The sequence below is a fragment of the Convolutriloba macropyga genome, chromosome 9, assembly GCF_964194025.1.
Source record: "Convolutriloba macropyga chromosome 9, txConMacr16.3, whole genome shotgun sequence".
Taxonomy (NCBI): Eukaryota; Metazoa; Xenacoelomorpha; order Acoela; family Convolutidae; genus Convolutriloba; species Convolutriloba macropyga.
Window position 1 is genome coordinate 60,764,540 of NC_134476.1, and position 144,179 is coordinate 60,908,718.

General features: G+C 34.8%; 1 protein-coding gene, 2 non-coding genes and 5 pseudogenes across 3 annotated transcripts; 1 reads left to right on the forward strand and 7 right to left on the reverse strand.

Moving 5' to 3' along the window:
- The first annotated feature begins 2,709 nt into the window (after positions 1-2,709).
- Positions 2,710-97,099, forward strand: LOC142345912 (glutamine--tRNA ligase-like). The gene is made up of 16 exons (XM_075398362.1): positions 2,710-2,969; positions 11,657-11,819; positions 14,510-14,618; positions 19,260-19,457; positions 24,249-24,455; positions 34,920-35,001; positions 35,307-35,409; positions 39,555-39,721; positions 49,636-49,824; positions 57,655-57,757; positions 58,342-58,453; positions 60,963-61,077; positions 61,212-61,402; positions 61,631-61,876; positions 76,095-76,271; positions 96,756-97,099. The coding sequence occupies exons 1-16, from the start codon at positions 2,804-2,806 to the stop codon at positions 96,900-96,902; spliced, it is 2,475 nt and encodes an 824-aa protein (XP_075254477.1). The 5' UTR covers positions 2,710-2,803; the 3' UTR covers positions 96,903-97,099.
- Positions 58,616-58,688, reverse strand: Trnaa-agc (transfer RNA alanine (anticodon AGC)). The gene has a single exon. It is a non-coding gene; the product is annotated as a tRNA-Ala (tRNA).
- Positions 97,100-134,470: 37,371 nt separating the features above from the next.
- Positions 134,471-134,589, reverse strand: LOC142346887 (5S ribosomal RNA). The gene has a single exon (XR_012759923.1). It is a non-coding gene; the product is annotated as a 5S ribosomal RNA (ribosomal RNA).
- Positions 134,590-137,646: 3,057 nt separating this feature from the next.
- On the reverse strand, positions 137,647-137,765 carry LOC142347286 (5S ribosomal RNA; annotated as a pseudogene).
- Positions 137,766-138,944: 1,179 nt separating this feature from the next.
- LOC142347290 (5S ribosomal RNA) lies at positions 138,945-139,063 on the reverse strand (annotated as a pseudogene).
- A 1,062-nt stretch (positions 139,064-140,125) lies between these two features.
- On the reverse strand, positions 140,126-140,244 carry LOC142347289 (5S ribosomal RNA; annotated as a pseudogene).
- A 1,367-nt stretch (positions 140,245-141,611) lies between these two features.
- On the reverse strand, positions 141,612-141,730 carry LOC142347285 (5S ribosomal RNA; annotated as a pseudogene).
- Positions 141,731-143,119: 1,389 nt separating this feature from the next.
- Positions 143,120-143,238, reverse strand: LOC142347292 (5S ribosomal RNA; annotated as a pseudogene).
- Between the last annotated feature and the right edge of the window lie 941 nt (positions 143,239-144,179).

Below are 144,179 nucleotides of genomic sequence, written 5' to 3' on the forward strand. Positions count from 1 at the left end.
TTTTTCAGTTTGAATTTTTTCCGGCAACAGAGCTCCTGGGACTCCTCCAAGGTTTGATACTTAACTGTTGCATAGTTTCAAGAGATAATGGGATTGTGATCAACATTTTTATTACTACAGTTTTAGTAACATTTAAAAACTTTAAAACTTTTAGTTTTAAAGTCATAAAATTTAAACTTTTCAAATTTTTGGAAAATTTTTATGTTCCAAGCGTATGGATCCTTATGAGCCAGTGAAACTATTTCAGGCTTGAAACAGGGGTGCTGGATAGTAGTCTCTTGAGGCAATGAAATGGTTTTTAAGATATTGTCTTGAATTTTAACAAGATTTTGTTAAAATGTGCAATTTTCAAATTTTTTCAATATTTTTTTGTCTTTCTGAGTTTAACGACTATTACTGGCCAGCGAAACTTTTCAAGTCTCGCAGATGGGTTACTTGACAGAACTTTTGAGACAAAAATTGGTGATGAGTTTTTATTGCGGAGTTCAAAACCTTTTTTTTGAATTCTGCCTTTTTCATTTTTTTTCTACATGATTTATTAACAAGGTTAGAAAAATAGAAGTTGCAGTGTCACATCAGTCATAGAAGATACTCCTGTCTCCTTCTCTCTTTTTCGGTTGAGGTTCCTTTCCTTCTCTTTCTCGTTCACGTTTTATCTTTCTCTCTCTCTCTCTCTCTCTCTCTCTCTCTCTCTCTTGGTTGATTCCCCACTTCAGCTGCTGTTATGTGGCGTAATGTCACCATCTCTGATCCTCATTATCAATGAGTTATAGTTGACATGTTTTTTAAAATCTTAATTGATCTAACAGGCGCTTTTGAGGAAACCATTTTAAATTGCTCTCAAAAGCAATTTGCAGCAAATATATTAACCCTGTTTGTCTTTTATGCAATTTTTCGGTTGGCCGACTTTTCGTCTGACTCATTTGTCTTTCGTATTCAGGAACGGGATAAAGAGGTAGCGCCCTGAGGACTCTAAACCGTTGCTAGCTGTTGACAAAGGCAACCGCTCGCCGGTCGTTTGAGAGCAATTCGCCCGACCTTAGTCGGTTATGTTTCATGTTTTTGTTTTTCCCAACTTCCGCTATCTGAAACCGTGAAATTTAGCTAAATGCTATTGTACATTGTTAGGCTTTTTTTGTAATAGGATCCAAAATGACAACTTTTACGTGTAAACAGGCTACCAGGTTTCCGTTATTCCATAGTTTTGTCAAAAACATCCATTTTTCAAATGTTACCCAAAATTACTGACAACTACCAGCTTTTAGGACTACAATATCTAAAGTTATTCCAATTATTTCACAAATTACCCAATACATACACAATGAACCAGACTTGCACTAGTTTTTCTTAATTATTTTTAAAATTCTAACGAAATTCGCTTAATTTCAAAAAATATTATAAAAACGACTTTTTGGGAGAAATAGATTTTGGCAGAACTTCGTATCGATATATAGATATCTTTTCCAAAAACAAATATTTGGAACTACAATTTTGTAGTACGTAATAGGTGATGCGTAATTATCCTGCTAATTCAAAGGTAATGATTTAACACCAGCTGTTAACGTAGTTTGATATGTGTTATGTTCACTCACGATATTTTGACTTGTTTATTTTGCGGTTTTTTCATTATATACTTGAAAGATGATATTTAAAAAGTATTCGGACAACATCGCCTATCTTGCATACGGTAAACTACTCTAAATACTCTTTTATATATATTGTGTTACTTGGAGTTTTTTTAGTTTTGGAACCGAGAACAGAAACATAGAAAACTGTATAATAAATGAGTGCTTAAATCTGTTTGACCAATAAGCAACTTAACTTTATTTTCTATCTATTGTCCCGATTTTTGCTTTTGGGGTCTAAATCACTTAAAAGAACGTTAATGTGGAAAAATTTAATGCAATTTATTAAATGTTGAGAAAAGTTAATAACATTAATTTTACAATCTCGAGATCTGTGTGAATGAATTCTCATTTTCGTAGCAGAAAAAGTAAAAAAAATGGCGGTGAGCGAAAAGTGACCCGACGTAAAAGTAAGCCGACATAAATATAAGCCGAAAATTAAGTAATAGTTATGTAATTTTTCAGAAATAATACATAGTTTTTCTTTAAAATAAAGATTGCGTGTGTTTTTGATAAACTAAGTCATTTTTCAAGGCATCAAGTGGCTGCGAGCCTCAGCGAACTGTTGTCCATAGTCATGAATGTCACCTGTGAGTTGTATGTAGTCCGGAAATTGCGCTAGTGACGATCTATGATAGCGCTATCTCGGAAGTTTTCGGCTTACTTGACCTTTTTCAAAACTCGGCTTGTATGCCTATCGACTTGCTTGACAGCCACCCAAATTTCAAACTAGGTTGCTGGATAAAGTTACTTGTTAATTGCTCGCGAGAGGATTTCGAATAATTTTTTAGTTATATTTTTGTTCAAAGTTTGAAGCAGCTGAATTCAGTTCGCCGAAGTTGGTTTTACTAAGTCAAAGAAAAGTGCGCAAATATTTGGCTAATTTTTTAAATTTTAAGTCTCAAGCAGGTTACAGTAGAATACAATCGGCTACGTTTATTTTGTCTAATTTCACAAAAGAATCAATTGAAAATGCAGCTGACTGTTCTAGCGTGACTCGTGAAAGATGCCGCCAAATACCTATCGTATTTCATCTATTACCTATGTACCTATTTAGTTTATTATCATTTGTTGTTTCAGATTTGTTATTGAATTTGGACGAGTGCGTAGACTCTGACTGAATTGCTACTTACATTATTTGGGGAAACAAACATCATCTAACTGTTCTGCATTACAGAATGACTTCGCCTGATTCTTCTGTTGCCTCACCTCAATTGGAGTTGTTTGTGTCAATTGGTTTAAGTGAACAGAGGGCGAAAGAGACTCTAAAGAACAAACAATTGACTGAGAAATTGGAGAGTATTGTTCACACGGCTACTAAGTTGGCATCTAACTCCACCATTGGTAAGGAAAGACCTCTTGTTACTGGTTGTATTACTTCTTACTAATTTTACTTTTCCGTGAATTTTGAAGTTTTGCATTTTGAACACCATCTTAATAGCTATCGTCAGCTACTCAAATTGCTATTGCTAAGGCGCAATCCTTTTCCTCTTGATACGTTTCAACTTTTAATTTTTCGTTCTACGCCAGTCTCATGATTTTCCTGCTTGACTTCTGACTTACATCATTCGATGTTTTAGCTGAACTAAATTAAAATTTCATTCAAACAATTTACGCAATCTAGTGAATACGGCCATGGTCAAATTAGCAGAATCAAATTAAATAGGATCAACGCCAGTCACTAAGTTGTTGGGATATCGATATTCTGATCCGGAGGAGGGCACAAACGGAAAGAATCCAGAAGTTCATTAGAGCGAATGCTGATTCGTATTAGCATTGGACTTTGTAGTCTTCAGTTTAGAAATTGAGTTCTGTATAATTCTATAGTCTAAATAAAGCTGCACACCAAATTGGAGCATTTTTTGAAAAACGTTGTCATTTTGTAGTTTTTCTTTTCTGTTTTGTAATTTTCTGTTTCATGACTAACGCCCAGGGGTTCATAGGTGGATAATAACTCCTTATACACTATACACTGATAACCCCATATACACTATGGTACCCAAAAGCTACGTACACCTGATGATTTTTTAAAAAGCAATACAAACGTCAAATAATATAACATTTTGAGTTCAAATTTGTTCTCTAATAATGCGTCATTTTGCCTTTAGCTTTCTTAACGTCTAGTAGACGGTTTGTATAGTTTTCATACAGGTTTCTCACGACGTCTGCGTCAATTTCATTCCAAATTTCATACTTTTTCTCAATTTTCCCCAAAAAACTTACTGTTTTCGTAATCGTTGCTTCCGAATCACCCTTACATTTTCAATAGGACTCAAATCTGGACTGTATGCTGAGCATTCCAGTAGCTTCCCCTCGTTTTCTTGGAAAAATTGCCGATAATCTTCGATTTATACACACGAGCATTATTTTGTTGAAAAATAATTTCCAGGAAATGCATTTTTTCTTTGTAAATTTCAAAATTTCCAAATAACCGACAGTGTTTGGCTTGTTTGGGCACCTAACATACATTTTCCGTCCATCTGATCGTATTGCACTCCAAAACATAAGTGATCGTTCGTCCGAACTTAAATTTTTTGTTGGTTTTTAAGAAATCTCGTTCCATTTCTTCAAAAAACTCTACCAATTCCGTCGCTGGAGATCCGCACCGTCGTTTCATTACTAAAAACAACATTCTACCAGAAAGAGAACGGATTTTTGAGCATAGTGATGCACCGATTTGAACGAAAGCACTTGCTTTTCTTCTTCAAACTGACTTTTTTGCAGCGTTTATTGAAAAAACGCTTTATTTTTGAGAATTCGTCTAACTGTGCCTCTGGAAATTGTATCGTAGCAAGAAAAAGCGTTATAAGCCACTCTAATGCGCTCCAGTGAGGTTTTAAAATCTTTCAAAACATCGGCAACTAACTTTTTTCACGATTTTTTGACAATTTTGGGGGTCTTCCGCTCAATTTTTGAGCCTCGAAACTGTTATTTTTCAAGGACAGTTTGTATGCACACTGTGCACTGTATCTTGATTTCAAGTTGAGTTGCTTTTATATTTTAGACGATGAAAATCTGATAGTTCGTAGCGTAACAACTTGGCAAACGGTGAATGAACAAAGCGGCTTAACCATCTTTTCTGTTTAAGCGGAGAAAGTGAGAATGAAATTTCTCTTAAAACTTCTAAATTCACACCTTTTTTCACGCCTTAGCACAAATCATGCTCATGAAGCACGGATCATGCTTTAAAAGGAGAAATCTTGCTGTACGTAGCTTTTTGGTACTATAGTGTATATAAACATGATAATATAATAACCATAAACATGGTACTATAATGTATATAAACATGGATTGATGTATCGCTTCTTGATAGTCGAATAGCTTGTGGCTACTTTGCTCTTTTTTTTTGTACACAGTGAGGGCCAAGTAAGTTCTAACTAAAGCTTTTTTAACATTTTGTCATTTTGTCTTATTTTTCTAGCTCAATTCGAGAGCTTACCTGAAAGTTTAATGAACAATGAAATTCTTCTTTGTTGTTGTTCTGAAACGATTTGGTCAGTGATATCAGTGTTGAAAACTTAGCGGATCTTAGTTTTATCTCTATAAATTTCCCTGTCCTGTCGTATTTTTCGACGACAGCTTATCTCCTTATTTGATAGTCGGTTTAGAAGTTGCCACTTTCTCAATTGTTTCTTTTTCGGAAAAATTTAACGCCCAAAAGTTAGGCGACAGCACTGAAGACTTAAAAAGGAGTGTTCTTTTGTACCGATGACTTTTTTTTCGATGGAATAAATTGACAAAATTGTTCACGATCAATGTTTTTTTTAGAGCTTTGTTTAAAAACCCACATGCCTACAGTATTTCTTGTGTTCTGGCATATCTCCCGGTTAAGCAATGGGAACAACTTGTTTTGTTATGTGAAATGAAGCCAGGTGCTTTTGCAAGATCTAAACAATTTGTGAACTGCCGAAATTGTTTGCAAGTAATTGTAGGGCGGCAACTGTTCTTGAATTGTTTTCTGAAAACAAAAAAGTGATGTTTGATAATAATCCGATGACTGTTCATGTATCTATTATAAGCGTTTGCTAACAGTGGTGTCACAGCAATAGGATAATAATTTGTGCGATCTAGTCTCTCTCATCTTTTGAAAATTGAAGCTGTTATCTTTCCTGGAGACAGAAGCTGTTAAAATATTTTTCTGTCAATTGTCTAGTGTGTTTTAATTAGTCCATACAGATCAAATAGAAAGTGTACACTTTTTGTTAGTTTGCATCATTTAATCAAAAAAAACCTGTTTGACCTTGCCGATTGGACGTTATCTAGGGGAACAATAAAGGAGAACAGTTCTTTTCCGGGTTGCTAATTTAGCACAAATCATGCTTATGAAGCACGGATCACGCTTTAAAAGGAGAAATCTTGCTGTACGTAGCTTTTTGGTACTATAGTGTATATATACATGATTTGTCATTGTGATGAATCAGATTTTGTTGTTGAGTTTTTTTCTCAGTGGATTGATGTATCGCTTCTTGATAGTCGAATAGCTTGTGGCTACTTTGCTCTTTTTTTGTACACACTGAGGGCCAAGTAAGTTCTAACTAAAGCTTTTTTACCATTTTGTCATTTTGTCTTATTTTTCTAGCTCAATTCGAGAGCTTACCTGAAAGTTTAATGAACAATGAAATTCTTCTTTGTTGTTGTTCTGAAACGATTTGGTCAGTGATATCAGTGTTGAAAACTTAGCGGATCTTAGTTTTATCTCTATAAATTTCCCTGTCCTGTCGTATTTTTCGACGACAGCTTATCTCCTTATTTGATAGTCGGTTTAGAAGTTGCCACTTTCTCAATTGTTTCTTTTTCGGAAAAATTTAACGCCCTAAAGTTAGGCGACAGCACTGAAGACTTAAAAAGGAGTGTTCTTTTGTTCCGAGGACTTTTTGTTCGATGGAATAAATTGACAAAATTGTTCACGATCAATGTTTTTTAGAGCTTTTTTTAAAAACCCACATGCCTACAGTATTTCTTGTGTTCTGACATATCTCCCGGTTAAGCAATGGGAACAACTTGTATTGTTATGTGAAATGAAGTCAGGTGCTTTTGCAAGATCTAAACAATTTGTGAACTGCCGAAAATGTTTGCAAGTAATTGTAGGGCGGCAACTGTTCTTGATTTGTTTTCTGAAAACAAAAAAAAAGTGATGTTTGACAATAATCCGATGACTGTTCATGTATCTATTATAAGCGTTTGCTAACAGTGGTGTCACAGCAATAGGATAATAATTTGTGCGATCTAGTCTCTCTCATCTTTTGAAAATTGAAGCTGTTATCTTTCCTGGAGACAGAAGCTGTTAAAATATTTTTCTGTCAATTGTCTAGTGTGTTTTAATTAGTCCATACAGATCAAATAGAAAGTGTACACTTTTTGTTAGTTTGCATCATTTAATCAAAAAAAACCTGTTTGACCTTGCCGATTGGACGTTATCTAGGGGAACAATAAAGGAGAACAGTTCTTTTCCGGGTTGCTAATTTAGCACAAATCATGCTTATGAAGCACGGATCATGCTTTAAAAGGAGAAATCTTGCTGTACGTAGCTTTTTGGTACTATAGTGTATATATACATGATTTGTCATTGTGATGAATCAGATTTTGTTGTTGAGTTTTTTTCTCAGTGGATTGATGTATCGCTTCTTGATAGTCGAATAGCTTGTGGCTACTTTGCTCTTTTTTTGTACACACTGAGGGCCAAGTAAGTTCTAACTAAAGCTTTTTTACCATTTTGTCATTTTGTCTTATTTTTCTAGCTCAATTCGAGAGCTTACCTGAAAGTTTAATGAACAATGAAATTCTTCTTTGTTGTTGTTCTGAAACGATTTGGTCAGTGATATCAGTGTTGAAAACTTAGCGGATCTTAGTTTTATCTCTATAAATTTCCCTGTCCTGTCGTATTTTTCGACGACAGCTTATCTCCTTATTTGATAGTCGGTTTAGAAGTTGCCACTTTCTCAATTGTTTCTTTTTCGGAAAAATTTAACGCCCTAAAGTTAGGCGACAGCACTGAAGACTTAAAAAGGAGTGTTCTTTTGTTCCGAGGACTTTTTGTTCGATGGAATAAATTGACAAAATTGTTCACGATCAATGTTTTTTTAGAGCTTTTTTTAAAAACCCACATGCCTACAGTATTTCTTGTGTTCTGACATATCTCCCGGTTAAGCAATGGGAACAACTTGTATTGTTATGTGAAATGAAGTCAGGTGCTTTTGCAAGATCTAAACAATTTGTGAACTGCCGAAAATGTTTGCAAGTAATTGTAGGGCGGCAACTGTTCTTGATTTGTTTTCTGAAAACAAAAAAAAAGTGATGTTTGACAATAATCCGATGACTGTTCATGTATCTATTATAAGCGTTTGCTAACAGTGGTGTCACAGCAATAGGATAATAATTTGTGCGATCTAGTCTCTCTCATCTTTTGAAAATTGAAGCTGTTATCTTTCCTGGAGACAGAAGCTGTTAAAATATTTTTCTGTCAATTGTCTAGTGTGTTTTAATTAGTCCATACAGATCAAATAGAAAGTGTACACTTTTTGTTAGTTTGCATCATTTAATCAAAAAAAACCTGTTTGACCTTGCCGATTGGACGTTATCTAGGGGAACAATAAAGGAGAACAGTTCTTTTCCGGGTTGCTAATTTATTCAATTTTTTGTTTCAATTTTGTTTAATTTTTGTTTAATTTATCCTAATTTTTGTTTCACTGTATTTCTTAATTTTAAGATGACGCCTCCCTCACATTTTAAAAAAAACACATTTTACTCAATTTTCCTTTAAAAATCTGGTTCTAGAATGCCTTCGGCAGTTATCGCTTTTCCTATTGGTCTTCCTGGACGAATTTTGCTGCCATGTTATCCTTGACTGTTTTTCATTAGTTTTCATAGCTATCTTAAAGTTTTTTGAATTTGAATCACTTCTGGAGAATTGTTATAATGGTTTTTGCCTAGCAAGGCTTTCCCACGATATGATTGGTTTGTTCAACTTTGATAGCCTCAAAGACTTTTCTCACACATGACTAGTCTAGACAATAACGTTAATTTCACGCTCAGTGAAGCGTGAACTAAACTGTACTGAAAGGGGGAAGAGTTGTTAAGTGTGAGAGCGGTTAGCTGGGATTCCTGTTTCGATTGGGATCTCTTTCATGACAGCATAAGTCTCTGTTCCAATCTGATATGGCTAAATAGGCCATGGGTTGTTGTGTTGTAAACTTGTTTGTAGTTGTCTCACCCAATCGAGCACAGAGTTGTTAACCGGAGCACACTTTAAAGAGGGGAATAAAACGACTACGCAAGAAGTGAAGGAAATTTTGAGTTGTTGAACTGTAAAAGAAAGTTTTATGTATTTCTGCTTCACATAACTTCTCTTCTCGTAACTTCATGCAATAGTGACAGTTGATGCAAGAATAATAGTGCAGAATTTTTATTTCGCAACTCACCTGATGTTTTGCTTCAATTCGACGGTTCTGAAAAATTGAAACTAAGAATATGTCGGAAGCTTTAACTGAATGAAATTATTGAAAAGAGAGAAAACTCTGATTTGAACATGCAATTCTTTCTTGAGTGTTGTAGGCATCTGTGACCTAAAGTTCTAAGTCTCTATTTATGTTGGTTTTTAAATGGTCGAAAATGTCAGCTGAAGTGAAAAGTTTATTTTTTTTTACAAAATGATAGTTAAACTTAGTATGTCGTTGTTCTGGCTAGCCAGTCAGTAATCTACTATCTTGAGAGTTCACGATTTAGATGTATTGTTTATGAGCAGTAATCGTCTTTCTACGCAGAATATTTGCTTTCACTGTTTGCTTCACCGTTTTGACTTTTCCAGTGACTTTTATCACGCTTGACCTTTTAACTTTTAGGTGGTCTAAAATGCTCTCATTTATAATTTTAAGCGGCTGAACTCAATTATTGGCAGTTTGCTACAAAAAGTCAAAATGAAAAATAAACTGAAATGGGTTTCATTTTTACGACTCGAAGTGAAGTATTGTTTTTTAATCAATTTTACTGTAGTGAATTTAGAAGCAGGAAATGAAACACCTGAACAATTATGCAGTGGTTGGGTGCTGCACAAAATTAAAAAGTGGAGCGAAAAATGGGTGGTTTTTATTCTATTCAAACCTCTGTAATCGAGGGCAATAAATTGAGTTATGAAAAAGATATCCGTAAGTGAACAAGGTTTTTTCTTGAAATGCGGCATCCAAATGTTTTTGGTTGAGAGGTTTGGTTATGATATTCTGTTAGTCTTACGGTTGTTTTGATAGTGGTTTAAAGGTTTCTGTTAATTAATATGAGTTTTACGATATCGGAGGTGTTTAGCTTTTTTGCCGTTTCTTAGGCGATTTTTTTGCCTTCTGTTTTGCCTAAAGTGGGATTTGAATATTTTCGTTTATTACTCAAGCAGTTTTTAGATACCAACTGATTACAGTTTTGTCGACATAACGGTTATTTGTGGAAAAACAGGACAAAAAATCTTAAATTCCTATGCCTATTATGACTTGCTTCTTGTTTTGCAGAAATTGTAACACTCGCTTAAAGGAAACTTTTTGGCTCTGTGTCCTTGTAATATACAAAAATTCATTAATTTATAATTTTATTGTTTTTATGAGCTTATTTTGTCATGAATTGACTTCAAATATTTTTAAGAATTCCTACGAGTTGTTTTAGTATGTACCAGTTTTTTCAAGGGATATTTTTTCACAGAGACGACTCCTCTAGTAGCTTATGGAATTCTTCAGACATTTTAAGCTTTAAATCGTAGTATCTTAAACCTATAAAAACTTAGTTTGAAGCCCTTGAGAGAACTTTTTGCCCCGTCATCAAGCCACGTTCTCCCTCCACCCCATATTTCCAGACGTTAATCGGTTTTATTTAGGAACGAATGAAGGTCGAAAACAGAAATAAACAGCAAAATAATTGATATTTGTTATATTTTTCTAATTGAGAGAAATTGCTTTTTTATATTTCGGCAAATTGTTCGATCTTCATGATCTCCTTATTTGTTAATGTGGTTTGTAAATCATCGTCGAGCAACTAAATTAATTCTGTCTTTCTTTCTAAAATGGTTCAGAGGGCATTTTGTTGTAGAAACATTTGGATCACTGAAAATCTTAACCTAGATCCAATAAAAGTATTTAACGAGAGTAGGCTTCTGTGGGTTTTTGGGTTGCCAGTTAGTTTTAAGGATCTGCTCACGATTATTATACCGTATTCTGGAACGGTTGCTTTGTCTGTCCTCGTGATTTTTATCAGTTTTAACCTTTAATCACTTCTGTTATTAATCGTGGCGAAACTTCACTAGGACAAGAAATCTTAATTTGGTTACACGTGTCAAAAAATTGTTCCCTTGTTTCCCAACTTTTCACTTGTTCGGATTAGTTATCATGGGTATTTAGTTATCATGGAATTGTTTTGACGGAATTTTTGCAAATTTCACATTTATCGTTTGTGATATGACGGTTCCCTTTAGGACGAGAACAACTAAATGATGGTTTTACTTATCAAAAAACCTTAGTTTAGTACCTTATTTGAACAAATTTTTGTGTTTCAAATTTTTTGGTTCACGTGCGGCAATTTTTCAGTTCTAATTTTAATTTTATTTGCAGTTGATTTTCTCTTTTCTGAGGTTTGAAAATTGTATTTCTAAGTTTGACCTGGATCTAAAATCCGTTGCTGGCCTCAATTTTTAATTCGATTAATTGAGCATGCTTCAAAGGAAATTTAGTGAATTGAATTGAGTTCTGTAGCTTTCGCTGAATTTGTGTGGCCAATATCATTTGATACTTCGTATGGCTTGATCATATAGGCAAATTTACTGATCTGAGTGAGATTGGGTCTTTTAAGATATTATTTGGCTATCCCCGAGTGCACATGTTATGTTGCTAATATGTAGGTGTGATAGTTTGCGACGGGGGTTAATACCGTAGAGGGAGGGGGCGGGTGCAATAAGGGACAAATATCCAGTTGTAAAATGCTTCGTGGCCATACTTATATATTAACTACAACAGAGCATAAAGCGTTGACTCCATTGGATAGATGATATTTTGTCATTTCAGACAAGTCCCAGGGTCAGCTGTTGTATCACTGTGCCACTAAGTTGAAGGACACCAGAAGTGTAGACTGTGTGCTGCCCTACATTGTGAACCGAAAAGTGACCTCTGAACTGCAGATCAATGCTGTTCAGCAATACTTCCACGACAACCCCACTGGAGATCTCAAGTTAGTACTCACTGCAGTCTAGGTGTAGTTGTAAATATGATTATTAAAAGTTATTAACTAATGTTTATTAAAGAAATTTAATACAAGAACTCGTTTTGCTGGAATTATGAGGAATTTCATTCCTCTGTGACTTGTTTAATAAATATAATGTTGATGATGTTGATGCTGAAATTATATTGACATTCTTTTGCTCAACTCACGTCACTTGAATTTTATGAAATGTTTTAAAAGAATAAAAATCAGTCCTTGGAATAAAAAGGATTTTTTTCACTCAAAAACTTTGTACACATCAATCAGCAATTCCCGATTTTGGATCTTATGCAGACTAATGGTTGCAAAATAATGCAGAATTATGGCGGAGTTCATCTCTACATCAAAAACCGTCTGTTAGGATATAGATCTAGCCACCATTAGACAGTTTCAATCAATTTACATCCAAAGGTGATTTGTTATCCGTTTATGGAATGATAAAGAAAAAAGAATTTATTTGAATCATTGAATAGAAAATTAACACGGACAGATTACGGGGTTAACAAACCTTTTGTTTCGAGCTGCCCAAAAGAGAAATTAGCATACAGCTAGTATCAATATAACACAAAATTAAGGCCCTTTGGAATTATAATTTTAAGATTCGAAAATCAGCTTGTTTAACTCATCATTACATACTAGATTTGTTTTGATTTTATGACCGAAACTTTAAATTTCTTTTTTGTAGCCTGATTCATATTTGCAGGAATAATTCCAATAAACATTAGTTTAATAAACAGCAGAGCTCTTATCGTTCTGATTGAATATCCTACTAGTTAATAGCCGACCTCATCTTCTCAGCCGGCTATTATAGCGCTCCTTTTTACAATTCGAAGAATTTGAATTGTATTGGGGCGCTGTCTTTTTTTTTAAGATCTGTTCACACATTTTCATGATTTTTGAAGTCAAATTGGAGTAGTGATTTTGGTCACGCCGAAACAGGAAATGGAGCGAAAAAGCGAGTGGTTTTGCGGCGTGAAATTTTTTCGCTCTAAATTTAAAGTAGAGTGAGAAAACGGTGTTTGAACAAAAATTCGCTTTCTCGCTAGTGGTTTTTGTTCACATGCGGCAATTTCACTTTTGATTTTTACTGTTTTTCGATTTTTCGGATCGGATTTTCTAAATGGTTTTTCCAATCCATTCAAAGTCTGTTTTATGTCTAGTTTTTTTTAGTCAATGAAAATTCTTTGAATTGTACGTCAGGACTTGTCCTGCTATGTTTTTTTACGTCGTAGAACTTTTTTTCGCTTTACCATTTTGACGCTTTTTCGACATTTTGCGTGAAATCTTTTTGACTTCCGTAGGCTAGTTTCTCTCTTCTCTCATTCTGCTAAAAGTGAATTTGAACATCAGTTGTTCAGCAAAGCAATTCAAAATGCACAGAGTCAGTATAAAAAATTGAAGTCAGAAGTAGAAACGGGATAAACCCATAAAGCCCAATTTTAGATGCCCGCTATTTGAACGTCGTTCCTATAAGTCTTAGTTACCATCTCTTATGCTTATTGGTGTTGATAGTAGCCCCTGTAGCCTCTCTCTAAGAAACAGAAGTATGTTCAACTAAGAATTTCCAATGTTTTTGTACAAACTTTTGTACAGAAGTATGTTCAACTACGAAATTCCAATGTCTTTTTTGTACAATGTTTTTGTACATTCTTTAAAAAATGTTTTTGTACAATTTTTTTTTTCAATATCTTCTATTCGTTCAATCCCAATCATGCTTATTGGAATCAACGGCGGCTATTTTCCGGCGATCTGCCGGGTATGTTTCTAGTTGTTCTCGCCGAATTATTGAAACTGAATTAATCAGTACAGGACGACTGAAAGGTGAAATTGATTACTATTGATTGCTTGCATTACAAACTTCAAAACCTCATCAATATGCAACTCATAGACAGTTAAGATGTTATTTTTTAGAAATAAATCTTCGGACGCATCGAATTTTCCTAAAGTTTTATGAGTTTGCTACAATTTTAAGGTTTTGTTTTGTAATTTACAGATAGCTTCAAGCAAAGATAAACTACATCAACAGTATACTAATGCTCCATGATGGATGATAGGATTAATTTTTGTGTTAACAGTCAATCAATTGTTTTTCGAGGAACATAGTGTCTTAATTTTGCAATAATGCCGCATTATTTAGGTAATTGTTTTCTCACATAGTCCGGTTTAACATTTATCGTTTCTTGGTTTAGCTTAAATTGCGTGGGCGATTCCGTTTTTGTATTCAAATATACAGTCTTTTCCAGATTTGGAACAAATTTGTTTTGTTTTAACCAATTAGTAACAATGTTCACATTGTCATTAATGTATTCCTGTGAACATCTTATAGCTTCTATATTTGTATCATCAGCAAAAAGTATAGTATTAGCATTTTGCATACAAGGGGCAGGTCATTGATGTTAGAGGAGATTGAAAAGAGCAGATGTCCTAGTAGTGAACCTTGAGGGACGAACAAAACTGTCAATAACTCAGCTACCAAAAACAAATCGGAAATGAAATTAAACACAAATATTACGTACTCGTTTAGATTAAGTACATTATAATACTGCTTTTTGATAACTGTTAGTAATGTTTTTCACTAGTATGTCACATCGGCCTTGTTTCAATCCTTTTATCATGAATACAGCAGTCTAATATACTCATGAAGATTGTTTGCTGTTTAGCGTGGACCAATTTGAGGAGTGCTGTGGAGTTGGAGTTGTAGTGACCAATGAGGACATCTCAAAAGCTGTTGCCATTGTCATCCAATCACACAAGGACAAGCTGATAGAGGTAAAAATGAATTTACTCGGATTGGTTTCGAGGTTGTCGTCTTGAGCTCTCAAGTGGCAAATTTGTATGAAAATTTTAAGTTTTTAATTATCTGAAGGGCAATTAATTTATCAGACACAATTTAGTCTTGTACGCTATTGATCAAAATGCATACTAGTTTATCAGCATATAGTTTGTTTCAATAATGTGCAAAATAATAATTGTTTGAAAAACTCTGGGTGGGAAACTCATGATGTAGGCAATTGCATTTCAGTGCTTCTCTGTTGAGGTGAAGCGCACCTACGTTTTGAAGATTTTTCAACTCCAGGGGTGATCTTTGAACTCTACATAGAATTTATGAAAGGTCGCTTGCGGTGCAACTTTGTGGCAACATCGTTTACTTCGAAGCAGTTCTTGAGATATTAGCACCGAGACCAATAATCTCTAACTTCCTTAGTAGAAAATGAGATTAGCAAATTCCTGGCAACTTGTGGACTGGGAAGTTGGTTGGTTTGTTGGACTTGGCTGCGATGCATATAATTATCCTCACTGTTCTTAGGATGGATGGTAGGCCATTGATCGCTAGGAGTTGGTGCAGCCCTTGTAGCTGACAGCCTTGTCCCCATCACAGTTGGCACTTGGGGGTTTTAGTGGCCAACTGTACATTCTACGAGTTTGTCCGGCATGCATTAGTGCGCCTTTTGACCATAGCGTAGGCACTGAAAGCACTGCATCACATGGAAATGGAGGATGGCAGGGCATGGCTATGACTGATGTCAGAAATTCTTCGGACTGTTGTCTCCACTCTTCACATTGTCACGTGCGGACCCGGGGGACCTTTCCAGGTGCATCCTGGTCTTCCAGTGCTTCGCGTGTGACCACACGAGCCGTTTTCTGCCTTTTTGGCTTTGCTTTGGACCCAGCTAATTGTGACCGGCTGATACACTTTATCGATTGCAGCCTTTTTCTCGTCTAGTCTTGTTTACTAGGTCTGTCTCCCACTATAAATCAACTCGTCCGACTATCAACCTGTCCAACACCGACTCTCAAAAGTGAAGCTGTGGTCATTGGTGATAGGTGAAACTGCCTGACACGTGAAGAAGTCCTTCTCGAATAGGGCGTCACTGGGTTTGGTTTTTGGCCGCGGAAGTTTATTGGTTGTCTCTCCTTATATTGTAGGTTTAGCTTTAGTTGATGCGTTGGTGTTGTTTTTGTGGAGGTTTGTTTTGAGTTTCAGTTTTAAAACGATATCACTACTCAGAGCTTCTAAACTCGTCTTGTGAGGTTGGAAAATTATTGATACTACTATGATTGGCTCATAGAACGAAATAAATTGAACTGCATTTTACTGATTCTTCCGATATAATGGTGACCCTTATATTATTATAGCTGTTACACTTTAAGCTTAGCGTAGCTATATTGCAGTGCTCTTGGTTTTTGTTACTCGAAGAGGAGTATTGGTATTATACAGGTTTGTTTTAGCTGAAGCAAGGTTGTTCATGACTTGAATTCTGGCTTCCTTCTATTCAAATATTTACCTCCGTTTTTGAAATTTGACTTCTGTTTTTAAACTTTGGACTTTAACAGTTGCTTAGTTTTTAATGTATATTAAATGGGAACTCTTGGTAGTATTCAAGGAGAAAGGTAATTTTAGAATTTTTGATCCCATATAAGTCCCTACTTCTTATCTAAAATACAGAACCCTACCACTGCCTACTTAACCCCCTTCTTACCCATGCCGGTCTACCCATCTCCCTACCTAAAAACTCTCCCCAAACACACACACACACACACACACACCTATCTACCTGCCTACACCCCGCACGCCGCACCTATCTACATCCCCCAGCTACCAGTACGTACCCCCACCTACATAACCTTGACCCCCCTAACGTTCCTGCCTGCATTAGTAACTAAAAATTGTGTCTGGTTTACGAGTTTTTGATTGTTTTTATCTCTTTCGATATTTGTGAATTAGGTAATGTTAGTTTGTTTATATCGCACCACTCTTTGAGTCGTTCCAGGTATTCTACCGGCTATGTCTTTTGTTTTCTGAAGCTCTTTTCGCTTTACGTTTGTTCTAGAACATTCTTTTGCTTGAATTCGGTGCCTTTGTCACGCTTAATTTCTTGCATTTTGCGTGACCTAAGATATTGGGATCTGTTGCGTTTGTGCCCCCCGTACGTTATGTTCCCCCCATTACAGGGCACGTGCCATCACATAATAATTAATTATGTAAAATTATGACACGTTTGTCTGGGGAGTGTAAATATTATGCACCCACTAAGCTGGGTGGGCACAAGCGGAAAAGATTCAATTATTGCATGCATTCAGAAATTCTGTTGCCAAAACAAAACTGGTTTTAAGATAAATATTAACCAGGGACTGGTAACCGAGTGGTTATGCTTCAGACTCTTATGCCGAGGATTGGAGTTCGAACCTCTCCGTGGTCAAAAGTTGTTGCATCCAAAAATGTTCTGAATGGTAGAATTAAAGTTTTTTAGGTGGCCGTGATAACTGTTTTCCAACTCATTTCTGTATTTGTTTCTATTTGTTTTATACGGTACGAAAGTCAATTTTGCAGCTAGTCCCGCGATCTGAGGCTATGTTGTTAACAGCCGCAAAGCGATGGTTGGATCTATTATTGGCCTTCTCTTGGTTTTTTCCACAATCCTAATGTTTTGGTGGTTGTTTTATTGGTGCTGTCTTTTTCTATTCTCACTTCTTTTGACTTTCCGATGGCAATGAGAAGTTCAATTAGAAAGGTGATTTTGATCACGACAGAGCAGTAAAGGGAGCGAAACAGCCAGCGTCCGACAATTTGACTTCTATTTCTCCTGTTTTTGTCCGCTTTTTAACTAATGGGTTCAAAACTTTATTCATGCTTAATTGTTCTGCTTGATTTCATCGAATTTTAGTTAATGTTTTATATGGACACTGTTTTTTTAAAATGAAATATCAATGAGTTTTTGTTTTGCCCGTTTTTATATTGCTTTTTGATTTACTGTTTCATAGTATTATCAAAGACTGGCCTCATTAGACCTCTTATAGGAGCTATTTAATAGTTTCAATTGATAGATTTTCAATTCATAAGTTTTCAATACTTATTCAAAACTTGTTTTCAAAAAAATGAGTATTTTTATTCTTGCTCAGTTTTTGTTGTGGAGTTATCACTTAGTCTCATTAGCGACTGGTTGTAATTTACCGTTAATGCTCTTTTGGATTTTGATACTACTGTTTTCACAAAATATTGGAAATTTTTTGGCGTTTTGTGTCAATTTTTTGTACCTTTCATTGTAATATCACTCGATCTGATTAATCATCAGATCAATCATTGGTTGCTAATGAAGCTTAAATAATCAAATTAATTGTTTCATTAGAAATTCAAAGCTCTCTATTACGCTGAAACAGGTTGCTCCTTTTTATTGTTTGTTTGATCTTTTAATTGAGTCTCATTCTTAGCAATCGTAATTGGGAGCCAATAAACAAAACTAATTTTTGATCGGATTTCATAGCAGTTTTTTATCACTATTTTTTATTACTTACTAAACGAGTACATTTAATAAACTAATCTAAAAAACAGTCGTTGCTTTTATTGAGGATTTTAATGTGTAGTTTGTGTTTTGTCTAACCTTGATGCCACTAATTTTTAAAAAATGTCTGGTTTTTGCTGAATTTCAGTTTTTGCCCATTTTGCATAGTCTAATCTTGATTTCCCAAATTTAGTTGTATTATGTAATCATATTAAGGACGCGTATTGTCAATTTTTATATACTGTGTTGTTTTTACTGTTGGTTTTTGTAAAATGAAATCTCTAAATTGATTCAAAGATTTTTGTTTTTGTTTGAGCATACCGAATCATGTGCTTTGTTAACTGTCGTAGTTTGTTGTTTCTGGGAAAATTTGACTGTCAGGCCCTTATTTAATTCCATGCGTTGGATCTTAATTGAGTACATTCTTTACAATCAAGGAATTTGAATGGTATTGGAGTGCTGTCTTTTTTTAAACATCTATTCTTTCATTTTCAGTTTTTGAAATCAAATTGAAGTGATGATTTTGGTCACGCCGAAACAAGAAGTGGAACGTTGAAGCAATATGTTTTGTGGCTTGAATTTTCTGTGCTCTAATTTTTAAGAAGAACGAAAAAAAGGTGTTTGTGAATTAATTCACTTTCTCGCTTTTGTTCAAGTTCTGCAATTTGACTTGCTTGCTGAATTGCGTGCATGAGGTCATTTTCCACGCCTATTGGATAAAAGTTTTTGGTTCATTTGCGTGATGAAGGTTTTGGTCCCGTGCGACTTTTTTCACTGTCAAAATGACTTTTCTTTACTTGAATTCAAGGAGATATGGTCAACTGAGTGTGTGGCACTCTAATTGAAGCTTATTTTAGAGCAGTTAATAGAAACAGCAAAAAGTTATGCAGATTCTTAATCAAAACGATTAAGAAAAAGATTATATATTTTTCTTTCTATCTTTTCTTCTCTATCTGTTTTATTATCGTTTCGAAACTGCTAATCTACGAAACTGTCGCGGTGATTTTCTGGCAATCTGCCAGCTATGTTCGTCTTTATTTTCCTAAATGTTTTTCATAGTTAGTCAATATCTGTTGTTAGATAGCTCTTGTTTTTACTTTTGAAAGTGGGGTTTTGGCTGTGAGCTTAGGAGCGGTACCACTACCCAATTGGTCAGTTGATTGGAGAAGTGAAGAGTAGAGAGAGTAGGATGAAGTGGGCGGATGGGAAAGTGTTGAAACAGACTGTGGACTCTCAAATTGAGACACTGTTGGGGCCAAAGACAGAAGAGGATATGGCTAAGAAGAAGAAGCCAACAACCACAACTGCAACAGCTGGATCTGGCAAAGTAAGTTTACGCAGAGAGGTTCGATTTAAATAACACGTGATAATCAGCAGAATTAAATTTTACTCATGTGTTGATTTGCATATACTCTTAATATACTCTTAATAGGCATGTGAGGATCTTGAAGAGTGAAATAGTTCCATCTCAAATATAAAGGCAAAAAGTTTTTCTCGTTTAAATTGGTTGACAAAGAACCTTTTCCTTTTGCGCGCAATGCTAATGCTAAATTTTAGTAAACACTGTGCTTTATAAAATTTGTAACTGAAGCGCTATAAGAAACAATATATAGATACGAAAACTGCAGACATATCTTGGACCAATCGTTACCATTAAAGGTACAGTAATTTGGGGTATTAAATTGCGTTGTTTTGTTACGTTTTGACTCGGCATTTCTGGTATTCAACAAGTTATTACTAAAAGTATTCACAAATTAGAAAACAGAAAATATCCAAAATTAATAAATTATTTTACTCGTTGAATTACACAATGGTAACAAAAGAAATACTGGTAAGATTAAAAGAGCAAAATCAAAAGATTAAACCGATCGATAAATCCCGGTCATTAAGTTGCAGTGAAGTAGGTTGTCTGAGTTTAGAAGAGCGGTTGCTAGCTGGCTTTACTATTAAGCTTAATAGCCTTCAGTTTAGGAGCTGAATTAAGTATACTTTTAGTATAATTCGCTGCCAATGAATTCGCGTCCATTGAATCAGCACGTGCGTTGTTAGCTTTGTTAGCTCGCTAAGCGAAATCAACAAGCAAACAAGAGAAAATTACAGAAGCTTACTGTTTTTGCGTCCTGTCTGTGGGACTAGACGAAGTGCCTAATATCCGGTGAGATTGTTCCTAATACCCCCCCCCAGCCCAGTCTGTCCCCCAAGTTTTCTGGGGCGGTTTGCCTGTGAAAACAATCGTTTTACAACATACAACAGTCTCTGTTTGTTGGGGTAGTTTCCAAAGTTAGTTCCCCCAACCTGTGGTTTTTTTTCAAAATGAAATACAACTTAAGAAATGCAAATTTCGACGAGAGTGGTGCAAAGCAATTAGAGAATGTAGGCACACAAAGTGAACCACAAAATCCTGAAACCAGCGAAGACATGCATACGGGTTTGACCCAGGAGTTGCAAAATGTTTGTGTTAAAGAGTTTTTTCACTTAGCTGCAGGCACAATTCTTTTTCTGCCAGATACCGCAGATAAACTCTACAGAGTTCAAGTACTAGAAAACTGCGATCAGTACACCAAAGTAAGATATTTTGGTTGGGGGTCAGAGCACGACGCTTGGTTCAATACAAAATCAATTTGGGCGTACTCAAAATACAAAGAGCAGTTGTGCAGCCGTCGGAAAATTAACACAGACCTCTCAAATAAAATAGACAATCTACTGATCTCCTGTGATTCAACTGATTCCAGTCAGTTGAATAACTCATTCTTTGAACGTGTTGATCTCTCAATAAAGTCAGAAAGTAACAAATTGCCAGAGGTGTTGACAATATTGAGTTCGTACGTGCCAACCTGTCGCTTTGTTCCTATCAAATTCAGAGCAAGACGGTCTCAACTGCTATCAGGTATTCTTCTTGAGTGTGTTGAGGCTCCAGACAATGAGACAAATTGGCAAAAACTTTTTGCGGTTTCAAAATGCGTTATACGTGCTTGTAACCGCGGAGGCAAAAAGCAAAAGCGCAATCAAGACCAACGTCTCGCTGAACGTTTTGATCGTTGGAACGCCGGTGAATATGGGAAGCTTTGGTCAGAAGCTGTCTCCTTGAAACAATCAAAAAGACAGAGAACTAACAACATTGAAGAAATATCGGTCAGAGCGAAGACGTTGTGCCTACAAGGCCAATTTGGCCGAGCTGCTAAAGTTTTAGCTTCTGAAAGTCTTGCACCCGATAAAAAAGCTACATTCAAAGCACTGGAAAAGTTACACTCGAAAGAACCCATACCTGATGTCAGTTTACCTGACGATATTGCATCCAATGCGTTCCAGTTTAGTGAAAACGCAGTTTATGAACAACTTAAGACATTCAGCAAACACACTGCAGCCGGTCCCTCTAAGATGTTTCCAGACCATCTTCAGCACGCAGTAGACTGCACTGCATCTGATCGGTCCGAGTTTGCACTGAAAGCGATAACAAAGTTTGTAAACTTTGGTAGTAGGGGTCTCTTTCCTGTTTTTATTTCCAAAGCACTCTGCTGCGCTTCACTCACGGCTTTATCCAAAAAGAAAGGTGGGGTGCGTCCAATAGCAGTTGGCGAAGTGTTGCGACGCCTCATAGCAAAATGCTTGGCAAGTGAAGCTAAATCAGAAGCAATTGAGCTATTTGACAGTTTGCAATTGGGAGTCGGCATTAGCGGAGGCGCTGAGGCAATCATTCATTCGTCCAAAAATACATACGATAACATAGTAAGTGCTCAGAAGGACGGAGGCGTGCTTCAAATTGATTTCCAAAACGCTTTTAACTCAGTCAAGCGATCACACTTATTAAAAGCAACTTATGAATTTATTCCAGGAATTGCCGCCTTCACCAAATTTTGCTACTCCCAGCACACACCACTCTTTTATAACAATGCAATCATTCAAAGTGAATCGGGTGTTCAGCAGGGTGATCCGCTGGGACCGTTATTGTTCTCCTCGACGTTATGGCCGATCATACAGAAGATCAAGACTTCAGTTCCGGATTTGGTACAGCACACTTGGTACTTAGATGATGGATTTATTGCTGGTTCTGAAGATCAGATCAAACAAACGCTTGAAATCCTAGCCAATGAAGGCCCCGAGAGAGGCCTAATCTTGAGAAAAGACAAATGTGAGCTGTGGTCAATTAAAGATTTACCCTCCATTGATCAGGCAGTAAAAAGGAATTTGGGAAACGGCTTTGAAATTCTGGGCGCTGCAGTTGGTTCAAAAGAGTTTGTCGCTTCTTGTTTGAAGAGGAGAGTTCAAAAAATTTTATCTATGCTGGATAATTTACATCACCTCAACGATCCTCAATGTGCATTGGGTATCCTTCGCTACTGTTTGGGAACTCCGAAACTAGTATACTCATTACGAACCAACACTCCATCAAACGAGATGCTCGAAGTATTGAAAAGTTTCGATGACGGCCAAAGAGAAGTGTTGGGTCAAATTATTGGCTCAATTATTGATGATGATGCATGGCAGCAGTCTTCCTTACCTATCAGTTTGTCGGGACTAGGCGTCAGACAGTCACAAGAGCAATACAAAAGTGCATTTGTGTGCTCAATTTTAGCCTCAGACGAGCTGGTGAACAAAATAACAAGTAGGCGTCCCTCAGAAAGTGACACTTTTAAAGAGTTACAACAGAGTCTGGAACAGTTCAATCTATTTTCGCACACGCAAAAGAAGATCCAAGAAGCACTTGATAAAGAAAAACTTGCTGACCTAATAAGAAATCAATCGTCAACTAGGGAAAAAGCAAGACTCCAATCACTATGCCTGCCTCATTCAGGAGCATGGCTTGCTGCGCCTCCAATTCCCGCTCTAGGTCTACACCTTTCGGCTAAGGAATTTCAAGTCAGTGTCAAGTACAGGCTCGGGATCGCGGTTTATGATCAAGAAAGAAAATGTCCTTATTGTAAGTCAGGTACATTGGACACGTTTGGCGACCATGCAGTTGCCTGCCATGGAAGAGGAGATGCGATTTCAAGGCACGATAGAAATCGCGATCGCATAGCTTCTGCCTGTTCAGCAGCTAATTTGTCTCCAATAATTGAAAAACGCAATCTCATTGCGGAAAACAACTCACGCCCAGGAGACGTCTATCTTCCTTGTTGGAAATCTGGCCAATCTGCTGCTCTAGACATAACCGTGACTTCCTCTCTGCAGCCGAACATTATTTCTCATGCGGCAGAGAAGTCAGGCTATGCAATTGAAGCTGCCGAAGATCGAAAATATGCTCAGTATGAAAATAGTTGTGCTCAACAAGGAATTATGTTCGTCCCGCTGGCAAATGAAGTTTTGGGCGGTCTGTCGAGGACTCTGAAGAAGGCCTTATTGCGCATGTCGTTGTTAGCTGATAGCAGAAATTATCAGTCAGTGGGACAATCCATTGCCTTCGACAGAGCAGTTCAGTCACTTTCTGATGTCATCATACGAGGATCAGCTAATATGCTGTTGTCGCGAGCTCCGTAGTTGAACGCAGCAATTAGTTGAACTGTCTGATAATCAGCGACCCGATTGTGTGGGACGCAATGTGAAGATAACTTTTCCTAGACGCTTGTGTTGAGCTGAATCAATCTCTTGATGAACTAGAAACAAGCCCGAATTCTTATTGTACTCACCCAATGAGAGGGGAGTATTTTCGTAAGCAATGTAAATCAACAGGAGGGTACTTGAGCGCAGTTCATTAACGCGAGGAAATTAAAAAACGAGAATTAAAAGGCTGAGGGAGAGAGGAAGAAATGTCAGAGATCGGAGATAACCTTAAGATTGGCCAAAAGAAATAATCAGCAAACATTTAATTTTTAGGTCAATATAAACCAAGATTCTTAGATAATGGAGACCACGCAGATTTAATTAAAAAGAAATATTCTGGAAAAAAAAAATACTTTTAGTATCTAACTGAAACTCTACACCAAATTACAACACTTTTTGATACTTAGAAAATAAACCTTTAACTTTTTTAGTTTATTTTCTGTGCCGATGGGTCTCAAAGGGGGGGGGGGTCAACGGTGCTTTTGTTGGCACTCTGTCGGCTATCTTTTAATTCTCCTGCTCGTAAACTTTGTAAATGAAAAGTTCAGCATCTTTGTTTTCCAATAATGAACTATTTAAGGCAAACGGCAGTCCTAAAATGAAGGGAAATATGTCACCTGGCAAGGAAGCTGTCACAGCAGACGGAGTGTCTGTATCAGATTGGCGGGCTTCCTTTGACCAATCAGAGACGGGTGAGAAGGCGGACATGTTTAAGGGAGTGAAGCTACACAAAGTGGGAGAGAACCACACAACTGACGGATACATAGTCACAGACGAGAATATTAAGGTGACATTTCTTACATTTAATCTTATCGAATTAGAACTCTTCATTTTCGCATCATTTAATACACTATGGTACCAAAAAGCTACGTACACCTAAAGATTTTCAAAAAAGCAATAGAAACAACAAATAATTTAACATTTTGAGTTCAAATTAGTTCTCTAATAACGCGTCATTACACCTTTAGCTTTTTTAATGTCTAGTAGACGGTTTGTATAGTTTTCATACAGGTTTCTCACGACGTCTGCGTCAATTTCATTCCAAATTTCAATCTTTTTCAAAATTTTCCCACAAAAACTTGCTGTTTTCGTAATCGTTGCTTCCAAATCACCCTTAAATTTTCAATAGAATTCAGATCTGGACTGTATGCTGGCCATTCCAGTACCTCCCACTCGTTTTCTTGGAAGAAATTGCCGATAATCTTCGATTTATGCACATGAGCATTATCTTGCTGAAAAATAAGGTCCAGGAAATGCATTTTTTCTTCGTAAATTTTCAAAATTTCCAAATAACCGATAGCGTTTAGCTTGTTTGGACACTTAACAAGCAATTTCCGTCCATCTGATCGTATTGCACCCCAAAACATAAGTGATCGTTCGTCCGAATTCAATTTTTTTGTGTTTTTTAAGAAATCTCGTTCCATTTCTGGAAAAAACTTTACCAATTCTGGCGCTGGAGATCCGCACCCTCGTTTCATTACTAAAAACAACATTCTACTAGAAAGAAAACGGATTTTTGAGCATAGTGATGCACCATTTTGAACGAAAATACTTGCTTTTATTCTTCAAACTGACTTTTTTTGCAGCATTTCTTGAAAAACGCCATATTTTTTGAGAATTCTTCTAACTGTACCTCTGGAAAATGTATCGTAGCAAGAGAAAGCGTTATGAGCCACACGAATTCGCTCCAGTGAGGTTTTGGGATCTTTCAAAACATCGGCAACTAACTTTTTTTCTGATTTTTTTTGACAATTTGGGGGGTCTTCCGCTCGATTTTTGGTCCTCGAAACTGTTGTTTTTCAAGGACAGTTTGTATGCATACTGTGCACTGGATCTTGATTTTAATTTGGATTGCTTTTGTATTTTAGACCATGAAAATCCGACATCTCTTAGCGTAACAACTTGGCAAACGGTATGTTGGAGCTGAGCTTAAGGAATAACAAAATTGCGTTGGACGAAAACTATTACTGTGTTCTATTTTTTATCCCGATTATCCATCCCCTTAGCGAGGAAACTGTGTATTGCAAATCAGAAAAAGCCACGTATGCCACATCAGCACAAAAATTGTTAACAGATCTACCTGAAGAACGATTAGTCTCATCAACAGTGTTCTCGAATGTGGGCGTAGACTATTTCGGACCATTCACAGTAAAGATTGGTCGAAGAAACGAAAAGCGTTGGTGCTGTCTATTCACATGCCTTACTGTACGAGCGGTACATATCGAAATCGTACCAAAACTAGGCACTGATAGTTGTCTGAACGCAATTATGAGATTCATTGCTCGAAGAGGCAAACCGGTCAAAATGATTAGTGATAACGGGACAAAGTTCGTTGGAGCCGAAAGAGAATTGGCAGAGTATATAGCAGCATGGAACAAGGTGCGAATTGAAGAACATCTGATTCAACAAGGTATCAGATGGAAGTTCAACCCACCTGCAGCACCACTTTTTGGAGGAGTGTGGGAAAGACTGGTTAGGAGTTGCAAGAAGGCAATGTACGCAGTGCTGGGCAATCGATCAGTCACGGAATATGTTCTGTCAACCACGATGTGTCTTGTTGAACAGACGCTGAATGCTAGACCACAGACACAGGTCAGTTCTGATGCTACCGATTTAGAAGCTATTACTCCAAACCATTTTCTACTTGGCAACAAGAACCTTTGTTTACCGTATCTATCAGGTGCGGAGCAATTTGTTGATCATAGAAAGCTCTTCCGACAAACACAAGCTTACGCAGACCTCATCTGGGACAGATTCCGTAAAGAGTACTTGCCAACGTTGAATAGTCGAAAGAAATGGCAGACCACAACGGACAGAAGTCTTCAGCAGGGTGATCTTGTGTGGTTAGTGGAAGACAGTGACAAACGTGGATATTACGACATGGGTCGAATAACTGAAACCTTTGAAGGTTCCGACGGAGTGATTCGATCAGCGAAAATCCGAACAAAAGATGGATACTACAAGAGGCCCGTAGTGAAGCTCGCTCCAGTACTACCAACTGACGATGATGTTTTTACGAAGGAAAACAGGGCCGGCGATGTTGGAGGTGAGCTTAAGGAATAAAAAAATTGCGTAGGACGAAAACTATTACTGTCTTCTATTTTTATCCCGATTATCCATCCCCTTAGCGAGGAAACTATGTATAACAAATCAGAAAAAGCCACGTATGCCACATCAGCACAAAAATTGTTAAAAAACTGAACAAAAATAAGAACTCACAACAACTCCAATTGTCTTGTCAGCCTAGCAACTCGAGCTAGCAAATAAACTCAGCAATAAAATTGTTGAAATAATATAGTCGTGAGCATTATATTTGTTACTGTGTCTTGCTAAAACCAAACCCTTGAGCAGTATATTTAATAAATTTATACGGTGTCTTGATAACAAAAATTTGCCTTGAAATGTTCTATCAAATTTTGTGTCTTGTATCGAAAACGTCTCGAGCAGTGAATTCAATTTGCTGTGTCCTGATTTCCAGTCTTCAACTCGTGAGTACTCTGCGAAAATCGCAACACACACACCCAGGATTAAGTGAGAAACCAATTTTTCATAACACTTCTTAGTCATATATTTTTGCCTTTGATTTGTTTTATCAAAACTATTGAACTGGTAAACATAAAGAGATCCCGTATTGTGTGATCTGTGGACCCAGTTCAATTGAGAAAAAAAAATCCAAAACTAAGTTAGTCTAATTAGTTAATGCACCGGTAAGTACAGCAGAACGGATATACAGTTACAAAAGCGAACTGCATAAACGAAGTATCCGGACAGATTTTGTAACCACTCAGAACAAACTGGGCGGTGTAAAACTTTCTTTGTGAAACACAAGGAGAGCAGCGGTTACATTTGGTCCGCCGACCTGGACAGTGGAATAAACTGCTGTCCAACCCAACAGTCGAAGTGACGAAGTCATAGACGAACGAGAATAAAACTCAACGAGCAATTCAACAACGCAAAGCCAATTAAGCAAATCAGATAGGAACGTTGAAAAGCATAACTCAATTAAAGCAAACAAACAAAGGAGCTGTAGAGATTCAAGCTGCAGTCCCGAAGTACACAAGAAGTGACTCCGTCACAGAGTCAAAGCGTTTTGGATCGACAGATCAACAACTTGCGAAACAACTGGATTGAGAAACAGAAAGAAGGTTTTGAGCTCATTAAGAATCGAGATCGACCAAGCAAGCTGAAGACTCTTTATCAGCAGATACGGCAATTGGACGACAGCGTTCAAAAACTCGTGATTAAGAAAGCTGAGACTCTCCGAGACCCAGATATTTCTTTAAAACGCAAACTTGAGACAGAAAAATACTTTCAATATTTGAACGCAGAGTGGTTACCGTATATCCACGGAGAGACGAACATGTCAAGCCAGCAAAGCCATTCAACTCTTCATGCCAATGAAGAGCAACCGCCTGCGAATAATGTGCATCAGTTAGAACAAAACGTTGGAATTCCAGAGTTTAACCAAAACCATGATAGCACAAGCTATGCAGACGGTTGCTCTTCAAGTTGCAAATCGAACGAGCCCAATTTGATCGAAAGAGGTTGGAGCTAGAAATGCAAATGAAAGAACTAGAGATGCAACATCAGCTTCGGCAAAAGGAGCGAGACCTAGAGCGCCGATAGCAAAGAACAGCATTGGAGAAAGATGACTTACGTTCTCACTCGACTAAGGCGCGTGACAAGTCACCTTTCAATTGGACCCCAAAAGGGAGAGATATCTCGGAGTGAGCGAATTCGATGAACGACAAGCAAACACCAATTCGACCAAGAGCTCGCCTCGTAGTCAGCCCTGAACGGAGTAAGCATAGGCATTACCCATGGTACCCAAACTCTCGTGAACGCTCAGTAAGTGCTGAAGAGCGGGTTATATCGCCGATAGCTGGAAGGCACTACAACACTGGACATTCAAGCAGTAGTTTACTAAAATTGAGGTTGAAAAATTTTGACGGAAACCCGCTGGAGTGGCCCGAGTGGTCTAGCATGTTCATAGCAACAGTAGATAAACGCATGATTCCCGACTCAGAGAAAATGAGCCATTTGAAGACTCTGCTAACAGGCAAAGCAAAATCTGCAATCTCGGGAATGGGCTAGTCTGGACAGTTTTATAGTGCTGCCTGGAACATTTTAGAAAGAAAATTTGGAAGACCGCATGTAATTATAGATGCGCAGCTCGAGAGTCTACGAAAAGCTAATCAAGTGAAACCTCATGATTCAACCAGCCTGATTAATTTTTCTGTTATTGTATCTAACTTCGTGAACGTGCTCAAAGAGTACAAACATATTGGTGATTTGCAATCAAGTTCGACATTGTACATGTCAGTTGATAAACTACCTCAAGTTCTTAAAGAAAATTGGTGGTTCTACGTCGATGACAAAGACGAGGACTGGCCTGATCTAATCATTTTTGAAAAATGGCTATCACGAATGGCATTCGTGCATGAAGGGGTTTCTTCGTTTAAAGGGGAACAGAAAGAAGACCGACGCAACACAAATAGAGAAAAACGATTCTCGACGACATCGAACTTCAGTGCAAGTTCAAACCTGCAAGAAACCAAGCTGACGCAAAACAACCACTGTCCACTAGCGGATGGCACTCATAAAATATGGAACTGTCCAATATTTAAGAATATGAATGTCACCGATCGCTATGCAGCAGTGAGAAAAGAACGCTTATGTTATGGATGTCTGGGGAAAGGGCATGCAATCAAAGATTGTAAAGTCCACCCGTGCGCTATAAATGGATGTACCAAAAAGCACAACAGACTGCTACACTCAGAAAACCAAATGGACGAGGGTAGTCACGCAGTTGACGTAAGCGCTGCAACAATCAACCAGAGTAACCAATTTACTAGTTTTCTTCAAATAGTTCCGGTATCGGTCCAGAGTGGTGGTAACAGGTTGACTACCTACGCTTTCCTCGATAGTGGTTCAACAGTATCATTAATCGATCAAAGTGTTAAGGATCAACTACAAGCCAAAGGCACGGACGTTACCTTGAACATAGCTGGCATACATGGGACGCAAGATTTGAGGACAGAGAAGGTTCCTATCACAGTAAAGGGACTACATTCAAAGGAGCATTCAAGTGAAGCGTTTGCACACCCATCAATCTCGTTGGGAAAAACAACATGTGATTACAAGGTACTGAAGAACAACTTCAGACACCTGAATGTTCTCACTAACAGACTATTCAACCTGATGGAAGTAGGCATCATACTCGGACAAGATGCCTGCGAAATTCAACGTCCATTGGACTATAAGATTGGAACACGAAGTGAGTCTTTCGCCATCTTAACAGAATTAGGATGGGTAGTCAGTGGTCCTATGACAGGCAAGAAAAGTCAAAATGTTTGTCATTTTGCCTTCAAGGAAGATGTGAAAGTGGCAGAAAATATCCAATCATGGTGGGACATAGAAACTTATGCTTCCCAAATAAATGTTGTAAGTCAATCAAAGAAAGAGCAGCAAGCTCAGAAGTTTCTAGAGAACACGACAAAGTTTACAGGCGAGCGGTACGAAGTGGGCATGCTCTGGAGTCAACCAGAACCCAATCTTCCAAACAACTACGGCTCAGCCCTTAGTCAGTTCTACTCACTGGAACGAAGATTCCAACGAGACCCAAATTTAAAAGAATTGTATCAACAGTCAATTGATACAGATGTTGAAAAGGGATTTGTGAATATCCGTGGTAAATCGGAAGTCAAAGGCACTTTCGGAAAGGAATGGTATTTGACACACCATCCAGTACTAAACCCCAACAAACCGGGTAAAGTTCGCCGTGTTTGCAACGCTGCAGCAAAATACAGGGATATATGCCTAAATGACAAGTTGTTGGCCGGACCCTATCTACTACACGGTTTGATCGGAACAATATTCAGATTTCGAGAAGGACCAATTGCCCTAACCGCAGATATTGAATCAATGTTTCTGCAAGTGCAAGTTCCTGAACGGGATAAAAGCTGCTTGAGATTCTTGTGGCGACCAACAATGAACAAACCTGTGCAAATTTACGACGTTTTAGGAGCAAAGAGTTCACCAACATGTGCCAACTACGCTCTGAGGCGAGTAGCCATCGATAACGAGGACGGGTTCCCAATTGCAGCAAAAACAATCCAAAACAACTTCTACATGGACGATTTCATCAAGTCAGTTGAAACACCTGAAGAAGCAATCACAGATTTCAAACAACTGCAACCTCTTCTCTCAAAACATGGATTTGAACTGAAGAAGTGGATCACCAACAGCGACGCGGTAACCACCGCAATCCCAGAGGACTTAAGATCAATCAGCAACACAAATCAGGTTGAAGTAGAACGCAGCAAGGAAGGTTCATCCGTGCTTGGGCTTCAGTGGACGATTACTGATGATAGTCTACAGGTTTGTAGAGGTACAAGCAAAGAAGTTGAGACCCCAATCACCCAAAGGAAGATCTTATCTCTAGTTTCTTCAGTGTTTGATCCTCTTGGACTGTTTGCACCATTCAGTGTTCATATGAGACGACTCCTGAAGAGCATCTGGACAAAAATGGACAACATTGCGACAAGTCAGTGGAACCTAACGAAGAAGAGGAGTTTCTGAAAAGGAAAGACCAGCTCCCAGAAGTAGCAGAAACCAGCATTGATAGAAGATACTTCAGCACAGCCAAGGACAAATGGGAACTTCATGTTTTTGCCGACGCATCCGAAGACACAATGTGCGCCGTGGCATATCTACGTTCAAAGCCCAAAGAATACTCAGCAGACTTAGCATTTGTAATCGGAAAGTGCCGAGTCGCACCGATGCGACACCTTTCCATACCAGGCTTGGAACTACAAGCAGCAGTGATGGCGGTGAGACTTAAAGAACAGATAGTGAAGGAACACGAATCGAAGATTCAAAGTTGTAACTTTTGGACAGACTCCACTACTGTTCTGCAATGGATTCATAGCTCCCACCGTAAGCAACAGGTGTTTGTTGCAAACAGAGTGGCTGAGATTTTGGATACAACTAATGTTTCACAGTGGAATCATGTGAGCGGTATCAACAATCCAGCTGACATCGGGACACGAGCGATCAATGTTGACAAACTTAAGAGAAGCGAATGGCTCACTGGGCCGGCCTGGTTGAAGGAACGAGAGAACGAATGGCCTGAACAGGTGAATTTAACATTTGCTTCAGACGAACAAAACGACGAAATGGTCTTCTCAGCAAAGGTTGAAGAGAAGAAGCCGATGATTCAGTGGGAACGATTTAGCAGTTTCAATCGACTAGTAAATACAATGGCATACGTACAGCGCGTATTTAAAAAACACAAACCGGCAAAAAAACACTAAGTGTTGAAGAAGGAGAGGGTGCACAAGCAAGCATCTTCAGGCTACTGCAGCAAGAACAGTTTGCTGAAGAGATGAAATCTCTCAAGGCTGAAAAAGAAATTCTAAAACACAGCAAAATCCTCCAGTTTTCACCATTCATTGACCAGCAAGGACTTATTCGTGCTCAAGGCAGAATAGGTAAAAGTCAATTGAACTTCGAAACCAAGCATCCAATACTGTTACATGGGAAGCACCATGTAGTTGAATTATTCTTGCGAAATGAACATAAGAACAGTCATCACGAAGGTACTGAACATGTCAGAAACATAGTTCAGCAGAAATTCTGGATCTTAGGCATACGAAATGCTTTGAGATCGATCAAAAACAATTGCATTAGATGTCGAAAGGGAAGAGTTCAAACAAAGGCACCAGTAATAACAGATCTACCTGAAGAACGATTAGTCGCATCAACAGTGTTCTCGAATGTGGGCGTAGACTATTTTGGACCATTCACAGTAAAGATTGGTCGAAGAAACGAAAAGCGTTGGTGCTGTCTATTCACATGTCTTACTGTACGAGCGGTACATATCGAGATCGTACCAAAACTAGGCACTGATAGTTGTCTGAACGCAATTATGAGATTCATTGCTCGAATAGGCAAACCGGTCAAAATGATTAGTGATAACGGGACAAACTTCGTTGGAGCCGAAAGAGAATTGGCAGAGTATATAGCAGCATGGAACAAGGTGCGAATTGAAGAACATCTGATTCAACAAGGTATCAGATGGAAGTTCAACCCACCTGCAGCACCACACTTTGGAGGAGTGTGGGAAAGACTGGTTAGGAGTTGCAAGAAGGCAATGTACGCAGTGCTGGGCAATCGATCAGTAACGGAAGATGTTCTGTCAACCACGATGTGTCTTGTTGAACAGACGCTGAATGCTAGACCACAGACACAGGTCAGTTCTGATGCTACCGACTTAGAAGCTATTACTCCAAACCATTTTCTACTTGGCAACAAGAACCTTTGTTTTTTCGTATCTATCAGGTGCGGAGCAATTTGTTGATCATAGAAAGCTCTTCCGAAAAACACAAGCTTACGCAGACCTCATCTGGGACAGATTCCGTAAAGAGTACTTGCCAACGTTGAATAGTCGAAAGAAATGGCAGACCACAACGGACAGAAGTCTTCAGCAGGGTGATCTTGTGTGGTTAGTGGAAGACAGTGACAAACGTGGATATTACGACATGGGTCGAATAACTGAAACCTTTGAAGGTTCCGACGGAGTGATTCGATCAGCGAAAATCCAAACAAAAGATGGATACTACAAGAGGTCCGTAGTGAAGCTCGCTCCAGTACTACCAACTGACGATGATGTTTTTACGAAGGAAAACAGGGCCGGCGATGTTGGAGGTGAGCTTAAGGAATAAAAAAATTGCGTAGGACGAAAACTATTACTGTCTTCTATTTTTATCCCGATTATCCATCCCCTTAGCGAGGAAACTATGTATAGCAAATCAGAAAAAGCCACGTATGCCACATCAGCACAAAAATTGTTAACAAACTGAACAAAAATAAGAACTCACAACAACTCAAATTGTCTTGTCAGCCTAGCAACTCGAGCTAGCAAATAAACTCAGCAATAAAATTGTTGAAATAATATAGTCTTGAGCATTATATTTGTTACTGTGTCTTGCTAAAACCAAACCCTTGAGCAGTATATTTAATAAATTTATACGGTGTCTTGATAACAAAAATTTGCCTTGCAATATTCTATCAAATATTGTGTCTTGTATCGAAAACGTCTCGAGCAGTGAATTCAATTTGCTGTGTCCTGATTTCCAGTCTTCAACTCGTGAGTACTCTGCGAAAATCGCAACACACACACACCCAGGATTAAGTTAGAAACCAATTTTTCATAACACTTCTTAGTCCTATATTTTTGCCTTTGATTTGTTTTATCAAAACTATTGAACTGGTAAACATAAAGAGATCCCGTATTGTGTGATCTGTGGACCCAGTTCAATTGAGAAAAAAATCCAAAACTAAGTTAGTCTAATTAGTTAATGCACCGGTAAGTACAGCAGAACGGATATACAGTTACAAAAGCGAACTGCATAAACGAAGTATCCGGACAGATTTTGTAACCACTCGGCTTTTGTAACGAACTGGGCGGTGTAAAACTTTCTTTGCGAAACACAAGGAGAGCAGCCGTTACGCGGTATAAGAACAAAGCGGTTTAACCATCTTTTCTGTTTAAGCGGAGAAAGTGAGAATAAAATTTCTCTTAAAACTTCTAAATTTCACACCTTTTTTCACGCCTTGTCGCAAATCATGCTTATGAAGCACGGATCATGCTTTAAAAGCAGAAATCATGCTGTACGTTGCTTTTTGGTACCATAGTGTATATACGTGCAAGCAAAACTCTTCAGTATATCTCAACTGTTCATTGAGTCAACTTTCCCAAATCACAGACTTTTTAAATTGGTTTTCGGACTATCGGTATTATGGTTTCACTCAGCGTTCAGCCAGTTTCAATTTATAAGTACTACTAACAAAATAGTACACAGTTATTTTGGTACTCTAATGAAGTTACCGTCCTTGGATGCTCACAAAAGGAGACAAAATTATCGCATCAAAATTTGGCTATTTAGACAAGATAGTAAAATTTTTATCTGTGGAATCGAATATATTGTGGCACAAAGTGCGTTGTTTATTTTTTATGCACACAAAGCGATACCAATACTATGGTTGATCTCCTTTTTAGTTCGTCTCTTTGAACAAGTACGGATGCGTGATTTACTTACATTGCTAATATTTCAGAGAAGAAAGTGATATCACAAATTACATAAAGCACTATCAAGGTTTAGAGTTATGCATTGTAAATTATTATTTTGTATGGGCTAGAAGAAGCAATTTTGGTGAATGACTTGTTTTTGTGTATTTTGATGTTCAGAGACTAGAGGAACATGTGAAACAAGTGAATGGAGTTGTTCACACCAGATTCCCTCCAGAGCCAAATGGAATCCTTCACATTGGTGAGAACCAATTACCTCCCTCCTATCTCATCTCAATTGCAACTCTTCATCAAATGTACACAAATAAATGGCAATCTGCATTCGCTTAGCTCATCTTAAATTTCAATTAAATAAAGCTATTATCAAAAATTAATTTGTAAAATGCACTGATGATCTGCAGTTAATTGCCGAATTTAATCGTGAACCAACTTCTGGATTCTTTATCCAATTCAATCTATCTAGGTTCCAATTTTAGCATTCTGTTCCTTTCATTGTGAGCATTGTTCCAGTTTTCGTGAAGAATTTCAGTCTGTTGTTTGATTTAGGCCACGCGAAAGCCATCAACATAAACTTTGGATATGCAAAAGCACACAATGGACATTGCAATCTGAGATATGATGACACGAACCCAGAAAAGGAAGAGGAAAGGTAAGGAACTTAAATGAGCCATGTGTGTCAAAATGACATGGCTTAACTTCTTCCCTCCATATGGCTAACAATAATTCAATTTCAAGCTTGACTTTATAGGTTGATCTTTGTTTTTAAAGAAACTTCCTAGTTGAAGTTTGCCAAAAAAACGGGTTTCTTATCAGGTAACAAAATTAACTGTCCTAACGCGAATGAATTTTGCGTCCCGATAGTAAAGGTTAATATAGCAATACGATCAAACTGTTCTCCGCTGATTCTGTCCAACAGTGTCCAAAAAACTTCAAAATTTATTTGGAATTGAAATTGGAAATCAAAACTGCATCCGGTTGTAAACTATTTTCTTTTAGACAGTCATTGTTATTAGTTCACTGTTATTCTCTTACTTCGGGTGAGAAATTTTGCTATTCAGCACGATATAAAATTATCTAAATTATAAAATCTAATATTTTCTCAATTTCTTTTGTTTTGTGTCTGTTTTGTTTGTAAACTTCAGTTGATCTGCCGCTCATTTCCTGAATTTATTCTGCCCGCCCCCTCCCGAAAATAAGTTGTATGACTCTCAAGCGCAGGCGCACTATTTTTACATAGTAACATGCTATATAAGAGCACATAATTTGTAACTGGGGGTCGTAAAAAACACTTGGGGGGGGGGGGGGGGGACAGAATAGATCCGATTTTTATTCCTTTCTTTCAACTGTAGTGCACGACTTCTTGCTATGTTTTCAGACTTGGTTTACTTTTTTGTCATTGTGAAGTTAGAATAGTGATTTTGGTCACGATGTAGTATTTTTTTTTGCTCTTGATTCTTTTGCAAATGATTTCCTGGATGGTTTAGATCTCCTCATGGTCTGTAATGTTATTTTTCAAAATACCACATTAAGTGGCTTATATTTATTTGGAGTGCTATTTGTTCGAAAAAAAACATCAGTGCCTTTTGTAATTTGTCCGTATTCGTTGTTCCTTTTGTTGTCGTCTCACTTAGGCTTTTAAATGACAGGTCAAATTGGGTTGACGTTTGCAGCTCCGTGCATCGCACTTATTAAAAAAATGTATAAAAGTATTTTCAATTTTGACCGTTTTGTTTGCAGTCTTATCACTCACTCTCAATATTAACAGGCCTCGAATAAAGCAAAAAACCAACATGTTATTTCCAGTTAGTTTTATTGTTTCCGGTTTCAACTTTTACCATGAATTTCTTCCTTAAAAAATAATTGAGTATCTGTTTTGATCGCATTTGTTCCTTTCGTCGTCTCAGCGTATAGTCTCAGTAATAACATGTCACATCGATTTTTTAGTAAGGCAAAAGTAAGCTTAATTAAAGTATGAAGTTGATTGCCAAACTTTTTCTACTACTTTGACACTGATTCATTAAAATACTTGTTTTTTATATTTTTGCACTCATGTGGTTTTTCCGTTGTTTTCGGCAACGGATTTCAGTAAAATTAGCTTTTTATTGTGAAAAATTTGATCACAATTTCTGCTACAAATAATTTTTATTCTCAGACACCATTTTATTTGGAGCAGGTGCAGTGAATTTTTTTTACTAAATCTTTTCATTAGTGGCATTTTTATTACCCTGTTTGCTTGACCGACTTTTTTCTGACGCTTTTGACTTTTCGTCCTCAAAAACAGTATGAACAGATAACGCCCAGAATACCTTGAGCCAGTTTTTTAGCGTACTAGAGTAAGTATGCGATTCACCGAATTTGTGTTGGAGACCTACTAATTTCCTTGTTGATGGGTGGTTATTAGAGTTTGACCTGTGAACCCCCTTCACCACGCTCACCTCACGCCCCTTCTATTAAGCTAAAGCTAGCCTCCTTAAATCGTTGCGCCTCCCACTACTCGCCAGTCGTTTGTGAGCAATTCGCCCGACGTTGTTCGGTTATGTTCATTGCTGTTGTTACTAATCCTTGTATCATCTGTAACAAGTGGGAACTCGTCTAACCAGACATTCGATAGCTGGGGCGATAGCTGGGGCTATTATTGGCCTTCTCTTGGTTTTTTACATTTCAAAGAATTTGAATTGTATTGGGGCGCTGTCTTTTTTTTTAAGATCTGTTCACACATTTTCATGATTTTTGAAGTCAAATTGGAGTGGTGATTTTGGTCACGCCGAAACAGGAAACGGAGCGAAAAAGCGAGTGGTTTTGCGGCGTGAATTGTTTTCGCTCTAATTTTAAAGTAGAGTGAGAAAACGATGTTTGAACAAAAATTCGGTTTCTCGGTAGTGGTTTTTTGTTCACATGCGGCAATTTCACTCTGATTTTCTGTTTTTTCGGTTTTTGGATCGGATTTTTTTTAAATGGTTTTCCCAATCCATTCACAGCTCATTGTAGGCCTAGTTTTTTGTTTGAATTAAATTTTCATTTCTCGCTGGTGGTTTTTTGTTCACATGCGGCATTTTGACATTGATTTTTTGTTTTTTTTTCTTATTTTTTGATCCGATTTTTTTAAAAATGGTTTTCTCAATTCACTCATAGTCCATTCTAGGTCTAGTTTTTCTGTTTATTTTTATTTCGTCGTCAAGATTTTTGTTACGACCATATGACGTCACAGCCACTTTTTGTTCATTCGTTCATGCAATTTCAATTGAATTACATGTGTGACGTCATTTTTTGCTCTTGGTGGAGCGAGTTTTTTTGTTCATGCGCGTGATTAAATTTTTGGTCACACTTACCTCACTCTCAAAAATGACTTCCTCGCTTTGGAATTGACTTTTATTTACTTTAATTCAAAGCGATAAGGTCAAATGGGTGTGTGTCACTCTAAATGAAGGTTATTTGAGATCAGCTAATAGAGGCAGCAATAACTTATACAGATTTTTAATCAAAATATAACAGATCAGCCTTCAATGAAAAGACGAATTTTTTCAGTCTGTCTTTTTTTACTAATTTTTTTGACTGCCGATCTACGAATCTATTGCGGCTATTTTCTGGCAATCTTCCAGCTATGTTTTCAACTTTGCTTCAATTTCTTTAATCCAAATCGAGTTGTTTTTCTGCAATGAGCCTTGTATATTTTTAAACGTTGATCCAGAGTACTGGATATTGTACAGTTGAACTCAGTTTCTCTGAGATGTCATTCATGTTATCGTAGCCTGAAAAAATGGCCAAAACGTCAAACATTTTTATGGTGTATAGATTGAAATGTTTTTTAAACTAAAACAATTAAATATTCTTCAGAAGAAAAGTCCGAAGAATATTTATAGTATTGTTTTCTCCTATAGAGCTAAAATATTAATTGTTTTTAATAATTGATCCTGAACGAAGTTTGAAACAGGTATTATAAACATGTCTGTTATGAAAAATTGTTAGCCGATGTTCTACAACACATTTTGTGTCGAGATGACTTTTTACGCTCAGCTTCTTGATGGTTGTGTGATCTAAATTTTTCTCACTCCAGATTACCATCTGGATTACGTTGGCAGATTACCATCCGGGAGTTTAAACCCTTATGTCGATGTTTTGGACCATAGCAAGTTATCTATGCTACATCCCCCTATGAAGTACATAGCCCAGCATGCCATTCGAGAGCAGTTCGTCCGACGATAGTGGATTTATGGTTATCTTTTATTGACCGGTTGGTTCCAACTGTTGCGAACCACAAACGCTTAGATTTGTTATTTCAGAGATACTGGAATTTAGCTTTTTAGTTCGTTGAACAGTTTCTTTTTCTTTTGGCTCGTGTTTCCGAATCAGGATCCACGGAAAGATTTTTCGCTTTTTCAATTGCCCGTTCCATTTTAGTTTTTTCCGTCGCTACCTTGCAAGAGCATTTTTCCGTTTTCTATAGCAATTTTGTTAAGTTTTTACCCAAATAGGTGGTTCTCGCTCCTCTTTTGAAATTGTTATTGAGAATAAAAAGTCAATTATTTTGAGGAAGGGCAGATAAAATTTACTAAAAGCATTTAAGTGACAGCAGTTTGGTAACTGTGATGCCTTTTTTATATGGAGTAATGATGAGTTTTTGTACTCAAGTAAAAGCGCGGAACTTTTGAGAAAGCCAGTTTCACGAAATTCATTTGCTTTGTTTTCATTGTCATATTCTGCTCATCAGGACATTGTAAGTGGATAGTGATCTATTCACAATTGATTAACGCCCAAGTATACTAGCATGGAGAATTGTTTCCGTGTATTTTTCAGGTACTTCACTGGCATTCTGGACATGGTGAGGTGGCTGGGGTATGAGCCACACAGGGTCACTCACAGCAGTGACTTCTTCGACACTCTCTTCCAACATGCAGTCACTCTTATAAAAAAAGGACTCGCATATGTGTGCCACCAGAAGTTCGATGACATCGACTTCAAAGGTTAATTTAATTTTAGAGAGATTCTGTTTGTAACATGCGATAAATGTCGGATTTTTGCCCACTACTCTTTCTTTTACAAGGTTGTAGTGGCGGTGGTTTATTATTAAATGAATGAGTTATCCGTGCAATTACTTTTCTAATTAATAGCCGCCCTCATCTTCTCAGCCGGCTATTATAGCGCTCCTATTTTTTTTTTACGACTCGAAGAGGAGTATTGGAGAAGTCCTTTTTTTTTTTTAATCAATTTTATTGGAGTGATTTTTAAAGCGGGAAATGAAACGCGTGAAAAAAATTGGAGTGGTTTTTGTGCTGAACAAAATTGAAGAGTGGAGCGAAAAGAGAGTGGTTTTTGTTCATACCGCTGTTTTTGAGAGAGCGATAAATTGATGTGTGAAAAAATTTTCTCTAAGCGAGCAAAATTTTTTTGTTCACATGCGGCTTTTTAAAACCGTTTTTTTGTTATTTTTTGGTTTAGAGGTCTGATTATGATATTGTGTGATGCTTAGGGTTGTTTTAATAGTGATTCGCAAGTTTTTGGTCATTAATAGGATTTTTATGCCATTTTGCTGGTTTTTCAGCTATTTTGCTGAATTTTAGGCGAATTTAATCAATTTTTTGCGTTTTGTTTTGTTATAATGCTTTGTAATGGCTTTGAATTGACGCATGTTAGTAACTGAGTTTTTAGATACCAAGTGATTACATTCTCTTAGGTTGGAAACGATTTTTTTTGTTTAGAAAAATGACAATAAACTGAAAAATTTTGAATTATTTTTCTTAATTTTTTGCTGTTTTTCGTTTTTTTTTCATAACTTAGAAAAATTTTTCAGCCTATTCGACTTTCCTATTGTTTTCGAAGTCTTCCAGTAATAATTCACTCCAATTAACGTTTTTTGGGCCTATGTGCTCCCGTGAAATTGAAAACTCAATTTTTTCTACGATTTTTTTCCAATTTTTTTAAATGCCCTTTGTTCAAGTTTTTATAGCATTTGGGGATGCCTATAGTCCAAATTAGTTGTCCTTGATGCATGTTGATGATTTTGATTTCAGTTTTGAATCATTTTGTTAAAGATAATTGAGTAACTTTTATGAAGAGTTCCGCAAATTTTCGTGTTTTTTTTGGAATTTTTGCTGAGTTCTTCTGATTGTCTGCTTTTTGCTAGTTTTTAATAGTCTAGTTTTTGATAGGAGCTTTTCTAGAGGTTTTGTTGAAATATATTTAGTGCACTTTTCAATGACAAATATCACTAACTTTTCTTAAACACTAACTTTTTTTCTATTTTTTTCGTTCTTCGTTTTTACTCATATAAATAAACAATGATTTGGATTGGTGGACACTTCACCAGATGTAGTATTAAAAGTTTTTCTGAAATAATGATTTGATGTCAGTATATTGGTATTTGATTCATTATTTGTGGCCAATTTTTTTTTGTTTTTTTACAGAAAATTTTTTTGGTTTTGTTTTTCATTTCCTTTCTTTTACCTATGTTTATTCTACTTGAAATTTGTGTTTGGTTTTTGTCTCAAATAGCAGTGTTTCAACAAAATTAAACTTAACCTATTTCACGGGTTTTTGCCAAAAGTTGTTTTTAAACTTGCAACTCAATGTAAAATTTTTATCACGTGCTTTATCGTCTTTTCTGGTCAGTTATTTTTTCATTGTTCTTTTTCTTTTTTGTTTTTTTAAAGTGACAAGTGTTATTCAGTAGGATAAGCATTATTTAGTTATTGTGGTCAATCAGTAGAGTAAGTTTTATGTTTGTTAGGGGCGTTCGTTTTTTCCTTCGAGTCGTTTCCGGAATTCTTCCGGCTATGTTTTTTTTACTTCGTCGAATAAAAAAATGTTTCGCTTTACCTCATTTTGCCGCCTTTTCAACATTTTGCGTGAAATCTTTTTGACTTCTCTAGGCTAGTTTCTCTCTTTTCTCATTCTACTAAAAGTGATTTTGAACATCAGTTGCTCAGCAAAGCAATTCAAAATGAACAGAGTCAGTATAAAAAATTCAAGTCAGAAGTAGAAACGGGATAAACCCATAAAGCCCAATTTTAGATGCCCGCTAATTGAACGTCGTTCCTATAAGTCTTAGTTACCATCTCTAATGCTTATTGGTATTGATAGTAGCCCCTGTGGCCTCTCTCTAAAACAGAAGTATGTTCAACCACGAAATGCCATCAAAATAAATCGGACTTAAAAAAATGTTTTTGCACAAAAATCTTTTTTTTTTCAATATCTTCTGTTATTTCAATCCCAATCATGCTTATTGGAATCAACGGCGGCTATTTTCCGGCAATCTGCCGGGTATGTTAAAGGTTTTGTGAGCAATTCGCCCGACGTTGTTCGGTTATTAATAGCCGCACAGCGATAGCTGGGGCTATTATTGGCCTTCTCTTGGTTTTTTACAATTCAAAGATTTTGAATTGTATTGGGGCGCTGTCTTTTTTAAGATCTGTTCACACATTTTCATGATTTTTGAAGTCAAATTGGAGTAGTGATTTTGGTCACGCCGAAACAGGAAATGGAGCGAAAAGGCGAGTGGTTTTGCGGCGTGAAATTTTTTCGCTCTAATTTTAAAGTAGAGTGAGAATACGGTGCTTGAACAAAAATTCGCTTTATCGGTAGTGGTTTTTTGATCACACGCGGCAATTTCACTTTGATTTTTTCTGTTTTTCCAATTTTTTGGATCGGATTTTTTTAGATGGTTTTTCCAATCCATTCATAGTCCGTTCTAGGTCTAGTTTTCTGTTTAGTCAATGAAAATTCTTTGAATTGTACGTCAGGACTTGTACTGCTATGTTTTTTTATTTCGTCGTCATGATTTTTGTTACGAGCATATGACGTCACAACTACTTCAAATCTGCTTTTTGTTCATTCCTTCATGCATTTTCAACTGATTTGCTTGCGTGACGTCATTTTCACTCTTCGTGGAGCGAGTTTTTTTGTTCATTTGCGTGATAAAATTTTTGGTCACACTTGACTCACCTCACTCTTAAAAATGACTTCCTCACACTAAAATTGACTTTTCTTTGCTTTAATTCAAAGAGATAAGGTCAAATGAGTGCTTGTCACTCTAATTGACGGTTATTTAAGAGCAGCAAATAGAAACAGCAACAAATTATGTAAATTTTTAATCAAAATTTAACATCTCAGCGCTTAATGAAAAGAATGTTTCTTTTTTGGTCTGTCTTTTTACCATCTTTTTGAGACTACAGATCTATGAAGCTGTTGCGGCTATTTTCTAGCAATTTGCCAGCTATGTTCTATAATTTCTATCTATGATCAATTTCGTGCGCGACTCCGGTAATAAAAAATGTTTCTACAAGAGAATTGTTTATTAATAGCCGCCATCAGCCTCTCAACGGCTTTTATTTAGGCGCTCGCCTTTTTACGACTCGAAGAGGCTTTATGGTTTTCTGTTTTTTTAAGTGAGCGAGCAAGAAAACCGGAAGTTCAGGGAGTGAAAAAAGTTTGTTTGAAAAAGTTGTTTCGGTGAACAAATTCGAAGAGCGGAGAAAAAAGTGATTTTTTCGTTCATGCCTTCTTTTGAAGCAGAGCGAAAAACGTAGGTGCGGAAAAGTTTTCGCAAAGGGAGCAATTTTTTTGTTCACGTTTGTATTTTGAATTTTCTATCTTGTCTAAAAGGTTATTTCAGACTAAAGTTATAATTTTCAGGTTGCTCTGATAGTTTTAAAGGTTTTAGGTAATTAAAGGAAGTCGTACGCTAGTTTGAAAATTTTTCAACCAATTCTGTTTTAAGGCTATTTTAGCAATTTTTGACCCACTATTTTACTTTATTGCTTTTACTTGTAATTTAATATAAGCTTAATGCTCGTGGGCAGTTTTTAATAAAAATTATTTACAGGTTCTTTGGTATCAAGCAATTTTTTCCGTTGAATTTTGACAAAAAATTGCAAAAATTTTGTCTTGATTCCTTTCAAAACAAGAGATGTTTTTCTACTTAATTTGGCTTGTCCGATTTTGTGTGACCAATGAAGTTGTCTCGATTACTTGGAAGATTGCTCTATCTTTGTATTTGTTCTTGTACAAATTGAAATATAGTTGATTTTTGTTTGTTTTTTTTTGTTCAAATTACCTTTTAGTTAACGTTTTTTTTAATGATAGCCGCCCTCGGATTCTCAGCTGGCTACTATAGCGCTCCTACTTTTTTAACTGCGTCGAATAAAAAATATTTTGCGTTACCTTAGTTCACAGCTTATTCAACATTTTGCGTGAAATCCTTTTGACTTCTCTAGGCTAGTTTCACTTTTCTCTCATTCTGCTAAAGGTGTTTTTAGGCAGCAGTTGCTCAGCAAAGCAATTCAAAATGAACAGAGTTAGTATCAAAAAACTAAATGAGAAATAGAAACGGGATAAACCCATAAAGCCCAATTTTAGATGCTCGTTATTCGAACTTTGTTTTTAATTACCATCTCTAATGCTTATTGGTGTTGATAGTAGCCCCTGCATCATCTCACTGCGAAACAGGAGTAAGTTCAGCTCAAAAATGACATCAAAATAGTTCGTAGTTTAAGATTGTTTTTGTGCAAAAAATCGTTTCTTACATTAGTTTTTTTCTCTTTCAGTCGCAATTTTGTATATGGCAATCAACGGTGGCTCTTTTCCGGCAATGTGTTGGACATGTTTTCAATTGAGTTGCTCTTTTTTTTGCAATTAGTCTTTTCTCTTCTTCGATGCTTACCGCCATCAGAAACTAGTTATTTCAAAGGGTGCTTTTTGGCAAATACATCTTTGAGTAGTTTCCGAAGTTCTGGCTATGTTTTTTCTTAATTCGCCTTACCATTTGATCAAGTTTTTCGTTTTACGTAAGTCACAATTTTCACGCTTGACTTCTGACTTACTCACTTTTTCAACTGATTGAATTTTAATTTCTTTCACGCATTGAATTACGCAATGTAGTGAATACGTTCAATGTCAAAAGAGCGAAATCAAAAGAAAAGGGATAAACCAATAAAATCCGGTCAGTAAGTCATATAGAGCATTAGGTTACCAAAGTTCATTAGAGTGATTTATAGCTTACACTAGTATTCTTTATAGCTTCACTAATATTATTAGCAGCTTTGTTTTGAGGCTGAATTAAGTATAGTTTTAGAATCTAACTGAAACTGCCAAATTAGATCACTTTTTGACACTAAAAAAGAACAGAAAAAATTCGGTCATATTCTTTGTCCTTTTTATTCTGTTTCAATCCCGATGTGCATCAAGCGCGTCAACGGCGGTTATTTTCCGGCAATTTGCCGGCTATGTTCAAAGTTTATTTTTGAATAAACTGAACTGCAGTGAACAACATTAATAAGACATGCTATAAATAGTTTGATGTAAATTTTGTAACCAATCTAAGTTCAGTATTGGCTTCAATCTTGTCCTTTCGATCCGGTCAAACTTGCGCCTACAAGTCTCAAACTGTTTAGAAGATACAACTCGACCCACTAGCAAGCACCAATCATCGCGATTAACCAGCTCAAGGTTGAGTCGATTCGACTCGCCGGTTAATTTTTTCGTATTAATGGTAGTTAGTCATTTGCCTTGAAAATGACTTCTGCGCCTAATAAATTTAACTTGAGAATGTGATCGAATTGAAATTTAGTGGAAGTCACCCAAACTAGATAATTAGTAAGCTACATTGCTTGAACGAAACGAGGGTTTGAAGCTTGATATCAAAGAAGGAAAAGGAGGCTCGGTAATGTGCGTTTGCACAAAAAGTTCCGACCCCGCTCATCCACGTTTTTCACTTAATTGTCTACCCAATGAGGAAGAGATAGAAAACTTTCAAAATTTCACATTGTTCAGCAAACCACTAAATCAATAAATTAATGCCGCATTAGATGACCGATGAGACCTGACATGAACGAAAATACGAGACGAGACAAACTTAGAGTTCAAATAACATCAAACATTAATTAAACCCAAAAGTCGATGTCTACATTTAAAAGAAAACACAATAACAAAGCAAAATGGCTTCAGATAAAAACTAAACAAAACAAATTAATCTTTGTATTCTAATTCTACCGGCTATTTTTAATTTGAGTGTCTGCCTTGTGGATTTGACTTTTTGGCAGATTTTGACTAATAGCAGATTTGACTTTTGTCCTCAAAAACGAGATAACTAGTTAGTGGCCGGAGGGCATTAAGTTGCCGGACTGCTATTATAGAGCTCTCTAGCCTCTTTGGTGTGCAGTTCACTGAAGCTGCTGAAGAGGCACAATATCATAACCAATATCATTGTTACCTTTAGAGATAGAAGAGTGTTGCTGAATTGTTTGATTGGAGTTTCTTTGGATAAAAATTTTGATAAAATTTTCAAAATTCAGACTTTCATCAAAAATTGCCCAAAATATGCTTTTTTGGTCCACTTTGTTGAAGTTTGCCAAAAATAGAGACCTAAAAATCGCCGACACAATCTCATTAAACTCCAAAAGAGAGCTAGTTGAAAATCGGTGCCCTATAAAAGTCTTCTGGAATTAAAATTTTGCCGTTTTTTTGCAAATTTAACTCGATAATTATACAAAAGGCATCATTGTTTTTTTAATATATGAAGTATTTTACTCAACAATTGTTCTAATTCGCAAACAATTAGGCGGTTTTTTCGGCGGGCGGCAAAATCAGCGATAGGTTTGATATTATCATGGATTACCATCAGAAATTTTTTTTTGGTGCTGCCTTTTCCAAATAGTTTGATGTTAATTACTGACAAAATTTTTTATTCCCGGCTCCATTAGTGACAGCTCCCTTTTACGTAAAAATGGGGCCTAATTTAGATATGGTTTTTGTTCGGAGAAACTAATGGTTTTTATGGCTTTGAAGAAGTTTTTGTAAACTTTAACTGAATTCTTGTTTTGCCTTCAATTGTTTTTCTTTTTGAGTTCTGATCGCTAAGTCTTTCCATTCAAAATACAGAGTTGGAAGTGAACCTGAAAAGTGGTTGTTAGCTAAGGTATCTTATGCCATTGAATGTGTTTGTTTTAAGGAAGTTACAGCATTTTTTTTTGAACTTGTCTTTTTTTAATATTACTTCTGTCCATTTTTGGCTTATTCTCAGTAAACACAAGTCAAATTTTCTTTCTTATGAAATACAAAAATAATTTTGTGGCGGATTGTTTGAAAAGGACGGTTTCTTGGTTTTGGTACTACGAGTTTTCATACAAAACTTTGTCATTTTTGTGCTTAATTGCGCATATTTGTTGTTGTTTTTGATTCTTTGGTAAATTGTCACATTACCTAACAATCGAACTGAAAGAAGCTTTAAAAAATTTGTAGCTGAACTTATTTATTGTTTTCATAACGTATGGTGTTGAGGGTTGCGACACCGTTCTCTTGCAGATTTTGGCAGTTTTTTATTTTTGCCCTTTTTTTGTTATTACTTTTTGTTATCGTATGGCAAATATTGGGTAATATAGATACATAAATGAACTTAAGAGCTCATACTGGCATATAGCTAATGGTTTTTAGACTTTCAAATTAATTTTTAAAAATTAAAAGTATTCTTCAACGTATCATTTTTGGTTCAGGTTGGCGTTTTTTTTTCGTTTTTTACATTGTTGTATCATTTTCGTAATCTGGCCTCATTATTGAGGGATTTCTTCAATGTTTGTTGAATTAAACAAAGTTTTTGTGGTCAAACGTTTTGACTGATGTCTTCAGGGCTTAGACAAGTTGTTTCAGAAGAATTTTGTGAAATTTAGATTTTTTTCAATTTTTGTGATTCTCTTTGCTGTCATTTTGAGATGGCCGTTTTTACAAAAAGAAAATATGATGTTCAAAGGAGACGCAAATGAACATTAAATTTTCTCGCGGTTAATGTTTTATCAATTTGATGACTTCATCTCTGTGGTTTCGTAAAGTTGTTTGTGGAATTTCTTAGTTCAGCTTGTTTTTAATATTATCGGATAGTCTTTGAAAGCTTATTTTGGCTTTGAATTTTGAAAGCTTATTTTGGCTTTGAGATGTTGAAAGCTTATTTTGGCTTTGAATTTTGAAAATGTTTCTGAGATTGGATTTATACGATGGATTTCTGAGATTTGTCAGTCGTATTTCTGTTATCTTGTAGCTTGGCATTACTGTAGACAAGCCGCATCCCGTATTTATTGAACGCCATTTCGTTGTTTATAACAGGTTTATTTTCCTCAAACGTTTTTTGTTCTTGGTACAACCAGTTTCCATAAAATATTCGTCATTTATGCATATTCGCCCATTTTTGGTTTTTAATTTGTTTTCACAGTATCACAAATGGGTGGTCCTCTGTTCATTTGAAAAACAAACGCAATCAAACATTTTTAATGTTTTTGGTGAATAGCCCCAATGTTTAATTGGCTGGGACAACGTTATCGTGCAAATTGTTTTTGTGCAATTTTTTCTTTTGACTGTATTTGTTTTTTTTGTAGTCGGCATATCCTGGATAATGAAAGGTCTCAATCGCTCTCTGTGAAGTTATAAAAGAATCTCTCAATATTTTTATTTTATGCATAATGTTTCTGATCAGTTTGACATTGATTTTTTAAAATAAACATCGTTTTATTAAACTTTGCCTTTATGCTCATTTTTTGTCGACGTGTTACCAAGTCGCATTGAGGAAATGTCCCATGTTTTTTTCTAATGAAGTGCAAGTTAATTTTCTATAGTATAAGTTTTATCTGATGCCATTTGGTTATTAATGGTGTTCAAAAATGGACGAGTTTTGGTCGTAATTAATATCTGTAATTATTTGATTTTTTTTGTCGTAGATTGTTGTATACATTTAGTATTTTGGTAAACGATATGTTGATATATTATTTTTTATCTCTTCTTCTTTTGGTAGAAAATTGAGTGAAAAATGTAGATGAGCGGGATCGGAACTTTATGTTCAAACGCACATTACCGAGCCTCCTTGTTGATTAAATTCTAAGTAGTTGATTCTAGTACATTCTGTCATAAGCTTAGACAGTTTTAACTTAATATTACTTTCACTTTGAATGTTGAATGGTGAATAGTTGAATTTTTAACTAAAGTTAACTTTTTAGTAAATTAACTATGTATTAAATCAAGGAGTTATATCAAGCACTTATTTAATGGAATTTGTTTGTCGTTTTTCTTTTGTTTAGTACTTCGACTCTATTTAGCTCTTCCTTATTTGAAGTGTTTTAAATTTCTGTTTTCAGCTCAGAAAGGTAGTAGAATTAGTAGTACGCACTGAGTGTTTTGCTATCAGTGCTGATAGTGAAGTATGTTAAGCCAACTTTCTCACTTCACTTCTGAAGTTGGTATCATAAAATACTCACTTCATTTTTGAAAGTGATTCTAATTTGATGGTGTTGTTTTGATAACAACATGAATATATAGACGTATTTGCTGCAATATTGTTCATCATCTTACATTTGATTAAAAGCTGTTCCGACCATATTACTGAGATTATAGATTATATGTTATAGATTAGACCTCTCGTCTTATCAGGAAATTTGGGGTTCAATTGAATAGTGCTGAGACAAAGTGCTTCAAGTTTCGAGGCTTCAACGAAGAAAGCAGACTAATGTTATATCATCGTAGGAAGTGTCAAGGCAAAATGTGTGCGAATTGACAAATTGAAGCTCCAATGTAGTTGTCTTTGTACAATCTTGGAATGGTTGCTAAGATTTAATATTAAGGAGCACTTCCATTTCATCCAGACCGTATCTCATCTTTTTATGCGCAACTAAACTTCAAATTCTAGCGTCTTGCTTTACAAAGAGTTCATGCGATTCATTTGGCTTGAATAGTTTCTTAAATTTTTGTTTGATGACTATTATTGAGTTATAATGAGCAACTAAAGATCTGGAGTGCTGAAAAGTATTCATAGACAAAGCGTATAGCTATCTCCACGTATATGGATACTCACTCACCCCTCCCCCTCCATACTACTCTAGTGTATAATGTTGTTGAACTGTTTCAGCAAAAGAGGTGTCAATGTCTCCGTGGAGAGACAGACCTATAGTAGAGTCCCTTCAGCTGTTCCAGGACATGAAGGCAGGACTGTTCGATGAGGGAGAGGCCACTCTCAGGGCTAAGTATGTGATGGAGGATGGAAAAGTGGACCCAGTGCTGTACAGGATCAAGTTCTGTGAACACCACCGATCAAAAGGTACACATATTTAATAGCCTCGAAGCGATCGGAAATTGTTGTGGTCTTTTTTATTCGACAAAGTCAGTAAAGAATAAAATCCGCTCGTGAAAATAATTATTTTGGCCAATCCGGTGAACAAATGTGTTTAATAGCCGTCTAAGCTTCTCAGCCGGTTATTTTAGCGCTCCTATTTTTTTGCGACTCGAAGAGGAGTATTGGTTTTCTTAAGGTCTTTTTTTACCGGAAGTACTATTCGTTCAGACGGCGTGTTGACCTAAAAGCGAAAGAGTAAAATTGCCGTCTGATTTATTTTTTTCTGAGCCAGAGAAGTTTTTGATCATGCGCTGCGTTCAGTGAATGACTTCGACTTTGAAAAGTTTTTTTTTTGACAGAATAGCACATATGGATAACGGTTTTCAGCCAGTTTTTCTTAAATGGCCCAGTTTTTTAGCTTGTAATTTGGATTTTGTGGAAATAATTTTTATTCGACGTCATATTGAAATATATCCCTCGGCAATTGATACCACGGTGTTTTGCAGCGACTAATAATGCGTTTCAAGTTCAAAATGAGCACATATTTCTTGATTTCTTTGTTAATTTTTGGCTTTTTTCCATAAACTTTTTTATTTTTAATAGCTGCCCTCATCTTCTCAGCCGGCTATTATAGCGCTCCTTTTTTTACAATTCAAAGAATTCGAATTGTATTGGGGCGCTGTCTTTTTTTTTAAGATCTGTTCACACATTTTCATGAATTTTGAAGTCAAATTGGAGTAGTGATTTTGGTCACGCCGAAACAGGAAATGGAGCGAAAAAGAGAGTGGTTTTGCGGCGTGAATTTTTTTCGCTCAAATTTTAAAGTAGAGTGAGAAAACGGTGTTTGAACAAAAATTCGGTTTCTCTGTAGTGGTTTTTTGTTCACATGCGGCAATTTCACACTGATTTTTACTGTTTTTTCGATTTTTTGGATCGGATTTTTTTCTAAATGGTTTTCCCAATCCATTCACAGCTCATTCTAGGCCTAGTTTTTTTGTTTGAATTAAATTTTCATTTCTCGCTAGTGGTTTTTTTTCACATGCGGCATTTTGACATTGATTTTTTGTTTTTTTTTTTTCTTATTTTTTTGATCTAATTTTTTTAAAATCGTTTTCTCAATTCACTCATAGTCCATTCTAGGTCTAGTTTTTCTGTTTAGTCAATGAAAATTCTTTGAATTGTACGTCAGGACTTGTCCTGCTATGTTTTTTACTTCGTCGAATCAAAAAATGTTTCGCTTTACCTCATTTTGCCGCCTTTTCAACATTTTGCGTGAAATCTTTTTGACTTCTGTAGGCTAGTTTCTCTCTTCTCTCATTCTGCTAAAAGTGATTTTAAACATCAGTTGCTCTGCAAAGCAATTCAAAGTGAACGGAGTCATTATAAAGAATTGAAGTCAGAAATAGAAACGGGATAAACCCATAAAGCCCAATTTTAGATGCCCGCTATTTGAACGTCGGTCCTATAAGTATTAGTTACCTCTCTCTAATGCTAATTGTTATTGATAGTAGCCCCTGTAGCCTCTCTCTAAGAAACAGAAGTATGTTCAACTTCGAAATGCCATCAAAATAAATTGGACTTAAAAAAATGTTTTTGTACAAAAATCTTTTTTTTTTTCAATATCTTCTGTTATTTCAATCCCAATCATGCTTATTGGAATCAACGGCGGCTATTTTCCGGCAATCTGCCGGGTATGTTTGGATCTTTCAGCCGTCTTTTTTTTTCAAAATTCAGCAAAGGAGGTTTCGATGTCTCCGTGGAGAGACAGACCGTCTTTTTTTCAAAATTCAGCAACCGGTTCTCAACCGCTTCTTTATTTTGAGTCTTTATACTGAATGCCTCTTTCTACCGCAAGGTAACTTTGTTTTATAAAATTTTGCACATACTAAAAGAATTTTGCTAGTTTTTTTCACTTTTCGTGTATTTTACCATTAATTGCTCTCAACCGAAGTTTGTAGCAATTAAATTAGTCCTGTCGGTCTTTTTTATGCAATTTTTCGCTTGACCGACTTTTCGTCTTACGGTTTTGACTTTCCGTCCTCAAAAACAGGATAAACAGATAGCGCCCATCGGGCGTTAAGTGCTCTTAGAGCCTTTCAGCTCTGTTTCGGCGCAAACTGTTTTGGAGACTTTTAGTTCTGGTGTGAATGGTGGTTCCTAGAGGAACACCCCCACTGTTGACCCCCGCCCCACTATTGCCCCCCGACGCGCTGTTGCCCCCCCCACTGTTGCCCACCCCCTCCCTACCCATCAACCCCCGGTGCACCCCCATAGATTATAGGTTACTGCATAGCTTCTAGATGTAATGGAATGATTTTCAAGATTTTAATATCAGCAATTTTTTGAAAATAATTGCAATTTTTTTAATTTTTTTTTCAAATCTTTTTGAATTTTTTTTTATCATTTTTTCCGGCACCAAGGTCCCAGGGACCTCCAAGGTTAGATGACAAGCTGTCGCGTAGTTTCTAGAGTTAATGGAATGGTTATCAATTTTCTAATGACTCCAGTTTTAGCAATTTTTTGATAAAATTTAATTTCTTTTCGAATTTTCGGAAAATTGTTATGATATTCCAAGTTTATGGATCTTTATGAGCTAGTGAAACTATATAAAGCTTGAAATAGGATACTGGATAGTCTCTTTAGACAATGAAATGGTTTTCAAGATTTTAATATCCTGAGTTTTGCTTGATTTTGTTAAAATTTGCAATTGTTTTCAAATTTTTTGAATACTATTGTCCTTATCTGAGTTTAACGATCCTTACTGGCTCTTCAAGTGTTGCTAATGATGTGTTACTAAACATAACTCCAGAGATAAAATTTAACTTTGAACATTTTTACAGCGAAATCTGGAAGCTTTTCGTTTTGATTATTGCAATATTTTGCAAATCTTTAAAATATCAGCTTTTTATTTGATTTATTTACTAACAAGGCTAGAAAAGTTGCAGAGTCGAATCAAGCTAAAGCGAGCCTCACTAAACCGTGGCTAGCTACTGAGGAAATCAATCGCTCGCCGGTCGCTTGAGAACAATTCCCCCGACGTTAGTCTGATATGTTCTTGGTTTGATTTAATATAAAGTTTTTTTTTTGCCGACATCGGGGATTTTAATTGCGTTTTTATTAAAAGTTCATTTTTTTTGGTGTTAAGTCTTCGAAATAGTCATTTTTTTATTAAATGAGGTTTTGAAAACTGTTTGACCTTTTGTTGCAAAATCTTTCAAGGTTTTCAATCTTTGAATTAAGTTTTTACTTTTTTTTATCTGTATGGGAGGATGGCTCTTGGTTTATTCTCAGTCTAGCATGCTAAGTTTTGAATTGTATTTGTTTTTGTAACTTGATTTTTAATGTCAAGAATCAAGTCCTTTTGTTTCTCTGTTTGTGTCCTTCATTCTTGCATTCCTCTAGCACCTATATTTTTGCGTTTTCCTTTTTTTAGTTGTTAAAATTTTAATGATTTTAGCTTTTTGCGAGATTTTTGTCATTTGTTTGGTTTCATTTAACAGACTGCAGTACTGACATTTTGCTGAAAATTTTTGACTGATTGCTACTGTCTGCAATTTTTCGGGAGAACTCGATATTGTTTTTAAATGTTTTTTTTTGGCTTTGAATATTTTTCTTTTGCTTTTGTTTTTTACGATTAATTTAATTTTCAAATAGTCTGAATTCGTTTTGTCTGTCATATCTCCAACAACGAAGAAGTTTATCTTTTTTCCTAATGCAGTGATTTGAAATTTAACTGTTATGGTGTTTTGAGTCTTTATTTTTAGTAATCTTTTTGAAAATTTTATTTTAGTTTCTTTGGTTTAGTTTAGTTTAATTTAGATGTTTAGCTGCCTTATGGTTTCTCAATGTGTTTTCGGGTATTATAGTTGGTTGTGGAGATCTGTCTTTTTACAACCAGCATCTTGAGGTTATTTCATGCCAATTAATAGCGCTGTCATTTCTTGAGGCTATCACTTTTTTGACCGCCCTGAGAATATTGGGCTTTTTTTAACGTTACCAAATGTTTTATTATAATGGAATTTTGCTGCGTTTCTTTGTCGTGGTAACTGTGGTGTAAAGTTTAGCTTTTTTAAAATCAAATCAGGTGAGGTAAAGAGCTGATGGTTAAATACAAAAAGTTGTTGTATCAATTTTTTTGGAGCCTTGACGTTTAGAGTCGCTTTCGGAATTCTTTCGATTGTTTTTTTAGTTCGTCGTATTACATTTCACTTCACCTTTTTGCTTTACCACAGCTTGTTCAACAATTGTGTGAAATCTTTTTCACTTCTTCAGGCTAGTTTCACTGTTCTCGCATTTTGCTAAAAGTGTTTTTAGAAATCACTTGCTCAGAAAAGCAATTCAAAATGAACAGAGTCAGTATCAAAAAACGAAATCAGAAACAGAAACGGGATGAACCATTTAAGCTCAATTTTAGATGCCCGTTACTCGAACTCGTGTTCTTAGCTACCATCTCTAATGCTTATTGGTATTGATACTAGCCTATGTGTCGTGTCACTGCGAAACAAGAGTACGTTCAGCTCCAAAACGACATCAAAATAGTTCGCACTTTTAACTGTTTGTGTTCAAAAATCATTTTTTTTCATTAGTTTTTCTCTTCTTGCAATCTCAATCGGGGTTATGGAAATCATCGGCGGTTATTTTCGGCGACCTGCCGGGTATAGTTTGTTTTTACAGTTGGAGTTTTTGTTGTTTTTTTTTCAGTTTTGTTTGTGGTTTTGGTTGCTTTTTGGAAGTTGTAAGCTAAGCGTAGCTATATTGCTGTGTTTTTGGTTGTTGATTTTGTTTCCTCCCTCGTCTGACGCTCTTTTGCATTTATACGCCGTAAACTTCACAAAACAACTTTCTTGAGCTTTTCATGCCGCTATTTCAATGCTCTTTTGCTATTTATATGTGCGTGACCGCATTTATTTGTGACTCCTTGATATAACTCTATTTGGTGGTTTTTCTCCCTTTTTATAGTTGCAAAGCTGTAAGTTAAGCGTATCTTTGTTGCCGGGATCCTGTTGTTATTTGTTCAGTTGTCTGGTGGGGACCTTTTAAACTTTTGTTCCTGTCGCAAACCTATAAGGAGTAATCTCATTAATCTTTTCTTGCCTCTTTCAGTGTTCTCGACTAGATCTTGAACTAATTGATCTTTAATTACTCTCAAATGAGAAGCAATTATTGTCAACCTGGGTGTCTTTTTTATGCAGATTTTTCGCTTGACCGTTTTTGCGCTTTTATTCTAGGTTAATATTAGACTTCGTGATTTTTTATTGATTATTAGTCGCCCTCATCCTCTCAGCCGGCTATTTTAACGCTCCCTTATTTTTACTTTGTCGAACAAAAAAATGTTTCGCTTTACCTCATTTTGCCGCTTTTTCAACACTTTTCGTGAAATCTTTTTGACTTCTCTAGGCTAGTTTTTCTCTTCTCTCATTCGGCTAAAAGTGATTTTGAACATCCGTTGCTCAGCAAAGCAATTCTAAATGAAGAGTCATTATCAAAAAACGATATCAAAAATAGAAACGGGATAAACCCGTAAAGCTCAATTTTAGATGCCCGTTACTCGAACTCGTGTTCTTAGCTACCATCTCTAATGCTTATTGGTATTGATACTAGCCTATGTGTCGTCGCACTGCGAAACAAGAGTACGTTCAGCTCCAAAATGACATCAAAATTGTTCGCACTTTTAAGTTGTTTCTGTTCAAAAATCATTTTTTTCATTAGTTTTTCTCTTCTTTCAATCCCAATCGGGGTTATGGAAATCATCGGCGGTTATTTTCGGCGATCTGCCGGGTGTAGTTTGTTTTTACAGTTGGAGTTTTTGTTGTTTTTTTTTCAGTTTTGTTTGTGGTTTTGGTTGCTTTTTGGAAGATGTAAGCTAAGCGTAGCTATATTGCTGTGTTTTTGGTTGTTCATTTTGTTTCCTCCCTCGTCTGACGCTCTTTTGCATTTATACGCCTTAAACTTCACAAAACAACCTTCTTAAGCTTTTCATGCCGCTATTTCAATGCTCCTTTGCTATTTTTATGTGCGTGACCGCATTTATTTATGACTCCTTGATATAACTCTATTTGGTGGTTTTTCTCCCTTTTTATATTTGCAAAGCTGTAAGTTAAGCGTATCTTTGTTGCCGGGATCCTGTTGTTATTTGTTCTGTTGTCTGGTGGGGACCTTTTAAACTTTTGTTCCTGTCGCAAACCTATAAGGAGTAATCTCATTAATCTTTTCATGCCTCTTTCAGTGTTCTCGTCTAGTTCTTGAACTAATTGATCTTTAGTTACTCTCGAATGAGAAGCAATTATTGTCAACCTGGGTGTTTTTTTTATGCAGATTTTTCGCTTAACCGTTTTTGCGCTTTTATTCTAGGTTAATTTTAGACTTCGTGATTTTTTTGTGACTAATAGCCGCCCTCATCCTCTCAGCCGGCTATTTTAACGCTCCCTTATTTTTACTTTGTCGAACAAAAAAATGTTTCGCTTTACCTCATTTTGCCGCTTTTTCAGCACTTTTCTTGAAATCTTCTCTAGTTTAGTTTTTCTCTAGTTTAATTTTTCTCTTCTCTCATTCGGCTAAAAGTGATTTTGAACAACAGTTGCTCAGCAGAGCAATTCAAAATGAACAGTCAATATAAAAAATTGAAGTGGGAAAAAATAGAAACGGGATAAACCCATGGAGCGCAATTTTAGATGCCCGTTATTTGAACGTCGTTCCTATAAGTATTAGTTACAATCTCTAATGCTTATTGGTAATGATAGTAGCCCCTGTAGCCTCTCTCTAAGAAACAGAAGTATGTTCAACTACGAAATGCCATCTAATTAAATCGGACTTAAAAAATGTTCTTGTACAAAAATCTTTTTTTCCAATCTGCCGGCGGCTATTTTCCGGCAATCTGCCGGGTATGTTTTCAATTGCTCTCAATGCGAAATAATGTTTGTTGTTTAAATAAAGGCGATCGTTATATGTAAGCTGACAAGGACCTGATAGCCGAGTGGTTAATGCCTCTGTCGAGGAGAAGGATTCGGACTCAGAAGAGAGGGGTTCGAACCCTACCTTCTCCTTATGTTTTATTTGCACCCACTAAACTAATGGACAGTAGGTCTTGGGCTGAATGGCTTGACAATCTTCAATTGTTTTCAAAAAAAGTTAAGCAATTATTTTAGTCCTGTCGTTCTTTTTTATTGCAATTTTTTGCTTGAATGTTTTTTCGTCTGAACTATTTGACTTTTCGTCCTCAAAAACAGGATAAATAGGCAGCGCCCAGTAGACCTAAGAGCACAATAAGTTCTTTATTTCAGCTCACTAGTCTCCAAGTATGCGCTTCACAGAAACTGTTTTGGAGACTTATACGTATGTTGTGATGGGCGGTTCTTGAGATGTTAACCTCCACCCCCACTCCACCACAACCCCCCATCAGCCCCCCTTTCACTTCCTACCCCCATCCCCAACCTTGCCCATCGTTCAGGTCGAAAGGGCCCCGTGCAGCCAAAAACCGTCCTCCCAGCGACCAAAATTAAATAAGCGTATAAAAACTTTTTTGGAAATACATAAATAGGTATTTCATTCGACTGGCCTCCCTATTTTTTAGCTATAGCTACAGCCAAAGCCAATCCCTTGCCAGTTGTTCGAAAGGAATTCCTCCGATGGTAGCTGATTATGTTAAATTGCAACCCACTAACCCAACCCCCCCCCCCCCCCCGAATTTTTTGAAATTAAAATTTTAGAACAAGCATTAAATAAGGTGTTGTAGAGAAGTGACAATTTTTCAAATGATTCCACTCGAGATGTAAACTTGGAATTAATTATGGCGTTGAGTGTGTTGTTGTGTTTCAGACAAGTGGTGTATCTACCCCACTTATGACTTCACCCACCCTCTCTGTGACTCAATAGAGAACATCACCCACTCTCTCTGTACTAAGGAGTTCCAGAGCCACAGGTACTACACATTCACATGCGCCACTCTCCTCTTCCTTCTATTGTCAACAATTGAAAGTGAATTAATTTGGCATTTTTAATTTGTTGTTTATCCTTTTCACATCTGAGAGTAACATTATGTAACAATGTATCATTAGGCATTTTGTACAAATGTTATTAAGACGATAGAATGCGCTCTTCTGGGTGTAGTTGGTCCGATTCCTGTTAGGCCTAATATTTATCATGATTGCTGCTGCTGCTGCTGTTGACCATTTATTCATGAGTTACTATATAACTATACTCAATTGCAATGTTTTCGCTGTTTGAAAAGGCGATTGGCTCAATAGTGACAGATAAGATAAAGCTGTCACTATAAGTGGGATCTTTTCTGATTCTACCCTCCGCTTCCTTCACTCCCAACCCTGTCATGAACACACATGCCATGTTCTCTTATCAACACACATGATATGAATCTATCACAACCGAACTACTGATTTATGGACCAATGAGACTTTTATGATCAATTATGATAAAACCGTCTGCTAAATTTCCCATTTTTCCCTGTCGGCCAAATTTCCTAGCAGCATGTATATCTTGTGTGATTAGATCAATGTACTACTGGCTGTGTGATGCAGTGGATGTTTACTGTCCAGTCCAGTGGGAGTATGGCAGACTGAATCTACACTATTCTGTTGTATCCAAGAGAAAGATACTCAAGGTATAATATATCTATCTCACTCACACATACACTCCATTATTCATTCACACTCATTCCTTCCTTCTTCCATTCTCTGTTCAAAATACACTGTCGATATTGATTTCAAATGCATTTCACAAACAAACTGTACAATAATACTCCTTTGGAGTGAGACAAAAAGACTGGAGATGCGGGGCATCGATCCCCGTACCTCTCGCATGCTAAGCGAGCGCTCTACCATCTGAGCTACATCCCCTTGTTGAGTGACATTTCACAAACCGTTCTTTATTATTGACGTTGAGTTAAAAGTTGTGCGATTAATTCAAAAGCGACAAGCAACACAGACCGGGATTGATTCAAGTTCGAAATTATACTTCGAAGGGAAATATATTACTACATATCCGTGAATGGAAACAAATAGGGGGCTATGACAGTAGGTCGAAAGAAAATTGCAGCGAAAAGTTTGGACACTAAATCGAAAGCGAATAAATGCTTTGATTTGCGCAAAAGAATACGCGATTGTTGTGTATACCTAAATTTAAATTATTGGACTGTGGGGATATTTTACGTTATTTACTGCTCAAGACAGTTTGTTTTTTTGCAACACTTTGCTGATTTAGGCTCTTTTCTGTTATTGCCCCCCCCCCCCCCCCCCCCCCAAGCCATATATAGCCAGTCGGTGTCAGGACAATTTACCCAATTCCATTTTACCCAATGCCATTATACCCAATGCCATACCCATTTATCCCATTGCTAAATTAACCAGAACTACTATTTAGCCGACTAGAAAATAAATGGCCTGTGGGACTTGATATGAAACTATCACAACCGAACATGGGATTATATTGTCCACAAACATTTTAAACCATCCTTGTAATAGCTACTGCTAATGGCGACTGCAATCGGATAATTGAACAAAAAGATCAAAGAGCATTGGGTAAGTTGGTATTGGGTAAAATTGCATTGGGTAAAATTGCATTGGGTAAAATTGCATTGGGTAAAATGGCATTGGGTAAAATGGCAGGTTGGGTAAAATGGCGTAGGGTAAATTGGCATTGGGTAAAATGGAATTGGGTAAATTGTCATGTAACCAGCCAGTCTATTTGCACCCCCCAAATATGTACTTTTTGGTCCTTAAAAATCCCTTATTTCAGTCATAATAAAATGCCGGTGCCGGTTGTAAAAAAAATAATGCCATAAAGCTATTTCTGTGAAAGAAAAACGCAAAAACATTAAAATTACGCATTATATTTTGTCTGCTTACATTATAAGCAAAGTTCAATTACCGTATACGTCTTAATTTCAAAACTTCGCTGCATAACTAAATTGTAAATGCCGTCTTGTACTGCTATGTTTTTTTACTTCGTCGAACAAAATGTTTCGCTTTACCTCATTTTGCCGCTTTTTCAACATTTTGCGTAAAATCTTTTTGACTTCTCTAGGCTAATTTCTCTCTTCTGTCATTCTGCTCAAAGTCCTTTTAAACAGCAGCTGCTCAGCAAAGCAATTCAAAATGAACAGAGTCAGTATAAAGACTTGAAGTCAGAAATAGAAACGGGATAAACCCATAAAGGCCAATTTAGATGCCCGCTATTTGAACGTCGTTCCTATAAGTCTTAGTTACCATCTCTTATGCTTATTGGTATTGATAGTAGCCCCTCTAGCCTCTCTCTAAGGAACAGAAGTACGTTATGTTCAACTACGAAATGCCATCAAAATAAATCGGACTTAAAAAATGGTTTTGTACAAAAATTTTTTTTTCAATATCTTCTATTCTTTCAATCCCAATCATGCTTATTGGAATCAACGGCGGCTAATTTCCGACAAAATGAACAACTAAAAACAAAACACCTCTCAATTTTTGTTTTCCCCTCTCAATTCTTATTCTATATTTTCCCCTCCTGCGCAAGGGATCTTTTCAACAATTGCCCCCCCCCCCTTTGGTACCTAGTAGAGAATCGCCACCCCTTCTCTGCTATACTTTACCACGATATTCTTGGCCTACAGTTTAGATAGCCGAATAATAGTTTAAGCGCAATTGCGGACCGCTTTTCATGGCCATGCCTCTCATGCGATGTGGGATGTAATCCGGAAATCGGGGGTCGGTTATTGCGGCGAAGCGCGCCCACCGACCCGCCACTCGGAAATTTTTTTCGCTTTGTATTCCGGTTCGGCTAGTCGCCATACCATGGCGTATTTTATTCTATTCAATTTAACATAGTATGTGCATGCGTGGAAAGTTATTACTCGTCTCTGATTGGTTAATGAATGGCTCGCTTAAATTCTATTTAAGAATAGCCACCCCTTTTGCAAAGGGGGGGGGGCAATTGTTGAAAAGATCCTGCGCAAGCAATGCGAAGCTTCAACATGATTCAGCGAAACTGTTTAGGAGACATAAATTCATTTAAATGGCGGTTTTAAGAGTTTGACCCCCCCCCCCCCCACTACCACTAACTACCAGCAGCATCACCACCACTTTGTTAGTTGGTTGGCACATGTTTGTCTGTAATGTTTTGCGCTTGTGCTTTAGTTGATAGAGACTGGTCACGTGAGTGATTGGGATGACCCTCGACTTTTCACCCTTCCCGCACTCAGGAGGAAGGGATACCCACACACGGCTGTCAATGACTTTGTGCACAGACTAGGTACCATCATCACGTCATATTATCCAAAATAGTTAAGCTATTAGGAGCTGGTGTAACAACGGCCTAATGTATAATCCATGTGAGATAAGCTTTTTCATTCCTCAATGCTAGTGAACATAATCAATTTGTCTCAGGTGTTACAATGGCCCAGGTGACAATAGACCCAGAGATGTTGGAACAGTGTGTGCGGAGTGATCTGAATAGATCAGCCAGAAGAGTCATGGCAGTCACCTCTCCACTCAGAGTCACAATTAATAACTTCTCGTCTGCTGTGGGATCTAACAAACACATCACAATTCCTGATTTTCCAGATCATCCACAAAAGGTCGAGAGCTAGAATGATTTTATGCTAACAGATTTTAAATCTAGAGACGTCCTTGATTTTGTGATAAAAAGGGGCTCACAAGTCAAGGCAATTCGAATATCGCTGTGGTAATCATTATCTAAATATAAATTAACAGTTGTTGTTTAAAAGATTGTAAATCCAGTTTTCAAACGCCGGAGCTTTCAGGTTATTTTTGAAACAAATATAGATGTGGTTGTTCAAATGTAGGGTTCCCGTTCATTGACGTTGACGGGAGATATCTTTATCGATGCCTCAGACTTCCAAGAGACAGCTGACAAGAATTTCAAAAGACTGACAACAAAACAGCCTGTTGGTCTGAAATATGCTGACCTTGTTCTATCAGTAACCAGAGTGGAGTATCAAATAGAATCAACATCATCGAGTGTTGATGAGAAGAAGATTTCACGATTAGTGTGTGAAGTCAGTCCGAGAAGTGACACCAACAAACCAAAGGTAACACTATCCGATTTTCGTTTTGGTTTTGATTACATGTTGATCCGGAAGTTAGAGCCATGTCATGTTTGTTTAGGCAACTGAGTCACTTTTTTAGGCCTTTTCTTCTTTTTCACAATCCATGGACTCGATGGCATTGGTATGGATGACTTTGAGCTTCGTTTGAAACTGAATAAAATAGGGGACGTTAAAATGCAATAGAGGCCTTCAACTAGTCTGATAAATTCTAAATGCACTGACGTTGCTACAAAGGCAAAAATTCAGTTTTTGCTCACAAATGGTCTTTTTTGTAATTAATATGGGATTTATGCTAATTTGGAGATTTTTCAGCTGCTCTGCTGATTTTAAAGCAAATTTTAGCCATTTTTTGCTCATTGTTTTGTTTTACTGCTTTAAGCGGGAATTCAAATACGCTTGTTACATATGTAGTATTTATATATCAAGTGAGTACAGTTTTGTTGGTATAATACTTTTTGGTTCAGAAATATGACAAAACATTGAGATAGTTTTAACCCCCTACTTTTTTTTTACAGTTTAGCGTTTTTCTGTAATCATAGACAAAATAGCGTCTTTGTGTAATCATAGCGTTTTTCTGTAATCATCCTATTACGACTTGCCTATTGTTTGGCAAGCATTTGAATACTCTTATTTGCTTAAATTTTTGTTGGCTTTATCTTTAATTTTAAGAATCCTTTAGGCGTTTTTTAGTTCATTGTTTTCGGGAGCTTATTTTTAATTGCTCTCAAACGAAGTTTGTAGCAATTATATTAGTCCTGTCGGTCTTTTTTTATGCGATTTTTCGCTTGACCAATTTTTTGTCTGACGCTTTTGACTTTTCGTCCTCAAAAACGGTATAAACAGGTAGCGCCCAGCGGGCATAAGTGCTCTTAGACCCTTTCAGCTGTTTCAGCTCAAATTGGTTTGGAGACTTATACTTATGGTGTGAAGGGCGGTTCTTAGAGGTTGAGACAGCTCCCCCACTATTGCCTCCACCCCCCACCGCGCTGTTGCCCCCCATCAGCCCCCGGTGCACCCCCCCCCCCCCCCGTGACTAGCTACTGACGAAGCCAACCGCTCGCCGGTCGTTTGAGAGCAATTCGCCCGACGTTAGTCGGTTATGTTTTCATGAACTGACTTTAATTTTTTTAATCCAATTCTCATGAGTGGTTTAAGGAGGTACCAGTGCGAAGATCTTTTCGCACATTTTTTTGAGTTTTGTAGTCAAATTGAAGGGAACGTCGTTTGAACAAAAATAAGCTAAAATTTTTTTGTTTTACCTTTTCCTTTTTCCATTTTGATAATCAATTTTGAAAATTGTTTTCCCAGTCCTTTCATTCTCCATTCTAGGTCTATTTTTTATCCGCCAATGTCACTTTTTTTCATTACAGATCAGGGCTTAACAGGACTTAAAAATTTGTTTCGCTTTGCCTAAGTTCACAGTTTATTCAACATTTCAACATTCAGCACTTGGTTAGCAAAACCATCTTAGACTGAATAGAATCAGTATCTAAAATCGGAGTCAATAAAGGAAACGGATGAAACCCATAAAGTCGAACATTTTCTTCTATATCTTAGTTACCACCTCTAATGTTCGGCCACTAAACAGATAAAAATGAAAAAACGTTTTTTCTGCCACTAAAAAAAATAAAATGAAAATCACAAAAAACACGTTTTTCAGCCACTTAAAATTGCACCTTATTTACTACTCAGCCACTATAAAACAAATGAAAATCATTAACATTTTTTTGTCAACAATGATATCACTTACCATTAAATCTTTTACTAAACTAACTCATAGATCATTATTCAATTATGAGGAAACTGGAAACACTAATAGAAATGAACAAATTAGGAAAAGAAAACAGAAGAAATAAATTGGAACATAAATTAAAACAAAAATGTTATGCTAATATAGAAGTGATATTTGATCCATTAACATTAAATTCAGAAACAACTTCAATCAGTCAGGGTTTAGAGAATATTATATGAAATTAAAAACAAACATAGCAGAGTTAGAAGATAACACTAATGTTTAAGAGTTACCGCATCTTTACCAAGTTAAAAATGAGATATGTTTACTCTAGGCAATGATATGATTGATATTCTATTTTTAATGGGAAAACAAACAAAAAAACATTTAGAGATGAGACAAGATGATTTATTATGGTACAGACGTACCTCTAACACCTAATGGTATAAAATTAAAAGATAACATCTATGATTTCAAAAAAGGTTTTACTATGGTTATCACTAATAAGGATTGAGACATGAAAGGTGATAAAATTAAACAGATTTCTGAGGGATATCAATTAAACGAAAAGCAGATACTAAGATCAAAAGTTTTTAGAAAATGAACGACTAGTCTTGCCTCACCTAGTAGTGAAGACGCAGTTTATCCGCGAAGTGGTTTCGCCGATGAAAGTAATGAGGAAGAAGTTAAACCGGTTGGTTTCACAAACACTAACCCGAAGATTTAGTATAAAGATTAGAATTATTTGTAGCAGAAGCAGGAAATCACGGATATGGTGAGATGCTGCAGATATCTATAAAGATGAAACATGTTCAGCTGATTTAATCGTTGAGTCATTTTTCAGTAAATACAATAATAACTATAAATTTATATTAACAGTTACAGAATATATTTACCAAATTTCCCTGGGCTATACTTTTAACTAAAAAAACAGGTATATCGTTAACTAATGGTTTCAAATCCGTTTCCCTAGATGGTAGAAGTCAACAAAAATTATGGGTTGATAGAGGTAGTGAGCTCCATAAATTGTTTAATAGAACATTTTTATACCTATGTTTATAAACCAATATTTATAAATGATGATGGTAATTGCGCAAATCTATTAAATGCGATCGTAACACAGTAATATTAGAAACTGAACAGCTAATATAACACCTGTTGATTCATCAAACAACCCTGAAAAGCTTAGATATATTGTCAGTGCCATCATTTGTTCTTAGATAATAATAGTAATATTATAATAAACATATTGTTAGCAACTTAGCTATTCCAGGTAATATTGAAGACGCTGTTAATCTGGAGTATGGCTATAGAAACTTAATAACATCCAATAATAATGATAATAACCATTATAGATGATCAGAGTCAGTGAAATTTATTGTATCTACCTTTTCCAAAAATATTCAGTTTTCTAGTAACTTTGCCGCTGAAACTATCAGTAATTACAATCAACTAAAACAAAAGTTCACTAAATATAAGTTTAATCAGGACGTAACTAATTTCCAACTAAGTTAAGAATATGCTGATAGATAGAGAAGATCAAGAACTGATCACCAAGTAATATGAAAGACTGTTGTATATATATTAGCTATACTTTTAGAAAGTAAATTACTTCATGACAAAGAACAATCAAGACTAGAGATGAATTATGACTTCACTCAAGAAGATATAATGAAATAAATTGAAATTTATTTGGCTCCTATTGAAGATGACTCAAACAACCACCTCTTAAGGAAGGAAAACCTATACTTTACGCAAACCAATAGCAATAGAACGGCCGGTCAGCAAAGCTGCAACTGCTAACGAAAAATGACAAAATCAAATAATAAATTTAATAACTTAATTATTATTAGAACATTAGAACTTTATTATTATAAGATATTAGAAATTATTATGAAACTGCAACATGAAATTTTTTGTAGGAAATTGGGTAGATGTAAGCCTTATGTTAACATAGCTAAGTGAACAGAAATTGTTTTTTTATCAATAACAACAACACAAACAACAACAGCAGATGTATTAACAGCCATGGGACTACGGTGTTCAGCACCAACATCATTTTCAAGAGCAAATGTATCTGGATCACTATCAGAATTAGTTAATATCAAAGAAGGAACAGAGTGTTCGAAGTATTCACAGATGTTTATTCTAACTAATCACTTTAGTGATAAGTTTAATAAACTTTTAATAAAATTTATACTAAGTCAATCGATGATAATGCAATAGATAATAATGAGTATGATGACTTAGTTAAGATATAGGAAGAGTATAAGACGAATAAGAACAAGTTAAGTTTTTTAAAACTAATTTTATTTTTTAGGAATAATAATGTTTTTAGTAACAATAGCATTCGTATCAATATAATTAGATAAACAAATATGAAAATAAATAAAAGGTAAACTAATAAAAATAATAACATTATCAATATGGATCAAAGATAATCAGTGAAACTACTGGGATTACCACGGACAAAGTCTGTTCGCAGATCTGCGAAGCCTGTTTCTTGATCTTTTTTCTTTCTACCTAGGTATAACCTTCTGTCCTCCTCTGCAACATCACCGTCACCAAATGTAGCAATTTTAATTAAATCAGGAGTTGATGATAATAATCTCCCTCGAATCTGAGTTGCTCTTGTGGTACCAATTCAACTTTTTTCCATAACTAACTGCTGCTTTACCAATACTTTTAGTGAGATCTTTTATACCTTCTGCTTCAATAACAGAATCAGATAGTGTCATTGATTTATTCTTTTACATTTTATACATGTACTTTTCAACATTTTATTAACCTTTGCTGAAACAAAAACATAAATGCTAGTAGTACCATAATATTTTTTACAACCAACACAATATGAATTATTTTCTTAAGTTTTTCAGATGTGTTTTTAATACATGAAAATGTGAATGGAGTTAACAAAGTATAATCTTTTCAAGACCTAATAAACCTTAAACTTCTATAGCTACTCGTGCTAAAGTCCTATGATTTTACCCAAAGATAACTCATCTATTAAAGAGAAACCTAATATTATCTGTGCAAACGGTTTTAAAGAGACCAATTAATTTTAAAATGGAATTGATTTATCCATATCAATATTCATATTCCAAATACTTTTTTATTACCTGTTTCGTTCTCAGATTTCGACATCGACCGAGTTCCTTGATATCAGTTATTATATCTTCTAAACAAGTAGTGTATCTCATTATGTGGATAGCGCACATTATTATTCACATGAAGTCTTTTGTCAACTGTATTTTTCTCATCTCTCTGTTTTGCTGTTGCCTTTATATCATCTACTTCTTGTATTCTATACTCAGTTACAACTGGTTCTTCTTCATGGGAATCTTCTTCATTGTAATCTTTTTACCTTTATTCTGTTGTTTTATACCCTTCTCTTTATTGAGGAAATCAAAACTACGTGCATCAGCGAAGTCACAACTACCTTGGCTAACACCACAACAAGCTATTTTTATAATTTTAATGCTGTGATCTCATCTACAATTTTGCTAACATACTCATGTTAGTGAAGTTGTAGAATTTACCAGGAATTTTACTGACCAATGCATGTTTAAACGTACCATAAACTTACCATGTAATGTTACATTAAATTATTCAGATTAGATATAAGAACATCATGGAGGAAATCCTACATCATTTGTTACTTAAATTCTGAAACACTAATACCAAGATTTATAGGAGCTTCTTATTCTTTTTTGCTTCTTCTATAACAGTTTAGTCTTCATATATAGTAACATTCTTGCTTGTTGGTTTACCAAAATTTATCAATACCTTTTCTTATGAGAATTTAGCTTCACTTAAGTTTAATGGATTCATACATGTTCTTCCACATAGAGAACTATTCTTTATTTCAAATATAATCTATAATGTGTCTCAATTTAATTCAATCAGTCGAGGTGCTTTAGTTATGTTAACTCGTTCTCACATAAAACTTTAACAAACTATAATAAAAACTATATTATATTCTTCATTTTGATCTATTTTTAATTTCTCACGTTTAGAGGAACTCTTCTCTTTTTCTATAACTTAACTCGTTATCATCAATCTTTCTCCTAAAAAGTAGTATTGGTAAGTTTCTTGTTATGTCATTACATTCATTAGTGGCTTCAGTATCACAGACTACCCAATAAACATGTTCACTATCACCACTTGTGTTTGATATCTCGTCTAAAGTTACTCTTACAAACTCGGAATCTTCATATGGCAACTCTGAGTTAGTGCTAATTCATAGAGGTTATTAGTAGCTATATACCTGTGTTTTTAAACTCCAGGTCGAACGTCCCAAACCTGTAAAACAACATATAACCCCTCTTTTTCCATTAATAAAATGATCTAACATTTAGCTATCTTGTATCTAATGTAGCCCCGCTTGACAATAGCCAACAATCAAATCTGTAACCAGGGAGACTAACAAAATACAAAATGTAACGGGTTAAGATCACATTTAAACAATAACTCATTTAAACATTCAAATAATCCTGTAAATATTTTATTGCCAATTTTTGTCTTGTTTTATGTCTATTCGCGTTATTAAATTCATCAACATCTTCCTGTGATGGTGACTTTTTTTTGCTAGTGATGATTTGAAATCTTTTTAGATCGCATGCAACTTTGTCATAAGTAGCTAATTTAATGTATTCATAAGGATATGTTTTTGTACATCCATATGCTTGAGCCATCTGATTAAGGGTCACTCTCAGGAAGTTTAACTATCTGAGAATTATAAACAGCCAACATGATAGCTTTACTGTTACTTGTTGATAGTACTGATACTTTTCTTTTAAATTTGTTTTGTTTAAAGATCTCACTTAGTATAACCAAGTTATAACCAATACCATCATCAAATATAACTGGTATGACGTTTGTTTATATCAGTGAGCGGTTTCCCCGATATGCGAATAGATATATTACTTGATGACCCCCTATTTGCCTGTTTAATGAGAATAATCTCCAAGTTTATTGTTGCATTCCATCTTACATATATGACATAAATTATTTCAACTATGATACAATTTGTCTTCTCTGAAAAATATCTGCAAATCAGGATCCCTGATTTTCTTGTTGATTGAAGTTATTTTTATTTTCAATCTCTAGAAAATCACTAGGAAATACAGTCTCATCCAAACTGATCTTGGTACTTTTCACCAGTTGTATAGCATAGTGCTTTTGGTACATATTCAGATACTATGTAATTACTAATACTCTACTTATAGTTATTTCAATATTTATTATAAAACTTTTTTCTATTTGACCACATGTAACATCTTATCTCTTGTCCTTTTGTGCCTTCATGCGACTGATCTTTCCTTCGAGAACAAACAATCTTAGGGTTAAATATATGACCAGATATGACCCAATGTGTACATCTATCACAATACCATAACTTACATTTCGTAAAACTTGATCTGTCTAATTATACTGCTCTGTCTGCTCTCTGGATCTAAATTTTTTCTAAAATCAATAGCTCTTCTTGATATCCCAATTTGACTGTTACCACATAGTACATTTTGCCATATAATAAGATTGCGTTTATTGTGTAGTTTGGTAATATATGTATTATCATGTTTTTCCTATGGGATAATTAGATTTTTTGTATAATCATTTTTGCGAGTTGCATAATCTCCTACTGGCTTATGCAGCAGTAATAACTTCTGCGGTTGTATAAAAATGATCATGCATTTGAAGAATTTTGTAATAAGTGTCATATTAAGAAAGAGGCTATGAGTAATATGAGGCCATAGTAAGCGGAGAATAGGTAGTGATATAAGTTTAATACCATTAGAAATAGTTAAGGAGATCAAATACCAGAAACTGTTAATGAAAATGATCATTATATTATTGCTTATTGGTTGCACAGATTGGGTTTTAGTGATAAGAAGAGGTGATGATGTATGTTAATCATCACTTTGACGATTTTGGTGTAGAGATACCACTATGATTTCTACAAGAATAATGTTAATCTGGAATCTAACTAGGGAAAACAACAAGGTAGCGAATCTTATTGCGCTATTTGTTTGTTATACATGATCCACTTATTGATAATAGTTTTAAAAAAAGAGTGCACCTAATATTCTAATTGATCAAAGTAAATGTGTTGAATCATTCAAAGTATCATTGTCATTGTTGTAGTAGTGATTTTAATCAGGGAGCTTGCTGGGTTTACCACGGACAAAGGTCGTTCGCAGATGAGTCAAACTCTTTCGGAGATCGATGTATCGATACAAAAAAATAACACTATGGATAATATGTCACAGAACATATCACGGACAATATCCGTGAAAGAGCTTTGCTGATCGCATATTATTACAGCTAGTTTTACAGATATCACAGATAATATATGATTCCCAAAAAACTTTCGCTGTATAATATCAGGACCTAGTCAATGTGGTAAGACATTTCTTTTAAACAATCCAAATTAAAGGTGATAAAAACAATCTTTCGGATAGGTTCAATTCATGACGAATATAAATAAGCAAAGCTACGGTTTAGCTACATAGATATCAACGTATAAACATTATCAACGATCAAGCCAACAAGTGATAGTTTAGACGGCAAGGTTTTTTTGATGCTCTTTTACAGGTTTTTTGTCTGATGTTATTGACGTCAGAATCGCTTCAAATTCGATCAACAATCGTCTAAAGAACCTAAAATTATTAAGCCGAAAACCACCTTATTCGATACATATCATGGTAGTATTTACATAAAATTAGGTTATACGCACTTTTCCGGAACTTTTTGTGTATATTAGACGCTATTCTATACGTAATTTAAATACTCGATTCTGATCGGATGATATATTTCTCGCTTACATCTCTCTAGTTAATAACACAAATATAAATAGATTATACTTTGATGAAATTATATATCATTTGTCCTACTGTTGATCAATATAAAGATGTTGAAAGTTTTAACGATAAAGTTGACGGTGAAGGTACTAAAGGTTTACCTTCACGAGCTGACCAATTTTCTAAGAGATTAGGAAGCTTATATTTGATGATGTACAAGCTAAAAAACCAGTTATTAATGAGTACTTCTGTAGTGGTATATATTTGCAGTATGGTTTATCTCAACCAAAATCTATCTTCTTTAGATATGTGAAATGTTAGAGAGATTTGTTATCTTTTTGTGTTGTTTGTACAGAGATGTAAGATTAAGAGTAGACTATATGGTGATTTCTTTAATCATCGAGAGATAACATTTGATAATTATGCTGGTCTGTGGAATGAAGTTGGGAGAGAACCTTTTATTTATATTTAGATATGTCTTAAAATAAGAACTCTAATGGAAATTGAGGAGTTAATTGGTACGAGAAGATTGAGTTAAAAGTGATTATAATTATTATTTATTTTAATTTATAATTATTTTTTATTTATATTTTGTTTGTTTAAAATTAATTTTAAATTTATTTTTTTTGAAACAATAATTAATACTGTGTTGTGTTTGTTGATCGTATTAATAACTATACTATGCATAAGGCTCACCTGCGGAGCGCCTTCGCTGATTAAAACAGATAAACTTTCGTTCAGCTGGTTACACCAGGTGTAAAGTAAAGCTTAATACGTCACCAAAATCAATTCATCTCCCATCCCATGTTCATCTTTAACACTAAATTCACTGTGCCCTGTACTTTTTGTGTTACATCCTGACATAGAACGTTTTGGTGGAAAAATCGTCAAAATCCTGGTGGTTCTGTGGTGGTCCTGGTGGTCAAAATCCTGGTGGTGATTGAATGTGTATAATATATCGGAGTCCTTAGCATGATCTCTAATACCAGATATTTTACAGTGGATATTAATTGTTTTAAAACTCATTTTATGAGCAACCTTATCAGCTGCATGTTTTGGTTTGATAATTTTGTTCCTTAAATCCTAGTGATGATGATATTGAATTGTCCATTTCAAAGTCAAACTCTCCTCTTAATTTCAATCTTAGATTTCATTGTATTCTTATCAGGTTCGATTATAACATCACCTGTTTGTTCTTTATTATCTGAGCTATTTCAGATAATTCATAAGCTTGCGGTGTTAATTCTTTTGTGGACCATATCCATGATCATTTTGATAATGATTCCAGTCTTTCTGAGAAATTACTTTGTTTATATTTATTATTCCTTTCAGTTATATTGCACGCTGATTATAAACAGATAGTCTTATTGAACCTAACTTTGAGGTATTGAGTTTAGGTTCATAGAAATTATGTCTGTTCGGTTGGTTTTATCATCCTCAACTTAACTGTTTGTTCAACTTTTTCTTTGTTAACTCTTTAGTGATCTTTTTTGGATCCCATAAAATTAAATTCTATGATTTTTTATCAATTAAAAATGAGCTTTAATCTAGCTACAATATATGGTTATAATGATCATATAAACAGAAGTAAGATCATGAAATATAAACTGAATATTCTAGCAACTATGTATATTGTTAATACTAATATCACGAATATTCCCAGTAGAAAAGAAAACCATTTTAATTTACATGAATATTATCTTGAGATTCAATTTAATCTAACTGATGATGCTGCAGGTATCTTCGGAAATTCTGCTGATATTAGATTGGTCAATTATGGATTGATGACATTTTTCAGTTTAGTTAAACTTGAAACTAGTGGTGGTTGAATGATTGAATACGTAGATCATTGTCACCCTAATCTTTTAATGTTACTTAATAGTACTGGCGATGAATATGAGAGTGGTTATGTTAGAGATCAGGATGATAGGGATAGTCTACTTAAAGGCGATCAACTTGATACAGAACGTGGTCATTTGTATATGATGATTATGATGAGTTATATATGTTTGGTTTTTCAATGATTTAGAACAGATTATATTTGGTTTTGTATTTATTAAAGCTAATATTAAAAAGAACGATTGTTGATGGAGCTTTATATACAGCATTATGCCAATCTTTAATGCTAATCATGGCAAATGATGCTAGTATTGAGATTAGGGATATATCTTGGTGTGTACCTTTAAAAGATCCTAGTAATGATAATAGAATAATTGTACAGAAAGGATTAAATAAAGAGAGTGCTATAGTTTTTAGATATTATGAAAGACTGTTATCTTTAAGAAAGTACCTAATGCTATTAAATTCTCCTTTGATCTTGGAATGGAGAGCGGAATGGAAAGAGCACAAAAGATAATAGTTGGTTTTGAGAATAATAATATTGTTTATTATGAAGACCATGATGCAAGTATATTTAGTATAGTGAATGTTACCTAATGTTTTTTAAGATTGGAAGTGAGTTTTATAGTGATTGTAGAGTGAATTTTGTTTATGATTAGAATAATTATAATGAAGCATTCAAAGGGATAATAAATTTCATTTAAGATATAATTGATTACCTGATAATTTTAAACTACATTTAAGTCATAGAACTTTTTAAAGTAGTAAAATAAACGTTATTGGTACTAGATGTCAAATTGATCATTAGCCCACAATCAATGCAACCTAATTTCAAGTTTAATACTGCTGTTGCTGATGTTATATGTCATGCATTAGCTTTAACTAGAAAGATCATTAGTGGTGATAGTGACTGTAGTAAGATGATTGACTGTGTTGTAGACACTTTACTCTGACCGAAGATCAATAGTTTTATAGAAAATAATAACTAAATTTCATCGGTGAAACATGCTGGCAGTGCAATTTCCTTGCATTGTTTGTTAAAACACTTGTCTTTTTAACTGCTCATATCTTTGTCTGATCTTTTTAATTCGTAACCCAACTGCGAAGCAGCCACACTGATAGTTTAAAAGTAAGATTTAAAAGTTATTCAGGAAAATCTACATTATTTAGTCGAAAAATAGTTAACTTTCATCACTTATAACAATTGGTTCTGGATACAAATTTATTGAATGCATTTTATATCAGTGGAAAGAATGAAACCTAACCTAAATTTTCGTTTCTTTGTAAGCTAAAGTCAAACACAAATAGAGTTCGATTTATTTAAGAAAAACTATAGTTTTTTAAATATATTTCCTGTCTCAAGACATTATCCTTATAACACCACGCGTTATTAGTTCTAGTCCATCCGGAGCCTAATGCGTTGCAACTGTACCATTGTGTAAAACCATCACTAACTTGCTTTAAAGTTTGCTTAACCATTATATTCCAATCTTTAACCACTGGAAATTGTATAACTCGGGCAGTACTTAACCTTTATAGATCGATGTTCAAACAGTGTATAGATTTTACAAGCGATTCCGAGTTGAGGCAAAAATAAAAATGTTTATCCGTTTTTAAAGCGTGGAAAATCCGACATGGTTGAAGCTGAAAACTCGGAAGTTGAATGCGAGAAGCTTTATTTAGACGAGTGTCTTTAATAATAATGCTAAACTTATCTCCCAATAAATCATTTTAACAATTATCAAATTTGTAATCCCGTCGAAAACCTAGATTATAGCTCACTATCCTTCTGAACATTGTCAGATTTTTCTCGAATAATAGTCTTTAGGCTAAGAGCCTTGGGTAACTACCACTTGCTTGTGAGAAGGCGGTATAACTCTGAGTGGTTGAATAAGTATACCCTTGTCTTTCAGTAGATGTTTCCGCTGAATAGCATTATTGTCGTGGTGATCTTTTTTCAATTTTCGCCAGATGTATCCTCTATCCGACATTATCAGATGATATAATCGACTCTGTTTCCATTCCATAATGTTGACCGTCTTTAGACACTCCTCAAATTTTCCATTAAATGAATATCTCAGTTGATTGTGGAATGGTTAATACTCTGGTACGTTGACGTCGAATTTGTCCAAGTTTTCCTGATGCTCGTTTTGCAACAGGTCTTCCATGAACTTGTTAATAATTATCTGGAAGAGAGCTGATTTTGTTCGTTCTTCGTTCTCGACCTCACGTTCAACAGATTCTTCGGGGGTACTTATTTCATTTTTGCAATTTTGATCAATTGATTTGTTAGAAGAGTCAACTAGTTTCCGAGTCAACGAATTGCATCGAATTGAAAGGCGTGGCAAAAGATTATAATAAGGTTGCCCCTAAAGGTCCACTCAAGTGGATTTATCATAGAGTGTTCTATTCTGTTTGTGTTTTTTAATAGCCGCCGTCAGCCTCTCATACTGCTCCTGTTTATGCGCTCTCCTCTTTTTTTAATTCGCTCTACCTCATGATCACATTTTCCGTTTTACATAAGTCACAATTTTCACTTTTGGCTTCTGACTTACCTCACTCACTGTTTCAACTGAATGGATTCTAAACTCTTTTACGCATTGAATTACGCAATGTATTGAATACGGTCAATGTCATGGATGGAAATCAAAAGAAAAGGCATAAACCGATAAAGCCCGGTCATTAAGTCATAGTGCAGTAGGTTTTCAAAGTTCATTCGAGCGATTGCTAGCTGATATTAGTATTAAGCTAAATACCCTTCAGTTTAAGAGCTGAAGTAAGTAAAGGTTAGAGTCTAGCTGACACTGCACACTGAATTAGAGCAATTTCGAAACTTAGGATTTTTTTTTTGGCAATTTCAATGTTTTTATGTTGCAAGCCCGATATGTGTCTAGCGCGTCAACGGCGGCTATTTTGCGGCAATTCTCCGGCTATGTTTAATGTATGCAATGGTGCTGAATATTTTAGAATCAATTTAAAGACTTTTTATCTTTCACATGTGTGAGGATCATGTCATGTTATGATTACATGTTGGGGTGACCCTGGGTATCAATTAACCGATTTCCCACTCAGCCTACCTGACATGGAAGTATTTCATGACCGATTGCCCTTTTTGTTGCGTTAAGAGTAACTTGAATTGCTTATTGGTTTATGAATACCCTAAAAATGTAACTTGCTATTAACTAAGATGTGGTCATAATCTAGGATTTGTTCCTGGTCCATTTTTTTCGATGAATTGAGATTTGTTCACTTGTTTCTGTTTGTATGTTAAGCGGACTTTCAATTTTCTAATGAATTATTGCACGTCTCTGTTAGTCCTAATTGCTTCTATACTTAGTGCAAAGAGACTAGATGGGTTTCGTTCCTTTCATTCTGAATTTTAGATTTTGAGTTTCATTCATTTCATCCTCAATTTTAGATTTTGAGTTTCAATCATTTCATTCTCAATTGTAGATTTTGAGCTTAAATTGTTTTCCCTTTTTAGTGGCTGAATAGTAATTAAAATGCAATTTTTTAGTGGCCGAAAAACGTGTTTTTTACATAATTTTCATATTTTTTTAATCAAGTTTGTTTTTTTTTAATAATAGAGAGTAGTGTATAAAAAGTGCTATGCAATCATCTTTCGTTTAGAAAGTGGTTGCATAGCATTTTTTATACACTACTTTTTGAGTACTTCAAGACACATAAATTTAAGAGTTTAGTGTAAAATTGTGTACGCTTCGAGCTCTTTAATTTTTGTTTTCTCTTGTTTACGTTAAACAATTGTTCTTTTAGCCAAGACAGTGATTTATTTTTTATTCAAAATTATATTTTCTACTGCTAATTCCAGGGATATATCCAGTGGGTTTCATCCGAGTACAGTTTGCCCTGTACCCTCCGACTATACGAGCGTCTCTTCATTCACAAAAACCCTGAAGACAAGACCCAAGTGCCTCAAGGATTCCTGTCAGACATCAATCCTCACTCTCTTTCTGAGGTCACAGGAAGGGTTGACCGCAGGGTGAAGGCAAGTTCAAATTCTTCAATTTTTGCATTTTCTTGTCCATAGACAAAATCTTTTTCGTGAACGAAATTTATTTTTGTTTGCGGATGTAAGTAATGTGTATATGGCAGCAGCCGCGCCAATGAGCCACGATCTAGGGCCATATACACATTACTTTATTTTTTTTTGGTTTATCCACTACATTTCCCTTTATAATCCCTCAAAATCTATCATTTCTTGTCTCACTTAGTGCAAACCACTAGTGTCGAGTTAAGCTGGTAATTAACCGTTATCAGACGGATATTTTGGGTTCTACCAGTGAAACTGCTTCGCAGATCCCCACTGACTCCAATGGAGATCCCCAGATACTAGTATGAAACTAGTGAGACCGTGTAACAAGCACGTAAAACCAACTTGCGAAAATTGATGTAACCACTTCGTGGATAACTTGAATAAAAAAACCAGCTTAACTCTTTTATAAATTTTAAATTTTGCTAATACTTATATAAAAATTAATTGTAAAATCTAAATTCACCATTACAACCTTTAATACCTTTATCATCAAATGGATCAATAGCTATCTTGTATTGTTCTTTTGTTTCTAAATGATGTTTATTACTATCAATAGTATAATTAGTTACATATTTACTTTTGGCATCATATACAACATTTTTATAGTCTTCAATAGTAATTTGGTTTTTAATAGTAGCTTTGTTTATACCTTTTAACTTTTTTCTTCTTCTCTTTTAACTGTATTAAAACAATATGCTTTACCTTTAATGAAACAAGCTTCCAAAATAGTATCATTAGGTATTTCATCTTTCATTTTACATAACTCCGATTTATGTAATATATCTTTTATCTTATTATAGCTGCGAAGGTGTGAAAAAAATTTTGTTATGCGAGCGAAGTTTTATAACGACTTGCAGCTTCGAAGCAGGTTTTTAGTTTTTTCTAATTATGTTTCTTTATAGCTGCGAAGCTGTAAGCTGAGCGGAGCTATATTTTTTCGTTTTACATTTGTTCACACAGCAAAGCTGAAAAAGTCAAATTTTTTGAATGACTTCTTTTTCTCACTAAAGGCTTTTGCGCGCGTGACGTCTTTTCTCACTCGCTTTAGCGCAACTTTTTAGGCAATTTGCGTGATTAGATTTTGTCATACGTGACTTACCTCACTCAATAAAATGACTTTTGCACTTTAATACTTAGGTTTAATTTGAATTTGTTTAAGGTCAAATGAACTCAGATGTGCAGTAAAGGCCCCTAATAAGAGGCTTCTGTGGAATGAATTTTAACAAGCTTTATTGATTTATCGCTGAATGTTTTTTAGCCTAGTTTTTTAAGCGGCGTCGATTTTTTTTCAATTTAGATCTGTATCTGTTTCTATCTCTATTCTATTCTTTCGCAGCTATTCCGGCAATCTGCGGGCTATGTTTCATTTCAGTTTATATATCACTATCTAAAAGAACGTTTATGTTTATAAAAAATACTATCGGTATCTTTATAATGATAACTGCAATCTAACTTTTTCTAAGTATTCATATATAGCTTTATACTTAAACAGTTTCGCTTTCTCTAATATAACAAAAACCAATATAAATAAACCTATCTAACTTAACATTGCCTCTTGTTTTATGTACAGCCATTAGTTCATCATCAAACTCTACAGCATACTTAAAACTAATTTTTTTTAACTAATTTCATATCTATCCACATCATTAACCAACTCCACATCTTGTCTATTGTACACATTTTCTATTGTTTTTCCATAGAAGGCTTTATTCATTAACTTAAAGAATTTATCACCAAATTTATCTCCCTTAGCTTTAGCTTCTTTTCTTTTCTGAATATTAAACTCAATATAAGGCTTTTACCACTCACTATTATTATATTCTAACTTGCTTAATTGTATCATCTTAAAACCTTAAACCATTACTTAATTACCAATCTAGCATCTCTCCATCAATTACATAGTCTACCTTATCCGTTAACTTCAACATCAACTTTTCATTTGGTTTGCATCCTTTCTTTTCATTTTCATTTTGATAGTCTGTAAACTGATCAATGTTAGCCTTTGTCTTTTCTGGAAAGAATGGATACTTCATTGTTTTTTGTTTTAACTCATCATTATATTTCACATTAATGGTGTAGATATAGCCTGTATTATTACTCGAACTAGTTTAATTATTATCTGCGAAGCCAGTTTCTGGATCATAACACTCTTTGATTTCACCAGTAGGTAAAGCTTGCACCATAGCAGAGGAATATAATGAGTTGAAGACTAAGTATTTTAAATAGTTCTCTTTACCGCTTTTCTCAGTATCTAATTGTTTATGTTTACATTCAACATGACAATCACCTAATACTGAAGCTAACCCACATCTAATACCATGTTGTATTGTATCATAAATATTAACTGTATTTTTATAATATCTAAGTCTAACATTAGTATATTTCAATCCACATAACCAGGTTAATCCAGGAGAAGAATATGTGTAACAAGGATCTACTTCATAATATTCTAAACACTTATCTTGTAAACTTTCTAATACATCCACTGATAATAATACATCAGTTTTAAGATATAACATCATATAATTTTTTTTTTCACATTCAGACTCATTCGAACAATCTAATGCTTGCTTATACTCTTCATTAGTAAAACCACTTTGTCTCAACTTAGAATAGAATGCTTCCATAGCTGGAAATGATGTTTCATTAGGTTTATCTATGCTATGTAACCATTCATTTGGGAATATACCTTTACGTCTCTCTAACTTGAATTTATTTAATGTTACACACTCTTTATCACTCAATGTTTTTTTAATAGCATCTAAGCTAAGTGGATGGAAGCACCTAAACATATCGAATGCTTTAGAGTGACCCATATTAATACAAATATAATTCTCATCACTTTTTGTTAGTACTTTAAGTCTAATCTTCTGTGCTAGTTTGGTTATAAATAGGTGATTATCATAATTAGTAGAATTAAATGCATATATTGGTACAAAATTATTCTTAGCCTGAAGGTTACACTTATTGTAAGCATATCCTCTAAATTTGCCATTTAGGTGATCATAATCTCTAAAAATGTCTTCACGCATATACTCGTTACAATAATAACAGTTAGTATATAATGGAGTAATATTATCTTCTTTTAATGGAATATTTATACTACTTATATCTTTAAATAATTTGTTATAATAACTAATCCTACTTATAAACCAATCAACTACATCGGTCGGGCCGCCACTTTGTGGATCTTCGCCAACATAACTTTCACACTTATCTTTTAATATATCAGGATAGTCAGTTACATAACCTACAAGTAAACATAACCTGCAAGCAATAGGAATATGTTTTCTGTTTTTATTATACATTCAAAATCATAATACATAGCTAATGGTACTCTCTTTTTATAGCGGAACTTATCAAGTTTTAGATAATCATCATGATGGAATGTTCTTCCAATATTATTACACAATTCTAAATGTTTATATAATGCATTTTCAGTTCGAAATGACACACAACATTTTAGACATGGATAACATTTATGACTAGATGATCTTAATAAGAATGATACATTTTTACATAGGAAGTAATGATTATCCCGGTATAATATATTCCATCCTTTAGGATCATTATCATTGATTAATACAGGATTAATCGTTTTATTTATATTTAGATTAAACACATTAAATAATACTTTATCTTTGTTTAACTCTTGTATTTTCTGTAAATCTTTGTATCCATAAGGAGGTGGAAGGTTTGGTGTTTTTATCTCATTAATATATTCAGGTTTATTATAATTACTAACTCTATTGGTATGGTCTTTAGCAGGATGTAGATAAGCAAGTAAACAACACAGTAAACATTTATTATCAGTATTCTTTATATTAAGTATATATCTAGATGTGAACAGTAACTCTGTAGTACAACCACGAGTAGGATAAGACCTGTGTATATACATAGTTTTTTAAACAAATCTTTGCATGCTCCAACCAGATTGTTTCATCTCTTGTTCTTGCATTCTAGTCTCAAGTTCACTATTCAACATATCCAAGTCATGAGGCCCATTATATTGTCTAGTCATAAGTCTAAATCTGAATTCATTTTCTGCTAACTTATCATCTGTAGGTTTTGTATACTTTACTACATCAAAGGTGTTAAACTTAATACCGGGATGTATGTTATACATTGTCTCTAATACTTTCAACAATTTAGGATCTTCATAATTACCAGGTGTTATCATTATTTGATTATACTTTGTTGTTATCATTATTTGATCTAATCCTGAATCATTAACTTTCCCTCTCCACAAACATTTTGTTTATGTTCGTTTGATTCATTGTCTTTATTTTTATTGTTATATCTAGTTTTACATATATCGAAATAGCCTGAACTATCTTCAGTTATATTATGGGTCTTTGACCATGTTTCACGATTATCCTTAGATATATTGTCCTGAACTTTACCCTCAACATTATCTAGATGTATCTTTGTTTTTAAATGATTATCCACACTATATTGACTTAGAGTAGTCTTGCCTGTTACACATTCAATCTTACTCCCATTCTTTATTATTTCTCCATTATTTAGTCTTACATTATTCCTATGTTTTAATGTTTCTATATGTTTATTATATTCAGTGATATTATCTAGATACATGTCACAACTATCACAATAGTCTATTCGCTCTAGTTCAGGATACTTTATCTATTTTTTGTTCTATATCTTCATTAGTAACTTTTACCTCTCATTAGCCTTCTCAATAATTTTATTTCTATTATATACTTGCTCATTCTTATTATGTTTAAGTGATTGAATGTTTCTAGCATAATTCATTTGAGATAACTTCTGATTACAATCTTCACATCTAATCTTATTAGAATTTTATTCGAGGTTTTTTAACATACGCAATTTCATCAGATGAATCTGAATTTTTAGACAAATCTGAATCTGAATCTAAATCTTTAGATGATTCTCGATCTTCAGATGATTCTCGATCTTTATCTTTAGATGATTCTCTATCTGGAAAGTATTTTGCTTCAGTCTTTTGCATTGACTCATACATATCCACTTCTTGTTGTTTTGATTTTTTAACCTGTTTATTATATGACTCCTTTATCTCTTCATTTATTTGATTAAACCTTCTGATTGATCCTGAAGCTTTTCCCACTTCCTCTTTTTGTTTTTCTTTATCTATTGCTTTGTTTTCTTCTTTTAGTTTCTTTTTATTTATCAACATTTTGGCTGCCATGCTAGTGGAACTAGATTGGGCTTGCTCACTTTTAGATTGGGCTTGACCAGTTCTAGATTGAGCTTGTCCACTTCCAAATTGGACTTGTTCACTTGCAAATTGAATGTTTCCGTCGAAATCTTGCACACTCATTTTTATACGATAAATTTTGAAATAATATGATTTATATAACTTTTCACAATTAAAAAAAGATTATTACTAAATGCGATAAATGTAAAAATAAGGCTTGGTGTTGAAGTTGTGATATGTGTCAAAGTAAACCTTTCTTATGTTTTGTATGTAATGACACTATAACATATAGAGAGAGACATGATCATATGCATATACATTATAATGATCCTAATCAATACTTAGTATGTAGAAAGTGTAAAGTAAATAAACATATCTCTCACTATAGATTTAAACATTTCACTTGAAGGGTATGCTTGTATCTCAATAGATAAAGATTTGGTCATACTAAAGAAAGATTCATAGAACATGTAAAGAAATATAAACAAAGTTTAGTCCTAATAAAATGTTATTGGTGTTCCCGTTAGTTATTATGTTATTATTTATTATTATAATTGCTTATTGAAATTATGATAAATATTCTGATTTAGGAAAGAGTTAAAGGATATAGGAATGTTGTACTAGAGCCATCTGAAATGAAAAAATAACTTTATTATTTATGGTCCATCTAATTCAGGCAAAACAACATTTATAAAAGACTATTGGGGTTTGTATGATAGTGTTGATGTATTGTATCGATACCGATGAGTGGAAGGTTTATAACGTATACGGTATTGATGATTTAAAATTATAAGATAAAATAGACAACTTTGCTAATAGTCTAATTACATTTGATGATATGGGAGAAAACATTAGATTACCAGCTATAGATTCATTATACTCTAAAGGTAGACATCACAATATTAATATAATATGTGTAGCCTCTACTGTAACAGATTTCATTAAAGCAAGAGAGAACACACCAGCTATATATATTACTCTAAATAGTTCACAACAATTCTTTGAAAGAGTACAAGGGAAGTTCAAAATTGATTCTAATCTATATAGATTTAAACATTATAAATATGGCATAGTAATTTATAGTACTATTGGTGACTATTATATTGTATTAGATAAAGATAAAAATGTTGTATATGATTCTAGAGTTGGTGATTTTGATATTGAGAAGTATATTGATTATACTAAGTTTAAAGAAAGAGAATTTAATATACTAAGTAGATATTTAATAGATAGAACGATTATGTACGATTATCTTTACATTTATCATTTTAAGGATAAATGTAAAGATAATCGTACAGGTGCTATATCATCAGTACAAATTTATTTTGATTATAATGATATTAATAATAGTGATAGTAATAGTGATAACAATGATCTAAAAGATATTATTATACAGGATATAAAAGATTAGAAGTGAATTGAGAACAGGAATTATAAATGATTTAAAAATAGAGATTATAAATGAATTAAAAACAGAAATTGCAAATGGGATAAAAACAAAAATTATAATTGAATTAAAAACAGGAGGTAATATTAAGAAGAAAAGTGAAGAAACTAAAACAACTAGAACTTGTTGTTTATGCAAAATTGAAAAGAACAGAGATTGTTTTTATAAAACTGGTGGTTTATGCAAAGATTTTTGTTCAGAGAAAGTTTCATGTCAACTTGTAATTTTATGTTAAATAGATCTTCTCTTAGTAAACATATAAAAGGCCACAAAATAGCCAGAATAATAACTCTAGTTGAAATTTGGCATTAGATTTTAAATTACAAAAATTACCCAGATTATATATAGTCCGGAGATAATTCCGCATTATGCTCATAAATTTCCCGCATATTCCGCATCAAAATTGCAAATTACATAGAATAACATTAGATTACATAGAATAACATTTTACTTTAGATTACATAAAATAACATTAGGTTACAAAGAATAACATTAGGTTACATGGAATAACACAGATTAATATATAGCCCAAGATAATTCCGCACGCGTGCGGAATTATCTTGGGCTATATTTTAATCTGTGTGATTCCATGTAATCTAATGTTTTTCTATGTAATCTAATGTTATTCTATGTAATCTAATTTCAACTAGAATCATTGTTCTGGATATTATGTGGACTTTTATGTTTACTAAAAGAAGATCTATTTAACATATTATTACATGTTGATATGAAACTTTCTCTGAACAACAATCTTTACATAAACCACCAGTTTTATAAAAACAATCTCTGTTCTTTTCAATTTTGCATAAACAACAAGTTCTAGTTGTTTTAGTTTCTTCACTTTTCTTCTTAATATTACCTCCTGTTTTTAATTCATTTATAAGTCTGTTTTTATCGCTTTTATAATTTCTGCTTTTAATTTTTTTATAATCTCTATTTTTAAATCATTTATAATTCCTGTTCTTGAATCATTTCTAATATAATCTTTTAAATCCTCTATAATAATATTTTTTAGATCATTGTTATCACTATCACTATTATTAATATCAGTATAATCAATACAACTATGCACTGATGATATAGCACCTGTACGATTATGTTTGTGGACTTGAAATGTTTTTTCATACATTTCATACATCTTACCAGTAATTTTTTATGTAAATTATTATAAAGTATCATTAGTTCATGTTCTGGCTATCATCAATTTCAATATTACATTTTCTGCATATTAACGTCATTTTTAGATGGAGATTAATAACATTGCGAGTTCCATAAATAGATCAGAGACAACAGCCCAGTATAGATAGTGTATCTAATGTTTCATTTTTATTATTATTAAATATACCATAAACTATTGTTAACATCTTATAATTTCTTAATCTAATTTTGGCCTTATCTATGTTCATTATATCTATACCATTAATATTATCATTAAAATTACTTTTACCATATTTTTTATAGTAACTATATGCAAATACAAATATACTAATTACACCAAATATAGCATAATATCCACTACGTATCTCAGTTAATATACCTTTTACTTTACTTTCATATATATGTTTTAGAAAAATTAAATGGTTCATTTATTCCTTTAAAATTTAAAGATTCTTCAAAATAGAACATTAACTCATTTGGTTTAATATGTGATGGTTCGAACATTGTATCTATTAAATATCTACTTAGTATATTAAATTCCTTTTCTTTAAACTCAGTATAATCAATCTACTTCTCAATATCAATATCACCAATTCTAGAATCATATACAACATTTTTATCTTTATCTAATACAATATATTAGTATCCAATAGTACTGTAATTTACTATGCCATATTTATAATGTTTAAATCTATATAGATTAGAATCAATTTTAAAATTCTCTTGTACTCTTTCAAAGAATTGTTGTGAACTATTTAAAGTAATATATACAGCTGGTGTGTTCTCTCTTTCTTTAGTAATGAAATCTGTTACAGTGTGGGCTACACATATTTTATTAATATTGTGATGTCTACCTTTAGAGTATAATGAATCTATAGCTGGTAATCTAATGTTTTCTCCCATATCATCAAATGTAATTAGACTATTAGCAAAGTTGTCTATTTTATCTTATAATTTTAAATCATCAATACCGTATACGTTATAAACCTTCCACTCATCGGTATCGATACAATACATCAACACTATCATACAAGCCCCAATAGTCTTTTATAAATGTTGTTTTGCCTGAATTAGATGGACCATAAATAATAAAGTTATTTTTTCATTTCAGATGGTTCTGGTACAACATTCCTATATCCTTTAAGTCTTCCCTAAATCAGAATATTTATCATAATTGCAATAAGCAATTATAATAATAAATAATAACAATAACTAACTGAAACATCAATAACATTTTATTAGGACTAAACTTCTATTATATTTCTTTACATGTTCTATGAATCTTTCTTTAGTATGACCAAATCTATATCTATTGAGATACAAGCATACCCTACAAGTGAAATGTTTAAATCTATAGTGAGAGATATGTTTATTTACTTTACACTTTCTACATACTAAATATTGATTAGGATCATTATAATGCATATGCATATGATCATGTCTCTCTCTATATATTATAGTTTCATTACATAAAAAACATAGGAAAGGTTTATTTTGACACATATCACAACTCCAACACCAGGCTTTATTTTAACATTTATCGCACTTAGTACTAATCTTTTTTTAATTGTGAAAAGTTATATAAATCATATTATTTCAAAATTTATCGTATAAAAATGAGTGTGCAAGATTTCGACGGAAACATTCAATTTGCAAGTGAACAAGTCCAATTTGGAAGTGGACAAGCTCAATCTAGAACTGGTCAAGCCCAATCTAAAAGTGAGCAAGCCCAATCTAGTTCCACTAGCGTGGCAGCCAAAATGTTGGTAAATAAAAAGAAACTAAAAGAAGAAAACAAAGCAATAGATAAAGAAAAACAAAAAGTTATGTAAATCATATTTTAAAATTTATCGTATAAAATTGAGTGTGCCAGATCATCAACCAATCAACTACATCGGTCGGGCCGCCACTTTGTGGATCTTCTCCAACATAACTTTCATACTTATCTTTTAATATATCAGGATAGTCAGTTACATAACCTACAAGTAAACATAACCTACAAGCAATAGGAATATGTTTTCTGTTTTTATTATACATTCAAAATCATAATACATAGCAAATGGTACTCTGTTTTTATAGTGGAACTTATCAAATTTTGGATAATCATTATGATGGAATGTTCTTCCAATATTATTACACAATTCTAAATGTTTATTTAATGCATTTTCAGTTCGAAATGACACACAACGTTTTAGACATGGATAACATTTATGACTAGATGATCTTAATAAGAATGATACATTTTTACATAGGAAGTAATGATTATCCCGGTATAATATATTCCATCCTTTAGGATCATTATGATTGATTTAATTTTTTCAGGTTTATTATAAATACTAACTCTATTGGTGTGGTCTTTAGCAGGATAAGCAAGTAAACAACACAGTAAACAATTATCAGTATTCTTTATATTTAGTATATATCTAGATGTGAACAGTAACTCTGTAGTACAACCACCAGTAGGATAAGACCTGTGTATATACATAGTTTTTTAACAAATCTTTGCACGCTCCAACCAGATTGTTTCATCTCTTGTTCTGGCATTCAAGTCTCAAGTTCACTATTCAACATATCCAAGTCATGAGGCCCATTATATTGTCTAGTCATAAGTCTAAATGTGAATTCATTTTCTTCTAACTTATCATGTGTAGGTTTTGTATACTTCACTACATCAAAGGTGTTAAACTTAATATGGGGATGTATGTTATACATTGTCTCTAATACTTTCAACAATTTAGGATCTTCATAATTACCAGTTGTTATCATTATTGGATTATACTTTGTTGTTATCATTATTTGATCTAATCCTGAATCATTAACTTTCCCTCTCCACATACATTTTGTTTATGTTCATTTGATTCATTATCTTTTTTTTATTGTTATATCTAATGTTACATATATCGCAATAGCCTGTACTATCTTCAGTTATATTATGGGTCTTTGACCATGTTTCACAATTATCCTTAGATATATTGTCCATAACTTTACCCTCAACATTATCTAGATGTATCTTTGTTTTTAGATGGTTAACCACGCTATATTGACTTAGAGTAGTCTTGCATGTTACACATTCAAACTTACTTCCATTCTTTATTATTTCTCCATTATTTAGTCTTTCATTATTCCTATGTTTTATTGTTTCTGTATATTTATTATATTCAGTATTATTATCTAGATACATGTCACAACTATCACAATACTCTATTCGCTCTAGTTCAGGATACTTTATCTATTTTTTGTTCTAGATCTTCATTAGTAACTTTTACCTCTCATTACCACTCTCAATAATTTTATTTATATTATATACTCGCTCATTCTTATTATGTTTAAGTGATTGAATGTTTCTAGCATAATTCATTTGAGATAACTCCTGATTACAATCTTCACATCTAATCTTATTAGAATTTTATTCGAGGTTTTTTAATATAGGCAATTTCATCAGATGAATCTGAATCTTTAGACAAATCTGAATCTGAATCTAAATCTTTAGATGACTCTCGATCTTCAGATGATTCTCGATCTTCAGATGATTCTCTATCTTTAGATGATTCTCTATCTGGAAAGTATTTTGCTTCAGTCTTTTGCATTGACTCATACATATCCACCTCTTGTTGTTCTGATTTTTTAACCTGTTTATCACATAACTCCTTTATCTCTTCATTTATTTGATTAAACCTTCTGATTGATTCTAAAGCTTTTTCTACTTCCTCCTTTTGTTTTTCTTTATCTATTGGTTTGTTTTCTTCTTTTAGTTTCTTTTTATTTATCAACATTTTTGGCTGCCATGCTAGTGGAACTAGATTGGGCTTGCTCACTTTTAGATTGGGCTTGACAAGTTCTAGATTGAGCTTGTCCACTTCCAAATTGGACTTGTTCACTTGCAAATTGAATGTTTCCGTCGAAATCTCGCACTCATTTTTATACGATAAATTTTGAAATAATATGATTTATATAATTTTTCACAATTAAAAAAAGTTTAGTACTAAGTGCGATAAATTTAAAAATAAGGCTTGGTGTTGGAGTTGTGATATGTGTCAAAGTAAACCTTTCTTATGTTTTGTATGTAATGTAACTATAATATATATAGAGAGAGACATGATCATATGCATATACATTATTATGATCCTAATCAATATTTAGTATGTAGAAAGTGTAAAATTAACAAACATCTCTCACTATAGACTTAAACTTTTCACTTTCTTATTGCTTATTGGAATTATGACTATCAACAATGCTTATTGGAATTATGATAAATATTCGGATTTAAGGAAGAGACTTAATGGATAGAGGAATGTTGTACCAGAGCCATCTGAATTGAAAAAATAACTTTATTATTTATGGTCCATCTAATTCAGGCAAAACAACATTTATAAAAGACTATTGTGGTTTGTATGATAGTGTTGATGTATTGTATCCATACCGATGAGTGGAAGGGTTATAACGTATACGGTATTGGTGATTTAAAATTATTAGATAATATAGACAACTTTGCTAATAGTCTAATTATTTTTGATGATATGGGAGAAAACATTAGATTACCAGCTATAGATTCATTATACTCTGAAGGTAGACATCAAATTATTGATATAATATGTGTAGCCAATAATGTAACAGATTTCATTGAAGCAAGAGAGAACACACCAGCTGTATATATTAATCTAAATAGTTCACAACAATTCTTTGAAAGAGTACAAGGGAAGTTTGATTCTAATCTATATAGATTTAAACATTATAAATATGGCATAGTAAATTGTAGTACTATTGGTGACTATTATATTGTATTAGATAAAGTCAAAAATGTTGTATATGATTCTACAATTGGTGACATTGGTATTGAGAAATATATTGATTATACTCAGTTTAAAGAAAAAGAATTTAATATGCTAAGTAGATATTTAATAGATAGAACGATTATATACGATTATCTTTACATTTATCATTTTGAGGATAAATGTAAAGATAATCGTACAGGTACTATATCATCAGTACAAATTTATATTGATTATATTTATATTAATAATAGTGATAGTAATAGTGATAACAATGATCTAAAAGATATTATTATACAGGATTTAAAAGACTAGAAGTGAATTGAGAACAGGAATTATAAATGATTTAAAAATAGAGATTATAAATGAATTAAAAACAGAAATTATGAATGGGATAAAAACAAAAATTATAAATGAATTAGAAACAGGAGCGTGCGGAATTATCTTGGGCTATATATTAATCTGTGTTATTCCATGTAATCTATTGTTTTTCTAATTAATCTTATGTTATTCTATGTAATCTAATTTCAACTAGAATCATTGTTCTGGATATTACGTGGCCTTTTATATGTTTACTAAAAGAAGATCTATTTAACATATTATTACATGTTGATATGAAACTTTCTCTGAACAACAATCTTTACATAAACCACCAATTTTATGAAAACAATCTCTGTTCTTTTCAATTTTGCATAAACAACAAGTTCTAGTTGTTTTAGTTTCTTCACTTTTCTTAATATTACCTCCTGTTTTTAATTCATTTATAATTTCTGTTTTTATCGCATTTATAGTTTCTGCTTTTAATTTTTTTATAATCTCTATTTTTAAATCATTTATAATTCCTGTTCTTGAATCATTTCTAATATAATCTTTTAAATCCTCTATAATAATATTTTTTAGATCATTGTTATCACTATCACTATTATTAATATCAGTATAATCAATATAACTATGTAGTGATGATATAGCACCTGTACGATTATGTTTGGACTTAAAATGTTTTTTTTATACATTTCATACATCTTACCAGTAATTTTTTATGTAAATTATTATAATGTGTCATTAGTTCATGTTCTGGATGTTCACCACTATCATCAATTTCAATATTACATTTTCTACATATTAACGTCATTTTTAGTTGGAGATTAATAACATTGTGAGTTGCATAAATAGATCCAAGACAACAGCCCAGTATAGATAGTATATCTAATGCTTCATTTTTATTATTATTAAATATACCATAAACTATTGTTAACTTCTTTTCATTTCTTAATCTTATCTTGGCCTTTTCTATGTTCATTATATCTATACCATGAATATTATCATTAAAATTACTGTTACCATATTTTTTATAGTAACTATATGCAAATATAAATATACTAATTACACCAAATATAGCGTAATATCCACTATGTATCTCAGTTAATATACCTTTTACTTTACTTTCATATATGTTTTAGAAAAATTAAATGGTTCATTTATTCCTTTAAAATTTAAAGATTCTTCAAAATAGAACATTAATTCATTTGGTTTAATATGTGATGGTTCGAACATTCTATCTATTAAATATCTACTTAGTATATTAAATTCCTTTTCTTTAAACTCAGTATAATCAATCTACTTCTCAATATCAATATCACCAATTCTAGAATCATATACAACATTTTTATTTTTATCTTATACAATATAATAGTGACCAATAGTACTATATTTTAATATGCCATATTTATAATGTTTAAATCTATATAGATTAGAATCAATTTTAAAATTCTCTTTTACTCTTTCAATGAATTGTTGTGAACTATTTAAAGTAATAAATACAGCTGGTGTGTTCTCTCTTGCTTTAGTAATGAAATCTGTTACAGTATGGGTTACACATATTATATTAATGTTGTGATGTCTACCTTTAGAGTATAATGAATCTATAGCTGGTAATCTAATGTTTTCTCCCATATTATCAAAAGTAATTAGACTATTAGCAAAGTTTTTCTATATTACCTAATAATTTTAAATCATCAATACCGTATACGTTATAACCGTTCCACTCATCGGTATCGATACAATACATCAACACTATCATACAAACCACAATAGTATTTTATAAATGTTGTTTTGCTTGAATTAGATGGACCATAAATAATAAAGTTATTTTATCGTTTCAGATGGTTCTGGTACATCATTCCTATATCCTTTAACTCTTTCCTAAATCAGAATATATCATAATTTCAATAAGCAATTATAATAATAAATAATAACATAATAACTAACGGGAACACCAATAACATTTTATTAGGACTAAACTTCTTTTATATTTCTTTACATGTTCTATGAATCTTTCTTTAGTATGACCAAATCTTTATCTATTGAGATACAAGCATACCCTTCAAGTGAAATGTTTAAATCTATAGTGAGAGATATGTTTATTTACTTTACACTTTCTACATACTAAGTATTGATTAGGATCATTATAATGTATATGCATATGATCATGTCTCTCTCTATATGTTATAGTGTCATTACATACAAAACATAAGAAAGGTTTACTTTGACCCATATCACAACTCCAACACCAAGCCTTATTTTTAAATTTATCGCACTTAGTACTAATCTTTTTTTAATTGTGAAAAATTATATCAATCTTTATTTCAAAATTTATCGTATAAAAATGAGTGCGAGATTTCGACGGAAACATTCAATTTGCAAGTGAACAAGTCCAATTTGGAAGTGGACAAGCTCAATCTAGAAGTGGTCAAGCCCAATCTAGAAATGAGCAAGCCCAATCTAGTTCTACTAGCATTGCAGCCCAAATGCTGATAAATAAAAACAAACTAAAAGAAGAAAACAAACCAATAGATAAAGAAAAACAAAAGGAGGAAGTAGAAAAAGCTTTAGAATCAATCAGAAGGTTTAATCAAATAAATGAAGAGATAAAGGAGTTATATGATAAACAGGTTAAAAAATCAAAACAATGAGAAGTGGATATGTATGAGTCAATGCAAAAGACTGAAGCAAAATACTTTCCAGATAGAGAATCATCTAAAGATAGAGAATCTTGTTAAGATCGAGAATCATCGAAAGATCGAGAATCATCTAAAGATTTAGATTCAGATTCAGATTTGTCTAAAGATTCAGATTCATCTGATGAAATTGCCTATGTTAAAAAACCTCGAATAAAATTCTAATAAGATTAGATGTGAAGATTGTAATCAGGAGTTATCTCAAATGAATTATGCTAGGAACATTCAATCACTTAAACATAGTAAGAATGAGCGAGTATTTAGTAGATATAAAATTATTGAGTGCTAATGAGTCTGGGGTGAATATTACTAATAAAGATGTAGAACAAAAAATAGATAAAAAGTTATATAAATCATATTATTTCAAAATTTGTATAAAAATGAGTGTGCGAGATTTCTACGGAAACATTCATTTTGCAAGTGAACAAGTCCAATTTGGAAGTGGACAAGCTCAATCTAGAAGTGGTAAAGCCCAATCTAGAAATGAGCAAACCCAATCTAGTTCTACTAGCTTGGCGGCCCAAATGCTGATAAATCAAAACAAACTAAGAGAAGAAAACAAACCAATAGATAAAGAAAAACAAAAGGAGGAAGTAGAAAAAGCTTTAGAATCAATCAGAAGGTTTAATCAAATAAATGAGATAAAGGAGTTATATGATAAACAGGTTAAAAACTCAAAACAACGAGAAGTGGATATGTATGAGTCAATGCAAAAGACTGAAGCAAAGTTCTTTCCAGATAGAGAATCATCTAAAGATAGAGAATCATCTTAAGATCGAGAATCATCGAAAAATGGAGAATCATCTAAAGATTTAGATTCAGATTTTTCTAAAGATTCAGATTCATCTGATGAAATTGCCTATGTTAAAAAACCTCAAAAACAAATTCTAATAAGGTTAGCTGTGAAGATTGTAAAGAGGAGTTAACTCAATGGAATTATTCAAGACACATTCAATCACTTAAACATAATAAGAATGAGCGAGTATATAGTAGACATAAAATTATTGAGTGCTAATGATTTTGGGGTAAAAGTTGCTAATAAAGATGTAGAACAAAAAATAGATAAAAATTATCCTGAACTAGAGGGAATAAAGTATTGTGATAGTTGTGACATGTATCTAGATAATATCACCGAATATAATAAACATATAGAAACATTAAAACATAGGAATAATGTAAGACTAAATAATGGAGAAATAATAAAGAATGGGAGTAAGATTGAATGTGTAACAAGCAAGACTACTCTAAGTCAATATAGTGTGGATAATCATTTAAAAACAAAGATACATCTAGATAATGTTGAGGGTAAAGATAAGGACAATAAATCTAAGGATAATGGTGAAACATGGTCAACGACCCATAATATATCTGAAGATAGTACAGGCTATTGCGATATATGTAATACTAGATATAACAATAAAACTAAACACAATGAATCAGATGAACATAAAGAAAATGTTAAACAGAAAAAACTTGCTGATGGTATGTGGAGAGAGAAAGTTAATGAGTTAGGATTAGATCATAATATGAAATATTAAATGATAACAAAAGGTAATTATGAAGATCCTAAATTCTTAAAAGTATTAGAGACAATGTATAACATACATCCCCATATTAAGTTTAACACCTTTGATGTGATAAGAAATTCAAAACCTACAGATGATAAGTTAGAAGAAAATGAATTCACATTTAGACTAATGACTAGACAATATAATGGGCCTTATGACTTGGATATGTTGAATAGTCACCTTGAGAGTAGAATGCAAGAACAAGAGATGAAACAATCTAGTTGGAGCATGCAAAGATTTGTTAAAAGAACTATGTATATATACACAGGTTTTATCCAACTGGTGGTTGTACTACTGAGTTAGCATTCACATCTAGATATATACTTAAGATAAAGAATACTGATAATAAATGTTTACTGTGGTGTTTACTTGCTTATCTACATCCTGCTAAAGACCATACCAATAGAGTTAGTAATTAAAATAAATATGAATATAATAATGAGATAAAATTACCAAACCTTCCACCTCCTTATGGATATAAAGTTAAACAAAGATAAAGTATTATTTATTGTGTTTAATCTAAATAAAAATAAAACTATTAATCCCGTATTAATCAATCATAATGATTCTAAAGGATGTAATATATTATACTGGGATAATTATTACTTCCTATGAAAAGATGTATCATTCTCATTAAGATCATCTAGTCATAAAGGTTATCCATGTCTAAGGTGTTGTGTGTCATTTCGAACTGAAAATGCATTAAATAAACATTTAGAATTGTGTAATAATATTGGAAGAAGAACATTCCATCATGATGATTGTCTAAAGTTTGATAAGTTCCACTATAGAAACAGAGTACCATTTGCTATGTATTATGATTTTAAATGTATAATAAAAACAGAAAACACATTCCTATTGCTTGTAGGTTATATTTAGAAACTGACTATCCTGATATATTAGAAGATAAGTATGAAAGGATACGTTGGAGAAGATCCGCAAAGTGGCGGCTCAACCGATGTAGTTGATTGGTTTATAAGTAGGATGAGTTATTATAATAAATTATTTAAAGATATATTTAGTATAAATATTCCATTGAAAGATTACTCCTCTATATACTAACTGTTATTTTTGTAACGAGTATATGCGTGAAGACATTTTTAGATATCATGATCACCTAAATGGCAAATTTAGAGGATATGCTTACAATAAGTGTAACCTTCAGGCTAAGAATAATTTTGTACCAATATATGCATTTAATTCTTCTAATTATGATAATCACCTATTTATAACCTAACTCGCAAAGAAGATTGGACTTCAAAGTATTAACAAAAACTGATGAATTATATTTGTATTGATATGGGTCACGCTAAAGCATTGAGTATAGAGGTAAAGAGAATTATTTAAAATACTTCAACTCATTAAGTTCCTCTGCTATGGTGCAAGCTTTATCTACTGGTGAAATCAAAGTGTGTAATGATCCAGAAACTGGCTTCACAGATAATAATTACACTAGTTGTAGTAATAATACAGGCGATATCTATACCATTGATGTAAAGTATAATGATGAGTTGAAACAAAAAACAAAGAAGTATCCATTCTTTCCAGAAAAGACAAAGGCTAACATTGATCAGTTTACAGACTATCAAAATGAAAATGAAAAGAAAGGATGCAAACCAAATGAAAAGTTGATGTTGAAGTTAACGGATAAGGTAGACTATGTAATTGATGGAGAGATGCTAGATTGGTAATTAAGTAATGGTTTAAGGTTTTAAGATGATACAATTAAGCAAGTTAGAATATAATAATAGTGAGTGGTAAAAGCCTTATATTGAGTTTAATATTCAGAAAAGAAAAGAAGCTAAAGCTAAGGGAGATAAATTTGGTGATAAATTCTTTAAGTTAATGAATAAAGCCTTCTATGGAAAAACAATAGAAAATGTGTACAATAGACAAGATGTGGAGTTGGTTAATGATGTGGATAGATATGTAAAATTTGTGAAGAATATTAGTTTTAAATATGCTGTAGAGTTTGATGATGAACTATTAGCTGTACATAAAACAAGAGGTAATGGTAAGTTAGACAAGTTTAATTATATTGGTTTTGTTATATTAGAAAAGGTTAAACTGTTTATGTATAAAGCTATATATGAATACTTTGAGAAAAAGTTAGATTGTAGTTATCATTATACTGATAGTATATTTATAAACATAAATGTTCCTTTAGATAGTGATATAGAAACTGAATTGAATAAGATGAAAGATATATTACATAACTCGGAGTTATGTAAAATGAAAGTTGAAATACCTAATGATACTATTATGGAAGCTTGTTTCCTTAAAGCTAAAGCATATTGTTTTAATACAGTTAATAGAGAAGAAGAAAAAAGTTGAAAGGTATAACCAAAGCTACTATTAAAAACCAAATTACTATTGAAGACTATAAAAATGCTGTATATGATGCAAAAAGTGAATATGTAACTAAATGTATTATTGATAGTAATAAACATCATTTAGAAACAAAAGAACAATACAAGATAGCTATTGATCCATTTGATGATAAAGGTATTAGAGATTTTAATGGTGAATTTAGATTCTCTTATTAAGTTATTAGTAGAATTATAATTATAATATTGGTATGAGATCATATATAAAAATTATTTTATTATTATTTTCTTCAATTATAAAAGAGTTAAGCTGGTTTTTTGTTCAAGTTTATTTTCGCAAGTTGGTTTTACGTGCTTGTTACACGGTCTTATTAGTTACACTACTATCTGGGATACGTCCACTGGAGTCAGTGGGGATAGAACCCGAACTATCCGTCTGATAACGGTTAATTACCAGCTTAACTCAATACTAGTGGATTGCACTAAGTAAGACAGGAAATGATAGATTTTGAGGGATTATAAAGGGAAATGTAGTGGATAAACCAAAAGGGAAATAAAGTAATGTGTATATGGCCCTAGATCGTGGCTCATTGGCGCGGCTGCGGACATATACACATTACTGATGTAGACATGCTTATGACAGGCAGTTCAATCTTAAAAGCTTGGACGCCTCGGTCACCCTCCATCACCGCCGCCATCAGCCCCCCCCCACATTACACACCCCCTCTCAACACTCCCATTATCTACCCTCATCCACCTGTCCATTTGAACCTCCGCTCATCTAGCTTTCGCAACCCCACCCCCATCGCTTGAGCCCACATCCCCCAATGCTAGCATCCCTAAGCCTCAGCTGGCTACTACCGAAGCCAAACTACATCGTTTGAGAGCAATAGCAATTCGTCGGACGTTAGTTGGTTATGGGTTTTTTAAGAGTAGTGTGTTGTGTTGTGCAGGGTGCTCAAGTGTATGACAAGTTCCAGTTTGAGAGGATTGGCTACTTCTCTGTAGATCCGGACTCTGTATCTATGAAAGGAGACCAGAATGGGTTGGTGTTCAACAGAACTGTCACTCTTAAAGAAGACTCTTCGAAGACACTCTGATGTGTGGTGACAAGTGATGAAAGACATGAAACAGCATTAGTCAAAATTCGCAATTGAACAAGTTGTCAACTTAAATGTGATATGTGAATTTTATTGCTGACTCTTTCCCACTAAAGCCAAAGCCCCCACCCATTTTTAATTCGGCAAAAACAGCATAACGAATTGCCACATAAATGGGACTTTTGAAGACATAGTTATATGTTGAGTTTATAAATGTTAAAGATGTTTTCAAGTCAATCAAAACAAACGTTAAGCTAAACAAAGAACATGGATTAAGAAGCAGTGTGCAGAGTCCTCAAAATGGCCATTGTTGATAAATAGCCGCGAAGCGACTGCGGCTATTATTGGGAACATCGTGGTTTTTATTACGACTCAAAGATGTGTGAAATTTGATGTGTTAAAAAATTTTCTCTAAGCGAGCGAAATTTTTTTGTTAACGTGCGGCTTTTAAAAGCAGTATTTTTGCAACTTTTGATGGTTGTGAGGTTTGATTATGATATTGTATTAGTGTTAAGTTTGTTTTGATAGGAATCGAAGGTTTCAAGTAGTTAATTTGAGTTTAATGGTAATTTGGAGGTTTTTGATCAGTTTTGCTGATTTTTAGACAAATTTTAATGATTTTTTGATCGGTTTTTTTGTTTTACTGCATTAAGTGGGATTTGAATGGAAGCTTGTTACTTAAGGAATTTTCAGATACCAATTGATTGAAGTTTTGAACCAATTTTCCTAATTTGTTGCAGTTTTTCTCTTTTTTCATCTAACACAAGTTTCTTAGCCTATTATGACTTGTCCATTGTTTTGCGAGCTTTTCCTTACTCTGATTGCGAAGAAACTGTATTCAGCTTTATGTTTCCTTCATAAAGTTTTTATAGTTTTTTATTCAATTTGTTTTTGAATGCCGTTTCTATTCTTCCTTAATTTTTTATGGCATTTGTGGAGGTAAGTTATTCTAGTTAGTTGTTTAGTCACACGTATGGGCAATTTCTTCTTTCGAGTCGTTTCCGGAATTCTTCCGGCTATGATTTTTTTAAATTTTGTCTTCATCGATGATTCTTGCTACTTGACTTCTTGGAATTGACTTTTTCAATTTCAGTGATTTCTACTGCTTTGCAGTTAAAATTTGTTTGCGTGGCGTCGTTGTTCTGCTTTTAGGTCAATTGCGTGACTTACCTCACTAAAAAATGACTTCTGAACTCGCTTAATGAACTTTAGATTTTATGAACATTCACTAGTTAAAGGTCGATCGTTTATGCCCTAATTCTTGGGTTTTTCCTTTGGAGCGTAGTTGTCTCATAAACAAGACAGTCCGAATCGAACCAAAAATTCTAGCGGTCTATTAAAGGACTGGTGGTCAATCTGTCTATTTTATTTCTTTAGTTGTTTCAATTCACGGAAGGCCACAAGCCGGCTATGTTTAGTAGCACCCTCATCTCAGCAGGCTATTATAGCGCGCCTATTTTTAAAATCCATGAATTGGATTGTATTGGGGCTCTGTCTTTTTTACAATTCAAGAATTGGATTGTATTGGGGTTCTGTCTTTTTTACAATCCAAAAATTGGATTGTATTGGTGCTCTGTCTTTTTTTGAATCCATTAGTTGGATTGTATTGGGGTTCTGTCTTTTTTACAATCCAGGCATTGGATTGTATTGGTGCTGTCTTTTTTATAATCCAAAAATTAGATTGTAATGGGGTTCAGTCTTTCTCACAATCCCAGAATTGGATTGTATTGGGGCTCAAAGATTTTGAATTGTATTGGGGCGCTGTGTTTTTTCAAGATCTGTTCACACATTTTGAAGATTTTTGAAGTCAAATTGGAGTGATGATTTTGTTCACGACGAAACAAGGAGTGGAGCGAAAAAGCGAGGAGTTTTTTGCGGCGTGGATTTTTTTCTTTTAATTTTTAAGGGCAGTAAGAAAACAGTGTATGAAAATTCGTGTTTTCAATTTTGATAGGATTTCTTTGTAAATATCTTTCACTACAGGCATAGTCCATTCTAGTTCTAGTTTATTTTGTCAATGAAAAATTTTTGCATTGCAGGTCAGGAATTGTCCTGCTTAGTTTTCTATTTGATCGATTTTTTTGGAGTTTATTTAAAACAGGATGTAAATTCAACGCCGCAAACTAGGTGTGAAAAAATTTTTGTTATGCGAGCAAAGTTTTATAACCACTTGCAGGTTTTTAGTTTTTCTAATTATGTTTTTTATAGCTGTAAGCTGAGCGGAGCTATATTACGGGTCTCTTGGTTTTTTTTGTTTCGTCGTCTGACGCTCTTTTTTCGTTTTACATTTGTTCACACCTCAAAGCTGAAAAGTCAAATTTTCTGAATTACTTTTTCCACTCACTAACTGCTTTTGAGTGCGTGACGTCATTTCTCACTCTCTCTAGCAAAAGTTTTTTGCGTGATTAGATTTTGGTCATCAGTGACTTACCTCACTCAATAAAAATGACTTCTGCACTTTAAAACTTAAGTTAAATTTGAATTAGGTTCAGGGCAAAGGAAAGTAGTAAAGGAAAGTGACTAGAACCTCAACGGGGGGGGGGGGGGGGGACGGACAATTTTTGCAATGCACATCTACAACGGGGTGGGACACTTTATGGGTTGCAAAAATTGTCCCCCTCCTTTTTTGACCAAAAATGGAAAACTTTTCGGTTGATTTTAACTTTGTTCAATTTCTTTACAAGCTTGACCCAGTTTTTGTTACGACTAACTGTTTGCTGCGGGGTCTGTTTGTTTGTTTAGAACAGTGATATAAATTAAGCACTGCTATTGCTTGGACAATTTTTGGAACGCCCGTCTACTACGGGGTGGGACACTTCCAAAAATTTTATAGATTGCAAAAATTGTCCCCCCCCCCCCTTTGACCGAAAATGGAAAACTTTTCGGTTGATTTTAACTTTGTTCAATTTGTTTACAAGCTTGACCCAGTTTTTGTTACGACTAACTGTTTGCTGCGGGGTCTGTTTGCTGCGGGGTCTGATATAAATTAAGCACTGCTATTGCTAGCATTGCGATTACATGTTTTGTGTATGATAAAAGTATTCAGATCCAGTTTTTCATATTTGAGAATTTACCGCTAATGGGCGTCGACACTTGTAAAAATTTTTGAAAAATGGGGTCGAAAAATTTTTTTGCGTTTTTTCGGCTTAAATCAATGTAAAAATGTGTGAAACATGTTTTTTGAGTAAAAAAAGTTGTCGGAAAAAATTTTTTCAAATTTTGAAATTTTTGCCCTATAGGAGATCAGAACTTGTAAAAATTTTTGAAAAATTGGTTCAAAAATTTTTTTTTGTGTTTTTTGGTTTGAATCAATGCAAATAGTTGTGAAACACGTTTTGTGAGTGATAAAAGTGGTCAGAAAAGATTTTATTGGAAATCGAATTTTTGTCCTATAGGAGGACAAGAACTTATAAAATTTTTTGAGAAATAGGGTCCAAAATCTTTGTTGATTTTTTGTCTCTATTAGATGTGATACGGTGTTAATCATGTTTTGTGCATCAACCACACCCCAAGCAACACGCCCAACCCACCAACACCCGACCACATCCCAACCAACACGCCCGACCAACCAACACCCAACCACACCCCAACCAACACGCCCAACCCACCAACACCCGACCACACCCCAACCAACACGCCCAACCCACCAACACCCAACCACACCCCTACCAACACCCCCAACCCACGAACACACACGTCCAACCAACCAAGCTTCAACCCACACGCCAAACCCATCACTGCATATCAAGCCACAATATCAAATAATTGTAAATTACATAGCCACAATAATGACCTAAAAATTATTCTTTATGCAAATTTTGTGCATAAGCACTGTCATATTCTAGATTATATGAAAGTACATATGCACAAAAATATGCAAAAAGCCAAGAGGAATAACATGAACGAACCAACCTTGCAGGTGGAGATAAATTGCTTCCTTGATAACTGAAAGATTTGAATATATAAACTTTTATATATCACGCTCAATCTTGTTCATGAGTTTGTGTTTTTCGCAAATAAACGTGAACACATCAGTGCTCTAATTTTTGTTCTTAGATGGCAGAGCCAATGAGATGTCATTAAGTAAAATATTTCAGCATATTTATGCAAATTTTGTGCGTATGCACTTTCATATACCAAATAATAACTGCAAGTTTGCACCCCATACCCTTCCTCATGAAAAATGAATAAAGCGAAGGCTTGGTTTTCAATTAGTGTCAATACATAACGAAACATAAGTCAAAATTAGAGTAATTCTTTGTTATTGTGTTTGCTAAACCTTGAGTATTTCAACGAGTTTGTATATGTTTGTCTTCCGTTATTCGTTTCCTGAGCCACTTTTGCAATTTTAGTGATTCTCTACTGTGATGATCGTAATTTTTCTGTGACAAAACCATTTCTTGTCTTGGTGTTTTTGAATACTTGGTAGCAAAATTTACTTCGAGGATGCTCGGATTTGTTTCGTTTTCGTAAGCCGCATTTCAACCTTTTTGATTTGCTTTATCGACCAACCGCTACCATGTGATGAAAAATTGTTCAACGCTATTATCATTTGCTCGGTCATTTCAGAGAAGCATTCGTTATTTAATCCAGGAAACTCGACCCTTTGCGCTTTCGAATTTGCAAAGATTGTTATATGTTCAACTGCAGCTTGTGAAGTTTCTTCATCCACTGGTTTTGTAAGCTCTACAGTTGCACAGAATTGAACTTTTTGTGGTTGAGTTTGGGTGTTCAATCGAATGAAATTGTCAATTTCGTTTTGTTTACCGCGCATGAAGCTGAGCAAATCAATATCATTATTGTCCACCGAAATGTCATATATTTTAAGAACACCACCAAAAGCCTTCTCAGTGGCAAAAATTTCACCTGATGTGTCAATTTTTGCGTCCGAGTTCCATATTGGTAAGCCATGAACTTTATTCATGTGTTGCACATAGGAAGAGTCACCAACAAAAAGTTTATTGCAATAAAGACAATATCGGGGTCTGAATGAGAGATGCTTTTCTCTCATGTGATTTTCCATTTCAATAACCCCACTTCTTTCATAACCGCATGCATGGCATACAAAGGAATTATTTTTTTTGTACTGTTTATGGACTGTTTGTTTGTGACGTCTGAGACTACGCTTGTCTGAAAGTTTTTTGTTGCAAATAGTACAAGTTTCGGTACTCATTGATATTCCTTAGTTTCAAAATCAAATTGAGTTGTGATATTTAAAAAAAATCCGCTAGTGCCGTCAGTCGTTTTGAGTCGTGTTTGGTCAGGAAAATGCGCAGGACATTAAAACAACGTTTAATATGTTAGAGTAAAAGTTCCTAAATTTATGTTTTAAAGCAAGCCGAAATTGAGGGAATTAAAACAAACTAATACGAGTGAATACGCAAAAGACAAATGCAAAATTGTGTATAGCACAATTTACAATTTCCTGTTGAGTCATTCTTTTGGAAAGTGGTTTTGTTTACAATTTGTTTATTGACTCAGTTTTCTTTGCTCTGCATACGCAACGAAACTAAAATTGTTGCTAAGACTCTTATGTCAATAATAAACCGGTTCTCATGTTTGCCAAATTATTGTTAATTAGACAAGAGATAAAGCGATAAATTTTAGCGTTTGTTTAATCAACATAGTATTTCCGCTATTTGAAAACCTTATTGTTAAAGAAAATAGAATCTTATTGATAAATTATTGATTGCCAGATTAGTTAAAGAACCGTAATTGGTTAAAGATCATGTTCGAACCTGATCAATGAAAAGCATACATGAGAAATAATTAATTTTAAAGCGATACAAAATTAAAACAACATTAAAACAACAGAATGTAGAGCAAGTAATATTTTTTTTAAAGGCGAGACAGTTTGATTACCTTCTTTGATGGAGCATAACAATTGCTTAGAGGTGGAGTCTCTTCTTCATCAGAAAAATTGTTCGACAGTGAGGGAAGCTGCTTTTCAGGCGTTTTCGTCGAATCTTTATCCGGTTGCGATACAGTTTTCATATGTCTTCTTAGAGTGCGCTTATCCGAGAGCGTTAGATGACAGATTTTACAATCGACACTATTCATTTTCGTTAGTTCAAACTTAAACGTTTGTGGAACAAGGAAAGAAAACTAGCCAAAGGCTAAAAATTTTGGGACAATGCCTGACTTTTCAAAAGATTTTAGATATTTGAATCAGAAGCTAAAGAAAATAGTTGTCGTGTGTTTGTAAAGTTAAGGCAAAATGCAAATGACAAAATCGAGTATTGGGTTGTCACACATTTTCACAACTCTCTAACCCAATCAGAGTGCGCGTATTGTTTATTTACTTTTGTAACTGAAAGCTACTGCTCGGCAAACGTTTTGTTTACATTTGCAACTGAAAGCTACTTCTGAGCAAACAGTGGGCCTGTAGTCTCGCAGACCTTTGTGCCAATAACAGAGATTCAACTGTTTACCTGCTTTCCTGCTTTTTGTTTGCTCAGTGCAGGTAGGTCAGTCTGCGGGGTTATTTGTTTACCCCAGTTTTGTTTTATCACTAGTATCGCGTACTAGTATCTGCTGAAAATTGTTTACTGATTTTTTGTCATGATATGAAAATACCCAAGCTTCAGCTGGTTTTAATTCTACCCTTTTTACTTTTGTTTATTTGTTTAATACAATCTTTCATCCACTTGTTTGTTCAATGTCTGAATTTTTCTGCAACGCTTAATTCCTTCTTCCAAACATTCATGCTATGTTTGATGCTGAGATGAATCATTAGTGAAAATTAAATTAAGAACTAGTTTAAAGAAGTAAACACAAAGTTCATACGTTGAAACACAGTAATGAGCCAAAAATAAAAAGTTCAATATGTACAATGAGTTTGACGAAAGTTTGTTTTGTTTAGAGCCGAGATAACTTGATCACCTTCTTGACTGGAGCGTAACACTGATTTAACGGAGGAGTTTCCTCGATGCTAACGTCATCCGAAAAGTTATTGGAAAGTAAAGGGAGACTTTTTTCCGGAGTTTTCATGTCACTAGGCGATTGAGATTGATCGAAACTCCAAAAATCTGATATCTGCTCAACTTCTTCTAGCTGTCCTAGTTGATTTCCCCAAATTTCAATGCACTCATGATCGTAGTCTGCAAAAAGTTTTCTTGTTCGCTTTGTCAATTTTTTGACATCCTGCTTTTTTGTTAGAATGGGAGTAATACATCCATAATATCGATGAGCATATGGAGACTTGTCTCGGTGATTTTTCTGGCGTTTTTGTAAGATGAAATAAATCGTTTTGTTTTGTGTATTCAAGTATTGGTTCAATGTAATTAACTGGAACAATAAAGCTGTTTTTTGTGTGCCATAATTGAGTCTTGACATCAAAGCTTTCCTTCACAAGGACAATATTTTTGAAGTTGTGACACATTCGCACAAGGGTTCTAGTACCTCGCTCACTTGTTTTTGCTATTTCTAAATATTCAGCAGCCATATTACAGGTGATGGATAAACAATTGAGATGTTTTTACTGATTTTCCGGATTTAAGCGGTAACAAAGCAAACAGTTTTCTTTCGAAGGAAAGTTTTATAAAGACTTAACAGCAGAGTCTAAAACCAATTCTAGTAACAAGAGAAATGAAAACTTGCTTTTATATCGTATGGAACTGAAAGGAAAAGCAGGATGAAAGCCAATTCAAGAAGAAGATTAAGTAACAAAAGACTTGCAGTATTGTAATGAGGTGCCAAAGAACTAAAGAGTTTTCACAAAACTTATATTGAACAACGAGAAAGAACCAATGGCGGAAAGATTGAAGAAATTGTTGCAGACCGATTTGTTTATTTGACTTAATCATTTCATCATTATTCCGTCATGTCTATAAATAGAATTATGTCAAATTGACCAAAGTTGAATTGGGTTGCTCTCGAGAAATATAAATAGACTCGAGGAGGCGAGCTAATTTATCCATTGCTAATGAAAATTTGTCAGTTTTTAGATTTAAAGGTCGGGACTTGTAAAACTGTTTTCTGCTATGGCCTTTATAATGCTTGGCCCGGCGATGTTGCATTAGTGAATGGAAATTTTTAAATTGCCTTGGACAATTGTGACATTGAATGGGTCTTGATTCAGCAGGGTATATTTTTTCCGATCTTTTGAATTTCATATTTCGTAAAAACGTCATAGCCGATATAGAGGAGTATAAATTTGTTTACACGCTAGGGTGGGCGGGTTTGTTTGCTCAGCTGTTATCTTGTCTAGACATGTTGGCGGGGGGTTTGAAATTGTTTACATTCCAATAAACAGTAACTTATTAGTCATTCATCATTTCAGATTACTTTGATAGAGTTTGTCTCAATATATGCAACATTATGGGTAATGTTTTGTCGAAGGATGCTGAGTACAGTGACTTTCATTTGGATCTCTCGCTCAATAAAAAACGGCTTGTTAGGGCTGCTGTTAAGAATTATCATACCACTGGCACCTTTTTATCCTTGAAATTGTTCAAACGTGATAGTGAACAGGTCGACTGGGATTTCAATCAAAAAATTACACTTTCGGCGCCAGAGTTTCGGTTGATATGTCAGAACATAGAAAAACTAGAACAAATGCTTGATCAACCAGTTGGCTTGATCGACTCACTTCTAAAACCGGATTCAACTGATGACTCGAAGCGTCCAGCAAAACGGGCTGGCAAAACACAGACTGAGCGCCAAAAGAAGATACCAAAAACATCTGTAACAGTCAATGAGGAATCGGAATAATTTCTCTTATTACTTTTGCTTCCTGTCATTGTTTATGCTTTCATAGTTAGTTCATTAGCTTTTTCTTTTTCGTTCGTTATGGTTGAGGCAATGTATGAGAACAGTCCCGCATATTTCAAGAAATTTCAAAAACGTTTCAAGTACAATATTTGTGAGACGGAACCAAGACTTGAACACACAACAATTGAAAATTATGCATATGGTTATCATTCATCTGCTACAGTTATCGAAGGTTGTACATTTGGCTCCAATCATTATCATGTTATGTATGAATTTGGTTCGCAGGATGATAATTTATTCGATTCTCTTTATGTACCTGCGGTGATACCGTGTCTCGTTAACTGTTTCAAATTACTTATTCAGCCTACGCAAAAAGACTTTGTTAAGCGCGGTGCAATAATTTCACGACTACATGTTGCTGTTGAGTACCTTTCAAAATCAACTTCTTCTTCAGTTACCAAGAACCAGAAACAACTTCCAGCACCTTTGAGTGAGGCAACAGCGAAATCTATTAGTACTTTTACGGCCAACAAACGTTCTTCTACAGTCCCTGATGTAACTATAAAACGATTTTGCCAGCTTATGATAGGTGAACACTCCTCAACTCTTTATCAGATAATGGATATTCTGCTTAGTGGCCATGGGAGTTTTGTGCGAGAATCCTCAAACTCTTTCATAACCTTTCAATTTTGTAAAAATTGATACTCAAAAAAATATTGTTGTTGTTTCAAAATTAAATTAACTTTTACTTCATATGTTTTACAAAAGCTAGCAACTCTAATTCATTTACATCAGGTATGAATGGAAATTTCTCACTATAAAAATAATGAACAATATATATGCAAAATAAACCACAAAGCTGGGAGTCTGATGTTTGCAATGGAGACTGAATGTCTCTTCTATGTTCCATGATATCCATCATTATCTCCAAGTCTTTACACTGTTGTAAACGGTTGAAAATATCCTTGTAGGTAATCAAGGGTAGAGCTAATTGATCCGCAAAATATATTATTGGGTATGCATATCGTTTAGCTAGCACTACCAAGTGGGTTCCAATAGAGTTGGATCGTGATGCATTAACAATAATAAATGTGTTGGTTTGCAAGTTCAGAGGATCAGCGGCATAAACCCCTCTGAATTTGAATTTGAGGTGTTTACACTTTTTCACTTGAAGATGAATTTGGTCTTCGTCCATTAGTATGTGATCATGGGAAGAGCGTTTTTAGATGCGTTTCTTGCAGAGTCAATGTAGATCGTAGAGGCTTTTTCCCCAAGAAAAAATATTTCAACATTATGAGCTAACGCTGCATCGAACTTGAGCTCAACAGACAATGATGAATTTGTGAGCTCTGGATGAATAAAGTCATGAGTTGCCTCTTGAGTGCTGGTCAGATCAAATACCATTATATAATGGTTTGCGAACTCACTCAGAGGTATTCCATGGCCATTTTCTACATAAGCTAATGCACTCATTGAATTGTAGTACAACCTCTTGTTGTCAGTTGTTGACATTGGAGTTCCAGCCGTTGCAAAACCATTTCGATAAATGGTTATCTCTCTTAAACCAAATTTTTGATAATGGAATGGATTAGCGGTGTTGGTACCGATGAATGCTGTACCAACGCATAATGCAACAATGACTCTTCTGATTGGCTCTTTAGTGAAAATATCCTCATGTTTCCAGCTTTGTTGGCCTGTTGTAGCCAAGAATGTTTTGGTAATTACTTCATTGTATCGGTAAATTGCCGGAGTTTTCAATAATGTCTTCTCAATTGCACCTACAACATTATCTGACACCGTCATCTTCCTGATAAATAATTTAGCCTCATCTATTTTAACCTTGTAGTGTTTCGCGGGGTCCTCACTAATGACGGCAAAGTCATCTTGAGATCTTCTCATTGAAATGCGTAAGGTAACTCCACTAACCAAATGATTCTCACATGAAAAGAAATCAACCGCCAACTTTCCATATAATGTTATGCGTACGGATTGTCGCACTGTTCTTTTTCTTATATCTGATATTGCTGTTGGAATAGTGCCCGGGTTTTCCTCATACTCGTAACCCTGACATTTCAGCCATGTTTTCTTTGCGTCTGTCCCATGAGAGAATTCAGTTTCTATGAAACTTTTGTGTGCATAGTGCCCATTAGCTGTTGAAATTTTGATACCATTTGCAGAAACAGTACAGTCGGCGAAAAGTGAATGAAGGATATTATTAGCAAAATATGGAAGATCACTGGCATTAGCGTCACCAGCTGTGTAGCGCAAATCCGTTCCATCTGTTTGAAGTATTCGACATTTGATCTCCAGGTAAATTTTTTGCAAGTCAATAAAATTGTTGCAATCACCAACAACTTTAAATTCCAATGATGATCCTGAAGGCGAATAAAGCGGTCCTGTTTTTTGCTCGAATGATTGATCAAATGTTACCAGCAAAGGTGATTTTTCAAATAAGTCTAAAGAACTGTGAGTGGCTTCAGATGGTATCACAATATTAGTTCGCATTTTTCACTCGCGAGAAAAAATCCAGACGACTCCTTTTCGGACGGGGTTTTTGAGAAATGATTCGTCTGGTTGAGATTGTTCGTTTTTGGTTTGAACGAGTTCTCGTGTATTGTCGCCTTTTTCGTCTAATTATTTTACGGCCTGATGCAATACGTGATTGAAGAGATCCACCTATTTGTTTGCGAGCTGTTTTTGCTACTGTACTTTTCAGTGCTTGTTTTGCTGACTTACTTTTGGTTGCAAATTCTACTAACTCTGGTGCTCCCTGAACCAATAAATCACGACCAATCTTTTTCGCTGTGGGCCAGAGAAATTTGCTTGCTAATGGCAGAGCAACTCTTCCAATACCTGTAGCAAGGGCTCCAGAACCGCTGCCTCTTTGTCTGTAGTGTCCGGAAAAATGCGGCATTGATTGAGATGCTTGATTGCTGTAGTATGTCTCCATATCAAATAATTTTTTGAAATTTTAAACTGACTATAACTTTTCCGGTACCAGTAAAAGGAATTAGTTTTCCAGTTTCGTTTCTCAACTCTACCTGGATGTTCTGAATATTGTTTGATAATATTGGCTTGTAATCCAAATTTGTGTAAGACTTATGGTGTATGGGTGTCACTGTGTTTATGCTACCGTTTCTCAAACGTCTTTCAGACTCAATGATTTTTATTGCCGGAGCTCTCACATCACCAACGTTTTGATGTTCAATTATATCAATGTATACAAATATTAGCTGTGATCCGCAAGTGATATCAACTGGGAAATCTCCAACATGTCCGTTCAAAGTGTTGCCTGCTTTTTCTGACTTGTAACCAATGTGAATAAAACCAGGATTCGAAATATCTCTTATTCCTTTAAAACCTTTAAAACCAAGAATACTGGGGACTTCTTCATCTTCAAATGACAAACCTTCGTTAGGCCCAAATTTCAAAACTAACTTTTGCGTTACAGTGTCAAAATCATAGTCAAAGTTTTTCAATTGAGCGATTCGAAAAATTTCTTCCAGAAGCTCTTCTGAACTGTTGTATATACCTTTGCGAATTCTTCGGAGTTGTCCAGTGCGGTTATGTGAAGCATCAAGTTCAGCGCCAGAACTGACATATGCAACTATTTCGGCTGAGTTTATATTGTTGATCTTTGATGGAAATGATATTGAAGCAAGGGCAACTTGCCAATCTCCATCTAACTGTAATGGTTGGGCGAGTTGATTTCGAAACTTGGCCATAGTATTATTGGTAAAAATTCCCATTGATGCATTCGATATCAAATCAATAGTAAATTCTTTATTAATACTCATGTTTAGTCTTCGACAGGAAGGACGTTCACTTGGACTAATTCTGGTTCATAAAATTTACCTTCAATTATAACGTTGTTTGCGTCTATAAGGTTGTATGTTGGTGGACTAAGGGTGGCAACCTTGAATACTGTGAAGACTTCGTCTGTGTAATTTTGTTTATAACCTTTCCTAAATGTTTCGTCTGGCTTTGCAATCCGAACCAGGTCTCCTTCTTCGTATTTTGGCTTGTACTTTTTTTGTGCTAATTGCTAGGGATATTAGAAACGGTTCATGTTTTTTGAAAGTTTTATTAGGCGCAAGTTGTGTAACACGATTAACACGACTGTTTATAGTATTTACAAACTGGGGCAATTGCTTAATATAAGTCCAAGTCCAATTTTCCTCCAGGTATTTGTGAATAATGTTTTTGATTGATCGAATATTCCTCTCAGCAAATGCCGACTTGGTTTCGTTTTCGGTTGTATATAAATGAATCTCCTTCTTTTCACAAAATTTTTTGAATTCACCTTTAAACTCGGATCCCTTGTCTGTCCAAACTCTTTCTGGTTTTTTTCTGTTTGATCATTTTTTTGAACGCTTCAACAGCGTCTTTTGCATATAAAGCCTTCATTGGTTGCACTCTAAGGTATCGCGATAAAACATCAACAGCCACCAGTAAATATTTGACTCCGTTGTTGTGTTGGACAATTTTATCCATATACGCCACATCGACAGACCAGATTTCGTCTATTCTGTATGCAACAGCTTTTAGTCTCGGAAAAGTTTTTCTGAAATGTCTGTATTTTGTGTATGGGGCTTTCGACTGAAGGTATTGAACAACTTTGGATCTTGGTAAACCACTGGCTTTCTTCAAATTAGCTATGCTACCAAAAGCTGCACTACCTTTTGTTTATAATTTGTTCAATTGTTTAACGTGAGAGGAAGTAATTTGTCCACGAGCTAGACGGTTGGATTTCGTCTTTTGCATCTTCAAAGCTTCCTTCATCGTCGCCAGAAGCTTTTGATTCTTCTGTTCTCGAGACTCCTGATTCTTCGTTTTCTGGTTCATCCTCAAACAACTGTAACTTTTCTTTTAGTGATAAGGCAAGAAATTTTTTTGCGTATGTATTACAAGTTAATTGTGAACTGATATCTAGAAAGGTCAGGACTTTGTAATGTTCAAGTGAAAGCTTAGATGATGTTTGTTGTAGATCGGAAAGAAAATCTGCGACAAGAATTCCCGTGCTTGACTTATTAACCATTAGTCTTGATGTCTGATCAAGCGATAGAGATTCTGACTCTTCTATTTTTTCCAATATTATGCTCGCTTTTTCAAACTTTTTTCTGTCAAGGTGTTTAATATCTCTCAAAACTCGCTCCCTGATTTCAGTTGAAATTTTTGTATCAATTTTGTCATCTCATTCAACTCATCTTTGATATTCTCCAAAATATTATCGGTCTGCTGTTGCGTGTCTTGTTGCGTGGTAGAAGGTGCTGTTGGAGACTTGCTTCTTTGCAACAGTGATATTTGTTTTGCTTTCTCTCGGAAATTTTTATTGTTGAGAAGTTGAGCAATTTGAGGTTGTTCATTCGCATACATTTGACGAGGAATTAGCACAAACTCTTCAGTGTGCATTTTGCTCCAGAAAAGCAATACAAGGTAACGCAATCAGTTTAATTAGACGAATTCCAGAATCTGATCGAAAAAGTTTGATTCTCTCACTTTTTTCAACTCGCCTGTCTGCAAGTTTACGTAGTGGTTTCTCGAATTTTTTTAATTCAACTTTATTGATTGGTACAACTCTAGAGAGTACGTTCATCACACAGTCACTCAAGAACCAAATGAAATCGCCCTGATGTAATAATTCTATTTGAGCCGTGTTCTCATTCCTCTTATTTGCCCATTGCTTGAGCATAAGCAAATGTTTCTTTTTCATTTGTAATTGTTGTAATGACTGCTTCAGGGGACGAAATGTAAAAAATAGAAGGATCCGGTCCAATTAGTTGCGATGAAAAACGTAAACCCTGACTGGTTTTTGGGTCGAGATCAATCATCAAATGTCCAAAGGCCTCCGCAGTTGCTAGTTTGTATGCTTCTTTTATCAGTTGGAGACAATTCAACTGTTTTCCAAGATATTCAATTTGTTGAATGTCACGAAGCGACTTGAATAATATTATGTGTGTTGTATTCAGATCAATGGTTCTGGACCATTTGCTTTGATGGAACAAATTATGCTTGACGTATATAACATGTAATTTGCGATGACGTCCTGAGGTAGCTATTTTTACAAATTCTTTATCGTTGAAGATTTCTTCACATGAATCGTCATAGATAAGTAGACAATGCGATAGATTTTTTGTTATATCAAAGCCTGAGTATTTTAGAAACTCAATCCCTGGTATAACTCGTTGCATATCTTTGAAAAGTGGTTGGAACTCTTTGTAAAAATAATAAATTTTTTCAAAGCGTGGATAAAAGGTCGAACCTTTTAGCATTCGAAATAAGAGTTCTGTTTTACCACAACCACTTGGTCCTACAATAGACATGAATACCCTGTCATGTGTAAGAATAATTTTGTTCATAGTTTGGGATTAGGTAAAATGTAACCAACTAAACTCGATAAGAGAGCAATCCAAATTGATTTCTCTTCACAGCTTTCTGATAATAGAAAGAGCATAGAGAAGCAAAGAATGATCATTAAGACAATGATACTAACTTGAACAAAAAATATTACTTCGGACCTTGGTACTGTTGAATTTGAACAACAACGCCATGGGGGCCTCTCTTTGTTGTTCACATCAAATACTAAATTACTGATACCGGCGTCAGCCTCGTCTCTTTGATTCATTGGAGAAAAAAAATCAATTGAAAAGTGAATTGAAACAAGAATGATATAAAATGTTAATTTTTTGAATTATTCACTGGGCAACTGTATCATGTACCAGAACTCAAATAAATTGAAACCTTTAATCTGACTTTTTATCTCTAGTTTATAACAAACTGTTGATGAGTCATTTTCCTCGAACGATGGTTGATTGAAAACTTTTTCAACTTCGGGGTGCTCCAAGACATATAACCGCAACTCATTCGGCTTCTCATTTAGTGATAGCTCACGTTCTGGTGGTGATTTTTTCAATCTAAATTGAGGAACTTTTTTTGTCCGCCCATTGCTTCCAACGTGGGATTCGCTGCTCTTCGGGGGACTGCATAGGCTTCGGGTTTGTTTTGTTCATAGCCATAATTGAACTGATTCCGATGTTCTCGAGCTCTCTGTTTATTTTTCACGTACAGTTGGAAGTGATAGAAATTATCTATCACGGGCAGGAAAGCCCTAAAGCTGTCTAGCTCGTCGGGAGAAAGAGTAATGGTTGCAAAATAACGTTTTGCTGCTGCGCTATAAAGCGGGTTGTAACGCGGTTGTTGTGCTGTGTTTGGCTTATTGTTGAGATAGTTCGTTCGGTTCTGTTGATCACTTGAAAAATTATTCTGTATTGGTGGAGAGGGATCCTGAACTCTGTTGAATATTATAATCGGCTGATCGTCAAGTGGAGTCAAGCAAGTGAATATCTTCAAGTTGTCTGATAGATAAGTTGTTAAGGTGGCCGTGTCTTCTCTGTGCATCACTTTGTGTCCACTGTGAAAATATTCTCGCTTTACGTTCCGCGCAGTGATTTGATAATTGATCGTTTGTTGAACGAAAGTTTGAATGATGATAACAGGAAGGAACTTGTTCTTCTGATATTATCTCTGAGATTCGGGGACAATTTAGATCCTCCAGATTATAAACAGTTTTTTGTAAAAGCTTACTGAGGAGCTCACACTTTTCAATGCCTTTGGCAAAAAAATTTTTTCGTGTGAACCGGAAACTGAAACTCAGACAGATTGTTTTCAAATCACAGTAAGGTATATCACCTTCGTCCCAATCAAGACCGTGTAGGTTATTGGTCAGCCAAATAACAGTTTGTCTATCGTGTGTGGGTAAATCAGCGAATTTAAGCGGCGGTTTGAAAAATATTGTATCGTTGTAACTGGAACACAAACTGAGTTCTTTTATAATGAATCCAAGTGACTTGAGTTTGAAACCTTCGAGATCGAGGACAATAATATTTGTGGTTTTGCTGCCAAAATTTTCTAGCATTCCAATTCACGAAACAATTGTGAATGAAAAATTTTCACTGATAGAATGAATAATATTCCTGTCAGGTGTCCAAAAAGACAATTGTTTACTGGTGAGTAACGGAAAGCGTAAACATATCCAGGGCCTTTGTTTCGGCAATCTTTTATAAATCCAGCGGCGTCATGTAATGCAGCATGAAGTCGTAGCACTTTGCTCCGTTTCAATAAAGGATCTAGTCTTGAATTATCAATTCCAATGAAACCACCATAGGGTCTAAATTTAAGTGCTATTTCTCCGTCAACTTCTGGATCTAACAAAGAACAAGCAGCTACAAAATTTAATTGTCGATAAGATATGTGTGTATAATTTATGTTACCTCTCAGTGATAAAACTTTCTCATGAATGAGCTTGATGTCTTTTGTTCCTATTGTGTTCATTATTTACTGTTTACTGAACGTGAGCGTTTAGAGTTTTTGTTTATAAATCTTTCAATTCTGATTGGTTGTCAACTTGAGTAATAAATCAAGCACTCCGATTGGTCAATTTATTTGGAGAGTTTTGTGACCCTGAACATGTTTGGGCATGATCTGATGACTCTCCAATTGATATATCATTAATGATTTTATACATCTACTAACAGGTTAGTTGTTTTACTGTTGTTTTCACCAATTTATGTATGCATTTATGGACATAAGTGATTATGACCATAATTGTGTACATACTTAGGTAAAAACTTGTTTTCTTGTACAACTCTGGGTTTTTTATCATTGTGTATGTATGTATGTATGTATGTATGTATGTATGTATGTATGTATGTATGTATGTATGTATGTATGTATGTATGTATATGTGTATGCATGTTGTATATGCATATATGCAGTTTTTGTATGATGTATGCAAGTTGCTATATATAAATGTTTATGTATTTAAAGCAGGATGGCGCAGGGGGAGCGCGCTGGGCCCATAACCCAGAGGTCGGTAGATCAAAACTATCTCCTGCTCAACCTTTTTACGTGAATTTATAGATTTTTTTGTTTGCATATATGTACTGCAGTTGAAATATTTTACTTAAATCGGAGGTTGTGTTTGGGTGTGGTTGGTGTAGGTGGGTGGCGCGTGTTTGTGTGTGTTTGGGGGTTGGGGGTGTTGGTAGGGGTGTGGTTGGGTGTTGGTGGGTTGGGCGTGTTGGTTGGGGTGTGGTCGGGTGTTGGTGGGTTGGGCGTGTTGGTTGGGGTGTGGTTGGGTGTTGGTGGGTCGGGCGTGTTGGTTGGGATGTGGTCGGGTGTTGGTGGGTTGGGCGTGTTGGTTGGGGTGTGGTTGATGCACAAAACATGATTAACTCCGTATCACATCTAATAGAGACAAAAAATCAGCAAAGATTTTGGACCCTATTTCTCAAAAAATTTAATAAGTTCTTGTCCTCCTATAGGACAAAAATTCGATTTCCAATAAAATCTTTTCTGACCACTTTTATCACTCACAAAACGTGTTTCACAACTATTTGCATTGATTCAAACCAAAAAACACAAAAAAAAAATTTTTGAACCCATTTTTCAAAAATTTTTACAAGTTCTGATCTCCTATAGGGCAAAAATTTCAAAATTTGAAAAAATTTTTTCCGACAACTTTTTTTTACTCAAAAAACATTTTTCACACATTTTTACATTGATTAAAGCCGAAAAAACACAAAAAAATTTTTCGACCCCATTTTTCAAAAATTTTTACAAGTTCTGATCTCCTATAGGGCAAAAATTTCAAAATTTGAAAAAAATTTTTCCGACAACTTTTTTAACTCAAAAAACATGTTTCACACATTTTTACATTGATTAAAGCCGAAAAAACGCAAAAAAATTTTTCGACCCCATTTTTCAAAAATTTTAACAGTTTGTCTATCGTGTGTGGGTAAATCAGCGAATTTAAGCGGCGGTTTGAAAAATTTTGTATCGTTGTAACTGGAACACAAACTGAGTTCTTTTATAATGAATCCAAGTGACTTGAGTTTGAAACCTTCGAGATCGAGGACAATAATATTTGTGGTTTTGCTGCCAAAATTTTCTAGCATTCCAATTCACGAAACAATTGTGAATGAAAAATTTTCACTGATAGAATGAATAATATTCCTGTCAGGTGTCCAAAAAGACAATTGTTTACTGGTGAGTAACGGAAAGCGTAAACATATCCAGGGCCTTTGTTTCGGCAATCTTTTATAAATCCAGCGGCGTCATGTAATGCAGCATGAAGTCGTAGCACTTTGCTCCGTTTCAATAAAGGATCTAGTCTTGAATTATCAATTCCAATGAAACCACCATAGGGTCTAAATTTAAGTGCTATTTCTCCGTCAACTTCTGGATCTAACAAAGAACAAGCAGCTACGAAATTTAATTGTCGATAAGATATGTGTGTATAATTTATGTTACCTCTCAGTGATAAAACTTTCTCATGAATGAGCTTGATGTCTTTTGTTCCTATTGTGTTCATTATTTACTGTTTACTGAACGTGAGCGCTTAGAGTTTTTGTTTATAAATCTTTCAATTCTGATTGGTTGTCAACTTGAGTAATAAATCAAGCACTCCGATTGGTCAATTTATTTTGGAAAGTTTTGTGACCCTGAACATGTTTGGGCATGATCTGATGACTCTCCAATTGATATATCATTAATGATTTTATACATCTAATAACAGGTTAGTTGTTTTACTGTTGTTTTCACCAATTTATGTATGCATTTATGGACATAAGTGATTATGACCATAATTGTGTACATACTTAGGTAAAAACTTGTTTTCTTGTACAACTCTGGGTTTTTTATCATTGTTTATGTATGTATGTATGTATGTATGTATGTATGTATGTATGTATGTATGTATGTATGTATGTATGTATGTATGTATGTATGTATGTATGTATGTATGTATGTATGTATATGTGTATGCATGTTGTATATGCATATATGCAGTTTTGTATGATGTATGCAAGTTGCTATATATAAATGTTTATGTATTTAAAGCAGGATGGCGCAGGGGGAGCGCGCTGGGCCCATAACCCAGAGGTCGGTAGATCAAAACTATCTCCTGCTCAACCTTTTTACGTGAATTTATAGATTTTTTTGTTTGCATATATGTACTGCAGTTGAAATATTTTACTTAAATCGGAGGTTGTGTTTGGGTGTGGTTGGTGTAGGTGGGTGGCGCGTGTTTGTGTGTGTTTGGGGGTTGGGGGTGTTGGTAGGGGTGTGGTTGGGTGTTGGTGGGTTGGGCGTGTTGGTTGGGGTGTGGTCGGGTGTTGGTGGGTTGGGCGTGTTGGTTGGGGTGTGGTTGGGTGTTGGTGGGTCGGGCGTGTTGGTTGGGATGTGGTCGGGTGTTGGTGGGTTGGGCGTGTTGGTTGGGGTGTGGTTGATGCACAAAACATGATTAACTCCGTATCACATCTAATAGAGACAAAAAATCAACAAAGATTTTGGACCCTATTTCTCAAAAAATTTAATAAGTTCTTGTCCTCCTATAGGACAAAAATTCGATTTCCAATAAAATCTTTTCTGACCATTTTTATCACTCACAAAACGTGTTTCACAACTATTTGCATTGATTCAAACCAAAAAACACAAAAAAAAATTTTTGAACCCATTTTTCAAAAATTTTTACAAGTTCTGATCTCCTATAGGGCAAAAATTTCAAAATTTGAAAAAATTTTTTCCGACAACTTTTTTTACTCAAAAAACATTTTTCACACATTTTTACATTGATTAAAGCCGAAAAAACACAAAAAAATTTTTCGACCCCATTTTTCAAAAATTTTTACAAGATCTGATCTCCTATAGGGCAAAAATTTCAAAATTTGAAAAAATTTTTTCCGACAACTTTTTTTACTCAAAAAACATGTTTCACACATTTTTACATTGATTAAAGCCGAAAAAACGCAAAAAAATTTTTCGACCCCATTTTTCAAAAATTTTTACAAGTGTCGACGCCCATTAGCGGTAAATTCTCAAATATGAAAAACTGGATCTGAATACTTTTATCATACACAAAACATGTAATCGCAATGCTAGCAATAGCAGTGCTTAATTTATATCACTGTTCTAAACAAACAAACAGATCCCGCAGCAAACAGACCCCGCAGCAAACAGTTAGTCGTAACAAAAACTGGGTCAAGCTTGTAAACAAATTGAACAAAGTTAAAATCAACCGAAAAGTTTTCCATTTTTGGTCAAAAAAGGAGGGGGACAATTTTTGCAACCTATAAAGTGTCCCACCCCGTTGTAGATGTGCATTGCAAAAATTGTCCGTCCCCCCCCGTTGAGGTTCTAGTCACTTTCCTTTACTACTAAGGAACTCATATGTGTAATAAGGGTCCCTTTTGAAAAGGCTTCTGCGCAATGAATTTTAAGCTTTATTAATTTATCGTTTATTTTTTTTCATAGCTTTTTCACCGGCGTCGATAACTTTTTCAACTTATATCTGCATCTGTTTCTATCTCTATTATACGGCACGCAAGTCTCTTCTTTCGCGGCAATTCCGGTAATCTGCCGGCTATGTTAGTTTTATCCGAGTAAGTTGGTTGTTCTAGATCATATTTAAAAAATCGTTTGTTTGGGAGAATTTTTGACCATCTCAATCATATGTTAGATTTTTTTAATGCAATCAGGAGCTCTTTTTGTGATTTCGCATTTTTGCCGCCTTTTCAGCTGTTTTTGTTTACATTGATTACCAGTTGTAGTGTTCGAAGTAATCTGTTTGGTTGGAATTAGTTTTGATGTGCGTTTTCGGGTTCATTTAATTTTGTTTTTATCATTTGAAGTTTGTTTCAGTGTTAGAAAAAGGTCTAATTTTGAACAATATTTTTGCCTAATTCTTCTGTTTTTCGATTTTTAAATACGGTTGTTTCTGCCTTTCAAAGTGTTGTTTCATATTCAATTGTTTAATCCAGTTTGGTTGTATGATTTTTTTCCTAAGTGGAAAAGAAGCACACACTTTTTTTATAGTAATACAAATGAGTTCTCGCTGTTTTTTATAGTTTTTATTTTCCCCTCATGTTTTATGTGCTTTTCAGTGCATTTGGGTTTCGTGTAACTGGTCAAGAAATTTTCAGAATATTTTAAAAATGTGCTGAAAATTTGTTGACATCTCCTGAGAGTCTACAGTTTTTGGGGACCATTTTTAAAATGTTTAACAGGTTTCTTTGATTTTATCCTTTAGTTTCTTTTTTTTATCAGTTCTTCTCCATTTCGAGATGTATCGCTTGTTTTTTTTGCTTTTAATTTTTTCCCTCATATTCTCTGAGCTCTTTTTACTTCGTCAAATAAATATATATTCTGCTTTACCTTAGTTCACAGTCTATTCAACATTTTGCATGAAAGATTTTTGACATCTCTAGGCTGGTTTCATTCTTCGCCTATTCTGCTTAAGGTGTTTTTAGGCGGTAGTTGCTCAGAAAAGCAATCCTCTAAAATAAACAGAATCAGTATTGAAAAAATAAATGCAAACTAAAAAGGGTATAAACCCATCAAGTCGAAATTTAGATGCATGATGCTTAATTTTCCTCTTATAAGTCTTTTGACGATCTCTGATGCTTATTGGCGTTGATACTAGCCTCTGTATCCCAAGATCTTGAAACAGGAGTAAGAACTAGTACGGAAAATCTGCTAGCAAAGGAGTCGAAACGGTTATTCGTTTTTCTTTAAATTGAGTGCTATAATGCAGTAAATAGAGAGTGGTGTTTTGTTCATACCGGTGTTTTAGAGAAATAAAATTTGAAGTGTAAAAAAGTTTCAGTAAGCCAGCAAATTTTTTGTTCACTTGCGGCTTTTCTTATTTTTTGTTTTGGAAGTTTGATTATGATATTGTTTTGTTTTATGGGTTGTTTTTTATTGGTTTGTGGGTTTCTGGTTGTTAGTATGAATTTTATGAAAATTTGTATGTTTTGCAGCTATTTTGCTGAATTTTAGTTGTCCAAGAAATTAATTACAAGTTAATCATGTTAACCAGAGCATTTTTTTAAAAATAATTAATCACTACTTACAAAAAAATAAAGTTTATTCATGTAAGTAATCTCCTCTTCATTCCAGGACAATTAGGCATGTTTAGTCCTAGATTTTTTCTATCTTGAATCAGCTTGTTTATATTAGTAATCAGTTATTATGACATAATTGTTTCATCTACTGGACATTTGTAGAGGTGTTGTTTAAACATTTCAAATCCCTTTTCAGAAGAGTAGAATAAAGGTTGTCTTTTGATGTTGTTCAGCTACTTCCTTGGTCTTTCCATATAACTGTTAAAGAATAGCAGATAGAGGAAGTTTTTATCTAAAGGTGTTAATGTTCTTATTTTCCATGTTCCTCAAATCATTCACTTACCTCTGAGTGAGTAGTTAAAATTTGGTAAATCTAGAGGTGTTATCTAGAGGTGTAAGTGTTCTTTTTTCCAAATGTTTTTGACGAAGGTCATCAATGTAATCGAAAACTCTTGCTTTAATGGATCACAAAATTCGCGAACCCTTTCCTCAATTCATTCATTTACCTCTGAGTGAGTAAATAATATTTGGAAATTTTTGCTTGCGATAGGTTTCCAATGTCGATACTTTTCTTTAAATAGTCTATATTGAAGCAGTCTTTTGTAATTGCAAACCTAAATAGTCCCTGTTCTTTAGCAAATGTGATGGAATTTTTGTGAAGATTTGATTTGTTAATTGATGGTACATTATTCATTTTTGTTGCTGTTGTCGTTGGAGCTATCAATTTACTTGTCAAAATCTGCGTTTTCAAATTATGAAATACAATATCGCTTTTCTTGGTAAAATTGTATGAATTATTTGCTCAAGAAATGTCTATTTCACTAGAAATTGATCAACATTTTGTCTATTTTTTCTATGCAGGTCTTGAGAGTTCCAGGTGTCTGAGCTGGTAAATCAGTTTGTTTCGCACAAAGTTGAAATATTAATCCATCTTGCACGTAAAGTCATGGGTCAAAGGCTATAGTTTGAGCCTTCTGAAGAGAGTTTTCCTTTGTTTGATCTTTGTTCTTATTTTTTTAATCACTATTCCTACCATCTTTAATACCTCAATTTTTGTTATCGATAAACTGTTTAATCCAGTCGTAAGCTTTTCGGTTTTTGTAAGTTGAGTCGAGGTCCAGTTGGGTAATAAAAAGATTCAACTTCATCCAAAACCTGTTCTATGCTACTGGTTTGGTAAACACTGATGTCATCAGCATAAGCAATAAGTTGTAACTTTTTATTTGTTTTGATCTTAGTGTTTCTTCGTTTGGCTTGAAGCAGTGGTTCTATACCTAGAATAAAAATGAGAACAAAAAGTGACAACCTTGCTTAATACCGCTCTCATTTTCAATGAAACAGAGTTGGTCATTGATTTCAATACACGCTTCGGTTTTCCTGTACAAGCTTGTGTTTTTTGTCAGTATGAGTGGGCAGCCCATCTCATTCAACAACTCTACCAAGCCTATGGAGTGACTTACTGAAATCTATTGAGATCATGCTGTTTGATCTGTCTAAATTGTCTTTAACCATTTTAGCGAGTCAGATAGCCGTACTGATGCTGCGGTTTGGGAGGTAGGCAAAGTGATTTTACTTTATAAGAGCTTCCAAAGATTTTGAGTCTGAACGTTGAAGAACATGTGAGAAAATTTCGGGTAGTTATTAAGTAATCCTATTTATCATAAGTTATCAACATTACACAATGAATCGATTTTGGGTAGCATCTTCATTATGAAGATGCAAAACGCAACCGGCACTTTTTCCTTTGTCGCGATTGAATAAAAGAGCTTAGTGAGTTCTTGAGCAGAGAAGTAAATGTTTCTTAAATAAGCTAGATGTAAATCCGTTGGATCCTGGAGCATTAGGGCTATTAAGTTTTGATTAGCTTGTCTAACCTCTTGTTCGCTGAAATTGACTGATTTGAATTGCTTTTTTTTTATTTTTTGATTAGCTTATTGTTAGTTTTAGAAGAATGTTTGATGATTCTCTTTTGCATCTCTTTTATATCAGGCTTCTCAGCTTTACTATATAGATGACTGTAGTAATCTGTGAATAAATCTATTAGTCCTTGAATATCTTTTATATCTTCTATTACTTCCCCATTATTGTCCAAGTTCGGATATATTGATAAAAGATTTGTGAGAGCTTTTGAATCCCCGCAATTCAAATCCAGGTAATTTTTTTGAAACGTTGCTTTCAAGCGTCGAGTCCGGGCTGTTCGGGTGTGCTCACTTTCAGTTCTTTGTTTTAACAATTCCCTTCTTTTGATCCCCTCTTTTGATCCCTTATGTTGAGATACCTTAGATGATCTCTTTTCTGAGCATTCATGTTATTGTAGTTGTGCGTAAATTCATTTGTACTAGAATTCTAGTGAATTCTAGGGTTCATTGATAAAGTTCTATTCCAGTTTCCAACGATTCTGTACGTAACCTGGTTGTTTGTTATTGTCTAGCTGCAGAATGTAATGATCACTTAATGATCTTTTAACAAGGTTAAGGCTTTGAACTAAGTTGCAGTTGTTGCTACTGAAGTGTTCAATCCGGGTTTGTTATTGTTCTTTTTTTTATCAAATTGAGTTTTGAATTTTTTTTGCGTTTAAAAACATCAAGGCATCCTAATGAATTGAAGTATGGCTAATTTGTCGGTATCTTTTCAACCTCCTATCCCTTGCCTTTACTTCTGTCGTAGCTTAAATTGGATCTGTTGCCTTAAAGTGCCCTTCTCACCAAATTGTGAAGTCATTGATGATTATTTCAATCTTCTGAGCAATGGATGAAATTGTACTTGTGCTTGGGATTTTGGAGTTCAGGTATTTTGTACTAAAATTTTTCTCTGTCAACTTATTTTGTAATAGGATAAATGAAGCGTTTTTTCTATGATCTCAATTTTCCGAATGCATGGTACTATTAAAAGAAGACCACCTGATTTTTCGACTGGTTCATTAAAGAAACGGACTTTTGAAACGATTAAAATTGCTATATGGTTTGCCTTAGTCTTTCTATTTCCGTTTCTAGAAGGGTGATCACACAATTCTTTTTCAGTAGCCGCACAGCGATAGCTGGGTCTATTATTGGCCTTCTCTTGGTTTTTTACAATTCAAAGAATTTGAATTGTATTGGTGCGCTGTGTTTTTTTTTCAAGATGTGTTCACACATTTTTCAATGACTTTGAGCTTTCAAAACGGGATAAACAGGTAAAGCCCAGCGGGCATTAAGTTTCATTAGAGGCCCAAAGTAGGCTTTAGTATTCCTTCAAGTGCGTTTAGTGGTGCAGCTGCTGGGATGGCCTTAATTTAAGGTTAAAAGGTCATTTTTAGGAGTTTTTCGGCTGAAAATGGTTCAATTTTTTATGTTTTTTTGTGATTTTTTTTGAGATTTTTGTTTGATTAGTCTTATGTTGATGTTTTTAAAAGCTGTTGAAGGCCTTTCGCGAGACAAAATTGCTTGTTATGACCATTTTGTGAGCTATATATCGTGGTACTACAAACACACAAAATGATACTAATTTTTGCAATTTTTTTCAGGTTTTTTAAAAATGTTTGTCATTTTTTGAGTTTTTTAGCCCTAGGTGTCATGACACCTCCTCTAGGGTTTGATGATAGATTACTGCAACAGTTTCTAGTGGTAATGGAACGGTTTTCAACTTTTTGACATCATGAATTTTAGCATTTTTTGACAAAAGTTGCAAATTTTTCATGTTTTTTGACATATTTAGTGTCATCATTCAAGTTGTTTGAGTCCCAGGGGCAAGAAAACCGCATTGGGGGTTGGATAATAAGTTACTGAAAAATTTTTAGTTGGCATGGAATAGGTTTCAACTTTTTGATATCACTAATTTTAGCAATTTTTTTAAACAAATTTGCATTTTTTTCAGGTTTTTGAAATTTTTCATCATTTTTTTGAGTTTTTTTAGTTTCAGGGACCAGGCGATCTCCTTTGAGGTTTGTTATAGGGCACTGCATAGTTTCTAGTAATATTGGAATGCTTTTTAACTTTTTAATGTCTCGAGTTTTAGCATTTTTTTTATATGATCTGCAATTTTTTTTAATGTTTCCTAAAGTTTTTGTCAGTTTTTGATATTCGTCCATTCTCAAGTGCAAGAAAATCTATTCCAGGTTCCGATAAAACGTTACTGCATGGTTTTTAGTTGCAATGGATTCGTTTTCAACAATTTAACCTTTCGACTTTTAGAAATTTTTTGATAGAATTAGCAATTTTTTCCAAATTTTTTTAAAGTTTGTATTTTATTTATTTTTTCTTGCCTCAGTAGCCCGGTAACCGCATCCAGGGTTTGACAGTATGTTATTAAATAATTGCTAGGGGGCAATTGAATTGCTTTCAACATTTTAATAGAACGATTTTGAAATTTTTTCTAAAAGTTATTGCCTATCGATCTATGAGCGAATGAGTTTTTTTAAGCTTGGAATTGGTTTACTGGATAGCTTCTAGAGACACAGAAATGATTCTGAAGATATTTATATCACGATTTGCAGCAACATTTCCTTATAATTTGCAATTGATTTCTTAAATTTTTGGGTCATTTTCGAGTTAATCGATCTTCAAGGGCCAATGAATATTTTTCAGGTCTTGCAGATAAAATACTGGACCGATTTCAGAAACAAAAATTGATTTTGAACAAATTTTTGTAATAGGTATTTTTAAACGGAAAAAATTTTGCCTTAGGTTAAAAAGCTTCAAGAGTTTTAGCAATGAGCTTGTTTTTGTTTAGTTTTGATTTTTTTAGTTTCTCAATTCTTTGATGATTTTTGCGTTCTGGCTGGCATTGTTCAATTGATCTGCTAGTGAGGTAGAGTACGTCTGAGTTTTTCATTCAATTCTTTGAATTGTATTTCAGGACTTGTCCTGCTGTTTTTTTTATTTCGTCGTCATGATTTTTGTTACGACCATATGACGTCACAGCAACTTTTTGTTCATTCGTTCATGCAATTTCAACTGAATTGCATGTGTGACGTCATTTTTCGCTCTTAGTGGAGCGATTTTTTTTGTTCATGCGCGTGATTAAATTTTTGGTCACACTTGACTTACCTCACTCTTAAAAATGACTTCCTCACTTTGAAATTGACTTTTATTTACTTTAATTCAAAGAGATAAGGTCAAATGGATGTGTGTCAATCTAAATGAAGGTTATTTGAGATCAGCTAATAGAGGCAGCAATAACTTATACAGATTTTTAATCAAAATATAACAGATCAGCCTTCAATGAAAAGGCGAATTTTTTTGGTCTGTTTTTTTACTGTTTTTTTTAGACTGCCGATCAACGAATCTATTGCGGCTATTTTCTGACAATCTGCCAGCTATGTTTGTTTTTTGCTTAATCTGCGAAAGAAGCTCTATCATCAAATGAGGTCCTAGCCCACGACAGATGAGTGTTAAAACAGTAGCCATCTTTAATAAATTCAACACTTATGAGTTTGATTACTTAAGTTTGATGTTTTATTGTTGACTGCTTTATCAAGCCTGTTTGGTTTCATTAGTATTTCAAATCTGTTTGGCGCTGCAATGGAGGAGATGTAGCTGCTACTTCGCTTGTTGTTCTGTTTACCGGCTCTCGCTTGTCTCCAGAAGTCAGCATCCTCCTGGGTTCCGTTATAATTAACAGTTTTTTTTTTTACAATTTCATGGATTTGTAGTTCGAATTCGTGTTCATCGTTGTTTTAGTTTGGGTCTTCAATAATCTTTTCTTGTTGAACCGTTGTTGTTACTGTTTCTCGCTTTTCTATACACCAGCTTTCGTGATGGCCAATAATTGATTTCTTTCCAGGTCTGCCTAGGGCACAGTTATGCAGGGAAGGTACATGCGCTTGGATTGGGTTGTCGAGCCATTCATATTTCTTTATTCTCGTTGCAGATTCGTATGACCACTGTATTAGGTCTTTCTCCTGTTTATTTTCTATGTGAATTAAGCCTGCAGCTTTGCCAGTGAAGTGTTCACCCTCATCGATGCGTTTTGTTTCTCTTTTTATTTGTCCAGTTGGTTGGATGTTTTGTGGAAAATCCAAAATTTCATTCAAGGTCTCGTCCTCAAGGAGGAAATGTAAATTTGTCTTCTTTCTGAGCATGACTCTTTTTGGAAAACCATTATAATTGGTTCTCTACAACTCCTCTGCGGTGGGGAACACTGTGCGTTTGAAGAGACTGAGGTCGTTGATCTTCATATTGATCTTCTAAATCTTCAGTTCCTTTGATAGGGGAAATTACTAGAACTGTGTGTAGCCTTCTTCTCGTAAAAGTTTTTGATATTGTAATTTTTGGTCTGAAGATGGGTTTGAAAGCGGCGAGGATGCTTTTCTCCACTTCATTTGAGGTGTTCTCGTGTGAGTGGAGTGAGATGGAGTGAGACTGCAGAGTTTTCATTTTAAGATTGTTAGGAAAAGGTGGTGGTTTGCTTCTCTATTGTGGAGCGCGTTATTTAGGGAGAAAAGACTAGTGATTTAGATTTTTTGGTAGAAAAAGTGGAAAAATTTTTAAGGAATATGACAGAAGAGGCAAGCAAAATTCAACTTTTTAATGAAAAACAAGAGCGTCGACTTTCCTCAGTGTTGAAGCTACTAAGTTGCCTGTTCATTCTCTGAGCACAGGTACAGATCTAGCTCTCAGTGTTTTACTTTTTTTAAGGATCACATCAATTAGACCAAGTGTCACAACATTTAGGCTTAAATGTTTGTTTGTTATGATATATTCTGTTTTGTCCCCCTCCCAGCTTTGTTGGCTTATATTTACGCCCCCGAGCTAGATCCGTTTGTTTTTATCTGCCTTTGTATTATAAAAAGTAGTTACTTTTTTCTAGTTTTTTAGTTCAATTTCTTTTTAACAAACTTTTACTTCAAATATTTCTTTCTGGTGAGCAGTTTATGTTTTATTTAATGATCTGTTCACACGTTTTTATTATTTTTGAAGTAAATTGGAGCAATGTTTTTGGTCACGCCGAAACAGGAAGTGAAGCGAAACATCGAATGGTTTTGCGGCGTGAATTTTTTAATTGAATTTTGTGAGTGAGAAAACGGGGTTCGAACAGCAATTCGCTTTCTCGCGTGTGGTATTTTTTTTACATGCGGTCATGTGATTTGTTGCGTTTGATTTCTCTAAATGGTTTTTGTCTAGTTGATTTCTGTTAAGTCAATGAAAATTCTTTGTGGCGGGACTTGTCCTGCTATATTTTTTTAAGACGTTTTCACACATTTTTCACTGACATTGATCTTTCAAATCGGGATAAGAAGGTGACGCCCAATAGGCATTAAGTTTCGTTGGAGGCCCAAAGTTGACTTTTGTAGTCCTTCAAGTGCTTAGAGTGGTGAAGCTGCTGGGAAAGCCTTACTTCAGGTTTAAATGTTTCTTTTAAAAGGCAGTTTTCGAGCTCAAAGAGGCGCAATTTTCACTTTGTTTCAGTTTTCCAGTTTGTTGATTGATTACTCTTGAATTGACATTTGTCAAAGTTGATAAAGTTCTTTTGTAGGATATATTTTTTGGCCATTTCATCAGCTATATGTTTTGGAAACTTAGTTTTTAGTGGCAATGAAGTTGTTTTCAACATTTTAATATCACGATTTTTTTTGCAAATTTTTTGTTAAAACTTGCAATATACTTCGTTTTTTGTTCTGTTCGAAAATATTTGTTCTGTTCATTTTTTATGTAGGCTTTTCTAGTTTGTTACTGCATAGTTGCTATGGGCAAGGAGTGGTAATCATTTTTTATGACGAATTCTTGCAATTTTTTGAAAAAATTTTAAATTTTTGTCATGATCCTAATTTATCAATCTTTATGAGCCAATGCAACTATTTGAGGCTGCAAATTGGGTTAATGGATAGCCTCTGGGGACAATGAGAGAGTTTTGAAGGGAGTAATCTCAAAAAGTTTAGCAGCATTTGATTAAAATTTCCGATTATCTTTTTTAGGTTATGCAGATAGGTTGCTGGACAGATTCCAGAGAAAAAAGTGGTTTTGAATTTCTTAATATTGCAAAATTAAGAAACCTACATTTTCCAGTTTTTATTTTCCTGCCATGCTTTTTTAAGATGTTCTGTTACCTTTTTCCATGACTGAGTTTTCAAAAGGGGCTAAACAAGTAAAGCTCAGCGGGCATCAGGTTTCAGTAGAGGCATTTTGCTGGTTTTTGCTGTGCCTCAAGTGCTTAGAGTGGTGAACGTACTGGGAAGACAGTAATTCAAGGATTCAAGGTTAAAAGACCATTTATTGGGAGTTTTTGATCCCAAAACATTGAAATTTTTCACGTTTTCCGTCATTTCTCGAATTTTTTGCTTGACCAGTTTTGGGTTGACGTTTGTTAAAGGTAACAAGGTCTTTTGCTAGACATCATTACTTTTTTTGACCCGCAAAATTATTCTAATTTTTGCAATTTTTGCAACTTCGAAATTTTTTGTTGTTCTTCGAGTTTTTCCAGCCCCTGGGGCCAAAGAGCTTCCTCAAAGGTTGCATAATAGGTTAATGCATAGTTTCAAGTAGCAATGGAATGGTTGTCAACTTTTTAATTTCACGAAGTTTAGCAATTTCTGTTTAAATTTTTCAAATTCTCAAAACTGTCAATTTTCAGCCCTAAGAGGCAGGTAATTTCTTCTAGGGTTTGATAATAGGTTAGTGAATCGTTGATAGGGACAAAGAAATGGCATTCAGCATAATAATATCACCAATTTTTGCATTTTTTTAAATTATCTTGAAAATTCTTCTCATTTTCCGAAGTTATCTATCTTATCGGCCTGCAGGCTTGAAATTAGGTTGCTGAATAGTTTTTGGAGACAATTCATTGTTTCTGAAGATATTATTATCTCAATTTTCGGAAACATTTCTATAAAATTTCCAACTGTTTTTTAAAATATTGTCATTTTCTGTTTTTGTCGATCTTTGAGGTCCAATCAATTTTTTTGCGCATTGCAGATGGGTTACTGGAGAGAATAGGACTATTTTCAGCTTTTTAATATCACAAATTTTTTGCAAATTTTTGATTAAGTTTTCTGGAGACAATGGATTAGTTCTTGAGACTTTGAAATTTTCAACTGTAATCAGTTTTTTGAAGATTTTTTTCCATTTCAAAGTGGTTTTGGAAATATTGATATTGGGAAGTCTAAACTTTCAAAAAGTTCTGCAATTTTCATTTTTCTAAGCATTTGTCATATTTCATATATATATTTCTAAGTATTTATGCTAATTCTTTTGTGGCCAGTAGGCCCCTTTCAATGCTTGTGCGTTGGTTATTGGGTATAATTGAAAGGATCAAATAATGTCTACTGGGTAAAAACTCTAAGAGTTCTAGCAGTGATAATAATTTTGTTTACTTTTTTGAATATTTTAGTTTCAACATTTGAGGCTATTTCTTCCTGAGCGGCTTTGTTCAATTGATCTGCTGGACAGATGCATGGGTTTTCAGTTTGTCCTTTAGTTCTTGGAATTGTATTTCAGGACTTGTCCTGCTATGTTTTTTTTTGCTTCGTCAAACAAAAATTTGTTTTGCTTTGCCTCATTTTGCCGCTTTTACTACATTTTGCGTGGAGTCTTTTTAACTAAGCTAGTTTCGATCATATCTCATTCTACTCAAAGTGCTTTTAAACTGCAGTTGCTCAACAAACCTTTTCAAAATGTCACTAAGCCTTGGGGAGGGGGGGGGCACAAACGGAAAAGATCCAAAAACACGAAATCACAGATAGAAGTGGGACAAACCCTATATATCTTATATATCTTAGTTACCATCTCTAATGCTTATTGGTATTGTTACTAGTCCTTGTATCCTCTCACTAAGAGACAGGATTATGTTCAACTACAAAATGACATTGAAATGGCTCGCAATTTAAAAATGTTTTTGTACAAAAATCAATTTTTTTTAGTGTTTTCCAGTCTGTCAATCACAATCGTGGTTTTGGGAATCAACGGCGGCTATTTTCCGGCAATCTGCTGGGTATGTTTAAATATAGGTGAGTAGAGGTGAATGGGAATGTGAAGATTTTCAATCCAAAAGTTGGCCCAACTAGTCTCGGTTGAATGTCAAATTAATTGGTTTTGAACTAAATGGGAAAGATGTAAATAATGAGTTCTAATGGTTTGAAGTTGATCCCAGCCTAAGTGTTAACATGTGCTCTTAGATGTGAACAGAAGACGAGGTTGATTAATTTGATCGTCAGTGAAGTTAAATGATTGAATTGATTGGATATGGAATTGAAATGAGCTTTGTACAATAACGAATCTCGTGCTTATGCTTCTGTTGCTTTTTACTTCCGCAATAATTCAAGTTATTCAATAATAACCATTTTTATTTAGAAATAGAAAGACAAAAATTAATAGTAGATTTTTAACTGCTCTCGAATAAGAAGCAATTATTGTAAACGTGTGTCTTTTTAAGACGCAAAGAGGAGTATTGAGATTCTACAGGTTGTTTTTATTTAGATGACGCAAGTTTGTTCATGTCTTGTACTTTTGATTTCGAACATTGACTTGTGTTTTAGAAGGTGAACATCTGTTTTCGAACAGTAGCTTAGTTAGTAATACAGTGATTAGGTGCTGTTGGTCATGTTCAAGGTCCAAAGGTCATTTTAAGAAGTTTTCTTCCCATAACATTCCCTCTTCCCTATGCTCAAATACAGAGAGAAATCCGAAATGTACAGGAAGGGATGCCAAAGTAGAAAAAGGACAAGGCCAAACCTATTAGCCAAGAGATCATACCAGTACCGCAGCTGCGAGGAAATCAAAACACACGAAAGTGCGACTACACAGCCAAACGACGGGTATAGTTGAAATATTACAAGACATGATCTACTGGGTATACAATTAAATAACCAGCATAACCCAGATATCGGATATCTTCAACGAATTGGCGGAGGAAAGGGACCCCCCTGCCCCATCTACCTACCCCCCCCCCCCCCCCCCCCATTAACCTACGCCCCCAACCTACCTCCCCCGTACATTACTACCCCCTAACCCAACTACGCCCTACGCCCCCCGCCCCCAACCAACCTACACCCACCCCCACCCACCTACCGCGCACCCAAGCTACCCTCCCTTTCATATACCTGCCCCCAACACCAACCCAAGCCCTCAAATCAATAAACGCGTCTCCTTTTTTCAACACTTCCGATTTAGGCGGAACGCCTTCTCTTTCTCTTGATTCTTCTGATTTAGAGATTATATTGTACGACTCTTCGCGTCGTTTCGGGTAATCCACCGACTGTAATTTTAATGCATTTTTTTTGCTTGACCATCTTTGCGCTTTTTCTAGAATAATCTCTGACTTCTCATGTGACATTTTCACGCACTTCTAAATTTTCGAGTGACTGAGCCATAATTTTTTAATTTAGGACAAAGTTTGGCTAAAGTGGCACCTGACCACAAAAAATGAGCAAATTTCAATCAAAATTGACGATTTGGTGACTTGAACAAAGTTCGGTGACTGAAAAAGTTAAGCCTCATCAAATGTAACATTTTGTAATGATCAATTTCTTTAATCTTATCTTTTTGGCGATAAAAATGTTTTATAGCTTTATTGTTGTTTGTCAAATCATCTAATTCAATGAGCGTTTCATAGTTTAACAGATGGGTTACCTGGCTAAGTTTATTTTCAGTTTGTCTATATTTACAGCCGCTTCGATTGGCACTATGATATGGAATGGTTTTCAGTCCATTCTCTTTGATAGCTGTAAGTGTTCACTAAAAGGAATTTTACAATAAGTATAGATGTTTCTAAAACAGTTCTAAATCTCAATTCTGCAGAAAACGGAAGCGGGGAGAATGAAAAAAATGGCCTGCACGCGAATATCGGAAGTGTGTTTGGAGCAATGGCTATTGCAGAAATTGCGCTCGATTAGGCTTAACTTTATTGATCACCCAACTTTGTTTTCGTCATCAAATTGTCGTTTTTGGTCCGTTTGGACTCATTTTTTGTGGGCAGGCTCCTCTTTAGCCGTGAATGGGATAAAATAGAACAAATGAAGTCAGCGAACCACTTTGGACTAAATTTTACCCGTTTCCAGAAAAGTTTCCGCGCTCGATTATGCTTAACCTTTTCGATCACCGAGTATTTTGAGAGTCTAAAATGTGCAAATATCAAATATAATTATACAATGAGATTTTAATGCTATAAAACAAGCTTACAACACTTGATGTTCCCAGGCGTTCACCCTTCCAAGTACTAAGCAGGTCCAATCTTCCTTAATTTCGTTGAACGGACAACATGGTATGGTTGTAGGCATTTGCGTAGGTGGGAACGAATTTTTATACAACAGTATTGTATTGTCATCGTATATTCAGATATAGGATTACTTTAACTGCTCGCCCTGCGGTTTGCAAATTAGTCACTTAATACATGCAATTTTAGCCCTGGTTGTGTTATAATTTATGCAATTCGTAGCCATACAGTGTTTTATGACCGACGCACAAACTTTTTAATCCAACCATCCACAATACAGGGGAACGGCCGTAAAACAAAGGACAGATGAATTGCGTCCGAGGAACCTGTATAACCAGACATTGAACCGGAAGCATGACTTCAGTGGGTTTAGGCCGGTAATTGGGAAAATCAGTGGTGAATTGCTTTTAGCCTTATTGTTGTGATGAACTTAGTAAATAGGTAAGCTTCAACTTTATTTGATAAATTTTAGTTGAATGCATTCTGCGTTAGCGAAGTGCAGCCTAAAGAATTGAACTCACCAATTTGCACTAACTTAAAGTTTAGCTAAATAAAGAGGAATTTTACAATTGGCATAGATGTTTCTGAGTCAGTTCCGAATCTCAATTTTGCAGTAAACGAAAGCGGGGGAACAAAAAAGAGGCCTACACGAGTATTGGATCTGTGTTTGGAGCAGCGGTTATTGCTGAAATTGTTGTTTATAAAAGATGACCCCACTCGATAATGCTTAACTAACTTTTTTGATCAGCGAGGCCTTTAGAAACTGTAAAAAATGCAAATATCCAATATAATTATTCTGTGAGGTTTGAACACTCAAAAGAAAAAGCCTACAACACCTGTTGTTTCCAAGCAGTCACCCTTCGAAGCACTAAACAGGCCCAATGTGGCTTAACTTCGGTGATCGGACAAAAACCGGTGGATTCAACCTGTATGGTTTTAGACATTTGCGTAATTAGGAACGAATTTATGTACAACAGTATTGTATTAAAGTCTTGTATTCATACTTGTCAAATCCCTTTAGCCTAATTGTTGTGATAAATGTAGTAAATAAGTAAGTATCAACTTTAAATGATAAGTTTTAGTTGAATGCATTCTGCGTTAGCTGAGTGAAGCCCAGAGAATGCAACTCACCGAATTGCACTAGCTTAAAAATTAGTTTTATATAGAGGAATTTTACAATTAGCATAGATGTTTCTGAGACAGTTCCAAATCTCAATTCTGCTGTAAACGAAAGCGGGGGAACAAATAAATTGGCGTAAACGAGTATTGGAATTGTCTTTGGAGCAGCGGTTATTGCTGAAAACGTTGTTTACAAAAAAGTGACCGCGCTCGATGATACTTAACTAACTATTTTGATCATCGCGGGCTTTTGTGTGCAAATATCAAACACAATTATCCTTTGAAGTTTGAGCACTCAAAAGAAAAGCCTACAAACCCTGTTGTTCCCAAACAGTCAACCTGCGAAGCACTAATCGGGCGCAATGTTGCTTATTTTTGGTGATTGGACGAAAACCGGTGCATTCTACATGGTATGGACGTAGGCATTTAAGTATTTGGGAACAAATTTATATACAACATTATTGTATTGTAGTCCTGTATTCATACTCGTCAAATCGTTTTATCCTAATTGTTGTGATAAACTTTGTAAATTTGTAAGTATCAATTTTGTTTGATATATTTATATAAATGTGTTCTGCATTACTGGAGTGCAGCTTAATTAACTGAAGTCATGGTTTGCACTTATTAAAATTAGTTTAAAAAAGGGGAATTTTACCTTTAGCAGAGATGTTTTTGAGGCAGTTTCAAATCTAAGTTCTGCAATAAACGAAAGCAGTGGAACAAATAAAATGGCCTACAGGAGTATTGTAAGTGTGCTTGGAGCAGCGATAATTGCTGAAATTGTCAATTACAAAAAGTGACCCCACTCGATAATGCTGAACTAACTTTTTTGACCACCGCGGCCTTTTTGTGGTTCTAAAATGTGCAAATATCAAATACAATTATCCTTTCAGGTTTGAGCACTCAAAAGAAAAGCCTACGACCCCCTGTTGTTCTCAAGCAGTCAACCTGGGAAGCACTAAACAGGCCCAATGTTGCTTAATTTTGGTGATGGGACAAAAATCGGTGAATTCATAATGGTATGGTTGTAGGCAGTTAAGCAATTGGGACCGAATATATATACAGCAGTATTGTATTGTAGCCTTGTTTTCATACTTGTCAAATCTTTTTAGCCTTATTGTTGTGATAAACTTAGTAAATAGGTAAGTTTCAACGTCACTTGATAATTTTTTGTTTAATGCATTCTAGCATTCTGTGTTAGCGGAGTGAAGCCTAGAGAACGCAACTCATCGGTTTGCACTAGCTTATAACTTAGTTTAATGAAGGGGAATTTTACAAAAAGCATAGATGTTTCTGAGACAGTTCTAAATCTCAATCCTGCAGTAAACGGAAGCAGGGGAACAAATGAAGTGGCCTATACAAGTATGTGGAGTATGTTTGGAGCAATGCTTTCTGCTGAAATTGTGATTTACAAAAAGTATCCGAACTCGATGAGGCTTAATTTTTTCGATCACCGAACTTTGTTTTGGTCACCAAATCCTCAATTTTAGTCCGATTTGGCTCATTTTTTTGGGCAAGCTTCACCTAAGCCGTAATTGGGAAAAAGACAAAAAATTGGACACAGCGAACCGTTTTGGAAAAGTTTTTACCAATCTTCAAAAAAGTATCCGCGCTCGATGAGGCTTAACTTTTTCGATCACCGAGGCTTTTTGAGGCTCTAAAATGTGTAAATATCAGAAAAAATTATTCTACGAGGTTTGAATACTTGAAAAAAGCCTACAACACCTGGTGTTCCCAAGCGGTCACCCATCCAAGTACTAACCAGGCCCAATGTTGCTTAACTTCGGTGATCGGACGAGAACCGGTGCATTCAACATGGTATGGTTGTAGGCATTTGCGTAAGTGGGAGTAAATTTATATACAACAGTATCGTATTGTCATCGTATATTCATATATAGGATTACTTTAACTGCTCGCCCTGCGGTTTGCGAAATACTATTTTAATACATGCAATTTTGGCCACGGTTGTGTTTTTATTTATGAAATTCGTAGCCATACAGTGTTTTATTACCAAGGCACAAATTTTTTATTCCAACCAGCCAAAAAACAGTGGAACGGGTGCAAAACAGAGGACAGATCAGTTGGGTCCGAGGAACCTGTATAACCGGACATTGAGCCGAAAGCATGACTTCAGTGGGTTTAGGCCGGTAATTGGAAAAATCAGTGGTGAATTGCTTTTAGCCTTATTGTTGTGATAAACTTAGTAAATAGGTAAGTATCAACTTTATCTGATAATTTTTTTGAATGCATTTTGCATTAGCGGATTGCAGCCTAAAAAATGAAACTCACCGATTTGCACTAACTTAAAGTTTTGTTTACTAAAGTGGGATTATACAAATAGTATAGATGTTTCTGAGACAGTTCCAATTCTCAAGTCTGTAGTAGACGAAAGCGCAAAACAAATAGAAAGGCCTATAAGAGTATTGGAAATGTGTTTGGTGCAATGGTTCTTGCCGAAATTGTTTACAAAAAGTAACCGCGCTCGATGAAACTCATTTTCATCGATCACCAAACTTTTTAGGTTATCAAATCGGCAATTTTGATCCGATTAGGATCAAATTCTTGTGGGCAAAATACACAAAAGCCATAGTTGGGGATAAAAGAAGAAAAATTGGACTCAAGAAAAAGTGAACCATCATTGACAAGTTTTTACCAATTTCCTGAAAAGTGTCCGTGCTCGATGAGGCTTAACTTCATCGATCACTCAACTTTGTTTTTGTCATCAAATCGTCATTTTAAATCCGTTTGCGCTCATTTTTCTATGGGCAAGCTCCCCTTTAGCCTTAGTTGAGGATAAAAAAACGACTCAGCGAACCACTTTGCACAAACTTTCAACCATTTCTAAAAAAAATGTCCAAGCTCGGTGAGGCCTAACTTCTTCGATCACCGAATCTTTTTCCGTTACCAAATCGTCAATTTTGGTCCGATTTGGCTTTTTTATGTGTGCAGGCTCTACTTCAGCCGTAGTTGGGGATAAAACAAGAAAATTTGGACTGAGCGAACAATTTTGGACTTGTTCTTACCAATATACCAAAAAAGCGTCGCTGCTCGATGAGCCGTAATTTTTTCGATCACGGAACATTGTTTTGGTCACCAAGTCGAAAGTTTTTGGTCCAAGTGGGCTCAACGTCAGTGGGCAAGTTACACAATAGTCATAGTTGGGGATCAAAGAAGAAGAATCGGACTCAGTGAACTGTTTTGGACATGTTTTTACCAATTTCCAGAAAAGTGTCCGCGCTCGATGAGGCTTGGCATTTTCCATTACTGAACTCTGTTTTGGTGACCAAAATGCCAATTTTGTTTCCTGCAGCCTAGCCTCATTTTTGTGGGCAGGCTCCACTTTAGCCATAGTTGACGATAAAATAGAAAAAAGTGGTTTCATTGATTTGAACCACTTTGGACAAATTTTTCTCCATTTCCAAAAAAAAGTTCACGCTCGATGATGCTTTACTTTTTCGATAACCGAAGCTTTTTGAGGCTCTGAAGTGTGAAAATGTCAAAAATAAATACTCCATAAGGTTTTAACGCTAAAAAAGCCTAAATTAGCTGATATTCCCAGGCGGTCACCCTTCGAAGCACTAAACCAGCGCAATCTTGCCTAATCTCGATGATCGGACAAAAAGCGGTGCAATCAACATGGTATGGTTTTAGTCACTTGTAATTGGGAACAAATTTTAATTCAACAGTACTGTATTGTACACTTGCTTTCATACTTGTCAAATGATTTCAGCCTAATTGTTGTGATAAACTTAGTAAATAGGTAAGTATCAACTTTATCTGATAAGTTTTATTTGAATGCATTCTACGTAAGCGGAGTGCAGCCGAAAGTTTGAAACTTACCGATTTGCACTAACTTAAAATTTAGTTTTATAAAGGGGGATTATAAAAATAGTTTTGATGTGTCTGAGACAGTTCCAATTCTCAATTTTGCAGTATACGAAAGCGGGAAAAGACTTAAAAAGTCATACACGAGTATTCGAATTTTGTTTGGGTCAATAGTTGAAATTGTCGTCTACAAAAAGTGACCGCGCTCAATGAGACTTATTGTCTTTGATCACCAAACTTTTTTTTAATTACCAAATCGTCAATTTTGGTCCGATTTGGCTCACTTTTTGTGGGCAAGTTACAAAGTAGCCATAGTTGGGGATAAAAGAAGAAGAATCGGATCCAGTGAACCATTTCAATTTGGACAAAGTCTTACCAATTTCCAGAAAAATGTCCGCGCTCGATGAGGCTTAACTTGTTTTATCACCGAAATTTTTTTGGTTTACAAATCGTCAATTATGATCCAGTTGAACTCATTTTTCCTGGGCAGGCTCCAACTTAGCCAAAGGCTCCACCTTAGACATGTTCTTACCAATTTACCGAAAAGTGTCCGCGCTCGATGAGGCTTAGCTTTTTCCATCACCAAACTCCGTTTTGGTCACCAAATTGTCAATTTTGGTTCAATTGGGCTCGTTTTTTGTGGTCATGCTCCACATTAGGCATAATTAGCGATAAAATTTAAAAAAATCGGACTCAGCGAACTATTTGGACAAATTTTATCAATCTCATCTTTGCGCGCAGGCTCCACTTTAGCCATAGTTGAGGATAAAACAGAGAAAAGTGGACTGGAATTTTTCTATCACCGGACATTGTTTCGGTCACCAAATTGTGAATTTTTGGTCTGAATGGGCGGATTTTTGCGGGCAGCTGACACATTAGCTATAGTTGGGGATACAAGATAAAGAGGTGGACTCAGCGAACCATTTTAGACAAGTTTTTACCAATTTCCAAAATAATTTCCGCGCTCGATAAGCCTTCACTTTTCGATCACCGAGGCTATTTGAGGCTCTTAAATACGTAAATATCAAATATAATTATTCTCTGTAGTTTGCACACTCAAAAAAAGCCTACAACACCTGGTGTTACGAAGCGATCAGCCATCCAAGTACTAACCAGGCCCACTGTTGCTTACCTTCGGTGATCGGACGCGAACCGGTGCATTCAACATGATATGCTCGTGGGAGTTGGCGTAATTGGGAACGGATTTATATGCAAAAGTTTTGTATTTTAGTCTTGGATTTTCACACCTGTCAAATGCTCTTAGCCAAATTACTGTGATAGACTTAGTAAATACGTAGGTATCAACTTTTTTCGAAAAGTTTTAGTTGAATGCATTCAGAGTGCAGCCTAACATAAAAATTAGTTCAATAAAGGTGAAATTTATAATAAGCTTTGATGTTTCTGAGACTCTGAGACAATTCCAAATCTCAATTCTGCTGTAAACGAAAGCGGGGGAACTAATAAAATAGCTAACACGATTATTGGAAGTGTTTTTGGAGAAGTGGTTGTTGCTGAAATTGTCGTTTAGATAAAGTGACTGCGCTCGATGAAGCTTGACTTTTTCGATCATCGAATATTGTTTTGATTACGAAGTTGTCAAATTTAGTCTGATTGGGTGCATTTTTTTGCGGCAAGTTACGCATTAGCATTGGTGTTGGGGATAAAAGAAGCGGATTCAGCGAACCATTTTAGACAAATTGTTACCAATTTCCAAAAAGTGCCCGCGCTCGATGAGGCTTAGCTTATATAGCTTTTTCCTTCATCAAACTCCGTTTTAGTCCCCAAATTGTCAATTTTGGTTCAATTGGACGCGTTTTTGTGGCCATGCTCCACATTAGGCATACTTAGGGATTCAATTTAAGTAATCGGACTCAGCGAACCATTTGGACGAGTTTTATCAATCTCATTTTTGCGGGCAGGCTTCACTTTAGCCAAAGTTGTCATGCTCCACATTAGGCATAATTAGCGACAAAATTTTAAAAAATCGGACTCAGCGAATTATTTGGACAAATTTTATCAATCTCATCTTTGCACGCAGGCTCCACTTTAGCCATAGTTGAGGATAAAACAGAGAAAAGTGGACCGGAATTTTTCTATCACCGGACATTGTTTCGGTCACCAAATTGTGAATTTTTGGTCTGAATGGGCGGATTTTTGCGGGCAGCTGACACATTAGCTATAGTTGGGGATACAAGATAAAGAGGTGGACTCAGCGAACCATTTTAGACAAGTTTTTTACCAATTTCCAAAATAATTTCCGCGCTCGATAAGCCTTAACTTTTCGATCACCGAGGCTATTTGAGGCTCTTAAATACGTAAATATCTAATATAATTATTCTCTGTAGTTTGCACACTCAAAAAAAGCCTACAACACCTGGTGTTACGAAGCGATCAGCCATCCAAGTACTAACCAGGCCCACTGTTGCTTACCTTCGGTGATCGGACGCAAACCGGTGCATTCAACATGATATGCTCGTGGGAATTGGCGTATTTGGGAACGGATTTATATGCAAAAGTTTTGTATTTTAGTCCTGATTTTCACACCTGTCAAATGCTCTTAGCCAAATTACTGTGATAGACTTAGTAAATACGTAGGTATCAACTTTTTTCGAAAAGTTTTAGTTGAATGCATTGAGAGTGCAGCCTAACGTAAAAATTAGTTCAATAAAGGTGAAATTTATAATAAGCTTTGATGTTTCTGAGACTCTGAGACAATTCCAAATCTCAATTCTGCTATAAACGAAAGCGGGGGAACTAATAAAATAGCTAACACGATTATTGGAAGTGTTTTTGGAGAAGTGGTTGTTGCTGAAATTGTCGTTTACATAAAGTGACTGCGCTCGATGAAGCTTGACTTTTTCGATCATCGAATATTGCTTTGATTACGAAGTTGTCAAATTTAGTCTGATTGGGTGCATTGTTTTGCGGCAGGTTACGCATTAGCATTGGTGTTGGGGATAAAAGAAGCGGATTCAGCGAACCATTTTAGACAAATTGTTACCAATTTCCAAAAAGTGCCCGCGCTCGATGAGGCTTAGCTTATATAGCTTTTTCCTTCATCAAACTCCGTTTTAGTCCCCAAATTGTCAATTTTGGTTCAATTGGACGCGTTTTTGTGGCCATGCTCCACATTAGGCATACTTAGGGATAAAATTTAAGAAATCGGACTCAGCGAACCATTTGGACGAGTTTTATCAATCTCATTTTTGCGGGCAGGCTTCACTTAAGCCAAAGTTGAGGATAAAACAGAGAAAAGTGGACTGGAATTATTCTATCACCGGACATTGTTTCGGTCACCAAATTGTGAATTTTTGGTCTGAATGGGCGGATTTTTGCGGGCAGCTAACACATTAGCTATAGTTGGTGATACAAGATAAAGAACTGGACTCAGCAAACCATTTTTGACTAAGTTTTATCAATTTCCAAAAAAGTATCCGCGCTCGATAGACCATAACTTTTTCGATCAACGAGATTTTTTGAGGCTCTAAAATACGTAAATATCAACTATAAATATTCTCTGTAGTTTGCACACTCAAAAGAAAAAGCCTACAACACCTGGTGTTACGAAGCGGTCAGCCATCCAAGCACTAGCCAGGCTCACTGTTGCTTACCTTCGGTGATCGGACGAGAACCGGTGCATTCAACAGGGTATAGTAGTAGGAATTGGCGTAATTGGGAACAAATTTATATGCAACAGTTTTGAATTGTAGTCTTGTTTTTCCCACTTGTCAAATGCTTTTAGTCTATTTGTTGTGGTAAATTTAGTAAATAGGTAACTATCAACTGCTTTTGAAGTTTCAATTGAATGTATTCAAAGTGCAGCCTAACACAAAATTTAGTTCAATAAAGGTGAAATTTACAATAAGCTTAGATGTTTCTGAGACAATTCCAAATCTCAATTCTGCTGTAAACGAAAACGGGGAAACTAATAAAATACCTAACACGATTATTGGAAGTGTTTATGGAGAAGTGGTTGTTGCTGAAATTGTCGTTTACAGAAAGTGACCGCGCTCGATGAAACTCACCGATTTGCACTAACTTAAAAGTTACTTTAATAAAGAGGAATTTTTTAAGGAGCATAGATGTTTCTGAGACAATTCCGAATCTCAATTCTGCAGTAAAGTGGGGGAACAAATAAAGTGGCCTACACGAGAATTAGATGTTTGTTTGGAGAAGTGGTTGTTGCTGAAATTTTCGTTTACAAAAAGTGACCGCGCTCGATGAAACTCACCGATTTGCACTAACTTAAAAATTACTTTAATAAAGAGGAATTTTATAAGGAGCATAGGTGTTTCTGAGACAATTCCAAATCTCAATTCTGCAGTAAAGTGGGGGAACAAATAAAGTGGCCTACACGAGTATTAGATGTTTGTTTGGAGAAGTGGTTGTTGCTGAAATTGTCGTTTACAAAAAGTGACCGCGCTCGATGAGGCTTGACTTTTTAGATCATCGAACTTTCTTTTGATTACCAAGTTGTCAATTTTGGTACAATTGGGTGCGTTTTTAAGAGCAGGTTACACATGAGCCATAGTGTTTTGAATAAAAGATAAAAAGCCGGACTCAGCGAACCATTTTAGACAAGTTGTTAACAATTTCCACAAAAGTGTCCGCGCTTGATGAGGCTTGTCATTTTCCATTACCAAACATTTTTTTGGTCGCCAAATCGTCAATTTTGTTCCTTGTAGGCTCATATTTGCAGGCAGGCTCCACTTTAGCCATAGCTGAGGATAAATAAGAGAAAGTTGGACTGGTTTTTTTTATCACCGAACATTGTTCCGGTCACAAAATTGTAAATTTTTGGTCCGAGTGGGCGCATGTGTTGCGGGAAGTTTACACACTTCCATAGTTGGGGATAAAAGATAAAGAAGCGGACTCAGTGAACCATTTTGGACAAGTTTTTACCAGTTTCCAAGAAAGAATTTGCGCTCAATGAGCCTTAACTTTTTTGATCACTGATGTCTTTTGAGGCTCTAAAATATGTAAATATCAACTATAATTATTCTCTGTAGTTTGCACACTCAAAAGAAAAAGCCTACAACATCTGGTGTTACGAAGTGGTCATCCATCCAAGTACTCTCCAATCCCAATTTTGCTTAACTTCGGTGATCGGACGAAAACCGTTGCATTCAACATGGTATGGTTGTAGGAATTGGCGTAATTGGGAACGAATTTATATGCAACAGTTTTGTATTGTAGTCTTGTTTTTCACACTTGTCAAATGCTTTTAAGCCTAATTGTTGTGGTAAACTTAGTAAGTAGGTAAGTATCAACTGTTTTTGATAAGTTTTAGTTCCGTAGAAGAGTGCAGCCTAAGAAATGAAACTCATCGATTTGCACTAACTTAAAAATTATTTTAATAAAGAGGAATTTTATAAGGAGCATAGATGTTTCTGAGACAATTCCGAATCTCAATTCTGCAGTAAAGTGGGGGAACAAATAAAGTGGCCTACACGAGTATTAGATGTTTGTTTGGAGAAGTGGTTGTTGCTGAAATTTTCGTTTACAAAAAGTGACCGCGCTCGATGAAACTCACCGATTTGCACTAACTTAAAAATTACTTTAATAAAGAGGAATTTTATAAGGAGCATAGATGTTTCTGAGACAATTCCGAATCTCAATTCTGCAGTAAAGTGGGGGAACAAATAAAGTGGCCTACACGAGTATTAGATGTTTGTTTGGAGAAGTGGTTGTTGCTGAAATTTTCGTTTACAAAAAGTGACTGCGCTCGATGAAACTCACCGATTTGCACTAACTTAAAAATTACTTTAATAAAGAGGAATTTTATAAGGAGCATAGATGTTTCTGAGACAATTCCGAATCTCAATTCTGCAGTAAAGTGGGGGAACAAATAAAGTGAACACGAGTATTAGATGTTTGTTTGGAGAAGTGGTTGTTGCTGAAATTTTCGTTTACAAAAAGTGACCGCGCTCGATGAGGCTTGACTTTTTAGACTATCGAAATTTGTTTTTATTAACAAGTTGTCAATTTTGGTCCAATTGGGTGCGTTTTTTAAGAGCAGGTTACACATGATCCATAGTGTTTTGAATAAAAGATAAGAAGCCGGACTCATCGAACATTTTTAGACAAGTTGTTAACAATTTCCACAAAAGTGTCCGCGCTTGTTGAGGCTTGTCATTTTCCATTACCAAACATTTTTTTGGTAACCAAATCGTCAATTTTGTTCCTTGTAGGCTCATGTTTGCAGGCAGGCTCCACTTTAGCCATAGCTGAGGATAAATTAGAGAAAAGTGGACTGGTTTTTATTGATCACCGAACATTGTTTCGGTCACCAAATTGTAAATTTTTGGTCCGAATGGGCGCATTTGTTGCGGGAAGGTTACACACTTTCCATAGTTGGGGATAAAAGATAAAGAAGCGGACTCAGCGAACCATTTTGGACAAGTTTTTACCAATTTCCAAAAAAGTATTTGCGCTCAATGAGCCTTAACTTTTTCGATCAATGATGGCTTTTGAGGCTCTGAAATATGTAAATATCAACTATAATTATTCTCTGTAGTTTGCACACTCAAAAGAAAAAGCCTACAACACCTGGTGTTACGAAGCGGTCATCCATCCAAGTACTCTCTAGTCCCAATTTCGCTTAATTTCGGTGATCGGACGAAAACCGTTGCATTCAACATGGTATGGTTGTAGGAATTGGCGTAATTGGGAACGAATTTATATGCAACAGTTTTTTATTGTAGTCTTGTTTTTCACGCTTTTCAAATGCTTTTTTGCCTAATTGTTCTGGTAGACTTAGTAAATAGGCAAGTATCAATTGCTTTTGATAAGTTTTAATTTCCTAGTGGCGTGCAGCCTAAGAAATGAAACTCAGCGATTTGCACTAACTTAAAATTTACTTTAAAAAAGAGGAATTTTATAATGAGCATAGATGTTTCTGAGACAACTCCGAATCTCAATTCTGCAGTAAACGAAAGTGGGAAAACAAATAAAGTGGCCTACTCGAGTATTAGATGTGTGTTTATGGAGAAGTGGTTGTTGCTGAAATTGTCGTTTACAAAAAGTGACCGCGCTCGATGAGGCTTGACTTTTTAGATCATCGAACTTTGTTTTGATTACCAAGTTGTCAATTTTGGTACAATTGGGTGCGATTTTTAAGAGCAGGTTACACATGAGCCATAGTGTTTTGAATAAAAGATAAAAAGCCGGACTCAGCGAACCATTTAAGACAAGTTGTTAACAATTTCCACAAAAGTGTCCGCGCTTGATGAGGCTTGTCATTTTCCATTACCAAACATTTTTTTGGTCACCAAATCGTCAATTTTGTTCCTTGTAGGCTCATGTTTGCAGGCAGACTCCACTTTAGCCATAACTGAGGATGAATTAGAGAAAAGTGGACTGGTTTTTTTAATCACCGAACATTGTTTCGGGCACCAAATTGTAAGTTTTTGGTCCGAGTGGGCGCATTTATTGCGGGAAGGCTACACACTTCAATAGTTGCGGATAAAAGATAAAGAAGCGGACTCAGCGAACCATTTTGGACAAGTTTTTTCCAATTTCCAAAAAAGTATTTGCGCTCAATGAGCCTTAACTTTTTCGATCAACGATGTCTTTTGAGGCTCTGAAATATGTGAAT

Coding starts and splice junctions, on each gene's coding strand:
- LOC142345912 (XM_075398362.1), top strand. CDS start 2,804: ATGACTTCGCCTGATTCTTCTGTTGCCTCACCTCAATTGGAGTTGTTT. Junction 49,825..57,654: donor TGAACACCACCGATCAAAAG/GTACACATATTT, acceptor GTTGTGTTTCAG/ACAAGTGGTGTATCTACCCC. Junction 58,454..60,962: donor CCAAGAGAAAGATACTCAAG/GTATAATATATC, acceptor CTTGTGCTTTAG/TTGATAGAGACTGGTCACGT.